Genomic DNA, 128,905 nt, shown 5'->3' with positions numbered 1-128,905 from the left:
ACACAATATAAACACTGACACGCAATATACACACTGACACACAAACAGCCACACAATATAAACACTGACACACAATATACACACTGACACACAAACAGCCACACAATATAAACACTGACACAATATACACACTGACACACAATATACACACTGACACACAATACACACAACCACACAATATAAACACTGACACGCATTATACACACTGACACACAAACAGCCACACAATATAAACACTGACACAATATACACACTGACGCACAATATACACACTGACACACAATACACAACCACACAATATAAACACTGACACGCAATATACACACTGACACACAAACAGCCACACAATATAAACACTGACACGCAATATACACACTGACACACAAACAGCCACACAATATAAACACTGACACACAATATAAACACTGACACACAATATAAACACTGACACACAATATACACACTGACACACAATACACAACCACACAATACACACACTGACACACAGCCACACAATATAAACACTGACACACAATATACAGCCACACAATATACACACTGACACATATCTATACAATTTATTATACAATACACACATAATATAATCTATTATAGAATATCAACATAATACACAATTTACACATAATAAATCTATAATACAATATACACATAATACAATATTATACAATTTACACAATACACAGCCACACATAATGTACACACTGACATCATATCTATACAATCTATTATACAATATCCACATAATACAATCTATCATACAATACACACATAATACACAATATACACATAATAAATCTATCATACAATACACACATAATACACAATATACACATAATAAATCAATCATACAATACACACATAATACACAATATACACATAATAAATCAATCATACAATATACACAATGCACAGCCACACATAATATACAAACCAAAACATAATGTACGCACTGATACCTAATCATACAATCTACTGACATATAACACAATATATGCATAATGCAATAGACACATAATACACAGACACACACTATACACACTGACCCACAATACACAGCCACACAATATACACACTGACACATAATACACACACTGACACAGTCACATAATATACAATTCTGGCCATTGCTAGATAACTCATGCTCTGCCAGTCATATCACTCCACTACCCAGCACAACCCATCTTCCCCAGCCATTCACAGCATGCCCAACCTGCTGCCCTCCACTAATGCCCTGCCATCCACCTCCTGCTCACTTTTACCAGTCTCCCTCCCATCCTCCATTATATCCCATGCCTTCCTCCCCAGCCATCCATTACATACCACTGCAATCTATTGCATACCACTGCCATCCATTACATTCCACTGCCATCCATTACATACCACTGCCATCCATTTCATACCACTGCCATCTATTACACACCACTGCCATCCATTACATGCCATCCATTACATGACACTGCCATCTATTACATGACACTGCCATCTATTACATACCACTGCCATCTATTACATACCACTGCCATCTATTACATACCACTACCATCCATTACATGACACTGCCATCCATTATATACCACTGATATCTATTACATGACACTACCATCCATTTCATACCACTACCGTCTATTACATACCACTGCCATCCATTACATTCCACTGCCACCCATTACATGACACTACCATCCATTTCATACCACTACCATCTATTACATACCACTACCATCTATTACATACCACTGCCATCCATTACATACCACTGCCATCCATTACATGACACTGCCATCTATTACATACCACTGCCATCTATTACATACCACTGCCATCCATTTCATACCACTACCATCTATTACATGACACTGCCATCCATTTCATACCACTACCATCCATTACATGACACTGCCATCCATTATATATTACTGACATCTATTACATGACACTACCATCCATTTCATACCACTACCATCTATTACATACCACTGCCATCCATTACATGACACTGCCATCCATTACATTCCACTACCATCCATTACATGACACTACCATCCATTTCATACCACTACCATCTATTACATACCACTGCCATCCATTACATGACACTGCCATCTATTACATACCACTGCCATCTATTACATGACATTGCCATCTGTTACATGACATTGCCATCCATTACATGACACTGCCATCTATTACATACCACTGCCATCCATTTCATACCACTACCATCCATTTCATACCACTACTATCTATTACATGACACTGCCATCCATTTCATACCACTACCATCTATTACATGACACTGCCATCCATTTCATACCACTACCATCTATTACATGACACTGCCATCTATTTCATACCACTACCATCCATTACATGACACTGCCATCCATTATATACCACTGACATCTATTACATGACATTACCATCCATTTCATACCACTACCATCTATTACATAACACTGCCATCCATTACATTCCACTACCATCCATTGCATTCCACTGCCACCCATTACATGACACTACCATCCATTTCATACCACTACCATCTATTACATACCACTACCATCTATTACATACCACTGCCATCCATTACATGACACTGCCATCCATTACATGACACTGCCATCCATTACATTACACTACCAGCCATTACATGACACTACCATCCATTTCATACCACTACCATCTATTACATACCACTGCCATCTATTACATGACACTGCCATCTATTACATGACACTGCCATCCATTACATACCACTGCCATCCAGTACATGACACTGCCATCCATTGCATACCACTACCATCTATTACATACCACTGCCATCTATTACATACAACTGCCATCTATTACATACCACTGCCATCCATTACATACCACTACCATCTATTACATACCACTGCCATCTATTACATACAACTGCCATCTAGTACATACCACTGCCATCCATTACATACCACTGCCATCTATTACATACCACTGCCATCTATTACATACAACTGCCATCTATTACATACCACTGCCATCCATTACATACCACTACCATCTATTACATACCACTGCCATCTATTACATGACACTGCCATCCATTACATGACACTGCTATCTATTACATGACACTGCCATCCATTACATACCACTGCCATCCATTACATGACACTGCCATCCATTACATACCACTACCATCTATTACATACCACTGCCATCTATTACATACAACTGCCATCCATTACATGACACTGCCATCCATTACATACCACTGCCATCCATTACATGACACTGCCATCCATTTCATACCACTACCATCCATTACATGACACTGCCATCCATTATATACCACTGACATCTATTACATGACACTACCATCCATTTCATACCACTACCATCTATTACATACCACTGCCATCCATTACATGACACTGACATCCATTACATTCCACTACCATCCATTACATGACACTACGATCCATTTCATACCACTACCATCTATTACATACCACTGCCATCCATTACATGACACTGCCATCTATTACATACCACTGCCATCTATTACATGACATTGCCATCTATTACATGACATTGCCATCCATTTCATGACCCCGCATCTATTACATGACATTGCCATCCATTACATGACACTGCCATCTATTACATACCACTGCCATCCATTTCATACCACTACCATCTATTACATGACACTGCCATCCATTTCATACCACTACTATCTATTACATGACACTGCCATCCATTTCATACCACTACCATCTATTACATGACACTGCCATCCATTTCATACCACTGCCATCCATTACACAACACTGCCATCTATTACATTACACTACCATCTATTACATACCACTGCCATCCATTACATGACACTGCCATCCATTACATACCACTGCCATTCATTACATGACACTGCCATCTATTACATACCACTGCCATCCATTACATACCACTACCATATATTACATACCACTGCCATCTATTACATGACACTGCCATCCATTACATGACACTGCTATCTATTACTTGACACTGCCATCCATTACATACCACTGCCATCCATTACATGACACTGCCATCCATTACATACCACTACCATCTATTACATACCACTGCCATCTAGTACATACCACTGCCATCCATTACATACCACTACCATCTATTACATACCACTGCCATCTATTACATACAACTGCCATCTATTACATACAACTGCCATCTATTACATACCACTGCCATCCATTACATACCACTACCATCTATTACATACCACTGCCATCTATTACATGACACTGCCATCCATTACATGACACTGCTATCTATTACATGACACTGCCATCCATTACATACCACTGCCATCCATTACATGACACTGCCATCCATTACATACCACTACCGTCTATTACATACCACTGCCATCTATTACATACAACTGCCATCCATTACATGACACTGCCATCCATTACATACCACTGCCATCCATTACATGACACTGCCATCCATTACATACCACTGCCATCCATTACATACCACTACCATCCATTACATACCACTACCATCCATTACATACCACTGCCATCTATTACATACCACTGCCATCTATTACATACCACTGCCATCCATTACATACCACTACCATCTATTACATACCACTGCCACCTATTACATACCACTGCTATCCATTACATGACACTGCCATCCATTACATACCACTACCATCTATTACATACCACTACCATCTATTACATACCACTGCCATCCATTACATACCACTACCATCTATTACATACCACTGCCATCTATTACATACAACTGCCATCTAGTACATACCACTGCCATCCATTACATACCACTGCCATCTATTACATACAACTGCCATCTATTACATACCACTGCCATCCATTACATACCACTACCATCTATTACATACCACTGCCATCTATTACATGACACTGCCATCCATTACATGACACTGCCATCCATTACATACAACTACCATCTATTACATACCACTACCATCCATTACATGACACTGCCATCCATTACATACCACTGGCATCCATTAAATGACACTGTCATCCATTACATACCACTGCCACCCATCACATACCACTGTCATCCATTACATGACACTGCCATCCATTACATGCCATCCATTACATACCACTGCCATCCATTACATGACACTGCCATCCATTACATGACACTGTCATCCATTACATACCACTGCCACCTATTACATGACACTGCCATCCATTACATGACACTGCCATCCATTACATACCACTGCCATCCATTACATGCCATCCATTACATACCACTGCCATCCATTACATGCCATTCATTACATACCACTGCCATCCATTACATACCACTGCCATTCATTACATGACACTGCCATCTATTACATACCACTGCCATCCATTACATACCACTACCATATATTACATACCACTGCCATCTATTACATGACACTGCCATCTATTACATGACACTGCCATCCATTACATACCACTGCCATCCATTACATACCACTACCATCTATTACATACCACTGCCATCTATTACATACAACTGCCATCCATTACATGACACTGCCATCCATTACATACCACTGCCATCCATTACATGACACTGCCATCCATTACATACCACTACCATCTATTACATACCACTGCTATCCATTACATGACACTGCCATCCATTACATACCACTACCATCTATTACATACCACTACCATCCATTACATGACACTGCCATCCATTACATACCACTGGCATCCATTACATGACACTGTCATCCATTACATACCACTGCCACCTATTACATGACACTGCCATCCATTACATACCACTGCCACCTATTATATGACACTGCCATCTATTACATACCACTGCCATCCATTACATGACACTGCCATCCATTACATACCACTACCACCTATTACATGACACTGCCATCCATCACATACCACTGCCATCCATTACATGACACTGCCATCCATTACATACCACTGTCATCCATTACATGACACTGCCATCCATTACATACCCCTGCCACCTATTACATGACACTGCCATCCATTACATACCATTGCCATCCATTACATGCCATCCATTACATACCACTGCCATCCATTACATGCCATTCATTACATACCACTGCCATCCATTACATGACACTGCCATCCATTACATACCACTGTCTGCTGGCACCTTCACTATATATATTTTTTTATATTTATACTCCCCCTTGTCACTTGCCTTATTTGTTTTTTTCCCTTGAATTGGATCTCAGGATCCAGGCTCCGCCATTTTGTTCTCCATGATGACTGATGGATTGTGGGTAAATTACCTTGGTTACTGAAATGGAACTTTGCTGAAGCTCCGCCCATTGCCAAAAGTTGCCAAAGATCATGTTTCCCATAAGACAAAGCAGGCCTTATGTTATTCTATGTATAACTAAAAACTAAGGTAAATTATAATTAATAAATGAAAATAAAAACAGGTGGTAAAAACAATCAATTAAAACCCTGCAAAGTGACAGTGCTGCTTTATTCTTAGCTAGTCTGATTGCGCCCTCGCATGAAGGCCGTCTCTCAATGCCTTGCCTTTACCCCTTATATGACATCCTTAAAGGGACACTCCAGACACCAAGACCACTTCAGCTCAATGGAGTGATCTGGGTGCAAACCCCCATCACCCTTAACCATGCCAGACAGCCACTAGAGGGACTTCCAGAATTGAAACAGACTTATAGTCCGTTATCTGACGCTGGACGTCCTCACGCTCTGCATGAGGACCTCCATCGTCAGATTTTCTCTATAGGAAAGCATTGAATAAATCTCTCCTATGGGGAGATCCTAATGCGAGCACGGCCATTGGAGGAGCGTGGGCAGAGCTGAGCCAGTGCCAAGGAAAATCGGCGGTGAACCCAGGTAAGTAATTAAAGGGATTATTAACCCCTTCAGCACCGTGGGAAGGGGCCTTGACAGAGGGGAAATCTATAGTGCCAGGAAAACGAGTTTGTTTTTCTGGCACAATAGTTTCCCTTTAATATCACTTCTTCCTTCTGACGGCAATACATACAAATTTCTGCACTGAATTATGTATAATTCATACGCTGCAACAAGAAAATCAATTAATTAAATCAAGACCTTTATGATCCCATCCTGCTAAATATGGATTGTACATGCTGCTGGCCAGGATTATTAGTTTGTAACCACCCCTTTATGACAATGATATTCCCTGATGGTAGTGGCCTCTTTCAGCAGAATAATACACTCAGTCACACTGCTAAAAATGTTCAGGAATGGTTTGAGGAACATTACAAAAAGTTCAAGGTGTTGCCTTGGTCTTCAAATTCCCAAAATCCTATTGAGCATATGTAGGATGTGCTGGAATCCTTTAAGTGAGTGGTCCCAAACGTAGCCCCCGTGGACCACCAACAGTCCAGGTTTTGTCAGTATCTCCAGTTGAATAAAAAAAGGGAAATACATTAATCCTGGACTATTGGTGGTCCATTAGGACTGGGCTGGGGACCACTGACTTAAAGGATCAGCTGCTAATAACTTAGTACCAGATACCACAGGACATGGTCAGAGCTCTTGTAGAGTCCATGGTTCACCACATCAGAGGTGTTTTGGCAGTACGAGGGGGACCTAGACGATATTAGACAGGTGGTTTTAATGTTGTGGCTAGTCAGTGTGTGTATGTATACGCATATAATCAACATTAGCGAACCCGGATTGAGAGTTATGAAAGACCTAAGGATGCTGCTAGAGGTGGAATTACATCGCCATGAGCTATACATTTATATATATATACATCGTTTTAAAAATGCTGCACTTTCAGGATCATTGCACCTTGACCACTTTAAAACGCTGAAGTGGTCATGGTGCATTCCTTTAGTAAGGGATCCCTCTGTGGATATTCTAATCATTCCGTATCTCTCTTCTAGTCTAAGCAGCAGCTTCTGCTGGCTGTCCCAGTAACAGGAAACATTGCAACCACTGCATCATTGCGACTTTCCAATAATGTTTCATAACCGTTCGCTTCCTATGCAAACACACTTATGAGAAGTGCAAGCTGATACTAACTGCTCAAAGGTATGGACTGCAAGCTTAAGGGGTCACTAAGCACCATAACAACTTTACAGTTTTGCAAAGGTTATGGTTCTGAGTATCCTACACCCACTATCAGCTCTGCGAATGCCTTTCAACTAAAGGCATTTATAGAAATGGATGCAAGTGAACTATCAGCCAGGGTGCTAATTTCAAAGTTGTTCAAGTCGTGCATGGCATTACACAGTTGTTCTTCTCAACGGGCTGGCCAAGCCGTGCGCAGGTTTCAGTGGTGGCTGCTATCAGATTCAAAGCAGTTCTACTCATCCTATGTGATTAGCGGAACTGCTACAGGACAGGGTTTCTTTTTAAATTGTAATTATTTAATTTTTTTAGGTGCATAGTTGTCATATATCCAACATGAAATAAAAGCATGATGTACAGAACGATAATGATGGAGATGATACATATCAGGAATAGTGCACCATTTTTAAATGAAATCATAATGAAATGGGCCACACTGTGCGATAGAACATGTCAGTTGTCCCTAATTGCATTAAAAAAAAGAATATGCTCCAGGTTGTGATACAGATATTCTTGGATATATTCAGAGTAAAGCAGCCATAGGCGTGCGCAGCCTATTGCATTAGGATGTGCACCCTAAATCACAAACACACGCCGCGTGTATATGTATGTATGTATATATATATACATACACATACATACACTGCTGTGTGTGTGCTGTTAGTGTGCTGTGTGAGGGTGCTGTATGTGTAAGAGTGCTGTGTGTGAAGGTGCTGTTTGTGTGATGTGTGTGAGGGTGCTGGAGGTGTGCTATGTGGGTGAGGGTGTTTGTGTGTTTGTGAGGGTACTGTTAGTGTGCTGTGTGTGAGCGTGCTGTTAGTGTGCTGTGTGTGAGCGTGCTGTTAGTGTGCTGTGTGTGAGCGTGCTGTTAGTGTGCTGTGTGTGAGGGTGCTGTTTGTGTGCTGTGTGTGTGGGGGGGGGTGTTTGTGTGTGTGTGTTTGTTAGGGTCCGGTTAGTGTGCTGTGTGAGGGTGCTGTTTGTGTGATGTGTGTGAGAGGGTGCTGTGTGTGTGAGGGTGCTGTTTGTGTGATGTGTGTGGGTGTTGTGTGTTTGTGAGGGTGCTGTTTGTGTGTGTGTGTGTGTTTGTGAGGGTGCTATTAGTGTGCTGTGTGTGAGGGTGCTGTGAGTTTGTAAGGGTGCTGTTAGTGTACTGTGTGTATGTGAGGGTGTTGTGTGTGTCAGGGTGCTGTGTGTGTGTGGGTGCTGTATGTGTGTAGGTGCTGTGTGTGTGTGTGTGTGGGTGCTGTTTTTGTGCTGGATGTGTGTGGGTGCTGTGTGTGTGAGGGTGCTGTGTGTGGGTGCTGTGTGTGGGTGCATGCGTGGCAATGGCCGCGCGATTTGGCCTCCCCATAAAAAAAGCATGCAGAGCGTGAGGACTTCCAGCGTCGTTTAAGCGACCAAAAAGTCATTGGTAGACACCCAATAGAGGAGGACTTAATCCTGCAAGGTAATTATGGGAGTTGGCACCCAGACCACTCCAATGGGCAGAAGTGGTCTGGGTGCCTGGAGTCTCACTTTAATAAAAGGAATATTTATTATGAGCAAAAAAAATAGTCACAGTGCATACAACAAATAGATGAAATAACAAATTATTTACACCAACAACAGATAAAAACAAAAGGGATAAAATAACAGAAGTTCTAAACAATTACTCACTTAGGTTTTCAAAGTAAAACTTCTGCCCGGGGGGTCTCCAGCAAGGAAGATGGTGACATACTCAAAATTTCTTCAAAGAGGGATTAAGGCTATAAACCTTCCATACAATCAAATTAACCCCTTTTTGACATTGACAATGCCACCTCTACCAGGCAGGCAGATCATCACACAAGTTACATTACAGGATAATATTCCATAGTGTAATAATGAATTATGCACCCTTGCCATGACAAACACGATGCCCTTGAAACGAAGGGATAACTGTGGAGCGGTCCCAATATTCCGCTGGGTAACCCACATTTGGGAACACGTTTGGGATAGACAGTCCCAGGTTTCCCAGAAATTTCAAGGCTTTTCCCATCGAGGCTATAACGTGAGAAGTCCCAGCGTGAGTTACCACCAGTGAGCCGTTCACACCCCACCTGTAGGCCATTCCTGCAGAGCGTAATTGGGCAGAGACAGGGTTATAGGATTTTTGCAGGAGAAGAGTAGTCCTCGTGAGATCCTGGTAAAAGGTAAGTGTAGAAGTCACAAAATTCTGGCATTTTGTCCTTTAGTGCCGACATTATTTGAATCTTATCTTGTAGTGTAATGCATCTGAGTATCACATTTTGGACCACAGTGGCCTTGAGTTGAGTGTAAGTGGAGAGACGGTAAACTCCATTGATGGCTATCTTCTTTGACACAGTGTGACGTAAAATGGTGGTCAGGAGCTTTTCGATGTAATGCGATAGCTCCTCCGCCAAAATCGCAGTGGGTATGCCCTGAATCTTGATGTGAGTGTGCCGTTGTCAATCCTCCATGGCCAATAGTTTAAGCAACAATTTCCACTAGTGATTCTGGATTTGCTACATTGAACCGTCCAAGTTAGACACCTGGGTCTGCACATCTACAATATCCTCTGCGCAGTGGCGTACGTACCGCGGTCGCAGGGGTCGCAGGGGTCGCAGCTGCGACCGCGCCCGGCACTCCAGAGGGCCCGGCCGCCCTGCGGCCCCCCCGCGACCGGGTAGCAGCTGCCACGCTTTGCGGCCCAGGCCCGTGCGGCAAACCGCCAGGGCCGCATGTATGGGGGTCCATCGGGTGGCCCATGCTGTCAGGGCCACCCGATGGACATGGATTTTAAGGGTGCCCGGTCTGCGCTGAGCGCTTTAAGTGCTCAACCGGGCCCCCTGTGATGAGATCATCACACGCTGGGAGTAAGTGACCGCACATCACTCCTCCCAGCATACTGAGAGCCCGCACGGGAGGAAACAGAAAGGAGGAGGGAGTCAGAGTGGGAACTCTGAATCCCATTAGGCTGAGCCACCACTGGACCCACACATGGTAGGAAACATTTTGTGTATTTGTGTCTCTGTATGTATGTATGTGTGTATGTATGTCTGTGTCTCTGTATGTGTGTATGTCTGTGTCTCTGTATGTGTGTATGTATGTCTGTGTCTGTGTGTATGTATGTCTGTGTCTGTGTCTCTGTATGTGTGTATGTATGTCTGTGTCTGTGTCTCTGTATGTGTGTATGAATGTCTGTGTCTCTGTATGTGTGTATGTCTGTGTCTGTATCTGTGTGTATGTCTGTGTATGTGTGTGTGTATCTGTATGTATGTCTGTGTCTGTGTGTGTGTGTGTATCCATATGTATGTCTGTGTCTCTGTGTGTGTGTGTGTATGTATGTGTGTGTCTGTGTCTCTGTGTGTATGTATGTCTGTGTCTTTGTCTCTGTATGTGTGTGTGTGTGTATCTGTATGTATGTCTGTGTATGTATGTTTGTGTCTGTGTCTCTGTATGTGTGTATGATTGTGTGTCTGTGTCTCTGTGTGTGTGTGTGTGTCTGTTTCTGTATGTGTGTATCTGTATGTCTGTGTATGTATGTGTGTCTGTGTCTCTGTATGTGTGTATGTATGTGTGTGTCTGTGTCTCTGTATGTGTCTGTGTGTGTCTCTGTATGTATGTGTCTGCGTGTGTGTCTCTGTATGTATGTGTCTGCATGTGTGTATGTATGTATGTATGAGTCTGTCGGGGGTGTGTGTATGTGTTTGTGTCTGTATGTATGTGTCGGGGGGAGGGGCCCACAGTCAGGGGGGAGAGGTTCACAGTAGGGGGGGCCCACGGATCAGTTTCGCACCGGGGCCCCATGGAGTGTGTGTACGCCACTGCCTCTGCGGTAACCCTCACTCGCTCTGTGACTGCCTGCACCTCCATTTTAATAAAGGTCGAGTCAGCCACCAGCAATTTGTGTATATCAGCCAGCAGGACCGTCAAGTCTCGCTTGGTGGTTGGGGATGAGTCATCTCAAGACTTGGCATTATTTTTTAAATGATAACCTACATAATGCAGAAAAATACAGGGTATTTTTTTTTATCCCAGATCTGCTGCTTTTGGGGGTCTTTGGATATTTTGCAAAGACCACCAAAAGTGACATATCCGGTTAGGGTCTGCATTGACCTGACACTCTCCCTCAAAGCTGCTGCAAACCTCTTCCAGCAGCCTTCTTTGGCTACTGGTGCATTAATGGTAGTGGAGTAATAAATTAAATAAAACTGACATACAGTTTCAATTTGTTACAGAAGCTTCCATGCCATGGTCTTTTTGAGAGGCTTAAAGGCCAGCCTCTTACCCACAGACTATGCACCTGGTCCCAGGAGTCCCTGAAAGAGGTGTGTGACAGCAGCAGTCAAAGTACAAAATATTCATTGTTACTGGAGAACTCTGCAGCGCCCTCTTCTGGCTGAATGGAAGTGTGTACATTTACACAATGCAGGTATGTAAATGAGGGCAACCAAATAGGTCGTTAAATTCATATATTGTTGTTTTTATAGCTAATGTTCTATGTATTTGTATTTTAAATGTTTGTCGCCACATGCTTAAGGACTAGTCCTTGTCTAAAATAAAGAATGGTATGTTAGTTCTTTTTGGAACTGTGTGTCCTGTGGGGATTTGTAGAGATCAGAATGACAGAGTCTTCGGTCGGATCTGTTGGCCGGCTACATGATCCATCTAGTCAGTGGGCAAAAAGAAAGCTAACCTGACAGCCACAAGTGTCTTTATAAAGACAGGAGCTATCACATTGCAGGCAGAGGTGCAGGACTGCAGAGGAATAGGCAGATGGGACAATACCTACCTGGAAGGAGAGCTGAAGAGGATTAGGCAAAGGGGACAATACCTGCCTGGAAGGAAAGCTGCAGAGGAATAGGCAGAGAGGACAATACCTGCTTGAAAGGAAAGCTGAAGAGAAAAGGGCAGATGGGACGATACCTGTCTGGAAGGAAAGCTGCAGAGGAATAGGCAGAATGGACAATACCTGCTTGGAAGGAAAGCTGAAGAGAAAAGGGCAGATGGGACGATACCTGTCTGGAAGGAAAGCTGCAGAGGAATAGGCAGAGGAGACAATACTTGCTTGGAAGAAAAGAGCTCCAGAGATACCCCAGTCTAGATTCGACTGAAGGCTAGGGCTGAAGCATTACTGGATCCCAGCAAGCGGCTAGGAAGCAGACTGGGCGGAGGTACTCAGTTGGAGTACCGGAGTTCCGCCACAGAGTCAGTGCACTCCGATTCGTTAGCTTGTAAGCCAGCCAATCATCATGCTCTGACAAGCAAGTCTAACTTCTCTCTCTCAAGTCCATTGGACAAGGGTGGATTGGTAGAGATCCACGGGAAAGCAAGGTCAGTGTGGGAGAGGCAAAGGGAAGGATTTACAGATGGAGGAATGGGGAGTGCATGAGGGGATATATGGAGATGAGGAAAAGGAAGTGTTGGAGATGCTAAGGGGAAGAGTTGTAGGAGATGCATTGGGAAGTATGGGATATGTATGGCAGAGGGGGAGGAAGTGCACAAGGGGTAAATGGGAGAACATTTGTGTTAGAGACAATGGGAAGGGTGTAGCAGTCTGTTTGTGGGAAGAATGAAGCAAAAGAAAATATACTCTAATGTTGTAGGAGGGAGGTTTCCTGCTATAATTTAGACCTTGAGAAGTTAATGAAGCACTGCCAGACACTAGCTGTCTTGGTGGATAACTGGAGCTAAAAGATGCTTAGTCCAGTAAAATAGAAGTCCCAAGAAGACCAGGAATATGTCAAGAGAAAAATGGATTCACCTTGTCTGCTGGAATGTGCCATGTGTAAAATGATAAGTCCTATTGTAACCGCATGTACACATTGTGCTAACCAAACCAATCACCAGTGTATTGCTCAGCAAATATAATATAGAGTGATTAGCCCATATTTTGATTCAGCAGAGAGATAGGTGTGTGAATGTGCTGTACAGTCCATTGGCTCATTCAATATTCTCTGCAGAGTCAGGGACGGAGTCCTTCACTTCGGCAAGACTTTACAGAATGCGGAGTGATGAATGGACAGGTTTGTAACTACAGTGTAGCTTCCATGAGGACAACGCTGGGTCAATACTGGGGGAATAATTTTATTTAGACGTCATCTGATAAGCTAACAGATATATATGTCAATGACTGGACTTGCATACATTATATTTATATGTACACTTATGTATAGATGCACTATTATACTATATATTCCTATAAAACTATCAAAAACTGTAAGTTAGATCAACAGTGGAAGGTGACACATGGAAAATTACTATAGCAATCCATACAGTTTTCTTTTTACTAAATGTAGCAGCAATTTATGATTTTGGAGCCGAAATAATAAATTGAGTGTCATCGCTTAGTGTAAGTACCCCTTGCTCTTATCTTACAGCTGACATTTAGAACTGGTATAGTATTACTGTTAGTAAGTCAGACATGCAGAGGTCATTCCATGACAAATATAGCATCAGGCTTCTGTAAGCAGGTTAAATAAATAATAACTCTTTGACTCATTGATTGGTAAATGGCATGCAGGATCTAAATAAAGATCATAAAGTAGAATGTGTAAGGGGGATGGTTGCAAAAAATGTGGATTCCAACCTTGACTCTATACCCAAATTAATGAGTATGGACCATTAGACTCTAAGCATTCTTTCTGGAAATGAATATAAATTTTCTAGAAACTAAACATATTATCGGTTTTAAAGGGACACTGTAGGCATCCGGACCACTTCAGCTCATTGAAGTGGTCTGGGTGCAATATTCCAGGTTCCTACAGTGGTAATTATTGCGGTTTCTAAGAAACTGCAATAATTACCTCGGAGTGTTAACTCCACCTCTAGTGACTGTCTACCAGACAGCCACTAGAGGGACTTCCTGAATTGAAATGGACCTTTGGTCCGTTATCTGTCGCCGGACATCCTCGTACTCTGCATGAGGATTTCCAGCGTAAGTCTATTTTACCATTGGTAAGCATTGAATAATGCTTTCCTATGGGAAAATCGTAATGCGAGCGCAGCCATTGCCGCGCATGTGCATTAGGTCTCCTCCGCCGGTTGACGTTGGCGGGGGAGGAGAGTTGATAGAGCCTGACCTCTGACCTTGATTCAGGTAAGTGACTGAAGGGTTTTAACCCTTCAGCGCCGCGGGAGGGAGGGCGTGAGGGAGGGCGTGAGGGAGTGGGGTACTGTAGGATTCTATAGTGCCAGGAAATTAACCCTTCAGGGAGGGAGGCATGAGGGAGTGGGGTACTGTAGGATTCTATAGTGCCAGGAAATTAACCCTTTAGGGAGGGAGGCATGAGGGAGTGGGGTACTGTAGGATTCTATAGTGCCAGGAAATTAGCCCTTCAGCACCACGGGAAGGGGGCGTGAGGGAGTGGGGTACTGTAGGATTCTATAGTGCCAGGAAATTAACCCTTCAGGGAGGGAGGGCATGAGGGAGTGGGGTACTGTAGGATTCTATAGTGCCAGGAAATTAACCCTTCAGGGAGGGAGGGCATGAGGGAGTGGGGTACTGTAGGATTCTATAGTGCCAGGAAATTAACCCTTCAGGGAGGGAGGGCGGGCATGAGGGAGTGGGGTACTGTAGGATTCTATAGTGCCAGGAAATTAACCCTTCAGGGAGGGAGGGCATGAGGGAGTGGGGTACTGTAGGATTCTATAGTGCCAGGAAATTAACCCTTCAGGGAGGGAGGGCATGAGGGAGTGGGGTACTGTAGGATTCTATAGTGCCAGGAAATTAACCCTTCAGCACCACGGGAAGGGGGCGTGAGGGAGTGGGGTACTGTAGGATTCTATAGTGCCAGGAAATTAGCCCTTCAGCACCACGGGAAGGGGGAGTGAGGGAGTGGGGTACTGTAGGATTCTATAGTGCCAGGAAATTGTCTTTGTTTTCCTGGCACTATAGAATCCCTTTAAGTCTTTTATTATCTTGAATTAGTGGGAGGTGGCAAACACAGAAGTCACACACAGTACATTTTAAGTTAGCCAGACATAATATGGTAACTTACACAACATTGTTTTGTTAAAGGGAACATTATAACAGAGATTCAAAACAGAACCAAACAAAATATCTTTCACTTGTCACATTTAAGATGACAAATCGGCTCCAACTTGTTTGAGATTAAAATTATCATTTGGACGGGAGGTGTGATAGACCAAATTTGCCCAGCATTTAGAGACTGATTTTGTATTATGGGGGTTGACCTGCTACCGGTCCGTGATTTTAAAAGTAGATTTGATTTTAGATGGGATAGCTCTATCTAAAGAATCAACATAAGGTTCCCAAATGAGAAAGAATCATGATGTTGGTTCCATATCAGATGTGGATAGGCACATGTAAAAGGAAACCAATACCTGAATATACTCTTCACCATACTACTCTGGACCAGGACGGCGTCTACTAGACATATTGGTTGATGGGCATTCTTTTAACTTTTATCCTGTGAGTGTAACCTAATAAAGTGTTTGTTATTGTATACCACAGTGCTGCACTATATTGTGTTTTTGTTTGCTTTTACATGTGCCTATCCACATCTTATATTGGACCAACATCATATTGATGAACATGAAATTTTAAGATTTTTGTGAGTGTGACCCTGAACCTTTAGTATTATTAGTGTTTATACTGTATTGCCCTATGAGTTGTATTTTATTTATTTATTTTTTTAGATATATTTCAGTTGTTTTGAATGTCCTGTTTTGGGTAGAGCTGTGTGCATAAGAAATTTCTCCATCCACCCTTCCAGCTAAAGAAGTTATTTTTAGTGAATTCTAATAGGGTTTTTTTTAAAGCAGAAAGCAATCTAATAATTGTTTCACCTCCACATAAGCTTGTTTTTTTGTTTTTTTTTACTGCGTCAGGCAGTGTGGCCTATGTGCCAGATCGGCATTTGACAAATCAATGTTAAGTTGGTTATAAGTAATATTGCACAGTTTTTTGTTTTTTTTTAAATAATTAGAAACGTATACTATTATCTGGCCTCTCAGTGCTGCTTAAGATGTTTGCCAGAATAGCATGGGGTCTTCAAAACAGTCCTAATTGTCATCTGTGAAGTTGGCCCAGGCCCACACTAACATGTTCATAAAAGAGTCGCTAGATAAACTGAAAACCACCAGTAGAAGGTAAAGGGGAGAGGTGGACCTAAGGTTATCTTGGTCCCCATTGGCTGACTCTACATACCTATTTGTAGCTCAGAAAGTTAATACTTTTCGTGATAGAACCGCAGTTGCACTCTTTAAAATGGTGGACACGCTCACAGCTCCTGGGTATGAGACCACATAGCTTATGCAGGCCCAGTATGGAGTAGCAGACAAAATAATGCAGAGATTGGAAGTAATCTTTAATGGCTTTTGGAGGAAATTGGAACCCCCACATACTGGAGACACCGCCTCAACACCAGGAGGGAGAGCAACGTAACAGGAGACGGAGGGTGAAGCTCACTCATTTGCACTTGTGCCCTTTGATGTTGGCCGGCCCAGTTGAAGGTTGTTCAGGGCATTACCCTGTTGTTCCAGCCAAATAGGCAGAGGTTCTACCGCCACTCGCTGCAATTGACCACCAGGAACTCCAGCCATTCCCCATCAGGGAAGGACTCAGACTTTACAAGCACCCAGATATTATGCAAATTAGGGAGTTGAAAGGTAACATCCACCATCAATCCCTTAAGTGGAGCACTGTATAAATGAACTCACCCTTAATATAGGGGTATAGGTTAAAAGCAACAAGATTAGCTAAGGAAAGAATTCTCACCACCTTGCCCCTCTATTTCTCAACCACACCTGGATCATGTCTTTCTTACCCTTCAGACTTTCTTCTCGGCTACTGAACAAGAAGTGGCTGCGCTTCTCCTCTCCTCTCGCCTCACCACCAGCCCGCTTGATCCTGTCCCGTCTCACCTTATCAGATCTCTCTCCTCTTGTCTTGTGCCTTCATTAACACACATCTTCAACTGCTCTCTCCCTTGTCCCTGCTGCCCTTAAACATGCCACTGTAGTACCCATCTTAAAAAAAAACATCTCTTGACCCGTCCTCCCCTTTAAACTATCATCCCATATCCCTGCTCCCTTTTTCCTCAAAGCGTCTGGAAAGACTTGCCTTTATCTGTCTGACTTGTTTCCTCAATTCCAACTCTCTCCTTGACCCTCTTTAGTCTGGCATTCGCCCCCTCCACTCTACTGAGACTGCTCTTATTAAAGTCACTAACGACCTAATCACTGGTAAATCCAAAGGGCACTACTCCATACTAATTCTTCTTGACCTACCAGCATGCTTTTGAAACTGTTGACTATGTTCTCCCTCTCCAAACTCTTCAATCACTCGGTCTCTGAGACTCTGTCCTCTCTTGGTTTTCCTCCTATCTCTTCCATCACTCATTCAGTGTATCCTTTTCTAATGATACCTCCTCCCTTTGTCCTGTCTTTGTTGGAGTCCCCCAAGGCTCTGTACTTGGTCCCCTTCTATTTTCTCTTTATACTGCCTCTTTTGGCAAACTTATTACCTCATTTGGATTCCAATACCACATGTACGCTGATGATACTCAGATATATCTCTCCTCCCCGGACCTCTCCCCTGCCGTCCTGCAACGTGTCACTGCTTGCCTTTCTTCCATCTCTGACTGGATGTCCTCCCGCTTTTTGAAACTCAATCTCTCTAAAACTGAACTCCTTGTCTTTCCTCCTCCGAATACTGATTATCCTCTTTCGCTCTCCCTTCGAGTTAGTGGTACCCACATCAGTCCATCCTTGCAAGCATGCTGTCTTGGCGTTATACTTGATTCTGGCCTCACATTTGAGCCTCACATCCAGTCTGTTACCAAATCCTGTAGACTCCACCTTAAAAACAGAGCGGGCAACTGCCCCTTTCTTATGCAAGATGCTACTAAGGAGCTTGTCCATGCTCTAGTAAACTCTTGCATGAATTATTGTAACTCTCTCCTAATAGTTATTCCCACACGTTTTGCCCCGCTACAGTCTGTAATGAAGTCTGCAGCTTGACTGATTTTCCTCTCATGTCGCTCCTCTCACACCTCTCCTCTCTGTCAGTCCTAACATTGGCTTCCTGTATCCCATAGGAGTCAATTCAAGGTACCAATCCACACCTATAAAGCACTGACAAATTCTAACCCCTCCTATATCTCTATACTGATCCGCAAGTATGCCCCTTCTCTATCTCTACCCATGACCTTCTCCTGTCCGCTGCTCGCATCCGTACGGCCAACTCACGCTTGCAAGACTTCTCGCGGGCGGCTCCCTTCCTTTGGAATAGCCTTCCTATAACCATCAAGCTCCCCTAATCTTCAATCATTTAAAAAGTGCCTCAAAACCCATCTCTTTAGGAAAGCTTATGGCCTCCCAGAGTAACCTTTACCTTACATACCTGTCTCTTCCTCTCTCCTAAAGGGCAGCACTTTACTCTCTCCTCCAGCTCTGCTTCACTCCCACCTTGTTCGATTACTTCCTCCTGTCCTGTTGTGTTTTACGCCCTATAGACTGTAAGCTCGTTTGAGCAGGGCCCTCTTCAACCTATAGTTCCTGTAAGTTTTTGTAATTGTCTCATGTATTGTTAAATCTTCCCCTTTGATAATATTGTAACACGCTACGGAATATGCTGGCGCTATATAAATACCAGTAATAATAATAATAATAATAATAATAATCCAGTAAAAGTAAAAGGAAAGAATGGATGAAAAAAGAAATCTAATAGTGAAGTATATAGAGTGTAGAGCCAAGTATAGGACTGGCCCAGATCAAGGTCACTTTGGTGTGTTTAGTTCACACCCTTGCCTCTTCTCTTTACCAGAGCCAATTATGCTAACCTGGCTCTGGGTATAAGAACTTGTTACCCACTAAAGGGAGGTAGCCTTTCTTTGCTGGAGGTGGATTGAGTCTGCATCCAATGGAACTTAAATTCCAGTTGGATATATTTATTAAAAGATAAACACAAACGTGAATATAACAAAACAAAAAAAATAATGTCCACATAAAAGGCTTTCCTTATTTGAGACGCTTTTCGCCCTTTCCTAGGGAGAGCACTGGATTGTGGGAAAGCACTGGATTGGCTGTGACCATTAATTCTGATGATGTCAGTCAAAGAGGCAGATCATGGCGGGGCCAGCACATGCAGACCCATGGAGAGCTGGAAATAGGGTACGTTTTAACTCAAGGGGGCAAGGGAGGGGACGACAAGCCACCTAAATGGTGGTTTTAATGCTATAGGGTCAGGAATGCATGTTTGTGTTCCTGACCCTGTAGTGTTCCTTTAAATCTAATCATCCAGTGGTATATTTATTTTTGTAAATATCTTTTTTTAATGTGTTTTTTTTCTTCTTTTTTTCCATCATGAAAGATAACAAGCATGTAGCAATGAGACTCGCAGGTCTCTATGGTAGTAGCATAATAATACAATAACCAGAATCAGTACTGACAGCATGTCTATCAAGGTCGGAGCCTGTGTATGTACCATGTCCACATTTCCCCTGGAAGTATGGTCCCTACTTGTGATAGGTGTGGTCTGGTTTGTGCACTCTACCTCCACTCTCCTGCTTTCTCGGTAGGGGGTGCTTATGGGGTTTTGGAACGTGGGAGCTAACGGCATTAGTCATGTAGAAACTATCGTGCATACCAGAAGGTTTAGAAACTAAATTGATCTGGGATGGGTTGAGGTCAGGGAGTAGAGGAAATTGAGTGTGGGAATGTGATGGAGGGGAAGGGAAAGGAGTGGGGGAAATAAAATTAAAAAGGGTGGGAGGGATAGAGAAAGATGGGGAGATGCTGTGCCCAGTGTCCCGCCTCTTGTGTTTCCCAGGGTCCAAGGGTCTATGCAGGAGAGAAACCCTGTCATTTGGTGCTTATCTCTATATTTCAGGTGGTTTCTTGAGGTGTTGGTTGTGAAATTCAGGAGTCAGGGCTGTGGTTAGCCATGGTGTCCAGTTAAGCCTGTGTATTGTCCTGTGCGATGAACTGTAAGTCCTCTAAAGCCCTCAGTTCCTCCATCCTTGTGAACCAAAGTGACAATTGTGGCATTATGTCCCTTTTCCAATGCAGGGGTATGAGATGTTTGGCTACTGAAAGAATGCGAGTAGTCAAAGATCATTTGTATTGAGATGTGGGTGTTGTTGTGTGGTGGAGAAGATAAACGGCTGGGTGGAAAGGCGGTGGTTTGTCAGTGAATTGACTAACAATTGAGGCAACGCTCTGCAAAACCTTGCTATGATCGAGCACTCCCACCAAATGTGAAGGAGGGAGCCCGGTGACCTCTTGCTCCTCCAGCGTTTGCCATCTAAGTCAGGGTTTATCTTCTGGAGGTGGTCTGGTGTCACATACCACCAAGAAATGATCTTACAATTAGTTTCTTGGGTCTTACTGGCTATGGCACAGTAATGCACTAAGTCATATATATTGTACCATTGTGCTTCAGTGTATATCTCCTTTAAAGCTAACTCCCATTTCAAGAAGAATGAGGAGGGAGGTAGCGTCTGCTGTTGTTGGAGAGTAGTGTATAGGAAGGAAATGCCATGGGGCAAGGTGTTGGGATCCTGGCAGATGAGTTCAAATGAAGTAAGGTCTCTGAATATGTTGGGTTGTTGTGAGATCTTGGTAACATAGTCACTTAACTGGGCGTACCTGAATTGTATCAGGAAGGTGGCGTTAGGGCTGTTTGTAAGTTTGTCTTGTGGTTTTAGTCTGCCGTCCTCCACCGCGTGGTGGATTCGCGGGATCTCCAGTGGGAGTATGCCAATTTATCCTCTCCTGCTCTCCCCTGGGGCAAAGTCTGGGTTGTGTGTCAGGTGCAAAAGGGGGGAGAGGAATAAGGAAAGATCTAGTTTAGGTGCCAGGGCATACCAAACCGAATTTGTGGCCCTAAGAAAGGGTTGGGAGAGGGATAGTGGTCGGCCCACGTGGAGCCTTAACCACAGGAGTGCTGATAATGGTCTACCCACTTGGTGCGTCTCTGTCTTTCCAGGGCTTGCATACGCCTGTCTTCGGTCCACTCCACTACTCGGAGTAAGTGGCTTGCTTGGTAATATAAATTAAGGTAGGGGACGGACAGCCCACCCAACCCTAGTCTTAGGGAGTGTCATCTGGGAGAACTTCTGTCTGGGTTGTTTGCCCTTCCAGATAAATTTAATTAGGAGGGTGCGCAGTGATGTAAAGAAACCTGTAGGAACTGTGATTGGGAGTGTCTGGGAAAGGTACAGAATTCTCGGCAATATGTTCATTTTTATGATTGCCACTCGGGCAAGCCATGAGAAGTGTGGCAACAACCATTTTGCCAAGTTTTTGGGGATTGCGTTCAGTAGGGGTGTAAAATTAGCGTGGTACAAACGGGTCAGATCCCCGTGAGCCACACGCTAAGGTATTTGATTGCAGACTCACTCCATTTGAAAGGGTAACTCTGACGGATCGGGTCTGCGCGCCGTTGCGGGGTGCTCACGTTCAGTATCATAGATTTGGTGAAGTTAATTTTGAGGTTGGATAGGTTTCCATACTGTGTCAGGATCCTATCCTGACAAATTAAATAATGTTTCTTCTTTCACAGGCAAAACATTACCTAATTAAAAGGAGGAATAGAACAGTAATTCTAGATATGAAAAAAAATTGCATGAAATCTGCTTGTTTACCCTGGGAGATCTCTACTAAAAAAATTAGAATATGCATAAAGGAGTCCTTGTCAGACTGGAGCAGTTTAAATGGAGTCCAGGAGAAATGGGATTATTTAAAAGTTGCACTGGTGAAGGAAACAGAAAATTGCATTAGGCTTGTCAGTAAAAGCAAAAAAGTTAAGAAACCACTTGTCAGGATCGGGACAGGGATCCAACACGCAGAGTACAAACAGTAGAAAGGTACATATACCGGACCTTAGAATGGCCGGACTAACGCACAGAAAGAGTAGAGAATGGTCAGAGACAAGCCGAGGTCGGGGGAACGAGAAGACAGGTAAGCGAGGAACAAGCCGGGTCAAAGGAATACAGATAAAGCAGAATAGTACAAACAAGCCGGGTCAAAACCAAAAGGATAACAAGGATACAAAAGCACTGCGAGACTAGGCTGGCTAGAACCACGACAGGGCAATGAGTAAATGAGAGGAACACTGTTAAATACCCTGGTTTGGGAGAGGGGACACGCCTCAGACGAGTCCTGATTCGTCTCTACAGAATTGAGTGACAGGCCGTTCCGGGTTGGCGTCATGACGTCGTGCTAGAAAAGGAAGTGACTCCCTCGCGGCCGGCGTTTGCAAGACCGGGTGAACCGCGAGGGACCGAGGAGACATGCCGTCCGGACGGATAAACTTCTAAGTCTCTACCTCTCTCAGAGGTAGAGACTTCAGGTACCCTGACACCACTGTGGTACTCCGCAGATGTGGCCAAAATAGTAAATAACTAAAAGTTAGCATTTAGTAATTATAAATAAAAAAAACAGAGTGAGGAAGACAGACAGATCTATAAGATTAGACAGAAAGAGGCTAAGCAAGTTATAAGAGCCTCCAAAGCACACACAGAAGAGAAAACAGTCAGTAAAAAAGGGTGCTAAAACATTTTTTAGATACATAAATGAGAAAATGAAAGTAAAACAAGGATTAGTTAGATTAAAAGCAAAAGAAGGAATGTATGTAGAATAGGATAAAGGTCTAGCTGATTGCCTCAATTAATATTTTTGTTCAGTATTTACAGATGAAAATGAAGGAAAGGGGCCTCAGTTAGGAAAAAGGACAAATTAGCCATTTGTTACATGTGAGCTTACAGAGGAAGAGGTTCTATTCCAACTGTCAAAAGTAAAGACAAATAAGTCGATGGGGCCTGATGGAATACACCCAAAGTTACTAAAAGAACTTAGTGGTGTACTAGCAAAACCACTAACAGATTTATTTAACCAATCATTGTTAACAGGAGTAGTCCCAGAAGATTGGAAGTTAGCGATTGTTGTGCCCATTCACAAGAAAGGTAGTAGGGAGGAGTCGGGCAACTATAGGCCAGTAAGCCTTACTTCAGTAGTGGGGAAAGTGATGGAAACCATGTTAAAGGATAGGATTGTTGAACATCTAAAATCACATGGATTTCAAGATCACAGACAACATGGGTTTAGTTCAGGGAGATCATGCCAAACTAATCTTATTGATTTTTTTGATTGAGTAACTAAAATAATAGATCAGGGTGGTGCAGTAGATATTGCTTACCTAGATTTCAGTAAGGCTTTTGACACTGTTCCACATAGAAGGCTCATCAATAAACTGCAATCTAAGTTTGGATTCCAATATTGTTGAATGGGTTAGGCAGCGGCTAAATGACAGGCAACATTCAACGGAGTATATTCAAAGCAAGGTCTAGTTACCAGTGGGGTACCTCAGGGATCTGTACTTGGACCCCTTCTCTTTAATATTTTTATTAGTGATATTGCAGAAGGTCTTGATGGTAAGGTGTGTCTTTTTGCTGATGATACTAAGATATGTAACAGAGTTGATGTTCCAGGAGGGATAAGCCAAATGGCAAATGAATCAGAAAAATGGTCAGAGCTGTGGCAACTGACATTTAATTAGGATAAGTGCAAGATAATGCACCTTGGATGAAAAAACCCAAGGGCAGAGTATAGGATATTTGATACCCTACTAACCTCAACATCTGAGGAAAGAGATTTAGGAGTAATTATTTCAGATGACTTAAAGGTAGGCAGACAATGTAATAGAGCAGCAGGAAATGCTAGCAGAATGCTTGGTTGTATAGGGAGAGGTATTAGCAGTAGAAAGAGGGAAGTGCTCATGCCATTGTACAGAACACTGGTGAGACCTCACTTGGAGTATTGTACGCAGTACTGGAGACCGTATCTCCAGAAGGATATTGATACCTTAGAGAGAGTTCAGAGAAGGGCTACTAAACTGGTTCATGGATTGCAGGATAAAACTTACAAGGAAAGGTTAAAAGATGTTAACATGTATAGCTTGGAGGAAAGACGAGACAGGGGGGATATGATAGAAACATTTAAATACATAAAGGGAATCAACACAGTAAAGGAGGAGACTATATTTAAAAGAAGAGAAACTACCACAACAAGAGGACAGTCTTAAATTAGAGGGACAAAGGTTTAAAAATAATATCAGGAAGGGGCGGAGCCTAACTACTGAGCGGACAAGACGTGCAAAGAGAGAGCTCCCGAGTCTGGAGCCAAGATTCAGGGCATACCGCCCGACCACCGGAGCACATTGACTGCTAACCGCGATCACCAAAACCAGGAGACTGAACTGCACCCGGGGATTCCCGACACTTGGTTCCCCGGTGCTAAGCGGACGGCATCGCGACCTGCGGCCTGTGCTGGTGGGAGCCGTGGAGAGACGGCCGCTCTCCCAGTTCTCTGGTCGACGAGGGGGTGCTCCTATATCTTCCACCTCCCCTCACCCCTTCAGTAAACGGGGATTGGTGGGTGGGAGGGAGAGGGACCCTCCAGTGCCAGGAAAACGGATCGTTTTCCTGGCACTGGAGTTTCCCTTTAAACTTATTAGTGAGCGATATGTGAGCTACATGAAAAACATACATCTTTATACTGAGTATAACATATTGTAAAGTTAGCTTTAAACCAGGTCTAAGTTAAACATATATGAAAGACCAGTGCGATTAGTCCCTCCAATGCCATCAGCTGGGTCAGGGTTTTCAGTGCTGCCTCAGTGGGAGGGAGTTGGCATTCCGGTGGGTCCGTGGCCCTTCAGGCAGGGGTAGTCCCGTTCTTATACGATGTTGTCCGGTGCTTGCTCTGCTGTGTCTGAATAATTGGGGGCAGGTGTCTGTCGGAGCAGGTATCTTTGCTTGTTTCCCCCGTGTGGTGTTCTGCATGGGTCATCGAGTACCTCCGGGCTGCCGCTCCGGTGTAGTTGGCTTGCCACCTTCCCCTGCTGGGCTTCATTAGGGAGAGACCGCTGTCCGGGCAGTCCTGCTGCATGCTGGATAGTAAGTGCTCCTTTCCCTCTTGTCAGCCGCAGTTTCCCGCTTGTTCGGGTCGTCCGTGCCTCCCCATGCTGAGTTAAGTGGCTGCGGGAGCTAGCTCTGCCCTTTGTGGTGGGATCTGTAGGTAGGGGCTGCTGTTGTTGGAGGCACGAGGAGGTATAGGGTTCTCCTCGTGCTGGCTGCGCACATGGCGTCCGCCATTTTGGAGGCAGCGGTCGGGCATCTCGACCTCAGTTGCGGCCTCACGATCAGGGTCACCGGGCGTGGACCGGGATCACGCCCCCGGCCCAGAGGGGGGGAGGAGGGGGGGGGGGGCCGAGGCCGCATATGTGTAGCTTGGCTGTTGGGCTCCGGTAGGCAGGATAGTGGAGCGGCGGCCGTCCACTCCACTCACCGCCAGAGAAGTTCCCGCTTGTTGCTGCAGAGTTCTCCCCTCCGGGGGACTAGAACTCAGGGAGTAAGCCTCTCCCCGGTTCCGGTAGCCCTCCTCCATCGAGGGTCGCAGTCATGGGTGAGTTGAGCACTTTAAGTCTTTCTTTTTAGGACTTTATAGTGTCCTCGTTTGCAGGAGCTGAGCTGTCCTGCGACCACTCTGCTCGGCGACCCGGCCCCGCCCCTCGTTATGTAGTAAGTTTTGTGCACCTAAATATTTGCCATATGAATTGTGTGTGATTCTGAATCAATGCAGTGGTTTACAGAACTCTGGCCTAAATTAGAATCTGGAGTTGTAAACCGATCAATAATACTTTCTGACTTTTGGACAGTATTGCACAACATTTATCACAGAGACCACAATCTAAATTTCACAAGCCATGTTCTGCTAGCAATACTAAGGAAGTCAAGAAATGACTGGGCCCATTGTTAATCCAGTGACTGCAGGTTCGTGATCTATACACCAAAACTGCTTCATTAAGAGAAGGTTGATTTGGTGACTCTAGTATCCTTTTAACACATTCCTGCAGGAATAAATGCTGAATTTTTATCTGAAATAAAGACAATACAAACATATGTTTGGGTGTTCGTGGTACTCTGTCAAAGAAATTAAATGTAGCCATTTAAAAAAAATATATATATTTATTCGCCAACTAATGTAATGGCATGGATCATTTTAATACCATCGTTCTCACTAACATCTATAAATTGAATTGAGGGGAGGTGATGCCCTAACATAATGAAAACAAAAGAAAAACATTAGTTTTAAACACACATTTTTTTTATTTTTTTTTATATTTATATAAGCCATTTTAATGCAAAATTTCTTTAAGAAAAAAAACAGAAAACAAAATGTGATTACATTTGTTGAATACATTGGACCCACAATAGAATATTTGGCCTTAGTGGAACTGTTCCCCTGGTGTCAAGTCGTTTCAGCTGACGATGCTTTGTACACAATGATATGTACATTCTTGCCGCTCATTCATTGGCATGACATGCTGAGAGACCTGAAATTAGACGGTATTGTTAGTTGATATCCCAGATGTGTATAATTTATTTCACTATACCTTTATTAACTTTGCTTTAATGGATTATATCTAATAATATATTATTGTAAATTAATAGATAAAGTTTACTAGAAGGTGACCTGGAAATTAGGAAGCTTTTATTATATAAAATTAAAAATATCAGCAACTCTGTATAACTCCTAATCAATACATCATACATTCTAAATAGATCATTGTGATCAGCATTAGAATGCAGTGGGCTTATGGTCTTGTCTTCCTGAAGGATCTCTCTGATCAGAGTCGAGACAAACTACAGATCTCTACAACCTCTGCATTTCAACTTGCTGAGTTCAGCATCACAGTATGCTATTTGATCAAGGTCCGCACCATCTGGATTGCCTCATTCTTTACTTCTCTGCAACTCCCACATTCTAATTTATCCACTGAGATGAGGATATCAAAGCTCTGCACAACCAGAGTTCAATCAATCTGAAGGATCTCCTTACTGTCTACAAGCCAACGCACCCACTGAAATCACTAAAAAGCTCTGTGTCCTTAGAGTCCAGTCTATAAGCTCTGTGTCCTTGGAGTCCAGTCTATAAGCTTTGTGTCCTTAGAGTCAAGTCTATCTGGAAGAGCTCCTCATTCTTTGAATTACAACTTGCCCACGGAGCTGCATTATAAACCCCCATTACCAAGAACTATCTCTTCATACCTTACGATCACATGAATGGTACTGTAGGAGATTTTTTATCACTTCATTTGGGCAGGTAGAAGCTACACATAAAGCAAAGGTGACCAATTTCTTGAATGCATGTGATTTATTTCTGTCTGAATGATGTGTGTCTCATACTTCCTCAAAATAAAACAAAAATCAATGTGATTACCATTGTAGCTTTTGGTGGCACTTCCACTGCAAACACATTCAATCCTCGGCTGCTGATACAGTTCTTACTTTGCTCGTTGTTAACCTGTACGACCACTTTACTGTTCGACTGAGACAGGTAGAGAAAAGATAACAAATTAGGAATACCATGAACAAGCTATAAACAGATGAACATATATGTTTTTTACGCTATCCTTACATCATGCCTACCAAATGAAAGGACATGAAAAACTCTATGAAGCAAATTGGTTTTCTTACTTCTTCCAAATACTTTTATAAAAATTATATACAGAGAGCCAGTGGGTATAAGGTTACACGAATTCTAAAGCTTTGGGATGTCTTGGATCTCTTTATAATACTCTGAATGTGCAATTTTTGTATAAAGAAGTCTTGGTTTAAGTGAATATCAAGTTAAAGAGGAATTGCCAATTCTCTGATGGGGAATAGTCCACATCCCTTCTACCTAGTAAACTCTAGTAAAGCATTTACTGGGGTGAGAAGTGCTGTGGTGCAATGTATAAAGCACACTTACCTCCATAGCATATCTGACTGTGGTGCAATCTATCAGTCCATGATGTGCGCTCTGATATATTATTAGACAATGCCATATGAGCACATGACCGATCAGGCATTCATTTCAATGTTCTGTATGAGTGCATGGTCTCTCATGGTGCCCACACACAATGGAGGTTAGCTTAATTTACATATTATGCACTGGCTATATCAGTACAAACTGGCATGCAATGTAAACAAATTAAAAAACATCCTGTAAAAAAAAAAAAAAAAAATTTTACAACCCAAAGCTACCTTTTAATTAATCAACAGGTTGTGCAAAAAAAAAAAAAAAAAAAGTCCTCTTAAGACTTTGTTCTGTGGGTTTCAACCATGACACAGGACACAACACTGGATTACCATTGGTTGCAACCGGTATATCATATCTGCCAGGCACCTGCCCGAAATTCAATTAAAACAGTGGTATAGTTTACCTCATAGGAAGGACCTAAGGATACACACACTTTTTTATAACATTATGTATTGTGAATGAGTTACGGAGCTAATATCACAAGAGAAGAATGGCAGCCAAGATAAACACATCCACATCATTTGGCATACAGTCCAAAAAAAGTGTGGAACCAATGGGTCTTAACAGCAAAAAGGCTGCACTTTGTGGTTAGATAAAGAAATGTCCCATTGCAACAGAAATATTATTATTTACATAGCAGCAACATATTTTGCCGCGCTTTACAATTCTAACAAGGGGATATTTGACAACAAGTTATTACATACATGATATGATAGAGACAAGAGGTGAGGAAGGTTCTGCTCAAACGTGCTTACAGTCTATTAGGAAGGGATAAAGACACACAAGAGAAATAACAGCACTTTAGATGGGGCAGGAATTGATGGATAAGATGCCTGTAAAGGTGGTTTGTGGAAGAACCGAATAGAGGCAGGAGAGAATGAGAGAGCTGGGTAATGGAGGCTAGGGAACGGACGAGGGCAGTGAAATAAGAGAAAATTATGGTGCTTAGCAATTTCAAAATGCAAACATTGTTCTCTTTAATATATCGAAATCATAGACACAGAGATTGGTGCATGCTGGATGCTTGCTAGGAAGAAGCCATACCTTATTCTCAATAACAGAACTGATCCTGGTGTCATTCATGTAGGTGTAGAAAGCTACATCTTCATAACCCTCTGCGCTTTTGGGATCACCTTTCAGGATGACCGATCTGCAGACCACCTTCTGGAGCTGCTTGGTGCTGGACTCCAAACTCAAAGCCTGGAGCTTTGGCTTGCATTTCTCAGCATAGGCCTCAATAAGAAAGGGACACGCCTGACATGGAGAGTATAAACGAAAGAGTGTTAACAAAATATGATATGGTTGTTCACATAAACATTCTAAGTACAATAAGAGAGATTGTGTCATCAGGAGACTCCCTGTGCCTTAGCTTCTTGTTTAAGTATTTACTATAATTGAAATCACCCTTTTTATTACAAATTATACTTCCAATATCCACTTGTTGCTCGCTGTGTTGCCCATCCTATACTGAATTGGTCATTAAACTCAGCAAAATTGGTGGATGTACAATGAGGTGTAATGTCCTCCCCCCTCAACTCAGAGCATTGCTGCCAGTTGTGCAAAGTGTTGAGTATGAGCAGATAGAAAAGAGCTGCACTAAGCACGGACAGCTCAGCCATGCTGCAGCAGGAATGGAAACTAAAGCAGGAGATAAGGCGAGACATAAGGGATAACTAATGAAGAATGAATAGGGAGCGATAACTAAAGGGTGGGGGATGGAGATAAACAACTAAATGGGTACGGAGGGAGACAACTACGGGAAGGAGGGTACAAAGAGACACCAAAGAAGGGAATTAAGGGAAAGACCCAAGGAGGTTAGGCAGTTTATAAACATTTCTGGTTAGGCAGTTTATATACATCTGAAGGATTTGGCATTTAAAGATGTTGTATGTACAGTTCCTACAGGGATTGATCAGGTGGCCTCCATGGTAAATGTGTCACAGATGGTACTAAATAACAAATATAACTGTATAATTTTTAGAAGTTACCTCGGTCAGTTCTAATGCTTTGTTGTATCCCATGGACTGCAGAGTCACCCAGAGGTCACTCGGGTCACCTTCACGGTCATTGGCTTCCATAAGATTTAGTTCCAAAAATCCTTGTTTTGTAAGTTCATTTTTGCTTGTTTCAAAGTTTTCTGTTAATAAGAAAGAATATGTATTGTTGGTATTATTATTTGTAAAACTTGGTTTAATAATTGTTGTGCTTAGATTACAAATGTTCATTTCTTTAAAAAAGATAAATTAAGTAGGCTTTCCTCCAGATTTCTACTTGTCGTAGCTCTGTAACCAGTGGAATCTCAATCTCTAAATTTACAGCAGAATGCCAACATGGAGGACTTATATATGTGAAGATTTCTATCTGGTCCCCCACCAGAGATAATTAAATAGACAGTAAGGGGAACTGTAAAATAAAAACAAATTAAAAAAAAGGTAGTCTCGCCCCCATAAATAAATAAAAACAAAAATAAGAGGAGTTCCCCATTTGAAATGTTCCGCTACACACTAAAAAAAAATAAAAAAATAATAACAATAAAAAATTATAATAAAAATAATAAATAAATTTAAAAAAACAAATAAAGAGCAATCGTGATCTATACATGTCTTAATGCCATACTGAGATATACTCTGTCGCAGAGATAGCGAGAACCACAACTAGACTCATGCATTATTTTATTAGTTAGCCCTCACAAATGGGGCAACTTGAGCGCGTAAAAATTAACGCTGAAAACTAGTCTGGCTATGCGTATATTTAGTTTAGCATGTTACACTACACATTACTTTAGTATACTAACATATACTTGTCTAAACTTGTTAATAACAGTGGCATTCAATGTAAGTGCCTAAGACGTAATCGCTATAACAAACCTTGTTTTATTATCAATCATAGGCATTGCACAGCTTTCATCATTGTTTTTCTATGTCATGTTATCTATTATTTTATTTATTTTATTTTTTTCTTTACCTAACTTTTGAGCAACATGCATACCTTTAACATTGATCGCATGTATTCACCTATTAGTCCTCATGTCTACTTATAAAACTGTGCAGCTTAATCCTGTCATGACAATGTTTACGTTTATAATCCTGTGACTGCTGTCGTGGCATAACAGGCATGTTTGTAACCCCTATTGCACAATAAAAATAAAGAATTTAAATAAAAAACAAATAATAAATTAGGACTGAGACTGAAACCTTTCCCAATATAAATAGACCATAAAAGTGGGACTTTCAGTGATGTTGAGCATTACTTTAGCTAAGTCAAAGGAACAAGTATGCACAAAATTCTTGTACATGTAGATGAACCTGGTAATGTACGCTACAGATCAGGGTTTAGTCCAAGGAGCTAGGACCACCCTGAGATACTAAGGTTCAGTAAACATTTGTAAGCAAAATTTGTTGTGCGCCACGACACAAAGATAGCTGCCGTGGTTAAATCAAGCGAAATAAAAATAAAAAACGGATGTTTTCTTATTACCAATACACAGAGGTAATCACTCAAAACTAGGAAAATTAAAAACAGGCAAGCAACCATTGCTGAAAAACTTGAGATGGATTAACCCTTAAATATAATGATATATAAGATAAAGAGGGGGCTTCTTTTTCTTATGTAGAGTCGGAATCAGTAGCTTAGATAAAGTTAAATTTTTAGTTGCTATGCCCGTTTTCCCACAATCCATCAGTCAAAAGAATCCCACATATTAATTAAATTAATAAAAATATGTAACTTTCTATGGATTATTGTTATATACACACACAATTATTTTATTGTTTACTGTATTTATTCGAGTATAACGCGCAAAATTTTGTACCGATTTTTAATCGAAAATTAGGGGTGCGCGTTATACTCGAATAAATATTAGCCCAGCAGAAGAGGGAGGGAGTGGGTGCTCCGATAATACCTCCCAGGACCGCCGGCTCATTACAAGCCCGGCGGTCCTGGGGGGGCAGGCAGCAAGCGTTTACTCACCTCCGTGCAGCTCCTCCAGCTCCCCAGTGTAAATCTCGCCAGCTCTGACGGCCGCGGGTCTCACGAGATTTACACTGGGGAGCTGGAGGAGCTGCTGGGAGGTGAGTAAACGCTTGCTGCCCGCCCCCCCAGGACCGCCGGGCTTGTAATGAGCCTGGCGGTCCTGGGAGGTATTATCGGAGCACCCACTCCCTCCCTCTTCTGCTGTGCTAATATTTATTCGAGTATAACGAGCACCCCTAATTTTCGATTAAAAATCGGTACAAAACTTTATACCGATTTTTAATCGAAAATTAGGGGTGCGCGTTATACATGTGTGTGCGTTATACTCGAATAAATACGGTAATTTATTTTTGTTTATTTATTTTTCCCATTATAATATTAATAATTGTATAGACTCATAGTTATTAATATTATGTATTATCAATATGTTTATTATTATTATTATATTGTATGAATATATATTTTAAATTCCCAATAAAAACATTTGAAACAAAAGAATCCCACAGAATAGCAAACGGCAGACTCCTAGACAAAGTGAACACAATGGCGGTACTCAAATATTGAGATCCAGCATAAGGAAGGAAAATAATAAATATAGACAAATGGCAATGTGGAGGGGGTATGATCATTAAGATAAAAGGGACATAAGGAAAGGAAAACCGAAAGAATAAAAAAACCTTGACAATGCTGCTTTAATTTGGCACTAAAATAAGCAAATTGTTAATAATAAATACTGGAAATCAAAAGGCACATTTAATGCAAGGTGTGGCGTAAAATAAAAATTAATTCACTATTCTTTTTAATTATAACAAGGAAATAAAGAAAGTATAGAATCTATAGTGTTTATTAGCCAAGATAATTGTGCTTTTATAGCAGAAGTTGAAGACCAGAGGTGTAAATTGCACAAGGACACCTACAGTTTTTATTATATCAGTATCAATAAAAAAAGGATCAGTTAAGTTAATACCCAAGTGTGGTATCTTTTAATAAAAAGCGTAACCTCTCTGCCCCGGGCTTCATTATAATGGATCACAAAATGGGCAAAATAATTGCATATTTTAGTAGCAGCGTAATAGAGTAAAGGACATTAAAATCTCAGATGTATGCAGGAAAATGAAACTGGCTATTTATCAAAAACTCCCTGCGCTCATTCGTGGAGTCGAGTGGTTTTATGAGAATGTGCCCTGATAAATCCATATATTATGTTTAAGGAGCTATCTACAGAAACACAAAATGTCATATGTACCCAGTCGTCAGATGAAAATACAAAGGAATGAAATACCTCCAAGATCATCACAAAATGTCTTGGAAATTGCAATTAGAGATGCAGCAATATAGATGGATATATACAGTGTATATATATATATATACATATATATATATATATATATATATATATATATATACACACACATACATACATACATACATACATACATACACACACACACGTTTACTCACACGCTCTCTCTTTCTCTATACATTGTGAGCGACACAATTGCAAACTGACAAGAGGCACAGTAATGAATTTTTTGGCACACATAAGGGAATTAATAAGTGTAAGTCTGAAACATACTAAGAATCAGTCTACATCTGAGCAGAACCCCCCAAAGAGTCTGACTTTCTGGCCATGAAGCAACTTCGCATCATTGCACACAACTAACATTGTATCTACCATGATAAAATAATTCAGTGATCCTGCAGAGGATACAGAGTTACCAACAAGTTTTAAAAAAATAACTAACTTAAAGGAACACTATAGGGTCATGAACACAAACCTGTATTTCTGACTCTATAGTGTTAAACCCACCATTTAGGTGGCTTGCCCCCCCCCCCCCACCCCCCCCACCCCCCCCACCCCCCCCCACCAACTTGGTGACATCATCAGATTTAACGATTGTTACTGGATTGGCTAAAATCGGCAAGCGGCGGGGTCAACACCTCCTCATAGTGATGCGTTGAATCAATGCATCTCTATGAGGAAAATTCAGCATCTCCATGCAGAGTGTGGAGACACTGAATGGCAGAGCTGCCTACTGTGCAGCACTGAGCCATGAAGCATGTACAGTGGCCATCTGAGGAGTCTTTTCTCTGAAAAAGGAGGTGTTTGCATGAAAATGCCTGCATACAAAGATTATACTGACCAGAACAACTACATTAAGCTGTAGTTGTTCTGGTGACTATAGTGTCCCTTTAACTATTAACAAAACCTGTGAATTGTAGCAAGTAGCAAGTGAAGAAAACAAAGATAAAAATTCAATACAGAGAGCAAAACAGCTTTTCCAGAGGTTACATATATAATAGTATACAGGGAGTGCAGAATTGTTAGGCAAGTTGTATTTTTGAGGATTAATTTTATTATTGAACAACAACCATGTTCTCAATGAACCCAAAAAACTCATTAATATCAAAGCTGAATATTTTTGGAAGTAGTTTTTAGTTTGTTTTTAGTTTTAGCTATTTTAGGGGGATATCTGTGTGTGCAGGTGACTATTACTGTGCATAATTATTAGGCAACTTAACAAAAAACAAATATATACCCATTTCAATTATTTATTTTTACCAGTGAAACCAATATAACATCTCAACATTCACAAATATACATTTCTGACATTCAAAAACATAACAAAAACAAATCAGTGACCAATATAGCCACCTTTCTTTGCAAGGACACTCAAAAGCCTGCCATCCATGGATTCTGTCAGTGTTTTGATCTGTTCACCATCAACATTGCGTGCAGAAGCAACCACAGCCTCCCAGACACTGTTCAGAGAGGTGTACTGTTTTCCCTCCTTGTAAATCTCACATTTGATGATGGACCACAGGTTCTCAATGGGGTTCAGATCAGGTGAACAAGGAGGCCATGTCATTAGATTTTCTTCTTTTATACCCTTTCTTGCCAGCCACGCTGTGGAGTACTTGGACGCGTGTGATGGAGCATTGTCCTGCATGAAAATCATGTTTTTCTTGAAGGATGCAGACTTCTTCCTGTACCACTGCTTGAAGAAGGTGTCTTCCAGAAACTGGCAGTAGGACTGGGAGTTGAGCTTGACTCCATCCTCAACCCGAAAAGGCCCCACAAGCTCATCTTTGATGATACCAGCCCAAACCAGTACTCCACCTCGCTGGCGTCTGAGTCGGACTGGAGCTCTCTGCCCTTTACCAATCCAGCCACGGGCCCATCCATCTGGCCCATCAAGACTCACTCTCATTTCATCAGTCCATAAAACCTTAGAAAAATCAGTCTTGAGATATTTCTTGGCCCAGTCTTGACGTTTCAGCTTGTGTGTCTTGTTCAGTGGTGGTCGTCTTTCAGCCTCTCTTACCTTGGCCATGTCTCTGAGTATTGCACACCTTGTGCTTTTGGGCACTCCAGTGATGTTGCAGCTCTGAAATATGGCCAAACTGGTGGCAAGTGGCATCTTGGCAGCTGCACGCTTGACTTTTCTCAGTTCATGGGCAGTTATTTTGCGCCTTGGTTTTTCCACACGCTTCTTGCGACCCTGTTGACTATTTTGAATGAAACGCTTGATTGTTCGATGATCACGCTTCAGAAGCTTTGCAATTTTAAGAGTGCTGCATCCCTCTGCAAGATATCGCACTATTTTTGACTTTTCTGAGCCTGTCAAGTCCTTCTTTTGACCCATTTTGCCAAAGGAAAGGAAGATGCCTAATAATTATGCACACCTGATATAGGGTGTTGATGTCATTAGACCACACCCCTTCTCATTACAGAGATGCACATCACCTAATATGCTTAATTGGTAGTAGGCTTTTGAGCCTATACAGCTTGGAGTAAGACAACATGCATAAAGAGGATGATGTGGTCAAAATACTAATTTGCCTAATAATTCTGCACTCCCTGTATAGATACGACTGATAAGTGAAAAGCATTTAGGTTCAAAACAGTGTAAAAAGATTAACATTTTGGCAAGAAACAATAGAAGGATGATAAGGGATAAGAAATATGTGCCCAGAAGGCTTCTTACTTGGGGGTTTGTGATGTCGGTCACCCTATTAATATGTTCAGCAATATGATCAATGCTGAGAAATCACAGTTAGGGCAAGGAATGGCCAGCCTACAAGGAGAGCCATAAAGTTCGATGTGTCATCGTTGGATGATACAAATGCCTAATATGTAACCCATATAACCACATAGTAACAAGGAGAACATTTCATCATCCCCACAGGGGTAAACAATACACCATAAAACACCAGATCAATCATACCAAGGTATGTGGTTTACTGCACCCTTTGTCTATGTGGACCGGCATATGTGGGAAAAAAACTAACTGATCTACATGAAAGGATCGGTCAACATAGATCCTCTATCCGGGTGGCATCGAGGAAGAAAACTTTGAACATTACAGTAGTCACTTTTTGGAGGATAGTCATCCTTGTCCTCACTGAGATTTATGGGCACAGATCACACTCCTGAACACAATCATGAACGTGACCACAAACGTCTTGATTGTGAAAGAAGTAATTGGGCAGTAAGATACCACTAAGCATTACAATGCAGGAATGTGCACCTTGGTCGCAGCATTTATTATAGTACAATTCCCATTATTCATGTTGGCAGAGGATTGTGGGAATTGCAGTTTTCACAAAAGCTGCCAAAACTTCTTAAAAGCTTCTTGAACTTTTTGACAGACCCAATAAATGGCATAAGCTTGGCAAAATATTCGAAAATTGTAAAAAATAGTTCAGTGCACCTGTAATGAGTGCTACAAAATGAAAAATATGCATAACACCTTCATTAGCCTTGTCTCAGTATGGTGGGTCTCCATTACAATGGAGGAGGCAGTGACTGCTAAAATAAACACTTGCTATCAGACAGTTGCACAGGACCTGACAAATATTGTGTGTCTGTTTCAACCAGGAATCCACTGAAATTGGAAACACTATTTTGTGTCCTAAACAAGAAGAAGCAGCGATTTAGATGAAACTATACCTGTCGTGCAAGATGTATTTGATGTTTCTACAAAAACATATTTAATTTCTCTTCTACGCTATTTGCGTGTCATGACGAAGCGTGCCCGCAGTCTTTTTCCTGGCACTGTGCAGAGACTGAGATAATAGGTTGCACAGTAACCAGGTGATATTAAGGTCATGTTATAATAAATGTTAGAAGTGTATGGCCTTTATGCCAAGGGCTTTTTCCCAACATCTTGCTGAAAGGTTAAAAGAAAAGTAATTCAATTCTAATGCATTCTTAATAGAAACCATAAAAATGCAAATGTTTTGCTCAGAATTAGTGGCCATTTTATAGCTGGCAATATACCCTGGATTATAGAGAACATATCACTGCGTATTTAAATCTGTTCCAAATTATCTATGAATAACACAATTTTTTTTTGTTAAACAACTGTATTAAGTGACTTCATTAATACGAAAACTGACAACTCTGAGAAAAGTGTATAAAATGCTGAATTAAAAGACAAACACACAATGAGACGCACCTTTGCAAACCTCCCATGCATCTTCGTCGCATTTTTCACCACTGGTTCTGAGCTCGAAGAAATTATATTCCTCCAGGCTAAGGTACCCATTTCCATCTAAATCAATGATATCAAACATGTCCGACAAAACCGATCTAAATTGGAGAAGAAATAGAAGACAGGAAAAAGACGAAGTTGTATTATTTTCAATATATGGAATGTTATTACATGAGAAGGTACATACAATTAATCTTTGTGTGATTACTACCGTCTTGAAATGCCTATATGTTTTATAAGGTACAAGATAATTTTTTTTTCTCCAAGAGAGAAAAGGGTTATTAAAAAGCTCTAGTAAATGTATAGATCAAAATCAATAAATACAAAAATCTGCTTACTTCTTTGTCCAAACTTGTCACAGAGCAGGCTGCATACTCACCCGCACAGTAAGGTGCTTTGTCACTCACCATGTGTTTTTGTGACACCAAAATGACAAATATTTTATTTTTTTTAAAGTATATAATTGAGTGGTAAATTAGATATCCTATGTGTTGCCTCTTTTTTTTTTTTTTATAATTCTTTATCTGTAATAAGTTTTTCCAATTGTACAGCATGGGATAAAAACCATAGTAACATTGTACTGTAGTAATAGACGAAAATGAGTAGGAGATAGTCAGTAATGTTTAGACGATCACTATAGTGTCAGGAAAACAAAGCGGTTTTCCTGACACTATAGTGCCCGGTCCTCCTCCCATGGCACTGAAGGGGTTAAAACCCCTTCAGCAGCTTACCTTAATCCAGCACCGGGCTCCCTCGGCGCTGGTGACCTCTCCTCCCCCGCCGACGTCAGCGGAGCCGAATGCGCATGCGCGGCACTGCCGCGCGCGCATTCAAAGTGTCCATAGGAAAGTATTTCTCAATGCTTTCCTATGGACGCTCTGCATGATGGATTATGCCTCCAGCGTCGCTGATGCGCCTCTAGTGGCTGTCCGGAAGACAGCCACTAGAGGCTGGCTTAACCCCTCATGTAAACATATCAGTTTCTCTGAAACTGCTATGTTTGTATCTGAAGGGTTAAAACCTGAGGGACCTGGCACCCAGACCACTTCATTGAGCTGAAGTGGTCTGGGTGACTACAGTGTCCCTTTAACTTACAATACATTACTATTACAATAATATTCTTAACAGATTAATACTAATTTAATCTAAAATAGCGACACTGGGGGCGGAGCCAGCAGCCGCACGGAACGGACGTGTCCCTTGGGAGCTCCGCTCAAGCCGGGGGAAAAATAAGCAATTACTGCCCCAAAACCCAGACCACGTCGACCCCACATCAACCCCACCGACCTACCAAGGTAATGGGGCAAAAAAGCAAAAAATATCGGGTGGAAAAACACCCATCCACCGCCGACATTGGCGAACTTCTGTGGAGGCCGCAAGCATCCTCCAGGCCTGTCATGGCGCCGCTCTCCGACGCACCGTCCAGATCATCCAGTGAAGACTCCCTCTCAAACCTGGAACTGACAACAGAGTCACAGAGAGCAGGCAAGCCTAAGGCACAGGGCAGCCCCCCAGTCACTGAAGATCGACTGAAAGTCCTCCTTGATGATTTACGCCGACATATTGCGGCAGACATCAACTCATTCAAAGAGGAAATCCATGGGGTGTCAGTGAGACTGCATGACACAGAAATCAGCACAGCAGCACACGAGGCTCGCATCAACAGCCTGGAGACCGAGCTGACAAAGACAAAAAATGACCTGACCCAAATCCAGCACCAAGTTGCAGCTATGGAAGATCGCAGGCGGTGGAATAATGTAAAGATAAGGGGCCTGGCTGAGAGTGTTACAATGGCAGAAATCCCCCACCTCATTCGACGACTGCTTTCCAGCCTATTCGCTCCAAAACAAGCCAAAGCCATGATGTTGGAGGGGTGCTACAGGCTACCACAACCGCAGATGAACTCCCAGCAAACTACCAGGGATGTAATCGTGCGTTTCCAGCACGGCCCGGACAGGCAGGCTTTCCTATCAGCGGTCCGCAACACCTCCCCATTCCAATTTGAGGGACATTCCCTGCTGTTCTATCCTGACATATCCCGGGCCACCATGACATGGCGGAGGTCCCTAAAACCGCTAACCACAGTTCTGTTAGAGCAGAAGAAACCTTACAGATGGCGGGCACCACGAAGCCTTCTGATCCCTCATGGGACTGGGACTCTCAAAGTTACCGACATCTCTGAAATGGGCAATATACTCCAACAACTCGGACTCCCCCCCGCCGAGACGGGGCCGCAGCCACCAGCGCCTAGGTCGAAGCAGACATGGGACCTGGCTACAATCCGCCCGTTTGTCCCGACTACCCAAAGAAACAACACGGATGCCACCGGGACAATTTGAACATTCTACACTACCACGCAATGTTTACACCAATGCTATTATCCAAGTTCATGTTTAATATGTTATACTTTTTATTTTTCTCAATGTTTGGATATTTAACTCTGCATAATGTGTGGTCTGATACACGTCCCTAGAGACACGTACATTCTAACTCTCACTTGCTGGCCTTGGGGTCTACGTACCCCTCTCCCTACCCCCCCACCCCGATCACTGATTTCAGCATTAAGTCACATACTAGAGCGGGTGTTCGCCTCTTGTACCTTGTTAACTAATGTTCATACCCTCACTAGTTGTTCACAAGAGGCTCATGGCCGTGTCTGCCCCATTGAAATAACGGATCCTACCGATGCCACTCCTGAGAAGGGTAGTCGGCCTAGTTTAGCTGAGTTGATCAGCTACTGTTTTATGAATATCTTTACTGTAACTCCCTCAGACCGGACGTAAAACACAAAGTAAATAATCATAAATTGTACTGGTTTTGTCATACAAAGTTGCTTTTTCATACGCCCTACCTGTAACTTGATGGTACAATACCCCCAGTATACATAGTCCGGTCTATGGGTTAATCTCAGACTTGCTAGAGATAGCCTGTTTTCTTACATTCTTAAACGAAATACAGCTCAATTACTTTTCTACTACTATAAATACAAAAATGTGCCGAAATATGTTTGCCATACCACTGTTCAATGTATAATGAAACGCCTGCATCAGCTATTGTGGCAATGCAGGTAACCTGTATACAACATGCACAACTAAAATAAAGATTTAAAAAAAAAAAAAAAAAAAAAATAGCGACACTGAGATTAGGTGGAATTATTGCTTGAAGATCCGTCAGTGTTTCAAGAAACATTCTGGGCTCTGTTATGGATTTTGGCCTCATACTCAACCTGTTTTTTTTTTTTTATATTCAAATCTCAGTTTTTCTAATAAAAAATGTTTTGCTGCTTTCTGCATCATAGCCCCACCTGATGCCCCCCACCTGATGCTCCAAGCCCATGGAATAGGCCCATTGATTTAAGAAAGAAAGGAGAAAAGGAAATAAATATGTTTTTTTAAAACTAAACTCATGCTCTTACATTCTGCATTGGGAATTAAAGGGACACTAGATTGTAGTGGTTTGGTATCTATAGCCTGTCCCTGTAGGCTAAGGACTGTAAACACTGCCTTTTAATAAAAAAAAGCAGTGTTTACATTGTGGCTGCTTACACATATAGTTGCAGTCACTCAGACAGCCATGGAGTTCAGCGTCACCACTCTCTGCATGACCTCTGCATGAGGTGCTGAATGTTGCCCATAGAGATGCATTAACTTAATGCAACTCTATGAGGAGATGCTGAAGTGACGCTGCGTGATATTTTGCCATTGGAAAGCATTGAATTGGCAGAGATCATCGAGATTGAGGGATTTAAAAAAAAATAAATGTAATCACGTTTTCAAAGCTTTGCAAGGGGAGCCCAGGGACCTGAATGGTTACTTTACTACTGGATTGTTAGCAGTATATGTTTGTATTCTGGACACTAAAATATTCCATGAAGTATGGGAACTTAGGAGAGCTATAGGGTAACAAACCTTGTGTTGACTGGCTAACTACATATTAGTTAAGGTAAAGTGAGATTTGCATATGGCAGTTGACATGTCCGCTTCATTCTACACTCACTACATCTACCTTTTTCTATGTCCCATGCTGCATAACATGAGCTACTGCCTGCTAGAAAGAAGGGAAGAAGAAGGGTGGACCAGTGAGTGCTGGGCACACCAGGCAACTGTCCCCAGAAAGTAAAGAGCAAGCGCCTCATTAAATGTGCTTGTGCCAAATTCAGGGTGCTGAAAAAACGCTGTCTACATAGTCTGCCCTTAGCCAGCATGCATGATTGGCCAACAGCCTTGTATGCATTCACGCCAGCTGGCCTTCTAATTCTTTGGGCAGATCTTCCCATTTCTGGTCACCGGCTCAACATCTCTTACCCCACCACCGACTTCCTGCTTTACAGGATGCCAATGTTTGGTTGTGTGTGTGTGTGTGTGTGACTGTCTGTGTGTGACTGTCTGTCTGTGACTGTGTGTGTGTGTGTGTGTGACTGTCTGCCTGTAATTGTGTGTGTGTATATCTGTGATTATGTGAGTGATTGTTTTTATCTCTGTGTATGTGTTTAGTAGATAGCTCCCTTATTTGGTGACTGTCTGTGACTGTGTGAGAGACCGTCTGTCTGTGACTGTGTGTGTGTGTGTGTGTGTGACTGTCTGCGATTGTGTGTGTGTGTGTGACTGTCTGTGACTGTGTGTGTGTGTGTGTATGTGTGACTGTCTGCCTGTGACTGTGTGCATCTGACTGTGTCTGATGGTCTTCGCCCTGCAGTGAGACGGCAGCCGGGATATGGTGTCATCGCGGCCTCTGCGTCATTATAGGGCGTGCGAGGGACCTGTGCAGGAAGAGCACAGAGATCCCAGCAGTAACCACTGACCACCAGGGACTGAGGATCCACTCCAGCCCTTCTAGAGCAAGGTAGGGAGGCTGGGTGGACCTCTTATTTATTAAATGTATGTATGTATGTGTGTAATGTTTGTGTGTGTTTGTAATTGAGTGTCTGTGATTGTATGTGTGTATATCTGTGATTATGTGTATCTCTGTATGTGTTTAGTAGATAGCTCCCTTATTTGGTGTCCTTAAATATTGCAATCTAATATAAGGATAACAAATAAGGGATTAATCTACTAAACAACTGAAAATAAGAAAAGGGCTTTTTTAATTTTGATCCTTTAGCTGTCTAGTAGATAATTCCCTGAATTGGTGCCCGTATGTGAGATTTCCATATTTAAAGATACCAAATGAGGGTGCTGTTTAGCAGATAGTTCCCTTATTTAGTGTCCTTAAATATAGCAAGCCCACATAAGGATAGCTAATAGGGGAGTTATCCGCTAAACAAAGATCGAAGTTAAGAGGTGTCAGCCAGCCCACAACAAAAAAATCTGGGTGGCTAATGTGAAATTATATGCAAATGTGTTGTCAGATGCCAGCATGCAGAGCACAGTGTTTCTGCGTGTGTGTATATGCATCTGCATGTGTGTATGTTCGTGTATGTGTATACATCTCAAAATCTCGACAACACTACACACAAATACACTCATGCATTTCAACGTCAACACTACATGCACACCCCACCATTATATATAACCACCTCACTGCATTCAAATACCACACAACACACAAACACATGCTTGCATTCAAACACCAACACTACATACAAACACACCCCTACATTCACTCACACATACTCCATACAAAAAGATGCATACAGTCACACATAAACACTGCTGAGTGCTAAATACATTCAAAAAAATTGGGTTGTTTTTTACATTTAAAGTTGAGGGGGTGGGGGTGCCAAAAATAGGACCCGCCCCTGGTGCCAAAATGTTTTAGGTACGCCCCTGCCTGGACAGGGCAGAAAATGGAAGCTATCAATGGCTGCAATCAGATTTCTGAGAAGGCAGTTTGTAAAAAAAAAAAACCTTGAGTGACTGCAAAGGACCTGCAGCAAGGCTTAGAGGCAACTGGCAGTGAGGTTTCAATGAGCAAAGCAAGGCACATACTAAAATCAGGTTTCCATGCCAAAACTCCAAGACGTACAGCACTACTGAACAAAAAGCACAAGACAAGTCGGCTTCAATATGCTAAAAATCATATAAATAAGCCACAGAGGTTTGGGGATTCTGTTCTGTGGAGTCATCAAACAAAACTGGAACTTTTCAGCCTAAATGATCAGCAGTATGTCTGGAGGAAGATGAATGAAGCATATGCCTACAGTTAAGCATGGCGGTGGTTCGTTGATGCTCTGGGGCCGCTTTGCACCCTCTGGCACTGGAAACCTGCAGCGTGTGGAAGGCAAGATGGATTCATTGAAGTATCAGAAAATCCTAGGAGAAAACGTCATGCTGTCTGTGAGGAAGCTGAAGCTTGGGCATCATTGGACCTTCCAACAAGACAATGATCTCAAACATACCTCAAATTCCACAGAGGCTTGGTTGCAGAAGAAGTCCTGGAAAGTTCTACAGTGGTCATTTCAGTCACCTGACTTGAACCCCATAGAAAATCTCTGGTGGGATTTGAAAAAGACGGTTGCAGCACGTAAGCCCAAGAATATTACTGAACTGAAGGTCATTGCTCATGTGCAGTGGGCTAAGATTCCTCAGGAACTCTGCCAGAAGCTGGTGCCTGGCTATGCATCTCATTTGCAGCAGGTCATAACAGCAAAAGGGTGCTCTCCGAAGTACTAAAGATGTTTACCATGAAGGGGTTGAATAATTTTGAGACTGGAGAAGTCATTATAAGTTGCATTTTCAGTTGAATTTGGGGAAACCACTTGAAGCATTTGTTGTGTTGAGCTGTTTTCAATTGCTTTGCTTGTTTGATTTGTTCATTGCAAAAAGCTGAAAGTCTGTAAATTTTGACAAAACTGATTTTCAATGGGGGTTGAACAATTTTGATTATAACTCTATGCTACACTACTATTCTGAATAAATACAATCTCAATATTATGTTCTTGAAAGCCTTCAGATAAGTGATTTGTTCAAATCATGTTCCTTTCAGCCTACCTTTCTCTGTGTAAACACATATTACTGCTCATTGAGTTGATCTGTTGGATTAGGGGACTCCATGATCTTGTGATATGTACTGGTAACTAAAACAAACATTAATAAACTGACCAGGGGCAATGAAAGGTGGCAAAAAGACCAGGCGCTTCAGAGCACTAAACAAAGCTCTACGTCTAACATAAAGCTATAGTTATAAACGCCACACCTGCTATATTAATACCAAGCCATGCTGGCCTTCACCCCACTGCATTAAATATACTGCACCAAACTGGACGGTTGGACCAGGAGAGAACAGAAATTAGTTCATAAGATAACTGTGCGCACGCCGTGAAATAGCAACCGCATGGCTCTCAACAGAAGGCCCAGATTTCCCGGGGGTAATATCTAGGATTAGAGAGTGTAGAATTATGGACGATTTGACAGAGCGGGTAAGAGGGACAATAACGACATTTCAAAAAAATTTGGGAACCATGGGACAACAGTTTAGTAGGCTCAAGCGGTGACTGATGTGGCCTTCTTTCATGGGTGGTATGTCCCCAAACTAGATAGGACCCCTCCATGAGGGAGACATATTCCCCACGTGTGTCACGGTTCTCACCCGACAGACAGACGGCCAGACGTGGTCGTTCCTGGAGTTCCCAACAGGGGACTTGAACCGGGGAACTTCTCAGTCCTGATCCTGCTTTCTACCTCTGAGCCACAGCAGCTTTACACAGTGACTACTGATTCCGGTTCTGTTCATCCTGGCTTGTCTACTACTCTGGGGGCTGCACCTTGACTTGGCTGTGCTTCACCTGACCCTGATCAGTCATCAGCAGGGTATTTAAACTCAGCCTCGCCCTGTGCTCAGCGTCAAGTCTTTGATCCTGTTTCGTACCAGTGTTCCTGTTGTTTCATCTGCTTCGTATTATTGACCCCAGCTTCTGACTAAGTTTACTCTAACCTCTGGCATCCCTTGACTTTGGCTACTCCTCGTTGTTCCTGTCCCCTGGCATCCTTTGACCTCGGCTATCCCTCGACAATTCTGCTGGTTCAGTCCTTGCCTGTACAGCGTATTGGTACTTCATCCTTCTTACCTGACCACCTTGGCCTGTGACTATCTGCAAGGGTGAGCAACATATCTGCGCTACAGACTCCCAACTCAGGTAAGACCCTGACAACGTGGTCGTTGTGGGTCCGTCGCCCTCTCCTTGCCCCCCTCCCTTCTCTTTTCTAGGCTCTCTATATATTGTCTACATATCTTCTCTCTTTCTTTGTATTAGAATTTCACACCTATTCGGTCTCGTTTTTGTTTTGTTTTTTGTGTCCTTCCTATCTACTTGTTTGGCCTTTTCCCCTGTTTTTTCTCGGGAACAAATCCTTTTTTTTTTTTTTCCAAGCATGATTATACTGTCGGAGGAACAAGGTAGCACATGAGCAAGATTAGTTACTGAATGCAACTGGCTACTTGAATCTCCTAAATGCCTGTATTTGATTAAAATAAAAACCCTCAGTAGCCGGCGGGTACCAATGGTTCTTAAGTATTGGGCATGCATGGTATTAGGTTTTTAAGAATTGTATTAAAGTTGACTTTAGTGCCCAAAGTGGATGTACACTTGCTAGGTTTATTGAGTAAGCATAAAGAATATTTAAAAATAAAAAATCTTCGGTAGAAGGCAAGATACAATGGGACAAAAAAGAGGCTTGGTATGTACGCTCCTTGTGCGTATTGTATTTTCCAAGAATGTTTTATCAAATGATGGCTTCTGCGCAAGCCCGAAAGTTGGAAATGCACTTGCTGTACTTTTCGAATGAAAAATAAAGAATAAAAAAATAAATAAATACTGCACCCACAACAATACCCCCACAATGCGTGTATAATTAATCCCCAATTATGTAACTGGATGTGTTTTTTCTCTCAGTATTACAGAGGACTCATTACTAAGAAAGAAATGGTTACAAACTTGGACCCCTGGCTTTCCAGAACCCCGCTTGGGTCTCTAGCCTCTCTTAAGCTCCCCCCTCGACAGTAGCAACCCCCCTGAAACTGACATAAATCTCGGCTTATAAATAATAACCTTTCTATAAAAGAGACAGACTACATGCCCCTACTACAATAAACACCTCAATGCGATGTTTGACATAATACCGGATGGCATTTCATTCTTGGAAATATTATTAACCCCTTAAGGACACGTCATGACTCCCTTTTATTCCATAAGTTTGGTCCTTAAGGGGTTAAAGGAGCACTATAGGGTCAGGAACACAAACATGTATTCCTGACCCTATAGGGTTAAAACCACCATCTAGCCACCCTGGTCCCCTCATGCCTCCCTAAATATTGTAAAATCTTACTTGTATTCAAGTCTGGAGCTGCATGCTTTGTCACGGTTTCCTTTAGACCTGCCCACTGCCTGCTGACATCAGCAGAAGTGGTAGCCTGACTCAATCATAATGCTTCCCCATAGGATTGGCTGAGACTGACAAAGAGGCAGATCAGTGGCAAAGCCAGCATGATTCAAACACAGCCCTGGCCAATCAGCATCTCCTCATAGAGATGAATTGAATCAATGAATCTCTATGAGGAAAGTTCAGTGTCTGCATGCAGAGGGAGGAGATACTGAATGTTTGGATGCATTTTAGGCAGCCATGACCCAGGAAGGATCTCTAACAGCCATCTGAGGAGTGGCCAGTGAAGTTATCACTAGGCTGTAATGTAAACACTGCATTTTCTCTGAAAAGACAGTGTTTACAGCAAAAAGCCTGAAGGCAATGATTCTACTCACCAGAACAAATTCAATAAGCTGTAGTTGTTCTAGTTACTATAGTGTCCCTTTAAGTATAAAGAGGATTAGGAGTCAGTGTTCCTTTAAAATACAGTGCGGCCAATGGGAGAGGAGCAGGCATCCTATTGGCTGCACACATGCAACCAATATAAAGCTGCTGCAACTTACACTGCTAGGTCCCACGTGAAAATGCAATCTAAACCAGCTGGAATGCCAGAGATTACATATCAATTTCTGGAAAACACAATGATTACAACAGATGGTGCAAAAACTTTACTTGAATTCTGGAGTTAAGACCAAATCTTCATTTCTATCTCTGTATACAAGCTGGGCATCTTTCGTAGTTTGCTTTCTTTTTTTCCTTAATCTACATCCTGTAGTAAATGGAATCATGTGATAAACTCCAGGACCAAGCTCTCCTTTCCATGTAAAGGTCTGTGGGAAAACAACATTCAGATCAGTTGGGAAACATAGAAAGAATACCACAAACTTCCTCAAACCCTTCCTGACAGAATAGGATCCTCGGGCTGTGTTTGCACCTGTGTCATTATATTTCAAATAAAAGGAAAGGATCAACTGTGGTGGCTGGTAGGTATCTCAAGGGAGTTAAAAATGTGGAACGAGTCGTGAATTCTCCCAGAGAATTTGCAATTCTTCCTGTAGGCACTTCCTGTGACCTTTGGGAACAGGAAACTGCTTTAATGAAGAGCTTGTCCCAATGTAGTATTATTATTATTATTCATTGCTTCATGAGGGGCAACATCTTTAAACCCTCTTTGGTCAGAAACAATGCAGACCATAAGCTAGTTCTCATTCACAAATCCAGGTGTCATATGCCAGTGATGGACATCTCAAAAATGAACTTGGATGTGCATTCAGCCATTCAAATATGCATAATCTTAGCAGATACATTGAGCTTTTTATCAAAGAGGACTTAAATATGACATAAACACAGATCATGTACAACAGGGGTCTTTAAATACTGAACTGGAAACTAGTAGATGACTACAACTCTCAAAACACCTGTGACCGACAAAAACACTGCATATAGTTGGCAAATATTAATTGGAGTAGGAGTGTGCTGTGTGTTTGTGCAGCTAGTTAGTGGATAGTAATCCTTTTTTTTTTAACTGTTTTAACTGTTTAAACCAGTGCTCATGTGATATTTCTGAAATACATAATGTAGAGCCCATGATGTTTAGGTTTAGGCTGACTGAACACCATTGGAGATTCAGTTCAGAAACAACTGGGGCGTCAAGGTTAGCCATTATTGGTCCAGATCCTAAATTCCAATATACGAATAAAGAAAATATCCTGCCTCTTTGTATCGGGACTCTGTAAAGGAGACCAGCTGAGGGTCTGCACGGCCATCACTTTCTTTCAGTATAAAAAGAGCAGTGTCCACGGACATCCACGAGGAAAGCTTCCCTGCAGAACATTAATAAGTACACTGAGTTTACTAGTTCTACAGAGGACAGATACACAGCAATGATACAGCTCAATAACAAGTATATCGAGTTTACTACTTCTACAGAGGACAGATACACAGTAATGATACAGCGTAATAACAAGTACACTGAGTTTACTACCTCTTCACCTATCTTAACACATTTATGTTAATAGCAATCTTTAATATCAAATGCATTTTACGTATACATTTGCCGTAAATTTGTTCAGCGCAAAGTAGAGATGAAATTTCTTTTTCTGTTAAATGCTATCAAGCCATTTTTGCAGGTACAGTTTATTAACCCCTTAAGGACACATGACATGTGTGACATGTCATGATTCCCTTTTATTCCAAAAGTTTGGTCCTTAAGGGGTTAAACAACAAATTATTTGCAAGCAAAATAGCCTTTGAACATGCTCTAAAATCTTCTTCCAATTATGATTATTACACACATTTATATTACAACAAATATATGCACACACAGTTGTAATTTTTCTTCTTAACTTGCGGATGCCTTTAAATAGTTTTAATAACCAAATATATATGATGAGGATGTCTAAGTGTCTATATCTGTAGATATGTATTTTTATACAATGTATAGTGGAGTGAAAAGTGTCTTTGAATTGGAACTCATGGGCCAATCCATTCATTTGACAGAAAATTTCCATTTGGGTATTTACAAAAGATAATTTAGGATCAAGTCTGGGGCTTAGTATGTCAATAAAATTTAAAGTAATGTGGTCTATGTTTTAATATAATCCCTAAAATGTCTGAAGCTCATGCAAGCATGGATATATCTATATTTAGGTTATAATACCACAATAAAATGAAAAAATGGGGCAAGAAAAGTAAAAAATATCAGGGCTTTTTAACGAAAATAAGAAGTCATAGGAATTCCGGTATGATAAGGTCTTGCTGGAATAAAATTGACACTTTTTACCTTTTTTAAGTCCTACAATTGCTAGGTTATTTTGCTTTAAGTAAGAGATTTGGGACAAAACAGGGCAGATTCTACATACACCTTGTAGATCTCCAGATTATCTTGGTGATAAACTGCTTTGAATTCAATACGGAGTTCCTGAGTTTAGACTTAATGAACATCGCAGCTCTCTGTAGACTAAATAGTGAAACAAACTGGGGGTTACAGAGTCAAACTGGGGTCTAGAGAGAGACGCAGGGCTGGGTAAGGGGGAATTAAAGGGGGGTGTATAAAATGAATGTGATATACAATTCCCATAATTCTCAGCCAGTCCATAAAACTTTCTGAACATCGTGAGAATTATATGCCAGATAGTGCGGCTGAATGACAAAGAAATGCTGAGGTTTATTTGGGAGAATAACTTTAAAAAGTCAATGTCTGTTAACCCTGCTTGTGGGAATTGTACTGATCTGTATAAATGTGTTAACCAAAAATAAAGCATTATATCTGTTCACTGGGCGAGAAGAAATTTGCCAACAGTCCAAACTCACAGACCTTAAAGGGTTGATGAATGCATTAACCTCAGTTACCATCCCAGAACAAAGGAGTACTGCTTGTGAACAGAAATTTTGAAATGTGTACAATCTATGAATCCCTATAATGAGAAACAGTGACCATTTAAAAATAGAGGTGTTTGGAAGCTGGGTGGCACGTTGTAATCTAAATGGTGAACAGGCATGCAAAGCATTATTACTATGGATACCACAGTGTGTAGCATGCACTCTAACTAAGGTGAAGAGAAGTGAAACTAAACAAGGAAATTATGGTTTTTGTGCATTGGGGCTAGACTAGCAGCTTCCCCACATCGAGGTCCCTCACCACTGGATTCATTTAGGACAAAAAGGACGATGATCTATTGGCAGTGGCTCAAAGTTTTGAAAACGTCTGGCGTATATAAGCCGAGGCCCATAATTTTACCCCCAAAAACTGGGAAAACTTATTGACTCGAGTATAAGACTAGGGTGGGAAATGCAGCAGCTACTGGTAAATTTCTAAATAAAATTAGATCCTAAAAAAAATATATTAATTGAATATTTATTTACAGTGTGTGTATAATGAATGCAGTATGTGTATGGGAATGCAGCGTGTGTGTGTATGAATGCAGTGTGTGTGTATGAATGCAGTGTGTGTGTATGAGTGCAGTGTGTGTGTGTGTGTATATGAGTGCAGTGTGTGTGTATGAGTGCAGTGTGTGTATGAATGCAGTGTGTGTGTGTTGCAGAGCCTTGGTGGGGGGTGGGCAATTTTATTATTATTTTTTAATTATTTGGATATTTTTTTATTATTATTTCTTATTATTATGTTTTATTTAATTGAATTATTTTTTTATTTTATTTTTTTTTTCGTCCCCCCTCCCTGCTTGATGTCTGGCAGGGCTCTCCTTCCCTGGTGGTCCAGTGGCATTGGCAGTTCAGTGGGGGCTGTGGGGGCTGTCAGAGCTGTAACTTACCTCTCCTGCAAGCTCTCTCTCCTCCTCCGCGCCGGTCTGTGCAGCTCTTCTGTCAGATCCCACTGTCAGCTCTCGCGAGATTTACAGTGGGAGCTGACCGAGGTGCTGAACGGACGGCGCGGAGGAGGAGAGAGCTGACAGGAGCTGCAGGAGAGGTAAGTTACAGCTCTGACAGCCCCCACAGCCCCTGTCTGTATTATGGCAATGCAAATTGCCATAATACAGACTATTGACTCGAGTATAAGCCGAGTTGGGGTTTTTCAGCACAAAAAATGTGCTGAAAAACTCGGCTTATACTCGAGTATATACGGTAACCTGGTTTCATCCCTCTGGCTTTCAATTAGACAACCGCTTCTGTTACTCCCGGGTTTGGTAAACTCAGTGGAGCTTAACTCAAAAGGTAGCAATTACCCAGAACACCTGCCATGCAAAGACTTCTTTTGGATCAACAGCAAAAACATATGTGAGAAAGCCTGAACTTGATGGACCCAACTCTCTTTTCAGCTATCTAACTAGGTGACTTGTCATTGAGCTGCATTGGGAAGTCTGTGATTGGACAGCCATAGAAAGTCTGGGCGGAGTTAGGTAGGGGTTGGTTTGCAAAGGCAACAGACAAGAGAATTGCAGGTTTTGCAAGAGGTTTTTAGATATAACCCAATGAAAATGTATAATTTAATGCATGCATGGTTGCATTTTGGGTGTATCTACTAAACAGTGATTTGTATTTATAATGTATTTCGGCAGTGGAGTATCGCTTTAAGACTAATCTCAATGATGCAGTCTATGTTCCTGTTACTGCATACACACTAACAGGAGGATCCCAGTAATCCGAACATGTTTTGCAATCAGAAGGCAAGCAGGCAGTCACAGACTGGGAAATGTATAGGTCCACTAATTTCTGCTATTACTGTGCATTACCTGGACACAAAATTAGAAAGTGCAGATTTAGATTAAGAAAGGGAAATGGAAAATGTGGGCACTTTTTTCACAGAAACCAAGAAGCAGGAGCAAACACATGGGTTACTCTCACAGTACAAATTGTTCTATAGCTCTTCAGGTTGAGTCTCCAAACAGAAAACCACTAATCACCAGAATTTGTGTGAAACAGAATAGAAAAAAGAACTACAGTCAGAAAGTGAGGAAGAAATACAAGGAACATGCTGCTAAAAAGAAAGGTCATGGAACCTGAGCCCTTCCTTAATAACCAGATGAAATAACAATGAAAAAACTGTATATAGGCATATTTATTTTGGCTAATAAAGAAAGTGTTTTTATAAGGACTGATACTGCACTTGTTATTTATCTTTCCAGGTTGAAGCAATTGATTTATTTTTCTGTTTGGCTGCGTTAGGACTTTAATTGTAAATTCTCAGAAACCTGATGACAGGTAGAAAACAGGATTATATTCTGCAAGACTTTGAAAGCTGTAGATAAAAGAAGATACTTACACTACAGACAGTTATGGCACTTATACTCCAAGTTAACGGAGTTTGGAAAGTGATCAAATCAATTTTAACAAAAGTGAAATACTGACGAGCAAGTACCATTAAAAGGCACTTCCGGGGGATTGAGGAATATTATTTAAAATGTTTAATATGCATGCATTCATGAATGTATGATGCCATATGGAATTGCTGGGCAACTAGAGGAAGATGTTTAAACAGGCAACAAACAAGTTGTATAGCAAAATACGTTGTAATAGTAATCTCGGTGACTCCTTCCAATATTGAAGAATATATATGAATTATAGGTCTCTGTTAAAGTAACAACAAAACCTTTTGTTAGAGAGGACACATCCTGATAGCAATAGGAGTCTTTCCCTGAAGGCATAGAGACGATAGAGAACCAGTAAGAGGTCCAAAGTTCTTGAAAGTTAGGTTATCAATTGGACAATATGAGAGCACAAGGACATAGAACATATATATATATTGTAAGTCATGAGAGCAGAGAGGATTCCATCTAAACACATCTTTCTGGCTAAGTTATGAACATTTTTAACCATATGAGAGCACAGGCCACCTAATCAAGTCTTCTCTCTGGACAAGAAGGAACATCTTGTACCAGGAGAGAGGATTCCACCCAAGCCTCTCTATGCTGTAACATCTTTACCAACTAAGAAGTATTGTAATCAATCTTGCTATATTCTGTACAGAAGCCTTTTATACATTGCATTGAAGATTACAAAGAACACAACTGTTATTGTGTTATTGTTCTACTGAAGTTTTGCATCAGAAAGAAGTAGATTTACGGCACACGTACACATATATTTAATTTAGTATTTTCAAAAAGCATCAGCCAAGTTTGGCTTGGCAGGGTATCACATGCAAGGTAGTGGTGCACAGAGTGACTGACGGTCTAAGACTGGCCTTGGACTGTATTATGCAGACCTTCACAGACTGACAAGTGAACTTTGCAGCTCTTAACCGATTTAACAGTGAATCTTGCAGCTCTGCAGAGTAAGCAATATAGCTGCCAAAGCATTCTGGAAGGTCAAAGCTGTAGGTGCTTACTATTGAGTTTAGGTGCTTACTGTAGGTTTGGGTGAGTACATCCGTCCATAGTGCTAACCATTTTGAGTTTCTATTTTGTTGTATTTTCACAATTAAGCGCTAGAGGGCAGTGCATTCTGTGTTTTGGCAGAGCCACTTCTCAATAATTACCTTCAACCTTACTGAGATTATAAGGTTTGATCTTCAGGAAAACATTTGTTTTTTGGGGGATTTGCATTTTATATCGATGGCTGATTACATCGCCATTTTCTTCCAGAAAAAAACATCCCTTTGAATTCGTAAAATTCCAGCCCTAAAAGTCACACAAAGAAAAAAAAAATACAATACATTAATAAAGTATTTTAACACAAAAAAAACCCATAAAAAATAAACATAAAGAAATGTGCTGAGACGTTCACGTAGGACATTTTAAAATTTCAAATGATTTTGTGTGTCTGCTACTGCAGTAATAATTTAGAATTGCAGCAAAACACCTCTTGTTCCACAACAGGAATGAATAAACTAGGCACTGCAAATATTTATAAACTGAATGTCCCACGATGCTTGGCTATCAGAAATGAATGAGTGGAAATGTTGGAAAATACATGAGGTGCCATGGTTAGCAATTATTGATTTACTCCGATTTGCTAAACACCTTTATATTTTCGTGTTATTTTGGAATCCAGACCAGATTCCTTTTTGAGCATCCCACCCCTTCCATTCCAGGTGCCCCTTTGGAAGTGACCATAATAAAAAACATAAATTTGAGGAGAGCCTCTTGAAGCAGTTTACGCAGTAAGAGTTGTAATTAACAATGTTATCTCCAATAATGTAGGACCCACTGATACTGAGGTATTTTGAGACAGTGTGGGTTTAATATAGAATTACTATATCATGGGGCCAAATCCCCATATTTGTGTGCTAATGCAGTTGATTTTTAGTAGGTTTGTAAGATTTTTTTACAATTCTTTATTTTTGGTATGTCGTTGCATTACATCGTTGTAACAAAGCGTGTATTACAAAGTACAAGCAATTATACTCATGGATATAAAGGTAGTTAATGTTACATTTCTTATATTCTCGTATATCCCATCTCTGGTTTAGTTGTGCTTGCTTATTAGCAACATTTTTAATGGTCGCATTTTTTTTAAAAACAAAACAGCATAACCGTTAACATATGCTTTGTAGGATTTAAAACTGTTTTTTTTGTGTGTGCACTAGTTCCTAATCTGTATTTATTCTGGTCCTTACTGTAGCACCACAACTACAACAAAAGAAATGCATGTTTTGAGCGTGCCCCTTAGTTGCATTTTTTTTTTTTTAACGTTCCAATAAACCGTTTTGTTTTTCAGTGCAAAGAACCTGCTTATTGTACACACAACATTTGTTAAATATTTTACATAAAATTAATAATGAATAGAATACTGAAAAGTTCCTTCACAGTGAGTAAAAAAAATGTGTAGACTCAAATATAAAAAAACAAAAACAAAAATAAAAAAACAAAAACAGAAAGAAAAGGCGAACGAAAACCCAATCACCAAACAGTTCTGAGACACTCCAGCACAGATTTCCAGGAAAGAGAGAGATGTTTTTTTAAAATTTAATGCAGAAAAAAAATGTAATTGTCAAGCAGTTTACGATTTAAAGGTCGTTTGGGTACAAAACAAACCAGGAGTTGTTATTTGAAACAAGAACACTTCTCAGGAGACTTGTGATCTCAGTATTTTCAGCTGTTTTCTTACAGTCATTTCATTTGCCACAGTAGAGCCTCTGGGGGGTCATTTAAGGGTGTACGGGCAGTTTACGTTTTATATGTTCAATATTTGTAGCTATTATTTTAGGTTGAGGATAGAAAGAAAAAAAAAAAAAAACTGTAAACCACAAAGAAAAATCCCAGTAAAATTAAAGTAGGCAAAAAAATAAATAAAAAAATAACAGATCAATATTAACACTCTCCAAATATTGACCCTGGAAAAATACTTTGATGTACCCCCCACAGGGCCTAGAGTGGAAGTGATTTATCATAGTAACTAAAACCAAGCTTCTAAATAAAAATCAATATCGATGTAAGTGAAGGGGCCAGCAATGCACAGTTTATCTGGGTACATTCGGAATGTTAACACTTTTGATGCCTACAGGCAGAAACTCAATATATCATCGGGAGATTTTTTACATTACATTACAAAAAGTACATTATTTTCACATATAATATGTACATCAGTACATAATGGAATCTCGTTTGATCTTAATTCATGTCAAAATTTATACCCAGTTATTTGGGTTTATCGCCTAAATACAAACACTTCTGAAATCTTATGGTAAGGCATCTTATTGTTATGATTTAGAGGATATGATTGGTTTCGGTCATTGGAAATAATTTCAGTACTAAATTAATGATCGACACTTTTTAAAGGGACACTGTCTATATACTGCCACACTCCAATCCACAAAAGCACTAGGCAGGCTAGTCTAGTGTCTGCAGCAGCTCATAACGGTCTATGATTGCCAAGCTACGAATGTAGAAAAAGCCAAGGCTTTTGTTAAACAAATCTCCAGAAATTTTTTGGACAAAAAATACGAGGAGGCGAATCTCAAAACCTCCTTACACCATAATCACTACTATAAGACATAATGGTTATGGAATTTAGAATGACTATCTAAATGAAATCACATTTGATTTATCTTTTTTTTTTCAAAATAATTACATTTTATATTAAAAAAGGGAAAAGAAAACACTTGTTTGTAGTAGCTATTCACACAATATCCGTTTTGTTTGAGTAATAAGGAAACAAATATTGAGCTCCAAGAGAGCACAGAAGGTTAATCACTGCTCAGATACTTTAAACAATTATTAGGAAATGTGATATGTTCATCTTCTGACAATTATGGTGGCAATTATGTGTTTCATTTTATAATAGTTATAAGATGTTAGATTAGCCCATTTTGTAGTCCGACAGCAATGCCCTTTGAATTATATATGATATATTGGAGGTTTTAACCAGGCCACTGTGTTTACTGTATGTGTATATTATTAACAAATATACACTCAATAACGGTTTTGTCCATTTCAGAACTATATATTAATTACAAGTCTTATATAAATATGACTTTTTTTTGTATATGAAAAGAAACCAATAATGAAGGCAGAGGAGTGCTGGTGCAGATTGACTGAGGGCAAATACGAATAAATGGGCTTTTTACAAGCGCAAAACTTACCAATTCCTATGTGGAAGGCCCTACACACATGGACCTTTTGATATATGGATCTGACAGATTAAGGCAGCTGGAGTCAAAAGGTGTGACTATGCAGCATAACAGGCCAATGCCCAGAGCGTTGTGCATGACTAGGAGATGGGTAATCCTGTTTCCTGTGACTTCATTGCCACTAATGAAAACCAGAATGTAAGAGGATTGTCATGGTCTCATCATACCCTACAGACACTTCCAACATTCTCATCTCAAAGGGGCTCTCAAATAAAATAAAATAAAACAATCACTGTTTAGTGGATATACCCCCAATGAAAACATGCATGCATTTAATTGTGCATTTTTTATTGGGGGTATATATAAAAACAGCTTGCAAAAATCTGCAGGTCTCTTGTCTGAAGTCTTTGCAAGTCCTCCCCTTCTAACCCAGCCCATACCTTCTCTGGCTGTCCAATCACAGACTTTACCAATGCAGCTAAGTGAGAAGTTTTTGCAAGGCAGGTGTCCTGAGCAATTGCTGCCTCCTGAGTTTATCTCCACGAAGCTAAACAAACCAGGAACTAACAAGACCGGTTTTCCAGTTGTCTGATGACAGCCATGGGGGCGTAACAAATGTGAAAATTTCAATTGAAACATGCACGTTTTGTAAAATGAAGAAATAAAATAAAATAAAAAAAAGAGGACACACTCTTCAGACATAAAGCACTTAAGCATGCTGAGACCCAGATACTGCAGTTTCCAAAGAATTGGCCAGTCTGAGATCGGTGCCCCTGCAGTTCTGGGACGAAGGACTGCACAACACAACAGGCTCTGCTTTAATCAGCAAACAAATGGTGCTTTGAAGCCGTGCCCCTTAACCACTGTATGCTTGTGGCTAGTGAAATCAATTGCCTCCTTGTCACCCTTGCTAGCCCTCTTCTCAGTGAAATGGTTGTCGAAATATATATAAGTGTAAACAAATGTCCAGAAGGTATTACCTGTAAATTATTGGGTTCAGCCAGCTTAGAATTCTTGCCATTGACGGCAGCCATGGTGAACATTGTAGATACAGAAGCTTTGTAGCTTCGAGCCGATGATGGTCTTGATGATTTACTTTCAGCTAGAACAAAACATGGAACAGTTTGCATTCATTTTCCTTTAATAAGGCTCTACATGTGAAGGTCTCAGAAAATTAGCTCTTGTTGCAAAGGTTTAAGTATTTACTGCAAGGAAAAAGTCAACATGCTGAATAAAGAATCTTGATGCTCTGAGGGTTAATCGGAATTTGCTCCTTGATGTCTTAAAAGGACTCCAGCCAAGATAAAAATAAGTTAAATGTCTACGTTGCTCTGGCTCTGATAGGTCTTGTTTCATTAGCCATTATTTTGTATCAATTATTTTATGGGCATAAGAAAGAACTGTTATTGTAATAGGATACATTTTGAGATTTACTAATAATTATTCATATTATATGCCTGAGGACCAACAATATACTTCCAGAGCCTTCAAAGGCCCAATCGTGCAAAGAACCTTTGAGCATGAAGGTGCGTCTGTGAGTTGTGTAGGAGTCAGACACTGAATCTGAGCCTAATAGATTCAGCATTCAAAAATATTTATTCCACTGTACTTTTAATGAAAGACAAATGCACTAGTTTATAGTAGCTTGTTGATTCAGAAATAAATATCGGCGGTATTCCTCTGTGCTTTTCATGTATAATGATTCGACTTTATTTTTCTGACAAATGGCACCGGTTAAACTTTGCAATCGACACCCAGCATCAGCATTTTGATGCTGGACACTGTGGTAACTAGTCAGAGGCACTGGATTAGTGGACAGTGGTAATTGCCACGCATGTGCCTTGTGCCCTCAGTGCTGCTTTATGAGAAGCATATAATTCGCCAAAATTCATTAGGATTGATGACCTCACAGAAGAATGATCAGACTGCAGTGAAGAGTCTGTCTCTGCATTGAATAAAGGCAAGTGTAATCACTTTTTTTATTAAAAAAACAAAAATAAACAAATGAAAAGGGGTGGGAGTGGGCGGGGCTTGGCAGTCACATTGAGCGGTAGCATCAGACTCGAATCCTGTAAGAGCAGCCTCTAAGCGGCTGAAATGTTGGACAGTGGCAGAGCAGTAAAGCATGGAACAATCAGCCAGAAAGCACAAGGCCACCTTTTGAGCGGCACTTAAAGCAATCTGCTGGGAGTTCAGTTCAGCTACTCTGGCCTTAAATTTGAGATTCACTTTGAATTCGCTGTGAATTCTCGCAGTAGTGAATATTCCTCATCATACAAGTGTGTGACCTTTAACTGTAAAAAAAACAACAACCCATAAACAGTAAAAAACACTAAAAGTTCTCTTAAACCACCTCAGAATATGTAATTTACATATTTTACAAAAGTATAATAAAAACACTAAATAAATGTTTGGATCAACAGCAAAAAACAAATGTGAGGAAGGCTGAACTTGAAGGACGTAAGTCTCTTTTCAGCTATGTAACTATGTAATGTTTTCGCATCTGGTACCGAAATCTGTTTCTGAACTTAACTAATTTCTCCATAGTGAAATTTGCTAAACACAAATGTTATCAGAAAATAAAATCCAAAAAAGAAAAAAAAGAAAGAAATGCTAAATAGTGTCAAAGGTAAAATACAAAACATTGGACTTTTAACTTTTATGAAAGTCATGGCTAATGTGTCAAGGCAGATGTTTTTGACCCAAAATTCTCAAGATGCTCAGTCATCCTAAAGGTTGACATGACTGTGCATCTTCAGAGTCTTAAACTTCACCTTTTCTTGGAGTAGTGTCGCCTTCAGAAAGTCTTGAGTTTCTGGGAGATTGTTTGGCTGAAGGTGACGCAGAACGTTCAGGTGATTTTTGTATTTGGCTTCCAAATTGCTGGCGTTTAGCTTTGCTGTCAGAGTCCATTCTATCTGCTGCCATCTTGGTACATTGGTCACAAATTTCGAAGAATTTGTTACAGAACTACATAAATAAAAGCAATGAAATACAGATTTAGAAGATGAGACACAGTCTTATCTATCAGTAAGGAATATGATATAATGTAAATCACAATCATACAAGGTACAAAATCATATAAACAGAATAGAAAACCCGAGGTCAATTTATTTACTCTATATTCCTTCGATATAAAAGGGGGTAGTGGGAAAGAGGGTAGAACTGTGAATCCATTGGGCAAAGTCTTACCTTATTGTATTCTAGTCTGCCATTGCTGTTGATATCAGCCAAACGTAATACTGCGCGCACTTCTTCTTGAGACATTTTCTCACCATTCTGAAAAACATGAATGATCCACTTTTACAAAAGAAGAAGATAAACAGATAACATTTTCTCTTATGTGCGATCTAAAGCAAGCAGCCTACAGCACCATAAATGACACAGAATAAGACGCAGCTGCTGGCTGAGAGTTGTATTAGATAGTGGACTAGGATACTAAAGTGCCTGTTTTAGACAGCACATAACAGGACCACATATAACATTAGAAGACACAAGTTATATCCTTTTCACACAACAGATCTGTTGGGCAATAAATATATAATTTAACCGTTTTAGACCACGATAGTATTATAATCTGTTACATCCCTTCCTATGGGATCATAAAGTCCTTGCTAGATTAAATTGCACTTGTTTTTAAAGGATAAAGCTCATAATACGCACACCAGTGAGGATTCTAGAAAGGTCGTCATGAGAAATATGGCCCTTGTTGTCTGGGTCGATTTTTTTGAAAGCTTTTAAAAGCTCCGTCTTTGCAGCAGGTTTTTCTCTTTTCATGATGGTGCAAAAATCATCAAAATGTAACTCTTTGGTCCTCGCTGTCCAGTACTTGGTCAGGATTTTATTTGTTGGATTTCGGCCAGCGAGTTGGAGAACTGCAGAGACAAACAATATAAAACAATAATATTACTGGACTAACACAAAGTGTAATAATATGATACACGATTACATAAAATTCACTTCTGAAGAACGTGCTCTGGCTGAGATCTCCCAATATTCACATATCAAAGAAAGAGGTCCAGTGAGTGACTGGGTATCATACTGGAGATCACATTTTAAATGGAGTTTGCCATAAACTCAAAACTGGCAAAAATACAAAACTACACAACAGAAAAGCCAAGTGTAAGGTGCACCTGTTAGTTAACGCAAACACCTAAATAGCTACTTATTTAGCTAAATCTCAGGAGGTTTAGATGTTTTTTTTTTTTTAATTCTTTATTTTTGTTGTGCACAAAAGTAACAGTAGGCTTTGGTGCGCCACAACAGCGACATCAAAGTATGGTAGAAAACATTTGCTGTACAGGTTGTGGTAAACTATAGTCAGGCACATTTTTTAGGTTAGAGAGAGCAGAATTGCGACAATATAGGTTCTCGAATAGCGTAAACATTAGATTAACCAGCACAATTTTATATAAACAGTTTTAGCTTAGCGATGCATCAGCAGTAAAGGTAAGGTAAACATGTCAACAAACGTATTCATACGTGTCATTAAACCATCGAGAGTGCTAGCAAATTCTAAATTAGCCGGATAGTAGTGGTTCAACGGTATAACAGTATAACATAAGCTAGTGATGAATAAATGTTAGCAGATCGATACTAATAAGCGTATGTTAATGATTTTTAGGCTTACGCTTTCCTTGAGCGGGATGTGCTGTGTGTGTGTCTAGACAGGGTTGTAGGAATTTAGCATTAGGGGACAAGCTAGGGTCACCTGTCTGAGCTTAGTCTATATGATAAATTGAGGTGATGTAGCCAGGCTAACGTTCTAGCAGTATAATAACAGCGTTAACTTTGTGAAATTTTGTTGTTCTTGTGCCGTTGGGTTATCAGCAGCTTAGGATAGAGTCCCTGTCCGGCGGCTGATCCTGGCTGGTAGCCAGCTCCCACTGTTAAATAGTTAGCCGATTCCCTGGCTGGGCTTCCCCCTGCCTTGTGTAGAACGTCTGCTCCTGGTCGGCAGTGTACGATTTGGGGTGTTGAGGGACCATATGCTGTGTGAACGTGGTTCTAATACGGCCCATAGAGACTGTCCTGCGGCTGTCAAGGTGCGGCCCGTCAAGCCTTGCTTAGGCCGGTGCGGCTGGCTGAGGTGTTGCTGGGGCTGGTCAGATAATCTCCCAACCTGCTTCCCTTGTCTAGTAGAGGTGGTAGAATGCTTTCGCCCCTTGGTGCACCGTTTGGTCCGGTTACGGGTCTTGGGGTTCGCCGCTGGGTCCCAGTAGGTAAGTGCGGTAGGCTCATGCGGACCCCTGTGGTTGCTGCGGGGGCCCAGCCTGGCGGTTGCTGTGGTGGGCTCCGCTTTACAGCTTGTGTTACCCGCCGGCCCTGCCTGCCTGTGGTATCCCTTACGGGCGGTGCTTGTGTGTGGCCTGGGGGTGAGTTTCGGTCGCTTGGTGGGCTTTCTTGGTCTCCTCCCGGGTCTGTCCCTGAGAGAGGCCTCCACACCTGCCTACCCCTTGGGGTTATGTGCTGCTGGGGGGTTGCTTCGATGCTCCGCTCGTTCTTCCTTGGGGTGCTCTTGTCAGCGGCTAAGAGTGTCCCCCTAGCTTCAAGCTTCTGGTTTAGATGGTTTTTGACCAAACATTAGCATGAGGTATACAAAAGATCTTAGTAACTTTTGTGGTTTTAGCATCTAGGAAGTACTGTGGAATGTTTTGATCTACTGTCTTTAGCGACAAAAGTATGGTGTGACAAAAAAATTGCTAGCTCTGCAGATGAAAACTGCTTACGTACTCTGCTGACCAAAACTATTCATGGGTCAAGGTGCATGGGAATGGCCAGACTTCTTCTAGCCGACAAGAAAAACCTCAAATACTTTAATATTATTGTTAAAACATCAGTGTGCAGAAAAGCATTCCTGAAACCTGGGGTCTGATTCCACTAAGGTTAGCTAAGAATTGTAAGATAAGGCTACAGTGTGCACACATGCACCAAAACCAGTCACTGAAGAATGGAAAGGCATGCCTGATCTGACAAAACTCTATTTTTGCTGCAAAACAGATTATTGGGTCCCACAAAGCAAACATGATCTTACACGAATTCCACATATTGCTCCGACAGTAACGGAGCACATTAACCTACTATTTAGCGAGTAAAGCCCTGAAGTTACGCCCTTATTCAGTTTGGGGGTTATGTATAAAAGTTGTACAATCATGACAGTCAGTGTCGGTCCTATGGAAACACATCCTAGTGCTCCATCAGCCACGAAACATAAAAGTGATCTAATTATTATTGCATTTTCTTTTTTACAGGTTTTAGATAGAAATAGGAGCAAAAGTGTTCCATTTTTACTACACTTGATCATCCTGTTTTTGGCGTTATCATCAACACTAAGAAAATCTGTCAATTTGAGAGTAAAACAAATGTATCCTATTTTATTCAGATGTATGAAGCCCATTTAGACATTGTTATAGATACCATACTAACACAGAAGGTAAAATTCTGATCAAATAGATCATACGTAGAGGGATATTCAAAGTGAGAATTGCTGGGAATTCCAAGTAAATTTTAAATGTAAGGCTAAAATAGCAAAACTGAACACAGAATTTGTCTAAATCGGCTATCCCACTTTAGTAAATAAACCATTCACTGCCAAGAGTCCTGCTTTTGACAGTACAGTCCTGATTTCAGGATCCAGTCCCTGGGACAGCACAGCTTGAGTACATCATTAGACGAGCTTGTTGATGTGTGCACCGGGCACTAGGACCATGCAGAGTGCTTTAGCAGTGCTACCTGCATGGTCCTGAAGGCTAGGGGCCCAACAGGCAGCCTGTCAGCAGGAGGGTCATATCACTGGCCATGCCCCCTCACTGTCCAGATTCCCCCCATCCCCATCATTGGGAGGTATGGCATTATTTATACATAACCCACAATGTGTCCAGACTACATTTGCTGATTTGCATTATAAGGAAGTGATTCTTATGAAAAATGAATGCCTCCCGGTAACAATGATCATGATACAGTCATGTAGGATACATTTTCCAGCAGCCTAGTTGCAATCGGTCAACTATACAGAGTTGTGCAGTCTGCTGCAGTACATTCTGGCATGCGAGGAGTTTAAACTGACAGCTAGGGGAGGAAGTATGTGGCATTCGGAGGGCTTGTTCTTTTTGACCTTGGCACTGGTGCTCATGAAATAATAATTGGTCAATTGCTTAAGTGGCTGATGGAAAGAGATGAAAGACATAACTAGCGGAAAGGCGATAACATTTGTTCTCTTAATACTATTTTTGAATCTGTATTACAAGGAACCTGCTATTAGCAAGAGGCAAAAAAAATCTTTTGCCATAATGTTGAAAGCCTTCATTAGACTAAGCACATCTGCTGAATGTGACCGCCTGTTTAACTAGCCATGGCGTAATTAGGCGATCACGACTGAAAAAATCCAGAGTGTCATCAGGATTTATCTCTCTATCAACATAGCAGAGCTCTTGTACAGTATCCACGTTCATCTGTTTGACTCTTCAGGTGCCAGTTCAACACTGAACTGCAGATAACAATTTGTAGAATTCTGCAGGGTTTCTAACTATACATTTGACAGCAATGTTGTCCACACAAATACCCACGTTAAACTTTAAATAGAATGTCAAATGAAGACAATCTTGGAAAACAGTGAGGTGCAGACATCAGGTTGGCCTGCAGTTATAGTAAATGTAAATCTCAATGACACCATGCCAGTTTAAAGGTCCATCATCAAATTTTGCCAGGATTGGCAGGCTGTATCTCTGGAATAAGTATTATAGATTTACGTTGGTTTGTTTGTTTTTGTTTTTTTGCATATCTGTAAAAAAAATAAAAAAATAAAAAAATTGTTTTTCTAAACCACTCGGATTCCCACCCCCATTGAGGCGAATGAGAGAAGTTCTGAATATGCATGCTTCCACCATTCTTTTCATTGGAAGGAATAAGATTGTCTGGAGATATCAGCAAGAGTGGATCCAGACATGAAGAATTGCATAGACATTTAGAGAAAGATTATTGTTCTAAATTATTACTGATAAACATCATTAAAAAATTTACTCCAAGCGATGAAATGAAGTGGTCATGGTGCCGGGAGTCTGTATGTGTAGACGCTGCACATATGGAGATTAACCCCTTTGTTGCTGGAGGCATAACTTCACCTCCGGCAGCGTCATTGGAATTTCGGGTAGCTAATGCTAATTGTGAGAAATTGGAGACTGACTTCCGCTCACACAGTAAATGGTGACATAGCCCCCATGCCCTTCCATGTCCTCCCTCTAGCCCACACTCCATGACATCACTCTTAACGTACCTAAACATAGCTGCTCTCGGCTGGTAATATTGTCGAGACTGCTTTTAAATACAGTAAGGTACGCAGCGCGGCAAGTTGAGTAGAAAGCCTCCTCTTCACTAGGCTGAGATTTCCTATTTTCTTGGCGCTCGTTGGTCGGATGTTTTTGATTTGAGAGCGACACGTTACTACCATAAGGACTTGCCATCCTGCTAGAGTAAAAGAAAGTGAAAATTAAGCTTGGTTATCCGTCAATGCATTCAAAGAGTTAAATGAAATTATTAATAGAAAATACTCCCATCTTGGCCATAATCAAAAGTCAGTAAAGCTACAAAGTCTTAAAAAGGTTATTTATGAAAGTGGAGATTTATCAGGAATTCAAAGTAAATTTCAAATTTTAGATCAATAGCCAAACTGAAAACATTGCTGGCTTGAGAATTTTTCCAGTTCAGCTCTTATGACAGATCTTCAATCCTCTTGTCGATTCTCAACTATTCACGGTTTTGTAAATAAAACTGTTTTCGATTATCATATTTCATTGCACTTAAAGACTCATTAGCCATTGGATAAAAAATTGCTTGATTTAGAGACAAATATTTTTTATGGAATGCAATTTTTACATATGAACCTAAAAGCACCAGGTATACAAGACTAATTGTGGCTTTTGCTATTGCATATGACATTAGTGTTTTAGGGCTGCATTCCTCCCAGGCGGCCCTACTTAGAAGGGACAGTCCCTATTTTGGACCTAAGTGCCTTCATTTCTCGTTTCAAGGATCTCAAAATTGTTGGTGGGTCTGAGTGTATATACCAGAGATAAACAGCAACATGCCTCCCCAAAACCTCACTTTTAGTGAGACTGTCCTGATTGCAGGATCTTGTTGCGCTGGTATCATGCATCAGAGTAAGCCAGAGAACAGTCTCTGATTAGTACAGCATCACTAGACACGCTCAAACTGTGCAATAGGCACTGGGATTAAGCAGAGAGTGCTTTAATAGAGCTCCCTGCATGACTTAAATCTATAAGGGCCCGGCCAGAAAGGCTGTCACAACCCTTCAGATGTGGGCACCCATTAGAGTAGCTCTTGGTGCAAGTTTTATCATTGTTGATGCCCACTTGGATTTCAGTTGCATGAATTATTAGTAAGCCACCTAAAATTTCTATTATTCACTTGGTAAAGCCTACTGTATAGGTGAAACGCGTTGTGGATTTTTTGTGGATGTTTGTTTTGATTGCAATAAAGTATATTTGGCATATACCTATATTAGATACTGGCCATATATTTTTATTACTATTTTCATTATTTTTTTATTTGTTCCTGACACCCTGTGACATGTCCTGCTGAAGACTATTGGGCATATTATCCATGGCGGGATTTATATCACCTATGCTGGAAATGCTGAGCGGTGTAGCTGCTCTCACAAATGTGAGTACGTTTCTTATATGATTCTGTTTATTCACTATGTCAAAGAGCAATATTATGCTTTTTTCTTTTGGTTTTCATATTTATGCTGTGACATATACACCCATTAATTTAGAATTAAACCACCCTACACCTGACCTACTGACCTTTAAGCTCCCCATTTGTGAATGCATTTGCCATTTGATTTATTATTCATCTCTAATTTGCAATATTACACAATGGTACTCTTGTATATTACTACACACTCATCACTGAACAGCCAAGAACTCATGCTTGAATAACATGTATCCATAAGTGGGGATTATAACACTGCGCCCCATTATATCCGAAACTGGGAAGATGCTCCATTGTATGTGAGTAGATATTCACACATTTATGTTGTGCGTCCACCAAACATCAACTATACTTCACCATTGGTTCTTTTCTTTCTGACTCTCCACATGTACCCAATAAAATATTCAAGTACCATAAGAAGTAAGACTATCTGGCAGAAAGCGAAAATTCTGGACAATGTCTTCCAGACTTTTATCAATCTAACATACTATATATTTGACATTAGGCACATACTGTTGCATTTGTTTTTTTATGCACTCAGACATATACACACTAATACACATGTGCACACACTACATACCCAGAATCCGTGTGTGTGGATATGCAACAATTTTTATCATATTTAAGCGGGCAAGTTTTTATTTTATTAGTTTGGGGGAGGGAGGGGGGGTAATTAAGGGATGCTTGAGAATTCTGTGCTTACAGGCGCTTGTGGTATGATTCCGCCCCTGGTATTAAAGTACAGCATTCCATCATTTCACCATATGCAGAGTAATATTTGGCGGAGCTTGTTCGATATCCTGGTCTGAAACACAGTTTGGCCAGACATGGCACACACAAGCAGACAGGCATCTGTTTAGCTGTTTATGTTCGAAATACCATGTGATGTTGAAGTGATTACATTTTCACGTGGCCGGCCTTTGATCCACCATCTGTACATCTGATACCCTTTGTGCTGTTCCTTCTCCATAATGTATTCATTTTGAGCTCCACTCTGGGATTATTGTGTGATCTCATATACTTCATTACACAGCCAAATGTTCTCTGTGATTAGATTGTTTTTAATGTATCTCCTTTTGGCACAAACACTTTTCTAAGAGTGACTGGACTTTTATTTAAAAGCCACATTAAAGGATTAAATCATGGGTGTCAAACCTTTTGACTTCCCTGGGCTGCATTGAGCAGAGGAATCGTCTTGGGCCACACATCAAATATATAATATAGATTATTGATAATGTATATACACAAGTAATATCTTTAAAAGCCCTTTTCCTAATTTTGATATTTCAATTGTTTAGTAGATAACTCCCTTATTTGTTATCCTTGTGTGGGATAGGCATATTTAAGAATATCAAATTACAAGCTATCTACTAAACACATACACATGTGTATACGTATGCACACATAACCACATACACACACAGTCACAGACCTGTACACACAATCACAAATACACACACACACACACAATCAGACCTACACACAGTCACATACCTATATACAAAATCACAAACATAATCACAGATCCACACATATAAAATGACACACCTATACACACACACACAATCATATGCATACAGACACATATTCACAGATGCACACATTATCACAAACATATGCACACATTATCACAAACTTACACACACAATCAGACATGTCCACAGATCCCTGCCCCCTTGCCCCCACACACACCCAGCCAATCACTGACAAAACACACACAAAAATCACATGCACACACTTAATACTAAAGAGGTCTACCCAGCCTCCCTAACTTGCTCTGGGAGCGCTGGAGTGGATCCTCTTCCTGGTGGCCAGGGGTTGTTGCTGGGCTGGAGCCTGGGACCTCTGATCTTCACGCACAGGTCCCTCGCACGTCCAGGAATGATGCCGGGATGACATCATAATCCGGCAGACAGGTCACTACCGGGCGGTGAGGAAGCTGTGCAGGAGAAGCACAGAATGTAATGGGCTCAAGGGCGTACCTAGAGCTTTTGGCACCCCTCCCCGAATTCAAATGTAAAAAACAAAAAAAAAAACACCCACTATTTAAAAAACTATTTTTAAAAAATGTTTTCTAATGTTTCTTTTTTATTGTAACAGTTGCAGGCAATAAAAAAAAACCTTTCTAAGCCCCCCTTCCACAAAACAGCTGCCCCTTCTACAAAAAACCCTGCCTAGTCCCACTTCTACAACCCCCTCCACCTTCTACAAAACCCCTGACTCTACATCAACAGAGCTCACATGCCAGTCATGAATTCAAAACCCCAATAAAACAGACACAGAGGAGGTAGGAATAACACCAACATCTGGATGGATCTATGTCTATGACATTCTACAGAGACGATGCACATTCTGAATTATCCTATTATATTCATATGTAGATAAATACTAATTCATTTTATCTACTAAACTGGGTTTTGCCAACCCTGGCCCTGATAAGCACCTGGATTCCTAAGTGTGAGTGCCGGATCCTCGGTTTGTGAATTATTATATTCATATGTGTCATACAGATTCCCATGGTTTCAGAAAAGCCTTATACAAACATATCACTTTTTGCTGACACTTGGGAACTGGCATTCCCAAACAACCCAGCATTTTCATTACACGATCATGTAGATGAGAATTTATTTATTTTAAACTATTACATCTTGACTTTAGTTGTAGAGAGCAGACATTAAACTCTAATATCACAATATTTTCTGCAATGGATGAACAATTAAAGAAACTTAAAAAAAAAGGTATATATTCCTAATTTCAATCTTATATTTTCCCTGAAAGGCAAAAATAAAATACATGATATTTGTGGTTGTGTCACAAGCTGCCTATGCATTCTGTTTTTTGTTTGTTTTTTTAAAATTCTTAATTTGGCAGACATTACACGATGTAACAATACTCGTGAGTAGTAAACAAAAGCACACTTCAAAAGTTACGCATAAAGTATACATTTGTACAGAAGTAAAGCAGGGTACAACATTGCCCCATGCACCATGACTGTGTACAAAGAGCTTATATATATTGTCAAATATTTATGTTTAGTAAAAATAAAGAGAATAATAAGCACAGTGGCAAAAGAAAATATATCTATGGTATCTGTTACCTATTGTATGCATTCTGTTTTTAAAACGGTTACTAAATCAAGAACGCCCTGGAAGTTGTGATTTGATTCTAATAATAAAGGGTAGACAGCTGGTATTCCAGATCCTGATTTTGGGGCAATTTTGAGGGGCAGCAGTAAAAAGGTGGGTACTGTGCAGTAATGGTCTACGTCCGGAGTTACATTGTCTGGTATCTTCCCCTGGCATCCTGCTCCATGCATACGGCAGGGAGTCCAGTTGGAGGTCTGTTGGACAGATCCCCCACCCCATCAATAATGAGTGAAAACTAAACTGGTTCCACGATTTGCATAATAGGTTTATCATTGCTCCAACTGCAGAGTATGCATAAGCCCAATAAAAACAAACAAACAAACAAAAACAAGGGTGACAACTGTTTTTATGCTCTGGGTTCATAAATGCTCATCTCAGATGTGACAGGTCTGTTGTAAATGGCTGTGGTTTTGGGGGTGGGTGCAAACAGTTGTTCTGACACACAAAGAGTTAATTCTGACTTGATGTACCTGCCAATACTGGGGTGGTGAAACAGTCATTTTCACTCTGTTGGCCTAACAGCCTTGAACATTATTTTAGCAAACTGACTCAGAGAAATCTATTTCCGTATAATGAAATGAATAGCTTGTGTTCGGCGGTAAGACAGAGCTCCACTTAGGGTCCCCTTCAGGACTCATTGGATTGCTGCTCACCGGGTTTAAATCACCAACACCTACCGGAGTTCTAAAGGGTTTTTTTCCACTTGGGAGAGAAAGATAATAGCGCTGTATCATGGATGAAGTATTCTATTTATAATAGACAGGCCGCATGCCTGGCACTTTCATATTACAGAGCCATTAAAGGACCCCATGGGGACGAGATGTCACACTCAGGCTGCTGCTAGCATTACAAATAAGCGTCGGGCGTGCCACAAAAATGGAGGCAGACTGTGCATTAACTGGTTCTGTGCCATAGGGATGATAAACACATTGTACTCACTGGTGAAAAGGCAATGGTTATGGGGTAGAACTTGCTAACCTTTGGCAAACCAGTTAATTAGCCAGCTAAATGCAACCAATTATACCAGCTGGCTGGGCAGAATGGGAAATGTGGCCAACAGCAGCTGCAGTGTATGCTATCCTTCACTGCTACAGAGACACAAACTAACTTTGGCACTCCATATGTTGTGGACTACACATTGTTGGCAAAGCATCATGGGAGACAGGGTCCACAACATCTGGTGTGCCGAATATTACCTACCCCTGAGCTAGTATGTTAATTCCTCCTGTATTTATTTGTCAAATGTTGACTTGTCTCAGATGTATTGTACCTTTAGTCTTTTTATTTGTATCAATTATACCTATGTAAACTCCTGTGGAATATGTTGACTCTTTATAAATAAAACATTATAATAATAATAATTTTTTTAAAGTAGCACTTTTATATAAAATGTTATGCAAGACAACCAGTAAACAAGCATTAGTGAGATTAGCATTAGAGTCCAACACCTTAATTCCTGATCCCAAGTGGAGTCCAAGAGCTATAAAAAGCAAAATAACCATGAATTACACGCCTGGGGGTGTGTCAGGTTTGATATAAAACAAGGGTATTCCTGACACTGCAAGGGCACCACCATTCAATCGCATAGATAAAGGGAAAATAACATTTCTGCATTATTGACGCCAATTTCATTCAGCCTGTACGACAAGTTTTGGCTTAGAGTGCTGGACTAACTAGCCCCCACTTGAAGAATTAGTTCCACATTATGAATGCAGCTGAGATGGAAGCTGTCATTTGGCCCTGGGGAGACCCATGGTTTATACCAAATCATTCTTAAAACGGTTCAACTTTAAACCAGGGGACGACAGAAAAGAAGTCTAGGTAACCTAACCAGAACAGAGAGCTGTAGTGGTTTGGTCACTTAAAATGTCTATCTAATCTGAAAACATATGGTTATTAGGCACATCGGATTGCAAGTTATTGTATGAAAGAAACATCTGATTGAAAGCTCTTGGGAAGAGCTAGCACAAATTGCAAATTTGGATAGACTAGGTCTGAATTAAAGGGTATTGTCTTTCACAAGAAGCTTGCAATCTGATCTTGTCTCTAACCAAAAGATTACAATCTGCTGTTATTTTGTTGTGATGTTGTCTGTAACCAAGAGCTTGCAATCTGATTCTGTGATCTACATTTCCTTTAAGGGAACACGCAAAGTACCATGACCACTACAGTACACTGTAGAGGTTATGGTGCCAGAAGTGCACTGGACCACCATGTATGTACTTTTACTTCTTACCTGGTGTCCATCCTCCACAAAGTAAGTAGTCAGACCATTTGCTATTGATTTAACTTCTTACCTGAGGTTCGCTGTGTCCCTGCCTTTCTGACAGCCATTAACTCTCTGCGTGCACTAAGTCCAGGTTGTCAGGTGTCCAAACTCCAGATGTTGCTGAACTACAACTCCCATGATTCTATGAATGAAATAGATAGCCAGAGAATCATGGGAGTTGTAGTTAAGCAATATCTTGAGGGCCAGGGTTTGGACACCCCCTTCTAGTGCTTGAAATTTTCCTTTAACCCCTTAACCCCTTAAGGACACATGACATGTGTGACATGTCATGATTCCCTTTTATTCCAGAAGTTTGGTCTTTAAGGGGTTAAGGACCAAACTTCTGGAATAAAAGGGACACATGACATGTCACACATGTCATGTGTCCTTAAGGGGTTAAAGGGAATTTAGATCACCAACAGATAGATAAGCTATTGTTTACAGATAACATCAGATTGCAAGCTCTTGGACCAAGACAAGTTTAGAGTGCAGACTCTAAATCAGGATTCCAATCTCGATTATGGTTATTTACTAAGGTGTGACTTTCAAACATTAGAGCAGACTCCTTGACTGGTAAAGTTACCCAAAGCCAGCTGTGTTTCCCTGAAAATGTTTTGCCTTCAATTTGAAATTCCCTCTGAATACCCAGCAGTTCGCCATTTAGTAAATAGCCCGGTAGAATCGGTGGGATGTCGCTGGTGGCTCTCACCTGTCTGCGGTTGGATCTCAGGTAGTCGCACTCAGCACTCACAGCCCCGAGCTCGCGGTCTCCCAGGACTCTGCAGCAGTTGCCATGGGCGCTCGGACCCGGAAGTGACGTCACCTTCCCCATAATAAAGATGGCGGCGATGGCTTCTCCACGGTGCTCTGAACATTCCTGTATCTGTTTATATGGAGTTTTTGTATGGCAAACAGCACAAACACGGCTAACTTGATATTAGCCATACAGTAAACAATAACAATAACAACCATTAGGCGCAGGCAGCCAGTGTTATCAGAATTCAGGTTCCTGGATTAAAAGCCTGTTTATAAATGGAGGCACGGGTCATGGCAGTCTTCCCATTGTTTATATAGGTTTGTTTATTTCAGGTGAGTTCAGGCTCCTGGCAGTGTAACAGCGAGAATGGTAACCCCCGGAACCTTCGTGTCAGGGCGCGGATTCCGAGGGAATGATTTCAGGGGGCGCCGCACGCGCCAAGCATGATATATATAGAGAGAGAGGGAGAGAGAGCCAGCCGGAAATACCCAGACAGCCAGCATGAGCAAGCAGTGAGTGTCACAGTAACCTGTTAATACAATAACTACTACTACTAACAACAACACCGTATCATTATAATGCATGGCCTCTCCCTGGGTGTTTGTTATTATATAATAATGTTATTACTAACTACACAGTATCATTATACAGCGCTACGGAATCTGATGGCGCTATGTAAATAATACAATAATAATACATGACCTCTCCCTGGGTGTCTGTAGTTAGTAATAAAATTATTATATAATAACAAACACCCAGGGAGAGGCCATGCATTAAAATGATACTGTGTAGTTAGTAATAACATTATTATATAATATAATACATGGCTTCTCCATGGGTGTTTATTCTTATATAATAATGTTATTACCAACTACACCGTGTCATTTTAATACACGCCCCCTCCCTGGGTGTTTGTTATTATAATGTCTTATACTACATGCATAGCATGGCCTCTCTGGGCGTTATATGATCATTGTATTATACATTATTAAAAATTATGGATGGATACATTTTTACACCGTATTAATATAATACATGCATAACCTACACTGACCCTGGGTATTATTAATATATTACAGTATCATAGTGATGTATGCATAGCCTATGCTCTCCTTTGGTTATATAATCATTGTTATTATAATGTCTTATACTATAAGACCGTGATGGCGAACCTATGGCACGTGTGCCACAGGTGTCACACTGGGCCTTCTCTGTGGCAACAATGCAGAGTAGACACCTGCCTCCCCAAAACGGCAGGCGCCTAGTCTGCTTCCATGTTTGGAGGAAGGGGGAGGGATCTGGGAAGCAGCTCGCCTGTCCTCCCACAAGCAATCTGTGTGGAGTGTTGCCATGTGTTACCATGGCAACGCTCCACACAGCATTGCGCGGGAGGACCGGAGAGCCACTTGCTTCCCAGACACATACTTACCACCACCGGACCACCAGGGATAGCTGTGTCCCCCCTCCTTCACCAAAGGTAAGAAGAAGAAGGGGGGGGGGGGGGGGGGAATAAAGAATTAATCTTTTTTTTTTTTTTTTATGTATCTTTACTTCTACCCCCCCTCCACACACCGCACCCCTACCACCTCCACACACCGCACCCCTACCCCTCCACACACCGCACCCTTACCCCTCCACACACCGCACCCCTACCCCTCCACACACTGCACCCCTACCATTCCACACACCGCACCCCTACCATTCCACACACCGCACCCCTACCATTCCACACACCGCACCCCTACCATTCCACACACCGCACCCCTACCATTCCACACACCGCACCCCTACCATTCCACACACCGCACCCCTACCCCTCCACAAACCGCACCCCTAGCAGTATGTGTGTATTCAGCAGTCTCTGTGTGTTTGTGTGTATGTACTCGACATTCTGTGTGTACTCGACATTCTGTGTGTACTCGACATTCTGTGTGTGCGTGTATTTAGCGGACTGTGTGTGTTGGTGTGTGTATGTATTGCATTTGTTGGAGATACTAATAAATATAAGCTTCATTTTATCTATTTATATCATTATTTAAATTTGTATCATTGAACTCTCTGTTGTGTTCTTTTTTTAAAACAAAAGATGTTAATTAGTTCGGATAACTGTACGAGTTGTTTTTTTTGTAACCTTAAACCTCAGTATTCTGGCACTTTGAGGGGGAAAAAGTTGGCATGTATTGCGGTTTGGGCACTCAGGCTCAAAAAGGTTCGCCATCACTGCTATAAGATAATAATGTATGCAGAAACTGTGCTTCCTGTGGATGATATGTATGACAATTTTATTACTGTTAAACAGTAGAATGCATGAGGAGCTTGTGCTTCCCTGAGGTGTTGTATAATTTTGATATTATCAGCTCTTGGGTTATATTAGTTTATGGGGAGTCCATAAATGGAAACTTTCTCTTAGGGGGTTGTATGGGATTTATATATATGTGTGTATATATATATATATATGTATATATATGTATGTGTATGTGATATTCAAAAAATTAGAATATCGTGCAAAAGTTAATTTATTTCAGTAATGCAACGTAAAAGGGGAAACTAATATATGAGATAGACGCATTACATGCAAAGCAAGATGGTTCAAGCCGTGATTTGTCATAAGTGCGATGATTATGGCTTACAGCTCATGAAAACCCCAAATTCACAATCTCAGTAAATTAGAATATTGTGAAAAGGTGCAATATTCTAGGCTCACAGTGTGTCCCACTCTAATCAGCTAAGTAAGCCATAACATCTGCAAAGGGTTTCTGAGCCTTTAAATCAGGGCTGTCCAACCTGCGGCCCCCCAGATGTTGCTGAACTACAACTCCCATGATTCCTGGCTATCTGTTTCATTGAATCATGGGAGTTGTAGTTCAGCAACATCTGGGGGGGCACAGGTTGGATGGACAGCCCTGCTTTAAATGGTCTCTCGGTCTGGTTCAGTAGGAATCACAATCATGGGGAAGACTGCTGACCTGACAGTTATGCAGAAAACCATAATTGACACCCTCCATAAGGAGGGAAAGCCTGGAGAGGATTGTCAGAAAAAAAGGCCATTCAAATGTGTTGGGGACTTTAACAAGGAGTGGACTGAGGCTGGAGTCAGTGCATCAAGAGCCACCACACACAGACTGATCCTGGACATGGGCTTCAGATGTCGCATTCCTCTTGTCAAGCCGTTCCTGAACAACAAACAACGTCAGAAGCGTCTTACCTGGTCTGTTGCTTAGCGGTCCAAAGTCCTCTTTTCTGATGAGCGCAACTTTTGCATCTCATTTGGAAACCAAGGACCCAGAGTCTGGAGGAAGAATGGAAAGGCACACACTGCAAGATGCTTGAAGTCCAGTGTGAAGTTTACACAGTCTGTGTTAATTTGGGGAGCCATGTAATCTGCTGGTGTTGGTCCACTGTGCTTCATTAAGTCCAGGGTCTATCAGGAGATTTTGGAGCACTTCATGTTTCATTCCACAGACGAGCTTTATGGGGATGCTGACTTCATTTTTTAGCAGGACTTGGCACCTGCCCACACTGCCAAAAGCACCAAAGCCTGGTTCAATGACTGTGGGATTACTGTGCTTGATTGGCCAGCAAACTCGCCTGACCTGAACCCCACAGAGAATCTATGGGGCATTGCCAAGAGAAAGATGAGAGACATGAGACAGAACAATGCAGAAGAGCTGAAGGCCACTATTGAAGCATCCTGGTCTTCCATAACACCTCAGCAGTGCCACAGGCTGATAGCTTCCATGCCACGGCGTATAGAGGCAGTAATTGCTGCAAAAGGGCCCAAACAAAGTACTGAGTCCATATGCATGCTTATACTTTTCAGATGTCCAATCACCTGTATAATATAGGGCTTGACAAATTTGCTTTGAATCTAGGTGCCTGCTAAAAAAAAGTTAGGATTTTTTTTTTTTTTAATCTAACAAGGCTTTCATTTTAACCGGACAATTCTTAAAGGGACACTATAGTCACCATTGCCACTACAGCTTAATGTAGTGGTTCTGGTGTCTATAATCTGTCCCTTCAGGCTTTTCAATGTAACACTGCCTTTTCAGAGAGCAGGCAGTGTTGACATTGCTGCTTATGAACACCTCTAGTGGCAGTCACTCAGTCAGCTTCTACCTACATACAGCGTCTCTGCGATCTGCATGAAGGTGCTGAACGTTCTCCCCCAGAGATGCATTGGGCAATATAAAGTTATAGTGATATCTCAAGAAACAGAGTGATGATAAACGTCTGTTAAGGCTTATATAAGCTTATTGGTGGTTTTTGGAGACTATGAAGATATGGGGAAATTGCTTAAGTTTTTGTAATTTGTCATAAACAAACAGGTGCGGGCTGTATCGAAGCTAATGGCATATGATATAAAGATGGCGGCTGTTCAAGTTAATGCATAAGTGAAAGTTTAATATACTGAATGAGGCTGTTACTGTCTGTTGATGGACGTTTAAGTATCTTGTTCAAGGATTATTACACATCTAATAAAAGGAGATCACTACTTTTAGAAGACTATAATTTATCAACAGTATCAGATTAAAATAAAATGGATTGAAGGGTGTAGACATAACCCAAATAGTAATAAAAAGTGATGTAAGGAAGGCAAAGTAGTGACTAAACTTTATAACAAGTCGACATTATGAGTGCCACCATGACCCCTACAGGACACTGATTGTATGACCATGCAAATGGTTTAGAACAATGCACAATTGTATGAAATGGTAAAAGAAAATTAAATGACATAGAAAACATGAATATAATAGTGTATTATCTGGGCAACAGGTAATATATTATCAAGGCAGACTATAATGTCATATTGAGTTCAAACGTCCACCTGCTGTTTGTTTTCCAGTAATAGTTAGGGCTGTTCAGGCAAGTGGGTACTAGCTATGTCACTGATAGTTGACTGATAGTTTTGCAAGTAGATGTGTTTAATAATAATAATAATAATACAACTCTGCACCAATTAAGCTACTTTTCCTTGGTTATATATCACTGTCATTTAGACGGAAACATTGGCCGTAAAATAAACCCCTAATTTTTAATGCATTTTATATGTTTGTTTACTTTGAAAGATCTTGAAGTTGCACTGTTGAGAAAGGCTTCACAGATTCAGGTCCATGGTGCTGTCCATCAAGACATTCCAGATTGAACAATTAATCCCCAGCAGCAGTTGTATTTATTGTTACATAAGTTAAACTGATACCATTCCTACCGTCCCAGGTCTGTCAGGGCAATGCTTTCTGGGCCCTGGCCCATAAACGAAAGATTAGGAGTGTACAAACTTTTTAGACAGGTGGTAGGTAAATTCTTCCATGGGGCACTGCCATATGATGTCGCGTGGAGTAAATTTACTACGAACCACGTGATGCTGTCAACGAGGGGCATTGCAAGGGTGAAAATATATCTGGGGCTTGAGCCCAAAAAAAAATTTGGCGACTCCCTCCCCAAACATTACACCTGCATGATATGCCTTTTGACACGGTTACATACCAACACACTCATGCACAGACAGGCATATACATATATTTATATATAGACAGGCACTCACAATAAGTATGCTAAAGTGGTGATTTGATCATAATGTCTCCCACCTTACCGTATTCACTTCTATCTTTTCTCATCTTCCCCAATTTTGCCTCTGATTCACCACCCACTTGTCATTCCCCAACTTCTTCACAATCACCCTTTCCTTGGCTCTCTCCATTACTCCTATTCCCTATGTCAATTCCCTCCTCGCACTGCCCTGTATGTGTCCATAGTCCCCATTTTACATTCACAACCTTCCCCAAGTAGCATATCTCTTTCAGTGCCAGGCTGCGGCTCACATCCCCACCATTCACATGTGCCACCCTCTGTAGCAGGAGAGCAGGGGATATGAGTTTATCGCCAGTCCCCACCTCTCATCCTTCAAACACAGCACTTTGAGTAAGAGACCGAACGCCTGGTCTCCTATGAATGGGGCCTGTTTCCATTGGCTGACGTGGTGTTGCAGTTTCCCCTGGTGTTCCTGTTGTCAAAAAACTGTACAAACGCCCTAGTAAGTAGGAATATGTGTTGGCGCATATGGGCCCATTCTGTACGCATGCCCTCAGTTTGAAACCACTTTTCTGTGTCTGAGGATTTGCCGCGTTACACTTGACCACTTTCAACGCACCAAAATTTGCTCTGCAATAAATTTTCCACTGAGCATTTTTTTAGTTATCTTTTATCATACTTTATTGCGTTCTATACTATCCTATTAATATATCTATACATAGAATAATATATTATTTAATGTAGTGTAGATGATCAGTAATGCATCATTCAAAAAGGCAACTTTTCGAACTTGTAATAATGAATACATTACACTAAATAGACAGTCCATTTTATTTTGTTATAATAAATACATGATACAAATGATATTTAAAGTGACATACAACAACACCATCACAGCTTACTGTAGTAATGGTTATGGTACAAGGAGGCAATGTTTGTAGTCCCTCTTGGCTTTTTTTTTTTGCCTACTTCTGCCTTCAACATCATAAGTAATTCTCTTACCTATATGTACCAATAATTGACCAACGTAAGTACAGGCTTATAGTAACATTCTACCGAGCTAAATTGCTGCACCCCTCTCTGTGTTGTTGAGATACTATTGACTGGAAGCGGTGTTCAAACATTAGAGACAGATCGGGGGATAATTCTGCACCACTCTATTTTCATATCCCAGAAGGCTTTAAAATTATATATACAAATCAAACCGGAATCACCCAGACTTGTTTTACATTTAGGATGACAAAAATGGGAATTTGGACGTATCAATGTGTTTTATCCACACAGTATATGGCATAGTGAAGAAAAAAAAAGGACACTTCTGAGATGTGCCCCTAGTTAAAGTGAGTAATGGTGCAGTCCAGCCTAATTTATAAAGAGTTTCTGGGAACCCCCCTCAAGAATAATTAATAATCCATTGTCATTTACCCATTATTTTTTTTTTTCACTTTAATTTTTTTAATTCACGAGTAAAAGACTAACTAATTCAGATTAAGCATATTTAGCATATCCCTCACACATCAATTCACAAATTCCTATGGTATTGATTAATAAACTGAAATTCCCGTTGGCAACCATCTATGATTTCCAAAGTATAGACCAGAAAGTCAAATTGAAAAAAAATCTCCATTTCAGCATGGTTATTTTGGCCTGTCTGCAAATTCCTGTTTTGTTTTTTTTTATAAACCCCTGTACATCTTTTTAAAAATATCTGCAGAATTGGACAAGCTGTTCAAGGTGATATTTTACAATTGTTAACTATATGTTGCCTTTATTGCTGTCAGTTTTAGAATTTGTATCAGTCTTTATCATTCTGTGTACGGTACTGTATTGTCAGCGCTCCTGTGTGAAGATGGTTTGTTTCTTTGGAAGATCACTCTTGCTGTAGTTATTTAGTCAACATGTAATAAAATGCTAATGTCTGCTCTTTGGATGACAGCTGTGAGATTGAAAGCATTATAAATATTCATCTCTCCTTTTCCAGCTTCTGCTATTAACAGCTGGGCATCCAGTTCAGGAACAAATTTTGGCATGAGGCGACGAGCGCTTGGCGTGTCTCTTGCTCTGTTTGGTATAGCATAGTTTTATAAGGCTCACTGTTTTCCAACTATCAACCAATCCATCTGCTTTCCAAAGTCACAGAACAATTTGCCGCTAGTTATTATTTTACTCTTTTTTTTTTTTTTTTTTTTTCCTTTATTCACTGCTCATTAGAAACTAGGCAGCATGTTGGAGTCGAAGGAATTTATAATAAATAATTTATTAAAATAAGACAATAATACAAATTATTGTGCAATGGAGCAGAGAAAGGGAGGAAGTCGAAGACGGTAAAATAAACATGGGAAAACTTACAGAAGAAGGAGATGGGGGACACATGTTGAGCCCCATGGCTCCCAGGTTACATCATCATTCTGCATAATGACATCACCACTTACCATGCTATGTATTCAAAGAATAAGGGCATTGTGGGTAGGCTAACTATATTAGAACTTTATCAACAGCGTATCTCAGGTTTAGGCAAAGTCTCCAAACACCATAACCATTGCAGCTTTTAGTAGTGGTTATGGTGCTAAATGTCTGTGGGTTCTCCTTGCCTTTCTAAGCCTCTACTGGTGTTACCATAATGTTTTGTTTTTCCACCCTCATTTTACATTCAGAATCTTTGTACGGATTTAGCAAACATTGCAATGTGTAGGCCAGTTATGGCCTAGTGTGTCACTTTAACCCCTTAAGGACACATGACATGTGTGTCATGTCATGATTCCCTTTTATTCCAAAAGTTTGGTCCTTAAGGGGTTAAAGTACTGTTGTTATTTGAACTATTCAATTGATATCTGTGAAGAATGATAATCCTTTTCTAATATTGTATATGTTTTTATTTTAAAAAGAAAAAAAGTAAAGAAACGGATTTCTAACTTAGGGCTTGACAAATTTGTTTGGAATCTAGGACCAGCTAAAAAAGTTAGGAGCCAGTCATTTTCAACGAGAAAATGCAATTCTTAAAGGGACACTATAGTCCCCAGAACCACTACAGCTTGATGTAGTTGTTCTGGTGTCTATAGCCTGTCCCTGCAGGCATTTTAGTGTAAACACTGCCTTTTCTGCAAAAAGGCAGAATTTACATTGCTGCTTAGCAACACCTCTAGTGACAGTCACTGGGACGGTCACTAGAGAGTCCTGGGTCACTGCTGCTGCACCCAGGTTCAGTATCTCCAAGCTCTGCATGAAGGTGCTGAATGTTCCTCGTAGAGATTCATTAATTTAATGCATCTCTATGAGGAGATGCGGGTTGGTACATTTGCTGCGCATTCACAAAATCCTCCCAATGCTGAGATCATAAAGATTGATAATCTCAGCCATGGGGAAACTGGCATGGTGTGAGAAAATGTGGGGGGAGGTTAGTAAAAACTATCGGAGGGGGCAGGCACCTAAACGCACACACTCACGCTGACAACAGGCTTGCACGCCCAAACTCTTGACAGACACACACACACACACACACACACACACACACACACACACACTCTCTCTCTTACACTGACATCAGGCTTGCATGCACACACAAGCGTTCACACACACACACACACACTCTGATAGGCTTGCACACACATACATACAGACACTGACAGGCTCGCACACAGACACACTTACTGGCTCTCACGCACACATACAGACACACTTACAGGCTCTCTCACACACATTTTTTTTTTTTTTTTTTAAATTGAAACCCACACACTGCGAAGGAGCAGTATTCTGCCTGTAGCTCCTCTCTGCTCCCTCGCGCTCGGTAATGATGATGGGGCCGGAATTACGTCATATTCCAGCTCCTGGCATCATTACACAGCGCGAGGGAGCAGAGAGCAGCTGCAGTGTACTGCTCCCTCGCACGCCGTCCATAATGCTCCCGCGGGCGGCCACATGCAATATTCCCTGTGATGGCCGCGACCACACTAATTAGAGAGCTGGCACATCCCAGATGCTAGTGCGAAATTTTTAGTCGCTATGGCGACCTGGCGCCGGGATTTGTCGAGCCCTGTTCTAAGTAGATAATTGTTTTAAATATAACACTGTCCCTGTCAGACACCTGCTCTCCTTTCTTTGTTAAATCAACCCCATAAAAATTAGTATTTCACAAAGATATCATCTTTATAAAATACTCGTTATGGAGGGGCGGAGCCAGGCAGACACACGCTAGCTGAGCTCCAGGACAAAAAAGCTTAAACCGGAGGAATCCTACAGGAATTTTTCCGGAAAAACACGCAGGGTACCTCCTCCACCCACAATGGGTCGAAAGACAAAAAAATCCCGGGCAGATAAACCCACGGAAGGCAGGAACATCGAGGAATACCTCAGTCGGGCGCAAGGAGTCGGCGGATCCAAGATGGCCGCCGACACAGACGGATACTCTGACTCCTCGGAGGAGATATTGCAAAGAAGAGGCGCAGTTGACCCCCTTGCACTCACTATAGCTCTTGCGGGCTTCACAGAGCATGCAGTCAGCGCCAGTGACGGTGAACACGCTGAAAGAAATGCTCACCGACCTTCAAAAAACACTGCAGGCCGATATGGCCACAATCCGGACGGACCTCTCAGGCATGGTCGGACGGCTGACAACCGTGGAGACGGCGTCAGAAACCCACACGAAGTCAATTAAAATACTAGAAGCAGAGGTGCAAGCCTTAAGGAAGCAACAAACTACTTTGGAGCAATGCTTTGCGCAAACATAAGATGCCAGGCGCCGCACTAATATAAAAGTGCGCGGGCTTTCAGAAGAAATACCTACCACGGAGCTCCTGCACTTTATGAGAAGACTGGTGGAGTCCGTCTTGCAACCCAAACAAGCAAAAAGCATATCGTTTGAGGGGTGTTTCGAATTCCAAAGCCAAAAGGGGCCCCGGAACAAGCATCCAGGGATGTGGTGGTACGCTTCCACTCCCTCAGAGACAAAACGCTGGTACAAAATGCGCTGAGGGGAACTTCCCCCCCATGTCTTTGAGAACATGCAGCTTTCATTTTATGCGGACCTTACAGGAGACACCATGCTGTGAAGGAAGTCCTTGCAGCCCTTCACTAGCCAACTCAGAGCTCAAGACATCATCTACCGATGGAGGTCACCGCGTATACTACAGATACAGCGGGGAGAGGTGACCTACTCGATACAAACCTTACAACAAGTGGCTGACCTCTTGAACACTCTGGGACTCCCAAGCGACTCACTCCCGATACCCGCAACACAAAGTTCAAACGAGCATTTTACTGCCTACCACTTCGACTAGACGACGTTAGTTCATAACACGATCGCTCACAACCCCCCGCCTCTATACCACAACAACACCTGTGGGAAACATTAGAGGCGCAATACACCTGAGACTAAGGGCCCATTGCCACGTATACCCGCATAGCCCGCGAGAATTACACACTACCAAGGGCAATAGGACCCTACACGCTGACCGCCTACACTATGCCATACTCACATTTTTGGAATGGCCCCACTAGATTCCACCCCTCGTGATACCCGCTAATTATAATTGGCCTACTGACCTCATAGCGGGGAACCCGGACCCGCAGACCTGCACGTAGACTATGTTGAATCCCACTAACTGGGATCAACACCCCGCATGTAGGTTACAGACCATACACGAGACGGAACACCCATACAAGATAACCACGGTTTTTAACACCCTAGACACCGCGGCACACCAGCCAGACATACACCTTGTGTCATTCAAGCTTTGCTTCTAAACGCTGGAGTCTTAGTGACTGACGAGAAATATTATCTAAAACGTGCGACACATCATGCCATCACCTAACATGTATTTGTTAGCTTTTGTATACGCTGTTGTGGCGTCCTGAACCTGTTATGTACCTACCCGCACAACGAAAAATAAAGAATTAAAAAAAAAAAATACTCATTATGACTGGGTTGGAATTTCACTGAAAAACGCTGCGCCTGTCAGCATCTCCTTATATTGATGCCTTGACTCAGTGCATCTCTACGGGGAAAGTTCAGCACCTGCAGAGCATGGAGACGCTGAACGTCGGTGCTGCACAACCCAGCAGAACCTCTAGTGGCTGTCCGAGTGACTGCCACTGGAGATGTCCCTAGGCAGTAATGTAAACACTGCCCTTTCTCTGAAAGACAGTGTTTACATTAAAATGCCTGCAGGAGCTGACTATACTCACAAGACAACTACATTAAAGTGACACTACAGTCACCAGAACAACTACAGCTTATTTTAGTTCTGATGAGTATAGTCAGTCGCTGCAGTTTACATTACAGCCTAGGAACGACTCCAATGGCCACTCCTCAGATGGCCACTAGAGGTGTTTCCTGGGGTAGTGCTGCACAGTTCACAGCACTGACATTCTGTGTCTCCACCCTCTGCATGGAGACACTGAACTTTCCCCATAGAGATGCATTAATTCAATACTGATCATGGTCAGCATGGTGTTTGGCCCTGTCATGCCTCCTTGACGATCTCAGCCAGTCCAATGCTTTTATTCATGGAAAAGCGTCGGATTGGCTGAGATCTTCAATTCTGATGAAGTCAGCCAGTGCCAGCGGATCCGACCGTTGCTGGTAATGTGTTTTCACCATATTTAAGGGGGGCTAGATAGTGATTTTAACACTATAGGGTCAGTAATATGTGTTCCTAACCCTATAGTGATCCTTTAACCTGTAGTTGTTCTGGTGACTTTGGTGTCCCTTTCATTTATAAAAGTGCCAACATTTTGTAAAATAAAATAAAAAAAGGATAAATTCTTCACACACAAAGCCTTTCAGCAAACTAATGTGTTTTAGGATTCTGCATTGTCCCTTTAATTTGATCGTTATTTAAGATGATGTCCCTGCACTGTGCAGGGAAGACCATAGTTACTATATTGAGGTTTTCATTTACTAAAAGGTATGTAGGAGATTTTCTAAAAAAAATTACTTAATTTCACACATAATCTTTTTCTGTTCAAAACTTGCTAAAAGAATCATTACCGGTATATTGAAAAATGGTGCTGCAGTGACAGTTCTCCTTTAAGCAGTGTCTCAAGAGCATTCTGTATATCCACAACAGATTGTGGAAGTTTAAAATATAAGCTTTCATAGATCAGAGTCCTTTTCCTCCTCCTCCTCCTCCTCCCCCTTCTGTGTTGGGGGAGAAAGCAAAATGATAAAGAAGACTGTAGAGGTGTAGAGTTGGAATCTGAGAAGTAGGGAGTAATAATGTATAGACATCTGCTGATTGTGCTTGTGAAGTTTTTTCCAAGGAGACATTGCGCCATTTTTATATAGTGAATGCGTTCACATTTAATTCTTTCATCTAATTGTGTTTTCAGAGTACGAAGATCGTTACAGTTGGATGCCACTGACAACAAAAAGGTAAACACTCTGGCTACTGAGGATCAAGTTGCTGGAACTTAGGAATTCCCAAGTTCCCGCGTGAATTATTTGATATGGGCAGCTCCCAATAGACTTCCAGGTGCCAGGTTGTCTCAGTTTAGCCAACTGAATGCCAGAACTTGACAAACCCAATGGCCAAAAAAACAGGTTGCCTTCTAGTAATGTCATTTCTACAAATATCTGCAATCTGTGCCCACGCTTGACCACATCCTGGACAATCTTGCCATTTAGGGATTGCTCCACTAAAAATATAGATTTTAAAAACACAAGGCTACTACCCATTGTATTGATTCCGTGCTGACATATGCATGATATCAAACTAATGCAAAATAAATCATTGCAGGCTTGTACAAGAGTTTAATGCAGTTATGATTTATTGTCTCTTTGAAAAGGTGCTGAATGTCACGTAATATCAGTCTATCAGAATTAATCACTAAAGGCAGAAATCTACGTGAATTTCAATTTTAAGGATAGAAACAATTCCCTAATTCAGCTTTTCTTTCATTTTGGCTACTTTGGCCTTGAATTTAAAGTTGACATTAAATTCTTGTTTTAGTAAATAAACCTTTATGGATTTGAGTCAGGGCAGCCTCGCTGAGCAGAGCTTGCCGCAGGAATAAAGGTAAGTAAAAAGCTGTGTGTGTATGTATGTATGTATAAATAATTAATTTTTTTAAATGATGATGAATAAGCTAATTAAAGGGACCCTGTAGGTACCCAGACCACTTCAACATTGAAGTGGTCTGGTTGCAATCTCTCTGTCCCCCTTAGTCCTACAATGTAAATCATTGCATCATTAGAGACACTGCAGAGGTTACATTGCAAGACTAAGACTGCCTCTAGTGGCTGTCAATCAGACAGCCACTAGAGGCACTTCCTGCTTGCTAACTGATGCTGCACACTTCCTGCTTGCTAACTGATGAGGACATCCAGTGTCTGTAAAATCCCCATAGAAAAGCATTGGCGCAATAGACCATTGGAGAAGGTGGAGTGATGACCCAGCGCAGAGGGACAACGGCGCTGGAATCAGGTGAATAATAAAGGGTTTTTTAAACCTTACAGTGCCGGGAGGGACCAATGGAAGTATAGTGAAAGGAATACAGCCCTGTGTTCCTTCCACTATAGAATCCCTTTAAGTAATAGAACATTATAGCGTTGTTAATACATGTCGATTAATACATGTCAACTCTCTAAAATGTTCTTTTACCATGTGTGGGTACTTGGAGTGCCACCCTAATTTATTTTCTTGTGTGAATTTTCTTTTGTGCAGGCATGTAGTGAAATGGTTAAATATTCATCAGCTGCGCCACAATATCATTCTTATTTGTATTTATAAAACACAATTGTGCAAAGATTAATAGAAATTTAAAAGCACGTGAATTAAAACAAATTCGCTGGAACAAGAGGCGATGAGACTCTGCTTAGACACCTTTCAAAATCTGATGCATGTGGGGTATAATTGATATGTTGAAGATCTTTAAATTTGCACCTGCCGCAATTATATAATCAATCTAGATTGTATTAGGAGCTGGATACAGCAGCCGTTAACTTGCTTAGACTGGGAACATTTACCGCAGTACACTGGCTTTGGATTTAAGGCCTGTCGACAGGATGGACTTGTAATGAAGAAATAGACAAGTGTATTTTTTGCCTGCCCTGTAGTCATTTTCTAAATAGAATGTGTTCGACTTTGAAGGGGAGTCATTTATCAGCTGTGAGCTTTGTAATCGCAGTCTTGTCATCGGCCACTACATGGGAACAATATGGAATTATGATAATGTTGCATTGTACAGATTACAATATGCAAGCGGGAAATGAAAAGCAGATAGGCATTTTTATGTGTAGACTATAATTGTTTACCACTGCTAATCTGTCGTAATTAAGCCGTAAAATACCACCGCATTTATAAATTACCCCGCCATTACTACAATAAAAAATAAAACTGAAGTATTACTGTTATGTTTGCGAATGCCGTCACTTCGTAATCTGGCCGCCAAATGTATCTTACCCGGTGCCAAATGGATCTTGATACACTTGTTTATTCTCTTCTCGTGCCAGTGGTGGGTGGCAGAGTAGGTACTGAAGGTGAAGAAATTGTAACGACTGGTAGTTAGAAGAGGAGGCAAATAGCGAGAAAATAAAGATCTTTTGTTTTTTTTCACTCAATTCTCAGAAAGCACTGCTAGCAGAGAGCGTCAGGAGGGTTTTGTTTTGTTTGTTTCTTGGTGCTCAGTGGATTCATGAATTTTAAAGAAACTGTCACCTATTACCTGATATTATTAAAGCTTTTACTGGGTCTACAGGGCAAATGAGTAGAAATTAACTTACCTCTGTTGCAAGTTGAATGATTGGTATTCTTTTCCCATGATTAATTGTGTGCTCGTACACATTCAAACTCAGGGAAAGGGCCCATGTTACCATTTTTACAAATACGTTGTGCTATTTTTGGTAAGCATAGTTAATGGGTGACGTTTACAATAACCGTGTGCATCTTCCTTAGAAGTGATCGTTCGTCATTATAGGAACACTACATATCTGTATTCCTAACACTCCAGCCTTGATGACAGTTATCAATTAGGTGCGCCCCTCCCTCCCCATGTATAAAATTAAAAAAGCTCATTACAATTAAACAAATAACTTGCCTTTTCTCCTGCAACGACTTTCCCTCGGCACTGCCAAAACCTTTTCGAGTGATACCTCATAGAGAAACTTTGGAGATCTTGGGCGTATGCACGATGCTCACTGTTATGTCCCTAAGATTCTGCAATAGAGAATCATTGAAAAAAAATTGAGGGCTAGCCACTGCGAGGGAGAACAGGTGAGTAAAATCACCTTTAATCTCCGGAGAGAGTGGGGTCAGGCACATGTTTGTATTCTTGATTCTATAGTGTTCTTTAAAGGTATTCTAAAGTTTTGTCTATTCACTTTCCTTTTCTATTTTTACATGGAAGGAATTAGCAGCATTTAGTATACATGCCCCATTAATATATTTTTTAATGTTTTTTATCTGTTTTTTTTTTTTTTTTTTTTTAATATAATTCTTTATTTTTGCTGTGCATGCGATTACATACAGACTTGCAATACCAACACAGTATGAGCAAGCAATTCAAGTGACAGACAAGGTATAACTTTGACTTGGTATATGAAGTAACTGCACAATTTATATAAGTAAAATCAAGAATCTGAATGGTAAACATAAGGGATCGACCGATTATCGGTCTGGACGATATTCGTTATTTTCAGCAGTATCGGTATCGGCAAATAGAGATACCGATGTTGCTGATAATACATACAAGTAATGGGCCCGGCGGTCCTGGGGGGGCCCGCAGCAAGCTTTTACTTACCTTCTAAGCAGCTCCCTGTGTAAATCTTGCGAGTCCCGCGGCTGTGAGAGCGGCCACCGGTTACCATGTCAACGCTCCGCGCAGCACACAGGCCGCGAGATTTACACAGGGAGCTGAAGGGAGCTGCTGGGAAGATAAGTAAGCACTTGCTGCGGGCCCCCTCTGTACTTTCCATGCCACTGGACCCCCTCTCTGGCCAGGCAACAAGCAGGGAAGGGGGGGACTAAAAAAAAAAAAAATGTAAAAAAAAATGCCCTCTCCCCCCCCCCCAAATTATATATCTACAGAAACACACACACACACACACGCACACAGCATTATATACACACACTGCACAAACACACACTTTACATGTAGTATATACACACACTGCATTCACTTTACACACACTACATTCACTACACAAACACACACTCTGCATTCGTTAATATACACACTACACAAACACACATAGCTCCCCTGTCTAAACACATTGCAACCACTACACGTGGCATGTATATTTTGTGCATTTACCTTTAGAAATAGTTTTTTTTTTTCTTTTCAAAATGGTAAATGTACAGAATATCGGCTTTTGGCCTGAAAGTTCACCCGATTATCGGTATCGGCTCTAAAAATCTATATCGGTCGATCCCTAGTAAATGTCATTATGGAGTCACGTAATAGCATTCTGGCTACTCTGACAGGGCTTCAGTATTATAAAACATGCTTATAGTGTCCACGAGTATTGCAACTAGAATAGTAACAAGAGGATAATGCCACTGGTGTCCCCCATCGAAAACAAAATGTGTAAACAGAACCATTTGATATTGAAAACTAATATCTTAAATTAGACAATGCACTGTATGGGTCTAATAGAGACAGAGGACTGAGCGTGAGTGATTACCCCTGTCTACAGGTATGTGGTGAGCCAAGGCTACACAGGTCAGCAGTGGAGTTGGCAAATTCCGCCTATCCCTCCCATGCAGTGGGTGCTGCCCTGGTAAGAAAGGTGACACAAGTTCCAACACGAGTTGTGTTTGGGGGATTGTCCCAGGTTGGACTGTTGCCAAGGGAAGTAACGGGTCGTATCAGGTCTGAGCTGTCTGCTCTTTATTGCCTTCCAAGGTGTCCGCCTCTGCTTCTTAGCCATCGTTTTTGTGGCAGTGTCGTGCCCAGCTGGTAGTAGCCAAATAGTAATGCTAGTGGGATCATGCTGAGGTGTTTGTGCTGCTCTCACAGCTCGTCGCTGGATCCTTTGTCAGAAAAGCTTCCGAAACTTTTCCAAAGCCTGGGAGAATCAGTCGGGGAGGGTAACAAATCCGCTCCGATGATAAGGAGTGGGGAGAGCGGCCGCCTCTCACCCGCTTCCACGCCCGTAGGCCGCATGCTGCTGTGCTGGCTCCCGTCAGTAACGATTGTTGGGTAAGGTGTCCCTCGGGTTGTCAGCTCACACACCGGTTTAGCACACTGTGCATTGATTTCAAGCTTGTTTTTCTGTGTTTTTACACAATGTGGGGACCGATGTTGCCTCAGCTCTGTTGGCTCACATCCGCTCAGCTCGGCAGCTTAGCTCCGGTCCCCCTCATGTTTTTTTGCCTTTCTTTTCCTTTTTCAGCTTTTTTTTTCTTTTCTTTCTTTTACAGTTGAGGCAGATGTGCTTAATACATATGCTTTTTTGTTGTTGCAATTAGCAGTATTTTTTTTTTTTATTAAAAGTTTTTGTTTAATACTACTTTAATTAATATCCCTCTGTCTGAAGAATGTTATATTTAGTGCAGCAGTCATTGTTTGTTTGTCTTTTTTCGTAACCCTGTTGTACAGCACTACAGAATGTGGTGGTGCTCTATAGGAAACTATTCCTCTTCATCAGCAGTGCAGGTAATTGCAGTATTATTATATTAATTAATGTACATTATTTTTCTCTCACTTTCCAACAGAATGAAGCTTCGCCAGCAAGGACACTCCTCCAATATAATTTATATTCCCCAACAACGGGAACACGCAAAATAAGCACTCCTCCTGTGGCCAATAAACTCAATGCAAAAGGTCTTGAGCAAGATAAGAGACAAGGCAAGTCCATTTTTTCTGTGTGCCTTCAAAGCCGAATTCTATACAGCAGGGAATAAACTTAACATCTTATAGCTTATTATTAAAGAGCTACATCATTCTACCGATGTTCTGCATCAGTTATAGATCTTTAAGGAACAGATAAGTTACAGCATATAGATAGCTTGTAATTTTCACATTTTCAATTACTTTTTTCAGCAAAGCAACTTTAAAGTGCACTCCGAGTACCATAACCACTACAGCACACTTTTTACATAATCTACTCCATTCCCGATGCTAACAGGCAGGGTAATATATTACAATCAGTATTTATGAATGTAGAATATAGGCACATTTTAAATTCGAACGCAGTCAACAGCCAATACAATTCCAGGAGAGGAATAAGGTCCTCTCTTTTCGATTGCACGCTGTTCCACCTACTCCACCAGAGTTTGCCAAATGTTAAGCTGTTACTTTTTAATGGTGAAGACATTAATGTGCAAAACAAAATATGCACAAACCAAACTAGGGATTGTCTCTTATTTTAATTTACTTTGTGTTTATACTCCTGTATCAAACGGTTTCTGCAAAAATGACATGGAGCGTTTATTACTAAAGTGAGAATTTACAGTCCATTCAAAGTGAATTTCAAATCGAAGGCGAAAATAGCCGAACTGGAGCGTTTTTCTGAGTCAACTATGCTGCCAGTTCAACTATTTTGCTCTTACATTTCCGATGAAGAATCCTTAAGATCCTTTATTCTCTTCGGGTGCACGTTACAAACTGTAAATTTAGTTTTAATTTAGCAAAATACATATTGTACCAAATCCTAGCACCAACTTATTTTGGCATGACTCTCCCTTCTCCCAGAGCGTATGGCCCAAAGTTAGCTTCTGCTTTATAAGTTTGCAGGACATTTGGAATTGCTAAGACACTTTAACACGTCCAATAACTGAATTGTCTGCTGCAATCCATATTACAATGGCAATGTGTTTATAACCAAATTGGGTTTCATAATCTGTGTTAAATACTATTAGTAGTCTTTTAGGCAGAACTTCCTTGGACTGGAATTTGTCATCTGATGCTATGTATCCGTTTTCTAAAGTATTGGAATCTATCTACAGGTGAACCTGTCCAGTCTAATCGCAAAGTGCCTGAAAGCACCAGCAGAGGGCAGCATCCTACAGATGAAAATGCTGAGTAAGTCAGATAGGTCGTAGCATGTGTTAGTTGCCATTGCCATTCCACCATAACTCACTGGGCTGACTCAGGAGAAAGACATTGTAACACAAAAGGCTCTCTCTGGCATTGCTGTGTGTATTTTACTGGTTTTATTGCATTTTTATTGAGAAACAAACGGATTGTATGTGATACTATGGTCCAAACATGCTTTGAAAAATCTCAAGACTAAGCAATACATTGCTCAGCTTCTCTTGTATTTAAAAGCTAGTGCGCATGAAAAATAGACCACATCTGTACAAAGTGGGGTGCATTCCATGTGATGCCCCCCATAAATAGGTCATTTAAAATTTAAATATCTTTGTTATTCCTTAAACACAGAATATTCTATATCAATATACCTCATTATAAAAGCCTCCGGTGAACTGTTAGACACCAGAACAATGAATTGTAAATTACACAGCCAGTAAAGGTATATAAAAATCTTAGTTCTGGCCGTTTCTTACCGTTTTATTTGTATTTATTTTTGTAACACCTGTTTTCATATACAAATGCATTATGTGCCGTGTTATTCGGATATATTTTGTTTTGTTCAAAAGGACTAATAAGAAAAATAACGAAGTCACAATAACAATAGTAAGATGTACTTTTTTTAAATGCTGGGATGTATATTTTTATTACATTTCGGTCATGCACTCTTCAAAGATTGTGGTAACCATTCCCTGCTTGTTGGCTGTGAAATATGAGATTTGTTTATCGTTCTTTATAAAGTTTATAATATACTATGCTGCGCTGTGCGTTGGATAAAAGGTCAATTCCGTAGCTGGAAGAGAACGGGAAGTGGAGGGAGAGCCTGCGTTTTAGTTCTTATTTGGGACATTTTACAATTCTCACTGCTTGGTGAGACCATCCCTCTCCACCTGTGCTAGGCTGCTGTTCATATCACCTTCAGGCAGAAGACTATGTGTAAGGAGTTGAAAGTCATGCAAGGTGACAACTAGGTCTTTCAAACATTCCTGAATTGCGCGGTTTGAATATTTTACAATACGCCGACACGGACATTGATAATTCTCCACTTCGCTACCCAACTGTCCCTACCTAGGGATTCGGGGAAATTTGTTGCCTGGATTACATTTCTATACTTTAATATCAATCTTCAGCTTTGCGTGGTTATTCTGCAGGGGAGAGTGAGGTTCCCTGCCTATAGTTTGTTAGTGCATAGGAGTCTCCTTATGACACGAGGCATGAAACATTATCCCGTGTGTATCAAGTACAGTTTGGGGGTAAAAGGGCTAAAGGTGGAGCAATCGGCTTGATCATATATATGGTTTCCATGGTGATTGCTCCACTATCAGAATTTTACCCCACAATTGCCCTCTATAGAGAACTCTAAATATCTCTTACAGCTTATCAACAGCTCACAGACTGAGATATTCCAAACCGTTCTGGATTATTGATTATTTTAGGGTTTTAAAAATGTTACTAGGCAGTCGCTCCCTTCAGTAGAAGATTGCTTGGCCCTAATGTTGTCAGATCTTTTATTACATATAGATGTTTTATTTATCAAACCGGGTATTGTGGAGACTTTGTGAGCTTGCAAAGTAGTTAGATATTTAGAGCTGAATAATTGTCCCAGTTAAGCTATATTGGCCTAATATTTGCAGTTCCCATTTCAGTTGGTTATTATACCAATTCGGCTGTATTGGCCTAAATGTTGAAATTCGCGTTGGATACAAGTATATGAAGTCTCGGGAAATCTCTCCTTCGTAAATAACCTTGCATAGAGTTATCGTGTATGGAAGAGCATTCTCAACACATCACATTTTAGTTGGTTGGGATCTGTAGGCCATTGGGGTTTTTCTGTAATATTTGGTGATTTGAATTTGAAATTAAAATTCTATTAGTAGGGGGAGGTTATTTTTATTTTTTTTAACATCTCTGCTTCTTCTCTTGCAGTATCCTGGACTTGCTGTCACGCTTTGAAAAATCAGCAGATGCGTTTTTGAAAATGAGACAAAGTTTAAAACATTTGCAGGTCAGTTTTTTTAATGCTTCACAAGTAATTGATTAAGAGACCTAATTCCTTATCTTGCATTTTTGTTGTGAATATTTTTATTGTTTTCACAATATAAACGCATTTATCAAACTGATTTGTAATAAAGCAAGTAGTTGCCCGCGCAGGGGCATAAGCATTAGTAAATAAAGGTGCAAACATTTTGTCGCTTACACAGAAGCGGATTTGTCGTAGCCTGTATAGCCGAACATATTGGTTCATATTGTCAACTGATCTATGCAATTAAATTGGATTATCGCTTCGTGAGCTGGTTGTGTACTCTATGCAATCAATTTTCCCTATAAGATCAATGCAAACATTAAAGAACGTAAGTTGTATTCACACTGTATAGGTCTTTAAGCATCTAGTATTTAGGCTAATGTAATAAAAGGAGCTAGTAGAGGAAAAATTTACATATAAGTAGGAACATTTTGTTTTTCCTTTTTACCTATAACATGCAGTATATAAATCCTTATGTGAGTAAACACTCTAGGGTATTAATGAAATGATCATACTATGTGGTGCGGTCTGACCTAGGCTGTAGTTAACGGTGCGATGTTGGCTTAGGAAATATATAATCAGACATAGTGCATAGAATGCAGTTGTTACGCCTAGAATGTCTCCAACATGCAAAAGTTACGTTCATATAAGAAATTAACTGCTCTAATAAAAATAGTAATCAATCAGCAGATATATATTGCTGCGTGGTCCGGGGCGTTGCAATCCCTAATGTTTTGCATGTCGCTGTTGCGGTGTAGCCCTTATGTCTCCATGCCTCAGCCCGTTCACCCCCCACCGGTCCGAGCCCACAGGCCTGGGTCCTCCGCGGCGCCGTGGGCACTCAGGGGCAGAGATTGTCCACCAGACCCCACCACAAAGTCCGTGGCCCTCCCGCCCCCTGCACCTCCCCAGCGTTGCATTGTGCCCCAGGTGGTGAGCACCCCCATGTCTCACCCACTGCCGGCCTCACTCTTGATGCTGGTACACAGTCCCCTCGGTCACTTATCCGCCTGTGGATCCGCACACTCCTGCCTCACAGGGCTCGCGGCAGCGGGGACATTGGACTCCAGGGACCTCCCTACCTGGAGATCGGGGTACTCACTGCTCCGGCTGGCGCGGAGGCAGTGTGGAGATTCCGTTCAGTGCTTGGTACCCTCTGGGCCTGCCTGTGCTGTCCATGTCAGTTTTCCTCATTATGTATTGCTGAGGCATTCTGAATGGACTGCTAGCTTGCTGCCTTAGATATGATCTGCAAAACTGTGTAGCAAAACAAGTAAAGTGTCACCTATGGGCCAATTTTAATTTTCGTAAGTGTCTGGGTGCTTCCACTCGGTGGCCCCCTTAAGACTGCTGCAGTAGAGCGTCCATGTATGAAGCTCATTGTAAGGGTTCTTGTTGCAAGTCCAGGTGTTAGGTATTCCATTCGACCCTTATATGCAGAACAAAAAGTCATAGAATCTGACTGGCTGAATGAGAGCAGTGCGGGTTTGGCCCTTGTTGGCTTGTGGAGCATGTGGAGTGTCTGGGTCGCCCGCACAGTTCATGTGGCAGCCAGCTTCGCCTGCTTTCCCCGGGTGTCCGGTCTCCGCCCGTGCCCCCAGTTCAGTCCAGGCTTCCTCCCGCAAGCACCTCGGTCCGGTGGGCACTTGGGGGCGACATGTGCTCCTGCGGTCCCCCTTCCAAGAATCCGCATTCTCAGTGCCCCTGCACCTCCCCCAAACCTTTTGGTACCCCGGTACGTACATGGGTTGCCTTGCCTGTCTCTCCCAGCGCCGTCCACGGAACAGGAGATGCACTGCCTCTCAGCCACCGGTCCGCTGGAGGCGTGCAGCGTCCAGTCCCGCCGGGCTCTCAGCGGTGGGGACAAGTTCCTCCGGATGCCCACCTCGTCTAGAGGTCAGGCCTTCATGTCGTTGGCTCATGGGCCGCCCAGGCGGTCCGTCCGCTGTCTCGGCCACCCCGGGTCTACATTACATACAGGCGCTGGAGCTATCTGCCCTCCACTCCCCTCCTCTCGCGGGTCTCATCTTAGCAGCCTCTGTCAGTTCAGGGGATCGGCTTGGGCCAAGGTCTGAGGCTTCCGCCCCGGCATGTGCAGTCCCCATGTGGCCAGGATAACCCCCACCGGCCGGGGGGGGGGGGGTAGCGGGGCCGTGCCCTGGGCCAGCTCTGTTCTGTCTGAGGGTATGCTCTCGAGGTTCCGTGTCATCTGCCTGCCGTTTCATCTGGCTTACATGCATCTGGTGTATGAAGGCAGGTAGGCCGGGTATGTCAGTTTCGGTGCTCCCGGTGCTTTGCTGGCCTCTTAAGCGGTATGGAGATGAAGCTGGGGGGCGATGCTCTGTCTCGATCTGTAGATATCTCCGGCTTTGGAGCTATGCATATGCAGATTTAGTGCCGGTTTTTGGGGCTCGAGCTTGGGGCCATGTCGGTCTGCTGCCATGCGGCCCGGCGGCCCGGCCCGGCCCCGCCCCTATCTTGCTTTTTTGTATAATTTTTACGTTTTTGTTTAGAAATAAAGCTGTGGATTAAATATCAGTATTACTTGAAAGGATCAACCACTGCCCAAATACAAAATTAATAAAATTCACTGTTTAATACATATAACTCAAATGAAAACTTGCATGTATTTTAGGGATCGACCGATTTATCGGTTTTACCGATATTATCGGCCGATATTCTGTATTTTCGGCAGTATCGGTATTTGCCAATATAGATACCGATATTGATGATAATACATACCAGGATGGGCCTGGCGGTCCTGGAGGGGCCAGCAGCTAGCTGTTACTTAACCTCCCAGCAGCTCCCTTCAGCTCCCATGTCAAATCTCGAGTCCCTCGGCCGCAGAGCGTTGCCATGGGTTACACGCAGGCCGCGTAAATTACACTGGGGAGCTGGAGGGAGTTGCTGGGAGGTAAGTAGCAGCTTGCTGCCGGCCCCCCTACTGCACTGGACCACCAGGGAATGCCATACCCCCCCCCCCCCCCCCCTCCCTAGCCAGGTAACAAGCAGGGAAGGGGGACAAAAAAATAAATAAAATCATATAAATATTAAAAAAAAAAACACACTGCAGATAAAAAACTATAAATATTAAAAATACAATTAAAATAAAAAATGCCTCCCCTCCTGCCAATTTTACACAAATGACATCCCTTCATAAACACACACTGCATTCATTATATATACACACACTGCATTCATTATATATACACACACTGCATTCATTATATATACACACTGCATTCATTATATACACACTGCATTCTTTATATACACACTGCATTCATTATATACACACACTGCATTCATTATATACACACACTGCATTCATTGTATACACACACTGCATTCATTATGTATACACACACTGCATTCATTATATATACACACACTGCATTCATTATGTATACACACACTGCATTCATTATGTATACACACACTGCATTCATTATGTATACACACACTGCATTCATTATATACACACACTGCATTCATTATGTATACACACACTGCATTCATTATGTATACACACACTGCATTCATTATGTATACACACACTGCATTCATTATGTATACACACACGGCATTCATTAAGTATACACACACGGCATTCATTAAATACACACACACGGCATTCATTATATACACACACACGGCATTCATTATATACACACACACGGCATTCATTCTATACACACACACGGCATTCATTCTATACACACACACGGCATTCATTATATACACACACACGGCATTCATTATATACACACACACTGCATTCATTAAATACACACACACTGCATTCATTAAATACACACACACTGCATTCATTAAATACACACACACTGCATTCATTAAATACACACACACTGCATTCATTAAATACACACACACTGCATTCATTAAATACACACACACTGCATTCATTAAATACACACACTGCATACATACCCCCCCCCCCCTCCCTAGCCAGGTAACAAGCAGGGAAGGGGGACAAAAAAATAAATAAAATCATATAAATATTAAAAAAAAAAAACACACTGCAGATAAAAAACTATAAATATTAAAAATACAATTAAAATAAAAAATGCCTCCCCTCCTGCCAATTTTACACAAATGACATCCCTTCATAAACACACACTGCATTCATTATATATACACACACTGCATTCATTATATATACACACACTGCATTCATTATATATACACACACTGCATTCATTATATACACACTGCATTCTTTATATACACACTGCATTCATTATACACACACTGCATTCATTATGTATACACACACTGCATTCATTATGTATACACACACTGCATTCATTATATATACACACACTGCATTCATTATGTATACACACACTGCATTCATTATGTATACACACACTGCATTCATTATGTATACACACACTGCATTCATTATGTATACACACACTGCATTCATTATATACACACACTGCATTCATTATGTATACACACACTGCATTCATTATGTATACACACACTGCATTCATTATGTATACACACACTGCATTCATTATGTATACACACACGGCATTCATTAAGTATACACACACGGCATTCATTAAATACACACACACGGCATTCATTATATACACACACACGGCATTCATTATATACACACACACGGCATTCATTCTATACACACACACGGCATTCATTCTATACACACACACGGCATTCATTATATACACACACACTGCATTCATTATATACACACACACTGCATTCATTAAATACACACACACTGCATTCATTAAATACACACACACTGCATTCATTAAATACACACACACTGCATTCATTAAATACACACACACTGCATTCATTATGTATACACACACACTGCATTCATTATGTATACACACACTGCATTCATTATGTATACACACACTGCATTCATTATGTATACACACACTGCATTCATTATGTATGCACACACTGCATTCATTATGTATACACACACTGCATTCATTATGTATACACACACACTGCATTCATTAAATACACACACACGGCATTCATTAAATACACACACACGGCATTCATTATATATACACACTGCATTCATTATGTATACACACACTGCATTCATTATGTATACACCCACTGCATTCATTATATATACACACACTGCATTCATTATATATACACACACTGCATTCATTATGTATACACACACTGCATTCATTAAATACACACACACACACTGCATTCATTATATACACACACACGGCATTCATTATATACACACACACGGCATTCATTATATACACACACACGGCATTCATTATATACACACCCACGGCATTCATTATATACACACCCACGGCATTCATTATATACACACACACTGCATTCATTAAATACACACACACTGCATTCATTAAATACACACACTGCATTCATTAAATACACACACTGCATTCATTAAATACACACACTGCATTCATTAAATACACACACTGCATTCATTAAATGCGCACACTGCATTCATTATATATACACACTGCATTCATTGTATACACACACACGGCATTCATTGTATACACACACACGGCATTCATTGTATACACACACACGGCATTCATTGTATACACACACACTGCATTCATTGTATACACACACACGGCATTCATTATATACACACACTACACACACAGCTCCCCTGTCTAAACACACTGCATACACTACATGCGGCATGTATATTTTGTGCATTTACCTTTAGAAATTGTTTATTTTTCTAAAAATTATAAATGTACAGAATATCGGCTATCTGCCTGAAAGTTTACAGATTATCGGTATCGGCTTTAAAAATACCAATATTAATGCATTTAATTATGCTTTTTTTTTCCCTTTGGGGGTATATATAAAAACAGCTTGCAATATCTGCAGTTCTCTTGTCGGCAGCCTTTGTAAGCCCTCCCCTTTAACCACACCCAGACATTCTGTGGCTGCCCAATCACAGACTTCCCGATGCAGCTCAATGAGAAGTCTTTGCGAGGCAGGTGTTCTGGGCCCTTGCTGTCTCTTGGGTTTAGCTCCACTGAGCTAAACAAACCAGTAACTAACAGGACCTGTTGTCTGCTTGTAAGCCAAGGGGGTGGAACCAAGTTAATTTATAAAAGTGCCCATTTCTGTTGGAAGCTGCACTTTTTGCAAAATGAAAAAAGAGGACACACTCTTCACACACAAAGCTTTTCAGCAAACTAAAGTGCTTTATGGATCTGCAGTGTCCATTTAACTGTAAACCAGTAAGCTAAACACTTATTCTCCAGGGTGCATTTAGCAACCATTTTAATGCGTTCTAGTGAAAATGTTTTATACATGTAAATAAAAACGTACTTACCCCAAAACCTCCCTCACCAGACTTTCCAACCAGTAGATGATCATCTTCTCATAGCCCTCAAAGACAAATGGTACTACTGGTGAAGCTCTAGGTCTGTGAAAAATATTAATGTAAACTGCTGTGAATACATTTATTCAAATCATGCAACTCTCTCATTGGAGGTACTTGCTGTCTCTTCCTGTAAATAGGAGACAATGGGGACTTCAAACACTTTTCATTGCACAAAAAACCCACGATTCGTTCTTTGCGTGATGTTCCATCTGATACATTGTTTCATCTTTGTCGCTTGGAGGGTCCCTTTAACCCTAATTAAAAACATTTATAAATTTCGGTTTACGGTACTTTTAGTGACATGTATACACATACAGGGTTAGTCAGTGTGAAATGTCAAATTGGGGAAATTCAGCTATCTTTTTACTTCAGCTATTTTGGCATAAAATTTGAATTTCACTCTAAATTCGCTGTGAATTCCTGTAAACTCATTATTTAGTGAATAATTCTGTCTGCATACCAGAGGTAATCCCTCTTACTGATTCCTGATTAGTTGTAAAATGATTAACAAAGAAAGAAGTGTACATAGTCCTATTTCTTTAGGAGAAAATACCCCAGTCCCTGTGTTCGTGTGTGTGTGTGTGTGTGTGTGTGTGTATATATATATTACACACACACACACACACACACACACACACATGTTTATGTTCATTATAGGATAGTCTAACATCTCAGCATTACAACCGTCTGTAAGGCACAAACAGGACATTTTAAGCAAATTAACGTTTTTAATGTTTGCGCAAACCTTAATATCTCCGCTCAGGATGGTCCTGGTTTCTTTTACGAACAGCTGATCTGTAGAGTATCCAAGGTGCTTGTACATATATTAACATTTTGAACATTCTTGTTTTTTAGACTTAGAACTTAAGTCCTAATGTAATGCTAAAGATTGCTGAATATTTATAATGTCAAGGGTTTAAGTCTGTTTTATATTTTTTTTTAGGGTGGAGTGGTACCTAAGCATAGTGTGCATACAGAACATTTCAGGTTTAAGATTGGTCTTATTCTTCTTTCATGGGGGCGAGAGAATGACATTGTTTTTTTACATTTTCCCTTAATTTTGAGTTAAATATCACTGGTAGGGGACCAGAGCAAAAACGTACAATTACTCAGATATAAGTCTAACATGGTAATATTCTGCTGTAAAAAAAATACTTTGAGATTCCACCGGCTACAGAATTAGGTCTAGTAGACTTTTGGAGAAAAGCTTGTTTTATTCATGTGTTTTTGAGAAATGAGCAGATGTCATATAAGCATATAACAATTAATGCAAATTAACAGTAATTAGGTTTATTATTGACACACCAGAATTTTAAATTCCATATTTGGGTAAAAACTATTCAGGCATCACTTTCATCTAACACACTTCAGCTCCTGGCATTTAACTTGCAGTAATGCAACCAACACACCGACAAGCTGTGTTCACCGGTTTGCCGGATTGGGCACAGCCGCGCATGCAGAGAAAAGTCTTCCTGTTTGTTGCCAATATTAAAAATATAGTTGCGTTTTGGACCTCAATGACCAATATAAGCGATCTTATGTCAGCCACACCTCTGTCGACAAACACGCAGGACATGGAAACCTACTCAATTGTAGAGTAGAAGAGGATTCTGGAATGTTACTTTGCATGAAATGCCTTGTCTGTGCCAGACAGTAGCATTGTTGATCACAATATATATATCATGTCGAGCATACAGATGGATACAATTGACTTTTTGTGGCCTGGATTCAGAATGACAGGTCATCGTAAATGCCAGAAGTATGAGACAATTCTGTGGTTTGCCTTATATCTCATGATTGCAGGGTGCCCTAAAATTGCCAGGATAAGCATTGTGACATGCATTCTGTACCCAGTGAACCCCCCTAAATGCTGGGAGTGCAGCATTGCCCCTTCTGTTCCACAACACATCTCTCAGTTTGTACGTGAGCTTTCTGAAATATGCAGCTCTGAACTGGATAACGCCGCGGGTACTTGAGCCTGCCCTGCGTGCCAGAGTTATAATTGCCGACAGAGCATTCCAACGGGTGGATCGCTGCAAATGCTTACATGGCTTTGTGTGGTGCTGGACATGTGGGCTTCTGTTTACCCAATTTAGGAGGAAGCTGTTGTAATGTGTCTCTAGCTGTTAACAGCACATGCTGTGACATTTACAGCCGCACCGGCTGCATATATGAATTTCAAGTGTGACACTTGCACAGCAAGGTGGGTGGTTTGGAACTGACAGGCTGAACAGAACGATTTATACAGAGAAAGCATGTGTTGTCTTTCTATAGCTTTTATCTGGGTTTCTGTCTTTTTTTGTTGTTGTTGTTGTTTTTGTTTTTTGAGCTATCTCCTGAAAGCTTGTCATTACTAAATTCTGTTACTCCAATAAAAAGGTATTACAAAATAATATTCTTATCTTCTACTTTACTCATCTATCTAATTCACATGTGCTATTTAAGAAGCAGAAGTCCAATAATATTTCTTTTTTAAATTGTTCATATAATTATACAGTGAGATTATGTTTCCATGTACAAACCAAAAAAAACAAGGGTTATTTATCAAACTGGCAATTGCAAATGGAATTATCAACTTCCTTCAACCCTGTTTCTTGAGTATTGTCCTGACTTGTGCTGTTTCCTTCTGATACACTGGCCGGTTTAATCACAAAAGGGAGCATCAGGATTTCAAAGGGAATTTCAAATCTATGGCCAAAATAAATAAATATTCCAAGTCATCTATGCTTCAATTGAATCTAGTTTGGCCTTATATTTGATATCTGCTATGATTTTCCAACAGTTCTTTCTCTAGTGAATAGCCATGTTAGTGTTTGGATTAAAATATTTTTTAAAAATTGTATTTCACTTGTTCTGGACTATATTTTCGTGTGATGTACAACACCAGCTTTGTAATCTGTGGCTTCCCGGTCCCAGATCAAGGCAGTAGTATATTGTGACCAGTTTTTATGGGTGTTACTTGAAATGCACCATACAAAAGGTTTGTGTACAATGGATAATGCTATAGACTGGAGGAGCACTTTTTTACTGCTCGTATCTAATAAGGATACTTTATCGGAAGTAAGTTGTTATGGTATATGGAGTTCGCTGTCACCGGCATACCTTCAGGTTTAACCCCAAAAGTCTACAGTGCTTTTTAGTCCAAGGCTTCAATCTGGATGCCAAGGACTGGGATGCTGCGTAGTAGCTCCCCATTCACAAAACAGAGTGATAAAAATACGTACACTCTACCTATCAACGTTGCCCCGGTGTAAGGCTTCCTGATTGAAGTGTTTGACTGCAAAGAATGTTCGGGAGCAGAGCTGCTGGGCGCTGGACGAAACACTTGTGGTTGGCACCATAACAACTTAATTCAGATGAAGTTTTTATGGTGCCCGGAGTGTCTCTTTAATAAGATGTGGTTGTTGGTTAATGTATAAAAGGACATTTTACTTTCACAGCCTTTAACCCCTTATCATTCTATGGTTTGCGAACGATAGATTCACAGCCAGTCTGTTAAACACATAGTACTGTGATTTGAATGCATCATTCTTATACACTGTGTACGCTCTGTTTCTAAAACATAGCATGTCTCACTGCATTATCAGGGACTTTTCAGGACCCGGCATGTTTCAGATCAGAGCATGAAATAGGACAAATAATGCACAGCTCAAGATTTACAGTCTTGTTGGGTTTTTTTTGGATGTATTTACCAACGCCAAGTGCTTTCTTCTTTTAACATTTGCAATCTGTATTCGTGTTCCAGCAGTTTTACTTCTGGACTGGTCACCTAAGTGGGAACACAGAGTTTTATCATAGAATAATTGGCATAGACCAGCTGTTTATTGCACGAGGTATTAGTGCTGCACTGTAAGGGCGCTTTGTATCATCTGGTGACTCTTCCTGACTGTACTGCCTTTATTAATGCATTGTCCCATTCTAACGGTTGTTTTAGGCTTTGGAGGGCAGCAGAGAGCTTGGACATCTCACAGGATTTGGAAATTCATCAAACGACCTGAAAGCTGAGCTGCAGAAAACAAAAGTTCTGAGTAAGTGGATCTGTCCCCATTCTTCTAAGGTTGACATTACTCAAACCAGTAAATAAATTGGGTCCCAGGCTTCGCCCTGAGAGCCTGGAAAGAACAGGGTCCTTAACCCTTCCAGGTAAGTCACTCAACTCTTGCAGGAACAGGGTCCTTAACCCTTCCAGGTAAGTCACTCAACTCTTACAGGAGCAGGGTCCTTAACCCTTCCAGGTAAGTCACTCAACTCTTACAGGAGCAGGGTCCTTAACCCTTCCAGGTAAGTTACTCAACTCTTACAGGAGCAGGGTCCTTAACCCTTCCAGGTGAGTTTCTGCACAACTGTGACTAGAATCATGAAATGAATATTACATCGTTGAATAGAATTTAGAAAATCACCTGTTAATGCTTTTTCATGTGACACTCTGTTTTCTTTTTAAACTCGTATTAAAGATTTAGCAAATCCCAATCTCGATCATTCCATGCCCAGCCTCTATGCTGACTGCCCGCTGCAGCACTTCCAAAAGGACAAACTGATTTCATTTTATTTTTTACACCTCACAAATGCAGATTTGTTAAATATATAAAATTATATAAATATTAAAAATTCCTTTTACAAGTTCTGCCAAAATCCTTACAAATGAGCGGTTATTCAACTTTTTTGTTTGACTGTTTAAGAAATAAATCTTCTCCCCTCTGTGGCTAGCAATGGATATACGGTAGGTATAAAAAAAAAAAAATGCTTGTGTGAGAGAAATATCTCAAACAAAACCAATAATAGTGCAACATGTGCTGTGCACCTCCAAGTCCCTTTTTTATGCAGGTGTTAGATCAGGGATGCCCACATGGTAGATCCTCAGATGTTGTAGAACTACAACTCCCATAATGCTTTGCATGTTTTTAGAATGACAAAGCATCATGGAAGCTGTAGCTTGAAAACATCTGGGGATCTACTTATTGGGCAGCCCTGTGTTAGAGGATCACATCCAAATAACGAACATGTTGTTCAGAGTGAACGCTGACCTGTGTGGGAAAATTCTTTGGTTTGCCCTATTCTTGATGAAGTGAAGAGGCGATTAGGTGCGAGACTAGTTGGCCCATAGGTGGTAAAATGGACAGAGAAGTCACAGATGGACTTCTTTTGTCCAGTATGATTCACCTAAGCACCATACACAAGGAATCAGCTGATGATGTCTTTAGTCAGGGAACTCTTTGAAATGACATGACCGTATAATCTGTGCCTGCTTACTCCCAATATATGCTCCAATAGCTGACATGGAGAATTTTGGATCTACATTTTGCAGTATAGTTGTCAGGCAGCACACACCACAGCTTAGAGCATAAGCCCCTATAAATGCAATGATTTTGTTGATTTCATTCACCCATTGACTGAAACCCCAGAACTGACCTGACAGACACTTTCTATTCTTTTCCAGTATCTGAAGCAAGAAAAAAGAAGCAAAAGACTTGTTAAAGGTAACTATGACAGTGATTTTGGCTTGTTAACTTTAATGTATTTTGGAGGGGGGGAAAGTTGGTTCTTTCAAATTCAATTGGACCTCTACCTTAATTAAGCAGGAGGCTGTGAAAAGAGAACATGAAATTCTGGGCTACCTAAGTCACATGTGCTGGGGTTATAATTTTGCCCTTAAATGTGAAACTTTGAGTACTCGCTTGTATTGTGTACCACAGTGAGTAAGATAAAGGCTTGTTAGGTTTGTTTGAGAATTGTGACATTAGTGCTAAAGCAGGTAGCAGCTGGAAACACTATTATTCACTGGCAGGGTTATTTACTAAAAACCAAAACTGCTGGGAGTTCAAAGTGCATTTCACAAATTACACCTAAATAGCAAACTTCTCAAAGTCAATTCTGCCTCCAGCTGTTCGGCTTTTAATTTGGAATTCACTTTGAATTCTTGGCAAGTCTCACTTCAATGAGTAAATCTGTAGCAAAGTTTGATTTGTAGGCCAAAATTGCTGAAAGTTTGCAGAGTTTGGTGAATAAACCAGTGTATGTAAAAGAAAAATATATTTATTAAATTATATACATATCCAAGACGAGGGCCACAATGTCCGTGTTTACAGATGGTAAAATACACTCCATTTTCCTAAGCTGCTGATTGTTAAGGTTGCTGGTGCTGAAAACATTTTAACAGACAGAATGCTCCCTGATATGTAACACTTATAATGTAAAAAAAAATGGACCTCACAGGCTTCCTTTATACGTCATACATGGGTCTATATACCTTAACCCCTTAAGGACACATGACGTGTGTGACACGTCATGATTCCCTTTTATTCCAGAAAATTTGGTCCTTAACCCCTTAAGGACCAAACTTCTGGAATAAAAGGGAATCATGACATGTCACACATGTCATGTGTCCTTAAGGGGTTAAGGGGTTAAACACCAAATTGTAATTTGTCTTTCCCTCCCCAATCCCCCAATCAGCACTTTTTAGTTAAAATATGTGATTTGGCTGACCGTCAAGATGGCCGGACGCACATGCCAAATGCTCCGGTGGCAGGGGGCATAATCTGAGCCCTAACGGCGACCTACCGAGCCTGGAACAGCCTACCAGACTGAGGAGGATAAGTGGCACCTGCAGCTCCGACCGCAGAAACCGGAGCCTAGCAGCAAGGCCTACCACCTACCGAGACAAACAGACCTCGGGGGAGACGGCCGCTCTCCTGGGGCCATATTAAGCTACAACCTCGACATGGGACCCAGTTTCTCCCCCCCCCCCCCCCCTTTGGACCGGCAGGGGTCATCCTGGTCCCCACCAAACCAGGGCAAAAGACACCACAAGCCCCGGCTATACCCTGCAGCCTGAACAACGAGGCCAGTGGGCCACACAACATGGCGGCCGCGACTCAGTGGCAGATGCCCGCGCCAGCCCATCAAAGCAGCCAAATAAATTACACAGAGGAGCAGTACGCTGAGAGACTGGACAGGCTCTTTCAGAGGCTCTGGGAGCGCCTGAAGCTATGTTGCAGATGGGAACCACCTGAACCGGTGGGAACAGTAAAGGGGGACGAGGTACGGAGCTGGAAAAGACCTACATCGGGTAAACCACACAAAGATAATGTCACAGCCCGCCCTGCAATCCTTCCTGGGTTGAAGACCTCCAGGAGGACACCTCCACGGCACCGACCACACCGCCGGAAGCCCGACCGTCGCAGGCGACGGCAGAACATCCGAGCTCCCCACGGCGCCCAACAGAGGGTAGACCCGGCCTCGACCACGAGAGTCCGAGTCTGATGACTGCAGGTGCTGGCCTTCATTCCGGCCTGGGGCTGGAGTGCTCCCTCCTTGTACCAACAGCTCACCGGCCTCTTGTTGACCCGTCCAACTCATGGCTCCGACCTTCCCAGCAGGGGTATTGGCTGATAGATGGACCGTAAGTACGCCGCCCCACTACATGCCGCCCACAGCCATGGACTCTTCAGGGCACAGCATGAACTGTCCACGCAGATACTCTAAATTGAGCCCCCACCGAGTAGCCATGCTACATATCCCATCCTCTTGCATAGAGTACACCAGACCGGCTCCGGGAGGTTGGTGGATAATACAGCGTGTTTCCCAACTAGCTAAGCAACTCCACTTACTGCCACTCTACACCTATGCAGATATAGCTAATCTAGTACTGTTCAACGTTGACTATGTTCTGTTTTATCTTGTTTTACTTTAATCTAATGATCTCACTGTCTAGCCAAGCTTGTTATCATTACATAAAATGTGCAATCTCTTACGCCACTGTCTAACCTTAGTACACCGTTCAACACGCTATAGTGGCGTCTGCCGATAACTTGTAAACCGCTTAAACATATTTCAATTGCAGCATATTCTTGATTTATCTAAGCCTATTTAAACGCTGAATGTTAGACCTCTTCATTATCGTTACCTTTCCCATTCTAGCGATATAACTTGGTTAAGCAACGGCACAGCAGAGCATTGTTATGCTCAGGGAGAATAGCGCTATGACTATACAACGTAGGCAAAACCTTAACAATGCTATCTGCTATATAATGTCTCCTAGCTTATACAAGCACAGTACAACTTTTATGTGTATTACTCTAACTGGCTAATGCGGCACTGCAAAACGTGTTTATACATCTACATATTATGACTACGACAGCATAGCAGTTACTTTAGTTTAGCTTACTTAATTAACTTAGCTGTTTAGTTAAACATGTTCACCCTTATTAAATTTAAAAATGTGTGCTGTTTATCCATGCCATGCAAATGTCTTTCTATGATAATGGACACTGGCATATGCTGTTGTAACTGTAATTTGTCTAATCTATGCACGACAAAATAAAGAATAAAAAAAAATGTGATTTGGATTTTAGTTCTATACAGTTTGGTGTTTAGTGTATTAACCCCTTGGTCATTGGTAAGGGGCTTTGCCAGTATTTTAGTGAAGTGCTTTTAATATGACTATAAGCAGCGGCAGCATACCATGGTACGACTTCCTCTAATTACTTTTACTCTGTATGTGTCTTGTTCATTGTATTCTTGCAGATAACTAGTATCAGTGGTGATTGTGAGGTTTTCTCTTGCCCTGTTTAACAACTATGTAAACTTTACCTACTGTGCTTTGCCCTGTCTCAAGGTGTTGTGCCTGCAGACATTGGGCTTGAAAAGCTCTGTTCTGGCTTCCTGCTGTGACAATCAATTCTCTTGTGTTTCAGGTCACTGCTACTTCCTGCATAAGCTCTGCACATGTTGAGAAAGGTTTTCATTGAGCTAAACCCGTATGCGCATTACAGGGGCTGCAAGGAACTGCTCGGGAATGTGTGATTTACCAGCAGTTTAGATGGAGTTATATCCTGCTTCGAAGACAAGTGCATAGCATCCATCACGGCCCTTCGCTGGCTTAACCTTGCCCAGAGAAGTGGCAGACAGCAGTATTTAGTATCAGATCCCTTTGTCAGCAGTGGAGGGCAGCCACGGGCTTGTTGTACAAAACTTATGGAAAAGAAATTTGGAGACAACTGGGAACTTCTGTTGATTCCAGCACTTTAACACAAAATTCAATATTTATTTCCGCTGGCTAGATTTTCAAGAGGCAAAATTTATGTCTCTTGTTTTGTTGGGGAATGAGTGATTCTTGGGGCCAATTTTAGCTGCACATTGCAAAACATTTCATGTCCAATAATCCACTGCTGTGTGAGTCCAGCACCTTAAAATTGCATAATAAATTCACATTACTAAACAATTAATTATCCGTGATTTCAGCCAGGCTAAGTAGGGAGACATTCTGAGCAATTAAATAGGAACTTTCTGTCTAGATTTTTGTTAGTTTATGTATCCCAGTGCCTGTTGTCTATGTGTATATTTATCATACCAAGCACAAGTTATTATAAATTCAGACTGGCTTTTAACTGCAAAGGTTTTGTGTAAAAAAAAAAAAAAAAAACTTCTGGGATGGTGACGTCAGACTAATTTTATTGTCCAAGATCCATCTAGTTTGTTTTAGCAAAAAATGTTGGGGTATTTATTTCTCTTAGTTCATTTCTTTTTTTTAAATCTATTTGCATATTTATGATGCAATATATATAAAATGAAGAATTTAGGTTATTAAGTGCATGTTGGAGGATACTTATCAGAGTGTTTTACAAGTGGTTATTAAATCCCCACCATTATTTTGATCATATTTATTAAATTGATCTATAAAGTGCCAGTTTCCTGTATGGTAAATTCTGCCGGTTTCAATAGAAACCCCCATTTGAGAACGCTGTAACATTTTGGGGAAAATAAGTGAAACAGAATTTTTTTTTTTTTTTTTTTGTCTAAAATTTGGTGGGGAAATTGATAAATCTGTTTTTGTTGCCGAAAAAATAATGTACGTTCAAAAATGACTGTTAGGGTGCAAATGAAGCAACAGATGAGAACATCTGACAGAGTTAATACTTATGCAAAAATTTTTGAAAATTAGACTTTATCGTGTCAGATACATTTTGATAACTCTTCCCCCCGCCCCACCTTGTGCTTCTTAAATGTTCATGCTTTCTTTATGGTGATTTATGTATTCCTATGATTTCTGTAGTTCCTGCAAGTTTTGTTCCATCGGGAAGCTTTGGCCACATTGGTTTTAAAAGGGAATTGTTACTTTAAAGAATTGTTAATGTTATTATATACAGTGGGACCTCGGTTTACGAATTTAATGCATTCTCCGGGTCGTTTAATATTGTGAAAAATTTGTGAATCGAAACGTGGTTTCCCATAGGAATGCATTGAAAACCAATTAATCCGTTCTGGAGGTCAGAAAAAAGTCAAAATGAGCTGGCATGGAAAGCAACCCACAATGCAGAACACACAATAAAAGGCATGCAAACGTTGAAGCTCAGCTCCCTACCTTTCCACAGCTTGAGAAATGCACCAAAAAGTCACAAAACAACACATTTCCAGAATGGCTCCAAAACTCGATGCAAAAGCCGTTCCAACACCTCCATGTGCTTCCCACAGGCTCCAGCATGCAGGGGGCAGTGCTATAAACCTCCCTGGTGCAATGCATCCTGGGGAAACTTGCTTTGTATTGCGAAAAAAAATTGTAAACCGAAGCATTATTTTCAATAGAATTTAATTTGTAAACCGAAAATGATTTTTACCAAGGCGTTTGTAAACCGAGCTCTCACTGTATTTATGAAAAATAAAATTTGATGTAGAAATGTACACTTCTTTATCCTGTAACTGGCTCCATCGTAGCCATGCCAGATCTGATTGTAAAGTAATTAATTTGAATATTTAAAGAAAAATAGGGCATCACATGAGAAAAAAGTGCAAAATTAATGTTTTACTAAATGCTGTAATTCCTGGTATGTGGTTTGTAAAATAAAAAAAATAGCTAGATATTTAGGTCAGTGTTTCTGATTCTAAGTTTTCACTGGGATCAAATATCACCTTTGTAAAATAAATGCTTGCCTTATTTCTTTATATTACTTTATAATGTTTTACCGAATCAAGTACCATATATTTATTACTGACCTCAAATGTACTTTTTATATACTGTATCCGAAATATTTTTTTCATCAAATACTTGTCCTGTGATTTTACTTTTTTTTTCCTAATAAAATTCTTTCTCCTCGTTTGGTAATATGTTATTGTTTTAAATGATTAATGTTAATATTAAGAAGCATAATGTCCAGTTTATAAGTTTAAGTAATAACCGTATACAATTAACCCTAAACAATGAGAGCAGCTCTTTTTTAATGTTATTGTGAGTTGGCATTATACGCACCCATTAAAATAATTATATATCATTTCCTATACTGATTTGTTATTATTTGTTGTTTTTCTAAAGATACCGACATCTGGATTTATTGGATCGTCTTTAAGGGATACCATTGGCATTGTAAATGCCTCATCTCCTTGAAGTGGTTATAGTGTCTGGAGTCCCATGCCATTGTCCTTCAATTCAGTATTAAGCAGTTTACACTGTTTTCATGCTAAACAGTCCCTTCTGTGCTTCTTGGGCGAATGAGGTGGCAGTAGCCTGAGCACCTGTGATAGGCTGGGACTCCCAGCCAATCATAGTGCCCATTGCAGGAATGAACCAGTATGACTTGAACGAAGTTTGTAATCTCTGCCTATGTCATACCTAAAGTAGAGGTCAGGCTGTGGGTGGCTAGGAACCCTTATTTGGTGTTTAAACTTCTCAAAAATGGTTTCACAATGAATGGAGTGACTGCGCGAGGGGACTCTGATCACTATAACCAATTAAGATGTGATGGTGTCTACAGTGTCCCTTTAAGTTTAATATTTTCTTTTAGTTATTTTGCATTGCTTGTATTATGTTTATCTTGTGATACAACTTTTCATTTCCTGTGGTAAACCTAGAATTTAAAATATGTGTAAGGAATTAGGGCAAAACATGTCAGAGATCACTTGTATTATGTGAATTAAAACCCTACTTGATTGATGTGGTGAGAAAAAAAGCAATTCTACACAGCTCCTCGCGAAATTCTAAATTAGAATGAATTGAAATCCAAATGCCAATTTAGGCCGTTCTATCTGATCTGGGAATATTCTTTGCTGAATTCATTACTTGGTTCTTTTAGCATGCATTTTTTTCAGTTCAGTTTTAAACTATTCCAATTTGTAATTTACTGAATAAACACTTAACTGTTTTATTTTCTTAATTTCTAATAAGTGAGGAATTTCTATTTTTCAGCTATTTTTGCTTGTAAACATTGGGTGTGTCTATTGCGAAGAGCAGCAACACTGATAATAAATAGCAATTTGGGATTTCTAAGGTGATGGGAAAAAGCCGGGGAAAGACATGATGGTGGTGTCCCATGCAATCAGCTTTGGATGTGGTTTTCTTGTGATTACTTTTCATTAGTTCTGCTCAAGACTTTAAACCCATGACCAGAAAGTGGTTTATAAGACCTTGCAATGTCACATTAGTATCACATGGTCAGGCGTGAAATGTATTTACTTTTCATAAACAGCCCCTTCTTAAAACAACTTAATAGAGAACATCATTGCATGAATGGATGCCATTATATGGCGATCGATCTATCATTTTCCTTGTACAAGCAGAAGAAACAGAACGATTGTCTGCCTGTGATTAGCGTTGACTGTAAACAAAATATTTTTGAACATAATGTGAGCACTCTTGCCCGAGGCTGGCAAACAATGTGTTCTGAACTGCTTTTATAGCTTTGTCAAGTAAGTATAATTTGCTGAATCGATTTCCATTGCGAATTTGTGGTACGACTTCATGGGTAGTTGAGAAGATGCACAATCTACATTTAATGGTAAATTCAAAAATTTTTACACTACAGAAACCCTTTATTTATTATCCAAATAAATACCTAGTTCTGCACATGGGAAATGTCAAATATGGAACAGTCAGCAGTGGTGGAGCTCTCCAAAAAAAAAAGAACCCAGCATTACTTAAAGGAACACTATAGCGTGTCCGGAATACAAACCTGTATTCCTGAAACTATAGTTGTAAAAACACATTTTAGGTCCCGGCCTGCATTCCCTCCTGTTAGTTATTTTGCTAACCTTTTTTTCCAGTGCTGCTTTGACTTCACCTTGCCTCCTTGCCTGAGATCATTAAATTTGATTATCTCAGCCAATCCAATGCTTTCAAATAGCTAAGCATTGGGAGACTATTGAGCATACGTAGCGAAACACTCCACTATGCCTGTGTTACTGGAGCTGGACACTGCCTTGATATAGCCTGACTTATCAACTTCTTATCTGTACTTCTATACTACTTGGACGTCGGCATGTTATTTGGTTGCCAACCTCTCCACATTTTTCCACTCCACTTCCATATTATCCTTCTTTAAAATGGTGGTCTTACTATTGTTTTATAAAGAAGTAAAACAATATTTTATTACGTGAACTAGTACCCATTTTTATTAATGCCAATGTCTTACTTCACTTTTCAACTGCTGACCTACATTGAACATTGTTCCCTAATTTGTTGTCTATAATGATTCAGAAGTCCTGCACATTTACAGTTATCCCAAAAACAGTCATATTTGGGATATGTAATGGAGTTCACTGTACCCCGGCTGGGTAACTCCGCCAAGGATCACTTCCTAGCTGGAATAGGGGACAAACTACAGTAATTCTGCCCACAGTCGCCGTGGCTTGAATGGGGTCCTGCTACCACTCCCTCCTGGAGCTGAATGGGGAACCCCCTGGCACTGGATGACAGTCCTTGGAGCTCTAGTCCTTACAAGAACTTTCCCCATTGAATCCTCCACACTGGAACAGTGATTATAGAATAGCCCTTTCCCCTCTCAGTAACCAGACGACACATAGTTCTGGGAGTACAAGCTGGAATACGTAAGGGGCACCCCCCCCCCGGACATGAGAGTAGACTACAGTAAAAACCATACACACAATTTCATTGGCTCTTAGGTTCAGGACACTCCCATACAAAACAAGATAATTACCTCTCCCCCCCCCCCCCCCGTGTCTGGGAGATAAATGAGTCAAGCACTGTATTAAAATTATCTCCAGGCACAAAAAAAACACATTTCCCAAACACCCCCAAAGTACCTTAACAATACATAAAAACCCCATAAAAGTTGCATCCCCTGATAGCCCTGATCTGGGTGACCAACATATCCAAAAATCACCCAGATCGGCTCAGGAATTTCCTGGAAGTCATAATTTGACAAACAGCACGCATGGTCCCATGCCCAAAACACCAGAGAATCAGGACTTTCAGGCGGTCTAGTTCGGTAGTTTAACCCCTCAAGGACACATGACATGTGTGACATGTCGTGATTCCCTTTTATTCCAGAAGTTTGGTCCCTAAGGGGTTAAAAACCGAACATAGTCAATGTTCTTACCCTGAAGCTTGTATCCCTTGTTCGTGGGAATGTTTCCACCGAACAGTGTCTTTCTAAGTGTTGTAGAACCCGGGGGATCATGGAAGTCCAGCGGTGTTCAGGCGTTTCAGTGTCTGAAAATCGTTCCATGAACTCGACGACCAAACACCGTTGCCTGTGTTTATGCAAACAAGATGGCCGCCACCTTGTGGTTGTCCATAGGAAATGCGGCCACCCAGATGAATACTTAGAACACTGCAGTTGAAATTGTTACAAAGTAGCAACTAGGCTTAAAGGGACACTCCAGGCACCCAGACCACTTCTGCCCATTGGAGTGGTCTGGGTGCCAACTCCCACTACTCTTAACCCTGCAAGTGTAATTATTGCAGTTTTTTTTTTATAAACTGCAATAATTATCTTGCAGGGTTAACTCCACCTCTAGTGGCTGTCTACTAGACAGCCACTAGAGGGAACTTCCTCACTCATGGCACAGATTATCTGTGCTAGAGCGTCGCTGGACGTCCTCACGCTGTGTGAGGACCTCCAGCGTCGCTCAATTCCCCATAGGAAAGCATTGAAAATCTTTTTCAATGCTTTCCTATGGGGAGACCTAATGCGCATGCGCGGCATTGCCGCGCATGCGCATTAGGTCTCCTCGGCCAGTGGGCGGGATCAGTCTCGCCCACCGGCTGACGGAGTCAGTAGGAGGAGCAGCGCGGAGGAGGAGGCAGCGACGAGGGGCATCGTCGCTGCCTCAGGTAAGTGACTGAAGGGGTTTTCACCCCTTCAGCAACTGGGGATTGGGGGGTGGGAGGGAGAGGGAACCTGCAGTGCCAAGAAAACGGATTGCTTTCCTGGCACTGGAGTTTTCCTTTAAGAAGCTCCAGGGTGGTCTCCAGTTCGTGCGGCTGTTCGGTTCCCGAACCATGATGTAAAAATACACAAATGGAGACATTTAGGGTCCGTCTGTGGGCATGAGGCTGGCAAGCAGGCTCTTCCAGGAACTAGTGGAAAACTCATTTGGAAAGGATGGTTTGTCACAGGATATAAGGTGACCGTTTTTTCCTGATGCCAAAATGCAACATTTTGCATTAATCTGCATTCCGTATTATTTGCCACTTGTTTGCCCAGCATCCTAATATTGCTTGGGAGTATTGCATTAAGTGCCGAGTATTTCAAATTTGAGCAACAGTGTTTTCCTTACCGGTTTTATTTTATTAAAATGTACACTAGTGGCTAAATTAACTTTAGCTTAAAGAAACTGTTTTGGTGTGTAGATCATGCCCCTACAGTCTCACTGCTTAGTTCTCTGCTATTTAGGAGTTAAATGATAATGCTTATAGCAAAGAGATTTCACCTTAGCCATACCTCCCTGCATCTGACTTGTGCAGCCTTGCTAAACACTTCCTGTAAAGAAAGATCTAATGTTTAAATTTTCTTTTTAATTTAAAATGTCTTACCTCCTGCTCTGTTAGTAGCTTTATTGACACTACATGAGCCTCTTGTGTGTCTGTGATTTAAGTTCAATTTTCAGAGCAGGAGATAAAAACTTAAAAACAAAGTTATCATCTGATTGGAAATGTAACCGGTTTCTTTTCACGTAGGCTGTGTAAGTCACAGTGTGGGTAGGGCTGCATAAACAGAAACACAATTTTTTTAACTTCTAAATAGAGAACTGAGCGGCGAGACTGCAAGGGCAAGATCTACACATCAAAACTGCTCCATTAAGTTAAAGTTGTTTTGGTGCCTATAGTGTCCTTTTAATTAGAGACGTTCCAAGCACCATGACAGCCTGTGCTTCTGGCGTAGGGTATGGGTCAGTGAAGTTCCATGTTCTTGCCTTCTATTGCACCATTAATTATAAATGCAACCATATGGGGGGGGGGAAACATGCTTTATAGCCCACACCCTTTACTATCAGATACTGATTGAGAAAGCATGCCCAAGCAAGTCATCTTCTGCTCTGTTAGAACACAGAACTGAAAATGGAGCCGTCAGTAAGCTGATAGCAGCAGGGGATGCAACTGCTGTCAGCTTAGGCAACAGCTCTGTTCAACCTTAGTGTTGAATTACACATGGGTTATGGGGGTACATGGGATTTGTTCAGCTTCTGTTAAAAGTAATTGGAGAATCAGGCTAAAGCAACGTTGATTCCTTTTTGGTGAGTACACAGGAATTCAAAATATCATGTATATCCATGTATTTTAGGATTGCAACATCATTAATGGCAAATGATCTTAATAATTTTCCAAGCTAAGATTGTGGGGTTCGGGTCGGGGGTTTGTGAATTCTGACATAATATCTTGTCTTTGCCCCTCATTTGCTTTTACTTCTAGAAAAATTGTATTTCATAGTTGTGCACCAAAAAGTGATGGGAACTGATCTCCACAAGTCTCCTTGAATAACTTGACATCCCATACAAGTTCTTGTACAGCCAGTGGAAAGCAAATCTTCCTCGTGTGACATATCCGAGTGAGGGGGTTGCCTTCATAAATGCAGATATATATTTTGCAAATCCCTACAGTTATAAGTAACTTGGAAAAGGTGGAAGAGCTACGGGCTGTGTCACTTTAAACTTCTGACTTGTGCGATCATATTTAGCTCTGTTTATCTTAACAGTTTGTCTCACATTCCGTTCGCAGAGCGCTAATTATACCACCCGGCGCTACAGCGGAGAAGCGTGTCCATACATCACTCTTCTTGCTCTTTACTGCTCTCGTTACTTTGACGAGAGATAAATTTCTGACTACCCAGATATTACAAATACCCAGGTACTCTGTATGTGCTGATGACAACAAAATTGAAAAGAGAGACTGTAATAATTCTGACTGGTTTTCACTGCAGAAGATATTGATTATTTGTGTGTGGTGCGAGATTTGGAAAATTCAATTAACGGACTTGTGCAAAGGTTCCATAAATTTCCCTCCTGCAGCTTGTACACAGACATTGATGCGTATTAAATCAATGCAGCACTTCACAATATATTTCCTTTGAAACATAAAAATAAATAATATTTAAACAGTTCTGCTTACTACAGAAACAAATTTTATTTTCTGTGAAGCGCTCAGTCATGTGCTAGCAGTGACTGGCTCCCAATCCCCAGCTGTAAGAAATATTTATAGACCCTTTTCTCCTGAGACTCATCTTATGTACTATGAATTTTTAAATGAGCAAATGGCAAAGACTTTGCTGTCAGCAGTATAAAAATTGATCAGTTAAAAGATAAAGGAATAAGTAAAGAGATTTGTATGGAAGCCTTAATAGGTTTTATTAAATAAAAATACTATAAAAGACTGTAATGAATAGACTAGAGTTTTTAACTGTGGTTGAAGAGGAGAAAAATTATCCTAACGAAAAAAAAATGACGGATAATTTTTTTTTTTTTTCACGTTACCCTAGCCTAGACTATATATGTTTGTTTTTTTTCTCTCCCTATTTTAGATCTGCTAATGCAATGGAAATTACTCTGCTATTAAAAAAAGAAAATAAATTAAATAGCATAGATTGGTTGTTTTAATAAAAAAATAAAAAAAAGTTAGTTTCTTTTTTGTATTGTCTTTTTTGCATTTTTAAAAGAAGTACTTTATGTATGCAAATTGTTTTTGTTTTTAATTGCTATTGCCGTCTTTAAGGGTTTGGAACTGTTTTGTAGCAAGTTGAGGTTTTTAAGCAATTAAATTAGGAGCGATACACAGCAAATTCTTTCACAAAAAAAACAAGTAAACTAGGTTGTGCGATATGGTGGTGCAATGAGTGTGACACTCTGGTACTCTCCGAAATTTTGGTAAATTCACTGCATTGAGTTTCTCAATTCAGCTTTTGTTTTCTAAATTGGCGTAAATTAGATTACGAGTTTGGAGCAAGTTGTAAAAGATTAAGAGAGAGGCCTGGGACAAACGGAAAAGTAGGATGATTTTTAAAGAGCTATAAAAAAATGCATATAATACTAAACTCATTGTAAGTAAGCAGATAAGAGCTGCACTGGGCAGAACTCACAGCATGCTAGCTGCTCTTAACCTTGCTGAGTTTAAACTGTAGATTTCGATGGTGCGGCCTAATCTTAACAGGCGCCTCCGCACACTTTGCAATCCCATCACAGGTTGAAGATTACAGACAGCAAAGTGATTGATAGGCTTGTCAGAGTTATGGTCCAAATAGACATTTTTTTATGCATATGTACTTCTTTATGGTAGATTATAACAGACATATAAAGTATTGTGAACCTGTGTGTTTTTTTTAGAATGTATTTTTACTTTTATTTATTTATTTTTATTACAGTGCTTATTTGTCCCTTTATTTAATTAACGAGAAATCTTTAATGTTAGCTGACGTTGCTTGCGCATGTCAGGGGAGGGGTTTGTGGTGTTCTGCATATGTGCAAGCTCTTATTTTTAAAGTATTGGTTAAAAGGTCTGTCTAGACACCATAGTGGTTATGGTGCCACTTACCTCGATGCGCACAGCCCAGTCTTCTTGTAAATCTAAAGCAGATGTACTTCTCCCTCTGGAGAATTGATGAAGCTAGTGTAACAGTAATTTGCGATATTTGAAGAGGGGGCTAGTGGATCCAAACCCAGGGTATTAAACTATTCATGTTTCTAAGAATTATAGTTCACCTGTTAGTTATCTACTGTAGAACCCTGACAATCAAGCAACAAGCCCCAGAAACACTTGCTGTGTCCATAAAGCCCTGCTTATCAGCCCAGCAATAGTATAGTGAACATGGTTTAGATTTCTTGTTTTGTGAGAATTCATTGCAGATAATTCAAAGGGCATAGCCTTCCAGTGTGTTTATTTGTTTTTTTTCATATATTTTTAACATATCTTTATAATGTATTTTAAAAATAATGTATGGACTTCAGCCTGGAATGTCCGTATACTGACAAAATAATGGTTGTGAATAATATGCTTAAATCGCCAATAATAAATAAGTGACCCAATGTTTTCAACCACAAAAACATTTTATACATGAAGATCCTGCCCTTTTTTATCCGGTTTATTTTAATCTTTTTCATGTTTTGCTAGATCTCTCTTTCATCCTTCTCTTACGCTTGAACCTTAAAAAAATATCATGAAATTATCCACGTGAATCTGTCATTTCTTGCAATCCTGGAAATTAGAACTCATTGAAAGCGAACACATTATCTGACCACGGCTAGGGGAATCACAGAATACAGGCATTCAAACTGGATACGTTTTACAAGTCTTAGAAAGGAAAGTTAAACACTATAGGAACACAAACATGTATTCCTGACACTAAAGTGGTAAAATAACTGTTTAGGTCACCGGCCCCCTTTGCCTCCCTTTGAAAAATTGATTTTGCTGACCTTTTTCCCACGCTGCACCGGTCTTTCCGCGGCTGGTTCCACCTCGCTCAAACTTGATGATCTCCCCTAATCCAATGCTTTCCAACAGAAAAGCATTGGGAGGATTTTGCGCATGTGCGGCAAAACACCACACTGTGCCAATCAGCCTTTCCTCATAGAGTGCATTGAATCAGTGTATCTCAATGAGAAAAGTTCAGTATCTCCATGCAGAGTGTGGCGTCGCTGAACGCCAGTGCTGCACACTGCGCAGCATTGACTCAGGAAGCACTTCTAGTGGCAGTCTGAGTCACTGCCACCAGAGGTCTTCTGAGGCAGCAATGTAAACACTGCTTTTTCTTTGGAAAGGCAGTGTTTACATTGAAAAGCCTGCATGGACTGACTATACTCACCAGAACAACTATATTAAGCTGTAGTTCTGGTGACTATAGTGTCCCTTTAAAAATTTGACTGTGCATTAAAACAAAGCAATAATGATGCAGAGTAGAAATAATATGGCAAATTCTTGCACTGTATATAATGTGGAGTATCATTACAGGGATGGGTGCACTGCTGTGCTCAATGTTGTAATAACACGTGGTACAGGATACTCCACGTTGTAGGATTGGACTTGTGTGATGTTTATGGTTAGTATGGCGTAAGAATCAGAGAATTTCCCTAAGTACCATAAAAAGTTGCCGTCCACAACCCTTGGAAGGTAGGTATACCCCAACTCTAACCCCCAATACTGCAAATCTACCCAAACCCACCCTAACTTTTCCTTAGCTGTGACACTTTGAACAGTTTAGTTTATATATTTTAACGGCCAAGCCTTTTAGCTAGTGATATTTTTACAACATATCAATTCTATCTGTATGCAGTGTTGTCCCATGCTTCTCGCCTGTTTCTTACGTGATTTCTACCTTAGAAATCATTTCAAGTGTCCTGGCTTCACTTTCCAGCTTTTTGGACTACATGTCCATCAATGCTCTGCCAGTCAAAGCGAATTGTAGTCTAAAACCTAAATGGGGTGTCAGTGCTGAGACCCCTTTAGATATTACAGGGATTATAATTGACGTGCATCATCTTGGAAACCAATGGAATAAATCCACTTTTAGAAATGTCCCCCAGATGTGCTCATTAGGTCTAATTAATATTTCCATATTTTGGGCATGAACCCTGTGCCCTCTTCCTAACCCTATTCCCCACTGTCGATGGTCTAGCCAGATCCAGTCTCTGTATGTGTTTGCATTTTCTCAATACCTGCAGCTGTCGCGGACCAGCTCCATAAACACAGCAACATTTACTATCAGTGTTGTCATTATTAGCCTTGAGAAATGTGCTGTTACTAAATTAGGCATTGTTTTTTGTTTTGCTTGTCTTTATTCATTTTTATTACAAAACCTGTTTGTCATTCGCTGCATTGAAGGTTTTTCAAACTGGGGCTTGAATTTATGCATATAGTGCTTACTATAAAAGATTTGATGGCTAAGGGATAGTCACGTGCAAACCATTTTTTTTTTTTTTTTTTAAATGACTGGGATGTATCATTGTAAACAAATTGTTTAAAGCAAAAAACATGAGTCAACTGCAATGGGTTTAGAGTTTCTAAGAACATTGTTTTTAAAAAAAAAAAAAAAAGAAGAAGATACATTTTCCACTATAGGGTTTGATGCATTAGTTACTAACCACCCAGTTGAGCTCCAAAAATAGGTTCCCACGTACTTTAACCCCTTAAGGACCAAACTTCTGGAATAAAAGGGAATTATGACATGTCACACATGTCATGTGTCCTTAAGGGGTTAAGTGGGGTTCCACTGGTAGGAACATGGCACCTCATAATCATCAGGACCCAGGCAACTGCCCACAATAAGCAATTGGCATTGTAAAGGCAATGGTCATTTCATGATTCAGAGTTACGTCCCTGGTACCAGAAAATGTGCAAATGATGGAGAGGAGTACTCCGTCTAGCCAATATGTCTTCCTCACCTTGACAGCACATCGGTGGCAACCCTTGGTGCCTGGCTATGGTGGTAGTGGAGGAAGTCCATGATAAGCACCATGCCAGTCTGAGAGTAGATCTGTAGGGAAGCAAAGATTTCAATCTCTCCTGCTACATGCTGAAGTCATAGATAAAGACTACACCTCAGAAAACACCTTGCAGGCAATCAGACAAAAGGTGGTAAATTGGTTGGAAGAGCAGAAAGGCATCAATCGGGACATTGGGTCCATGGTCAACAATGGAGCTCCTAATATGGTCAAAGCTCTGCAAGATGTTTTTTTTTGTAGGTGTGCATTGTTGTGCACACATCGTACATCTTGTAGTGAAGGATGCAATTCTTAAAGGCAATACTTGATCATTGCAGAAGAATAGCCTGGCATTTCCACCGCAATGTGAATGATAATAGTCAACTATTGAGGCAAGAGCAAGAGAAAACAGGGGTTCCCACACACTGTATCCGGCAGGATTTCAACACGCAGTGGGGCCCTACTTTAGACATAATAAAATGTATTTTGGAACAGCAGATGGAAATCCATAGCTTATCTTCCAGCCAGTACATTGGCGTTGGGTCCCCACTAGGGTGTGAGAATTGAGAATTTGACAATTTTAGGGTAGCTGGGGGCAGTCCTTAAACCATCCAGTGGCAAACCACAGGGGAAATGGTCAAGTCAAGATACATAATAGGCAATTAAAAGAAATTGATCAACACCCATTAATAAATCCTGTAAATAATGTGGTGTTACACTCACCGGTTTTCCTGGCTAGATCTGCCATCTCAGTCAACACCTCAAAAGCATACAATAGGGCGTTTGCCATTTACACCAATTTTACATCCGACCATCAAATTACAGACGTACATTCACTGAATTCTATAGTGGCATTCATCTCCTTTTGCCACCTCAATTTTAGGGGAATACAACACCACATTTTAAATGCCTATCCTAGTACCAAACAATTCATGTCCTCTTACCCTGTGAAGAATATTCTCACAGGTATTCAACATATAGATAACCCCACAACAGTAAAAAGACAACCCATAGACGGTCCCAAATTCTGGGCACTATGCGACTTGCTAGACACTAAACCATTTGAACCAAATACGAACCTCACCATTAAGACCTGGCAGTTTATGGGTTCTTACGACCTAATGAATTTACAACCGACAATACCACATCCTGTCAGGATTACCTTAAAATATCTAATCTAAACAAACACTCAGATCACTACGTTCTCTCTATCATTCATACTAAAACCAATCAATCAGGAACACCAACGGAGATAAGTTACTATCCTACAGACAATAAATGGTGCCCGGTCTAAACCCTAATATGCCCTATTTACACTGCAGGACAAACCACTCATTACGGCTAAATTCATAACGTACATCAGAACCCTCTTAACCAGGCTGTGACTCAACCCCAATGCGTTTACGGGACACTCATTCATAATCGGGGCAGCATCAGCTGCTACTAGACAAAATGTCCCAGCTCACATCATAAAAAGATTAGGAAGCTGGTAATCCGCAGTTTATTCTAGATATATACCACAGCCAAAACTAGAGTTGAGACAACCCTTCATGAATCTTGCAATGTAAAGATATGTAAATAAAGTTATTTTCATTACAACTTTTTTTTTGAGTAGTGGTTTTGTTCTTTTTACGGATGTCACAGAAAACTTGAGCCACAGTAATGCCAGTTTGGGATGAACCCGAAAATCACTCAAAAATTAGATAAATTACTCCTGCTGCTGCTCACCTTTTTTGGTGGAGGTGATCCCCCTCTTGAATTTCTTACCCCTTTTTGTGTTTCTCATCCTGTATTTTGAATGTCTTACCCCCTTTAGTGTATCTTATCTCCATTTTGTCTTACACTACACTTTAGTATATCTTATCCTTTCATTCTTTTCCTTATGTGTCTCTTACTTCCCTCAAGCCCCTTTGTGTGTCTCTTTTTACCCCAGCCTCGGCTTCTTTGTACATCTCTTTCTCTCTCCAGCCCCTTTGTGTGTCGCTTTCTCTTCTTCTCAGCCCCTCTGTGTGTCTCATTTCCCCCCCTCCAGTCTCCCCATGTGTCTCTATCCCACACCCCCCATGTGTCTTAATCCTCCTGATACCCATGTGTCTTATTGCCCAGCGTCCCCAGTGTCTCAATCCCCTACCTAGCCCCTCATGTGTCTTATTGCCCCAGCCCCCCCAGGCGCCTCAATTCCCCAGCCCCTATGTGTCTCATCCTCTTGCTCCCCAGGTGTCTCATTTTCCCAGCTTCCCATGTGTCTCATCCCCAAGCTCTCAATGTGTCTCATTGCCCCAGCCCCCCATGTGTCTCATTTTCTCCCCTCCCTCCTACTGTATGTCTCATTTCTTCCCCTCCCTCCATCTATGTGTCTCATTTCTTCCCCTCCCTCCATCTATTTGTCTCATTTCCCCCTTCCTCCATCTATGTGTCTTAACCTCTCTCCCAACCTGTGTCTGTGTCACATGACCAAGCCGCGGAATGGCCTAGAGGAGTTTGTTTCTTACTTCCTGGTCTGACAGGAAGCTGATCAGCGCTCTCTGTGAACGCTTCATCTCAGCCCGGGGAGAGGGTAACAAGCTCCTCTACCATGGTCTGAGGTTCGGACACGCTACATGGCATGACTGGCAGGAGGGGAGCACTGTGCTGTACACTCTCCTCCTACCAGTCACAGGGCTGCCTGTGCCACCTTTTTGTAGCACTGACCCTGCTTAGGACTCTGTTAAAGCAAAACTGTCACTCCCAGAGGTTATAGTTCTTTGTTCCTTCACTCCACTGAATAATATTGGAGTATTTACTGGGGCACAACAGAGGTAAGGTAAAAAAAAAAAATGTACGACTGCTTTACTTCTTCATTGGTGCGGCTATGTGTTCCATTATGTCTGTCATGCACCCGTCTATAATAATTTACAGTAGGTGGACGATTGCGCTTCATAGGGATATATACATGTTAAAAAAAAGAAGAAGAAGGTCCAATGTTGGAGTATCTCTAATTCAGGACAGTAATAAGTGTGGAGTGTAACTTACATTAGGTGGAGCTTCACACCAGCTCTGAGATATTGGGCCTAAGCAGAACAATCCCCGTCTAAGGATATATTAAATATCTTCTTGTACTGTCTGTTGGTCCTTGCCAAGACATGAAACATAGAGCAGTGTACAGGAACAAAATATGTTGTAGTATGTAAGGTAGGTTTTGAATAATAATGTAAGTATATAGTGTATGCACTCACATATAATAGAGCCCTGAATGGCTCCAATAAATCAGCATGCAGTCGTACAATCCCCACTTCCAGATATTTAAATCAGGAGTAGTCAGCAGTGTCATGTAAAAACAAAACACCAAATATAAAACACAAAACACACAAATGTGTACCTGTGTCAGATACATGCTATGTCTGACAAAGCATGTAAATGATTGAAAATAAAAAAAAAAACTATAAAGAATTTTAAAATCATTTTAGTGTGGTGGAATCTCGGTGAAAATAAATTTAGTAGGCCGAGATTGCCACGTGGCATGTGTACGTGCATATGCTGACGTATCGATCAGTTGGTTGCACGAGGCAAGATACGATCAGTAGTGTACGGAGCATGTGCAAGAATACAGGATGTAGTATTCCCCCTCCTCCATTGTGCTGGACAAGCCATGCGGTCAAACAGGAAGTTAATTCTTATTTGTGTTGATTGGTTAAGAGAATGTGCGGGTGGAGCCTAATATGGGAGGAGTTATGTGCCTATATAAGGAGCCTGCACTATTGTCCGGGGCTCAGAACTTGCTGTATTTTGGTGACGTTAGTCCCTCTGAGTCCCGATCGGTGATCCAATAAAGAATCTCTTCCTTCCTGAAGAAACCTGTGTCCATCTCTCTGTGCTTGGCTTCCGTCAGTTTCTCCGGTATCATTTGGTGCATTGGCCGGGAAGCTCATCGTTCAACGGTAGCTGAGAGGCAGAGGCGTGAGACGGTCTATCTTTGCCCACGTTCTCTACGGCTGCACCCCTGAACTTCTGCGTGGACCTCCCTTCGTCTCGGCGCCACTGGTCTGTTGTCCAGGAGATCATCGGCCTCTACGTGAGAAGTGCTGGGGTGTCCCCGTCGATGAGTGTGAACTCAGGTTCAGGAACGAGGAGGTAAGACAACTGCTGTTTTAGACGGCAGGACCCACTAGGGGTATACCGATTGTGCGGTAGGCCCAAAGGGGTTTTGAATCTGTGTATCTGCCCCCTCTGTCGGAGGGAAGGAGCGAAGGCGCACCGCTCGATCGAACGCTCTTTAGTCAGACCGTTTGATTCTGTTAGTCAGGCGGGGCTCTGGTGTAAATAGCCCTAGCCGGACACCGGTGTCTTGTCTAGACTAGCGTTCTAGGGTGTACATTTTGTTCGCTAGGTCGGAGGGACCGGGAGACTAAGCGGCGTCTGTGTAAATTCGGTTCGCTAGTTCTCATCCTATCTGGGCTAAGTGGGAAGGCGTGTAAATTTGGAACCCACTAGACTTTTGATAGTGCGACTAAGAGGCGTCTGTGTAAATTCGGTCCTCTAGCTCGCTATATATGTGGTGATTGGGCAGTGTGGCTAACCAAAACGTATGTAGATTGTTTTTAGGTAGTCCATTCAAGGTACTGGCCAATAGTTTAGTTGGGAATTGTAAATGTGTTAACGATTGTTTAGTAAAGTGTATATCTTGTTAGATAGCGCGAGCTCAGCCGTCTAGCGAGAGTGTTAATAGTGTGTTGCTGTATTATAGTGCACGGTACCATAACCCTGTATATTTACTGACACTGTATATAAGTACTAATCATTGTCGTCCATTGCATGTTTAACACCATAACCACTAATAATTGTATTGTGACCTTAACTTGTGCTTTGACCTATGCTAACCGTACTGTAACCGCTATTTGTAAAAGACGATGTTACTGGGGTGTGTTATAGACGGGTAATTCGTATATAGAGAATTATAGCGTGGGTGACTGTATAGTTACGCCAAAGGGCATAATATTGATTATATAGTGACTGGTGTAACAGCTGTGTGTGTACGGGAATTCCCTGAGTGTTTATTGTTATTGTGTACGTTTCACTTGGTAACCGTACCACGTGGTGCTGTTGCCAGAGGAAACGGGTGTGACTGTTGAATAGTACGCGTGTATAGTATTCGTTGTCGACGACGTTCCATTGTTAAGTATGGGTGCGTCGCAGTCAACGATCCCGGATCCCTTAGGTTGTATGGTGAAGAATTTTAAAAAGGGATTCAAAACTTGTGATTTTGGGGTTAAAATGTCTCCTGTACGTTTGATCACTTTGTGTACTAGGGAGTGGCCTACTTTGGTTGCGGCATGGCCGCCACGTGGCAGTTTGGATCCAACTCTGGTACAGCGCTTACACGTGGCTGTATCAGGTAGGCCTGAACTTTACGGCCAGTTTCCTTATGTTGATTGTTGGAGACAGGCCGTAAATGACTCGCCAAAATGGCTCCGGACATGCCACGAGGAGCAGTGTCGCCTCATGGTAGCTAGGACTTGTTCGTCCACTAGGACTGGTGTTAGGCCCATTTTGGACACGCCCCCTGAGTCCGAGATCCCTATGCCGCCCCCTTACTTTCCGTTAAGAGGAAGTGACGCAAATGCAGGAAGACCTGCAGCCCTCCCCTCATTACCCCCATCCACTTCCGCTTCCTCCTCCAGTACAGGATCCACCCCCCCTCGTACTAAATCTCCCCTTCCGGAATCAGAA

At 41.1% G+C, this 128,905-nt stretch overlaps 1 protein-coding gene and 2 long non-coding RNA genes across 3 annotated transcripts; 2 read left to right on the top strand and 1 right to left on the bottom strand.

The window, feature by feature from the left end:
- Window positions 1–27,297: 27,297 nt before the first annotated feature.
- On the bottom strand, window positions 27,298–73,659 carry EFCAB7 (EF-hand calcium binding domain 7). Its single transcript, XM_063427870.1, has 14 exons — window positions 73,572–73,659; window positions 65,991–66,181; window positions 61,382–61,593; window positions 60,911–60,997; window positions 60,493–60,688; window positions 58,699–58,820; window positions 54,686–54,827; window positions 49,468–49,577; window positions 48,427–48,584; window positions 38,420–38,553; window positions 30,974–31,122; window positions 30,030–30,239; window positions 28,404–28,511; window positions 27,298–27,516 (listed from the first exon to the last, which is right to left on the bottom strand). Exons 2-14 carry the CDS (start codon window positions 66,175–66,177, stop codon window positions 27,442–27,444), a joined length of 1,890 nt encoding a protein of 629 aa, XP_063283940.1. The 5' UTR covers window positions 66,178–66,181; window positions 73,572–73,659; the 3' UTR covers window positions 27,298–27,441.
- A 395-nt stretch (window positions 73,660–74,054) lies between these two features.
- LOC134568568 (uncharacterized) lies at window positions 74,055–91,926 on the top strand. The gene is made up of 3 exons (XR_010084038.1): window positions 74,055–74,131; window positions 86,475–86,517; window positions 91,799–91,926. It is a non-coding gene; the product is annotated as an uncharacterized LOC134568568 (long non-coding RNA).
- A 1,103-nt stretch (window positions 91,927–93,029) lies between these two features.
- On the top strand, window positions 93,030–110,958 carry LOC134568567 (uncharacterized). Its single transcript, XR_010084037.1, has 5 exons — window positions 93,030–93,107; window positions 95,043–95,121; window positions 105,501–105,594; window positions 107,004–107,043; window positions 110,260–110,958. It is a non-coding gene; the product is annotated as an uncharacterized LOC134568567 (long non-coding RNA).
- The last annotated feature ends 17,947 nt before the right edge of the window (window positions 110,959–128,905 follow it).

This window comes from Pelobates fuscus, chromosome 7 (genome assembly GCF_036172605.1).
Source record: "Pelobates fuscus isolate aPelFus1 chromosome 7, aPelFus1.pri, whole genome shotgun sequence".
NCBI classification, from domain to species: Eukaryota; Metazoa; Chordata; class Amphibia; order Anura; family Pelobatidae; genus Pelobates; species Pelobates fuscus.
This window is presented reverse-complemented; position numbering and strand designations above follow the sequence as displayed.

What these genes read in the sequence shown, in the direction of transcription:
- EFCAB7 (XM_063427870.1), bottom strand. Translation starts at nt 66,177, where the DNA reads ATGGCAAGTCCTTATGGTAGTAACGTGTCGCTCTCAAATCAAAAACAT. An exon ending in TGCATGGGAGGTTTGCAAAG is followed by an intron (nt 31,123 to 38,419) that starts GTGCGTCTCATT and finishes TCTTATTAACAG; the next exon opens with AAAACTTTGAAACAAGCAAA. An exon ending in TGCCACCAAAAGCTACAATG is followed by an intron (nt 27,517 to 28,403) that starts GTAATCACATTG and finishes GTCTAATTTCAG; the next exon opens with GTCTCTCAGCATGTCATGCC.